The sequence below is a fragment of the Lytechinus variegatus genome, chromosome 8 (genome assembly GCF_018143015.1).
Source record: "Lytechinus variegatus isolate NC3 chromosome 8, Lvar_3.0, whole genome shotgun sequence".
NCBI lineage: Eukaryota > Metazoa > Echinodermata > Echinoidea > Temnopleuroida > Toxopneustidae > Lytechinus > Lytechinus variegatus.
The window spans coordinates 4237498-4381676 of record NC_054747.1 but is presented as its reverse complement, the minus strand read 5'-3'; the positions used below and the strand labels follow the sequence as shown (position 1 = coordinate 4381676).

Below are 144179 nucleotides of genomic sequence, written 5' to 3'. Positions count from 1 at the left end.
ATTTGAAAAAGGGAACAGGAGGAAGTAAACAGAGAATGGAAAATAAAATATCATTCTAGAAAAACAGAATGAAATTAAGAGAAGTGATGATGCCAAGGCAAAGGGAAGGTATTCTGTTGCCAAAGAAAGAAAATAAAAAGAAAAATAAGATGGAAGGAGAAAGATAAAGAGATAAAAAGATGAGGAAGTGAGGGAGAGCTAGCAGGAAATATTGGCAAGCAATCAGACAAATTTGAGGAAGGAAGGGGGCAGGCTATGTGAGGTGAGCCGATTGTGATTAAATTGTGTTGCCACGGTAACTCTTGTTTTCTTGCCCGGTCTGTGACGCGGGGAGTCGGGCCGCGTCCGATGCACGTGTGTAGGAATGACGAAAACACAAGCGCTGATAGCCGCAGAGGAGGAAGATCTGGAGGAAAGAGACTGGGGGCATCCAAAGTTCATGATAATATTGGAGAGAAAAGTAGGCAAAGTTATGCCCGGGTTCAGGCAACTTCACTCTTCCATTATACTTATTTGGTTGGAGTTTTCTATTTTAAAGGTCAAGTCCACCCCAGAAAAATGTTGATTTGAATAGAGAAAAATCTAACTAGCATAAAGCTGAAGATTTCATCAAAATCGGATGTAAAATAATAAAGTTATGACATTTTTAAGTTCCACTTATTTTTCATAAAAAAGTGATATGCACAACTCAGTTGCATGCAAATGAGATAGTCAATATCCATTACTCACTATTTTTGTTTTTTATTGTTTGAATTATACAATATTTCATTTTTTACAGATTCGACAATAAGGACCAACTTGACTGAACCATATAGTATCATACAATGTTAATCCCACATGTTCAGGGCGGAATTAATTGTTGTTTCACTTGACAATGAGAAAATAATATTTCATATTTCACATATTAAAAAACAAAAGAAATAGAGTGGATGAAGTCATCAGTCTCCTCATTTGCATACCGATCAGGAAGTGCGTGTAACTGTTTTGTGAAATTAAGCAAAACTTTAAAATATCATAACTTTCTTATTTTACATCCGATTTTGATGAAATTTTCAGTGTTGTGATGTTTGTTGGATTTTTCTCTTTTTATTCAAATCAACTTTTGGTTGGGGTGGACTTGTCCTTTAGGTTACTGGGAAAGTACAGATGAGAGAGTAAACGGGAGAGAAAGAAGGGGAGGGAAGAAGCAATATAGTATGCACATCTCATGCTTGAGTGAACCCCAAAGGTCAAACGTTGTTTTCTCTTTATTTTTTAAGCTCTAGCTGAATTTCCTCCGCATTCAATCAAGTACTAGTAACGGTTATTGATTGTCGGTCAATTTTAACGTATCTTATATAACTTTAAAGCTTAGGAAATGAATTGTCAAGCACAATGAACATCCCAAAACTCATTTGGGTCAACTAATCGTTGGTCTTGGGATGGCAGGTCAAAGATGGATGTGAAGAAAGGACAAGACAGAAGAGTTGAGTGGAAAGAGAGAGAAAGTTTGAGGAAAACTTGTAGTGGAGGGGAGGTAGGGGGTGGCAGGGGGAAAAAATGACATGGGGGCTCGGGACGATTTGGCCCTTGAAATGCCCAAGAGCAGTGGAAACTCAAAACAGGAGCCATGGAAACTCTCCATTCATTGCAATCTTAAAGGACAAGTCCACCCTGAGAAAAACTTGATTTGAATAAAAAGAGAAAAATTCAACAAGCATAACACTGAAAATTTCATCAAAATCGGATGTAAAATAAGAAAGTTATGACATTTCAAAGTTTCGCTTATTTTTAACAAAATAGTTATATGAACGAGCCAGTGACATCCAAATGAGAGAGTCGATGATGTCACTCACTATTTCTTTTGTTTTTTTATTGTTTGAATTATGAAATATTTTGAATTTCTCGTCATTGTCATGTGAAATGAAGTTTCATTCCTCCCTGAACAGGTGGAATTCCATTATTTTAACATTTTGTGCTTCAGGCAAGGAGGTCCTAATCGTCAAATTCGTAAAAATTGAAATATTGTATAATTCAAACAATAAAAAACAAAAGAAATAGTGAGTGACATCATTGACTCTCTCATTTGGATGTAACTGGCTCGTTCATATAACTATTTTGTTAAAAATAAGCAAAATTTAAAATGCCATAACTTTCTTATTTTACATCCGATTTTGATGAAATTTTCAGCATTGTGCTTGTCTGATTGTTCTCTATTGATTCAAAGTAAAAATTTTCTGAGGTGGACTTGACCTTTAAAGCTTACCAATGATGCACATTTGAGCAGTAAGTTGTTACAAATAGCCCCTGGGGAAAAAAAACATTGATGGGGGGCCGGGAATCATGAAATCTATTTGGTTGCTAAAATGCAGTGCAAGTATCTCCCATTATAAGGAACCAAAATAGGAATTAAAAAGGAGTTTTGATACAAATCTGATAGACGTCCACAAGTTGACACGCTGGCATCGGCATCCTGCAGAAAGAGACAAAATGAAAAGGAAAAAAATGTTAACAAAAAGAAATACAAAATAATACAGAATGAGTGATTTCTGAGTCTCTCTCAAAGATTCATATCATTCTATTGTCATTAATTGTCACTGCTTTATCATACAGTAGGTGGTTTCAGACCGCCTCCAAGTTTGTCAGTTCCAGGTATTTTCTGATCGGGAAATTTACCCCGATCAGAAAATACCAGGTAATATTGGCAATGTGAAAGCAAATTACGCGTAATATCCCCGAAAGAAAATACCCACTAAATAGTAGGTCCTTGGCAAAATTACGAGAACTTTCGCGGGGATTTTTCCAAGGTCGCAGGTATTTTGGCGATGTGAAAGCAAATTAAGGGAACTTTTAGCCCAGCATGTAGTTGGGCACGGGCGCCGTGGGTGGCTGCTGAGCTAGTGGTTTTGAATCTCGCGCCTTGCCTGCTTATCAGACCATACTGCGCATGCTCCTGACTTCAGGAACTTATCCCGAAGGGCGAAGGGTATGTTTTGGGGCGGTGTGAATGCAGGAATAATTAATGGGTATTTTTTTTAGCCTAAAAAAGTTCTTGTAATTTAACGGGGATTCTAATGATCGAGGCGGTTTGAAACCACCTATCATGAAATGCTCTGAAAATTCTGACCTAGAACAGATGACCCGACAGTCATGTCGACTGAGGAAGATAATACAACATGGATTTAAATCGTAATTTATATGCACATGAATATTGCTTATTATTACCAATTCCTTAAAGAGATGGTCCGGGCTGAAAGTATGTATAGCTTATTAAAAATAGAGTAGAACTCACTGAGCAAAATGCCGAAAATTTCATCAAAATTGGATAACAAATAACAAAGTTATTGAATTTTAAAATTTAGCAATATTTTGTGAAAACAGTGGTCATGAATATTCATTAGGTCGGCTGATGATGTCACATCTTCACTTGTTCTTTTGTATTTCATTATTTGAAATTAGGTTTATTCAAATTTTTTCCTCCAAGAACTAGAAAAATTGGATCGAGAACTGATTTAGTGCATTAGATATTTATTGCTGCAACTTATTTCATTATAAGGGAGACATATTATTCACACAAGTATGAAATAATGAAAAAATTATGATTTTATGTAAAAAGAGAACGGAAAGTGGAGATGTGACATCATCAGCCCACCTAATGAATATTCATGACAAATGTTTTAACAAAATATTGCTAAACTTTAAACTTCAATAACTTTATTATTTGTTATCCGATTTTGATGAAATTTTTGGCATTTTAGCTCAGTGAATTCCACTCTATGTATTAAGATATAAATATTTTCAGCCTGGACCATCCCTTTAACAAACCTGTTACTATAATCAAGAAACGTTTGGGTTTAAAAAAATAACATATTTAACTATGCTTTAAAGTATTGTGCAAGATGCTGTTATCAGAGAGATTGTTAAGTACATGTATCTCAGACAATCTTAGCCAAAGTCAATGACTTCAAAATGTATCACATTAAAAAACTTTCGACTAGATATTCTGTTAAGCTTTATGTAAAAAAAAAGCCGTACAAAGGGAAATTTTATGTAGCAGTCATAAAACAATGCACAGTACGTTATTTTTACCAGGACAATTCTTCCTTGCACCGCCCTTACGAAAATCCAGGATTTAGAACCTTGTGGATGAAAAAAAATACTTGGGTATCGTTGCATTCTTGATCAGTTTGGTATATCATAAGCTGCTCTAAAGTAACAAACGGCTTTACGCACGACTGGAACGTGTTCTTAGGTGTTAAGACAGCGGTGACACAACATTTGCTACTGCGACAATTGCTCCGCGCTAAATTTCATCTAAGATGTAGGGCTAGGGTTGTAATAGGGTTTATGTTAGGGTTAGGGTAGGGTATAGTGTTAAACCCAGGGTTGAAGTCGGACATTTGATTAGTATATGGAACAACTTTATGAAACTACCCCCACTGAGCAATACCAGCCATGTAACCTTTGTGAGAGCAAAGTATAAACTTGGATATTCCCAGGTAAAAAGGTTGGTAAATTAGTTGATTTCACAGGGGCAAAGTGTGGCTCAGGTAATTTATGAGGACTTGTGTCGCAAGGCAAGACGAATGTGCATAATTTGTAGTGAGGGTCACGTCCCAGGCTCACAACAATACTGACGCATCGCCATCTTGACAAGTTCATGGCTTCCGCAGGTAGGAGTGATGTGATGACATTTTTCTTTTTGAAAATATAATCACATGATTACCATGTGGGTTGTGTCTCAATGCCACACAGGTCACCTGACATGAAGGATATCACATGACCTAACCACATGACTTGAGGGGCTGACTGCCTGGTATTGTACATTTGACAACTGAATTTTCCTACCTTTACTATTTAATAAGTTTGACTAAGGCTGTATTGAGGGTAGATTTTCTTTTTTTTTCTTGCTGGGGTCTGTTGCACAAAAAGTTACTACCTAAAAAAATCTAACACAACTTGACTTTCATCCAAGTGGTCACTGGGGTTTATTATCGAGTTGAAAGAGTTTGTGAAACCATACCCTGTACACACACTGCATTGGTAAAACTAAAAAACACAATTTCTTGAACATAATTCTCATACACAATGGCCACCTTTCGGAAAACAAAAATTGTGTAAATGTTTATAATTTGATGACAGGGGTTGAAGACTAAGAAGAAAAACAGATATCAATAATTGCGACTGAGGAGGTTTTACACGGCTGTTGGCAAAGTTCGGTAATAACCTAGTTAATGAAGAGTCAGACATTCATGACATTGCCGATTTCACTGACCAATTTGTTCCGAGCCAATCGGATGGAAGGATCATTTCAGTAGCTTGTAAAAATTTTCAGTGAAAAAACAGTAACTATTTCTTTCAGGAAACACTGCCTGGTAAATTCAGGCAATTCCCCCTATCATAATTTGCCTCTTCTTGGTTATATCTTATAATCCGTTATAATAATGACTTTGTAATGCTCACTAAGAACCCAGCTTTAATATAAATTCTTACACATTCATCAATGTCTGCTGGCTGATTTGTTATCTATCCTTTTCTTATCCTTAACTTTTTACATTATTCTTGCAATTGTACTAGCAATAATCGAGAGCAAATATTCCATGTCCAACCGCGGTGTCAAAGTATTGTGCCTCTAATTATATATGGAATGTGTAGGTGTTCTAAGACCAAAATTCTGATCACCAAAATACTTGTCAATTTACAAGGATTTGTTCTGGCACCAATGTACTCAATAAGTGTTTTCTGCATTATTTCATATCAACCGGAACCAGGCATTTCCGGAGTAAGTTCTCAAAGTAATACTTGATTGAATGCAGAAGAAATAAAACTTCAGCTTAATAAAAAAAAATTAGTAAACAGGATTCACTCAATCACGAGATGTGCACATTGTGTAACCTAAGCAATAAAAAAAAATGGTGTCAACCTAACTCCTCGTTTCTTGTCCTTTATTCAACATTGCAACTTCAAATTTTGACAGTACAAAAATAAACTTTTCTTTCAGAGAAGCAAATTTTTTAACTTGCTCTTTGGAGACCGAATCACTATTTTGGCTATTTATAGAGAACATTCCCTGGTGACTTATTGATGGTTTTTAGAGGCTATTCACAAGTTGAGCTTGTGTGCTATAAAGCCCTTATTCTTATGATAATAGCTATCTGAGCTGGCGATTTTGAAGGCACTTGCCTTGTCTGTGTCTGACAGAATGGAACAAGCCAGAACCCCACTTTACACAATCTCGACGGTTAATTGGGGCTGATGTTACGATTGATCAAGACCATCATTGGAATAAATCATATTAACGATCCTCTTGATAAATCGCTAAATTGCTTCACCGATATTTTGTCATTATGTTGAAGGGGCTCAGATCTGACAATTTTCCTTGACTTTGTATGTTAAAGAAGCAAAAATGTTATGACTATCAATATGGTGAATTCAAGATTTTGAAAAAGACTGTCAGATCATAGATATGTCAAGTTCTTTCATAAAATGCTCCTATTTGGGACTGACCGATAGGAAATATATAGGTTAGTTAAACAAGAAATTGGTTTTACCTGAGCCCGGCATTGTGTTATTCTGTCATTTTCTTAAAATCCAAATCGCAGGCTGTGATACCCTTGCACACATGACGACCTAGTTTTGAGCTGCTATTCCAGTGATGTCAACAATATCGAAACTGAAAAGAGACAATTAAGAAAGTGAATGGGGAGTCCCATTATGTGAAAGGCAAGAAGAATTTATTGTAAATTATTTTCACATCATTTACAAAGGATATCATAGAAACAAAAAGTTCACTGTAAAACTTCTTTTCAGACTCCCCGATATTGAAAGCACTTTAGAAATTAGCTGAAGTGATTGGGTCAAATGTTTGCATGTAGTCCCATAAATGCATTTCAGTGTGCAGCATGTATAACCTCCAGCAATGAAGATTATTTTTAAGTATGCAGGGTGTGTTTTTTTAACATTGCATTTTTTGGTCTGAATGAGGGTAACATTTTCTGGGAGTTCTGGTGATTTTGCCCGGAATGACATGCTAAAAATGAGCCCTGGAAGTAGAAAATAATAAAAAAAAGAACAGGAAAATCTCTATTCAATGTGCAAATAGCTTACTCAATGTTACAGATTTGGAAAGCAAGCCAGTTGTGGAAAGGAGCCCCTAAAAATCTTCCAAATTCTCCATGTATAAAACTTAGGTCGTGTTTGTGCTTCCACTTTTCAGGCCAGAATCAGCGTTTCCAAACGTGATTAGTCCAAAACACGGTAGCGTCAATGCTTACTTTCATTTAAAGGCTGTTTCAAAACACCGATCGTAAACTCACAAAAAGGTACGTTTGTAAATGTCGTTTGACCAGAATCAAGCTTTCTTGGGAAGTATAAACAGAACCATGATCGTAAACGAGTTTAAATGACGTCTTTTGGTACATGCTTCCGGTGAGATGAAAATCCGCGGGCAAATACAGTCGTATTGCTCCATGTTATCTCCACGTAATAACAATGAAAAAAAACTTTCGAAAAAGGCGCGCCCAATTTGACCTCGCTTTACGATGCAAAGCCAGCTGGAGATCACGATTTGCTCTTTAAAGTTAATCATAAACAGCACTCCCAGAACCACGTTTACGATCAGCGTTTTGAATCGACGTTTGAAATCGCTGATTCTATCCTCGCAATGAAAGCATAAATACACCCTTAGTTACATGTATGCGCGATTGCATGATGTAGACATGGCATAGTCTGCAGGCACAGACCCAAGGTTTTCACAATTCGCAAAGTGCAAAAATGAAGAGTCTGAATCAGTAAGGCTAGATTCACTTTGTACTGTGGCTACCTCTTCCACAGGCAGATAGTCAAGAGTCACTCTCCAGATATGTCATAATTGGTCAAATATCAAAACTGAGTCTGTGCTCACAGACTAGTCATGGCCCTATATAAGTATGCAATGCAATGCAATACGATGCATTATGATACTAAATGATGACATAAAACGCAACATGAATTCCATTTCTTTGATCAAAATAATGCCAAACATTGCACATCCCTATTGTCAATAAACTTGGAGATAATTTGGATGGTCTTCATTAAAGCAATAGCATCCTTCCTCATGGTTTGATCCGGGTTTATTTTAAGCCAAAGTGTCGCTATTAATTCGTATCACTTTCTATTCCGATGTGAATTAAATTAATTAGTCTGGATGTTGTCCATATTAATCAGGATATATTCACATAAAATCTCGGGTTACATTGAAAAAGAAATTAGACTCGGCCAGCTTGGCCAATCGGAGCTTTATGCAAGGTTCTGTTCATTAGTAAAACGTTGAAGGAATAGGGCAATCTCCTGGCTCACTGTCAGAACTTATGTCAATTTTGGCAGATTGACACTGGAGCAGCTCAACCTAATTATCTACATAAAATTTTAACGGAAAAGTCCACTCCAACAAAAAGTTGATTTAAATAAATAGAGAAATATCCAACAACCATAACACTGAAAATTTCATCAAAATTGGATGTAAAATCTAAAATTTATGACATTCTAAAGTTTTGCTAAATTAAAGAAAAAAGTATGTGCACATCTTGGTCGGTATGCAAATGAGGAGACTGATGACATCATCTACTCACTATTTCTTTCGTATTTTATTACATGAAATATTCAAATTTTCTCTTCATTGTCAAGTGAAAAATTGATTAATTCCTCCCTGAACATGTGGAATAAGCATTGTTTAATACTAAATAGTTCAGTCAAGTTGGTCTATTGTCAAATCTGTAAAAAATGTAGCATTGTATAATTCAAACAATAAAAAACAAAAGAAATAGTGAGTGAATGACATCGACTGTCTCCTTTGGATGTCACTGAGTAGTGGATTTCACCGTTTTGTGAAAAATAAGCGAAACTTTAAAATGTCATAACTTTCTTATTTTACATCCAATTTTGATGAAATTTTTCAGCATTATGCTAGTTTGATTTTTCCCCCATTTTTTTCATTGATTAAAACAAACATTTTTCTGCGGTGGACTTGACCTTTAAGCTCCCATGGCACCAAGTTATTGAATCTTACAACTTTCTATCGATTCGCTTGGAAATTTTGCACAACTATTTCCTGTTCTTTTATGAATACCCCCAATATATTACACTGGACTTCCCCTAGTTATGATATTAAAATGAACTATGATATTCTAAAAGGGAAGTGACTGTTTGAGATAAATGAAGACAACCATTGTTCATTTTCAAGTCCTTTTCAAAAAGACGGTCTTCAACTGGTCTTGGTTTAAAAATTCAGAGAAAATTTGAAACAAAATTTTCCCCAAAATAGGAGAAAAGTATGATTCATATACTTTATATAAAATATGTTCTTTAATATCATAATGCCATCTGTATCACAATTATTTCAAATGAAAAATATAAAGTATTCATAAGAAAAAACACCAACACATTTGTGCATATTTAAATGGGTTTCACAAACTTCACAAAACAAGAAGATTAGTGTTTCATCTAATACTCTATTCTTTTTGACAAGTAACATTTTTCTGAATCTCTTTTGAGTTATCTCATGCCCTTTTTACACAGGATTTTCTTAACCCCGGACTATCGCTAACCCCGTACTATCCTTAACCCCGTACTATTTTTTTTTCCTTTTCACACATGCCAAATTGTTATTGCTAACCCCGGATAAGGAATGCTTGCTTTTTACACACAAAACTCGCTAACCCCGGACTAGTGGTTTTTGTCGATCATTCGTAGTACAAGTGCTTCACTCGTACACTTTTTACACACGCTACAATTTCCTTAACCCCGTACTATAAGTAGTGCCAAATTGCCATTTAGCCCTACCTATAGTACGGGGTTAAGCTTAGCCCACTTTCGTTTTACACATGCGATCTTAACCCCGTACTATTGCTCTTAGCACCGCAATTGGTGGGATAACCCTGCTTTTTTGCAGGGCCAAATAATCCCGTACTATAGGTGGGGTTAGCCCACTTTGCAAAAACGCTGTGTAAAACGAAAGTGGGCTAAGCTTAACCCCGTACTATAGGTGGGGCTAAATTGCTATTTAGCCCCACCAATAGTACGGGGTTAAGGAAATTTTAGCCTGTCTAAAAAGGGTGTCAGGCCGTGTTTATGCTTCCAATTTCAGGCCAGAATCAGCGTTTGCAAACGTGATTAGTCCAAAAAACATGGTTGCGTCCATGCTTACTTTCATTTAAACGCCGATCGTAAACTCACAAAAAGGTGCGTTTGTAAACGTCGTTTGACCCGAATCAGGCTTTCTGGGGAAGTATAAACAGAACCACGATCCTAAACGTGTTTAAATGACGTCATTTGCTACATGCTTCTGGTGAGATGAAAATCCGCGGGCAAATACAGTTGTATTGCTCCATGTTATCTCCATGTAATAACAACTATCGGAAAAAAACTTTCGAAAAAAGGGGCGCCCAATTTGACCTCGCTTTACGATGCGAAGCCAGCTGGAGATCATGATTTGCTCTGAAAAGTTAAGCATAAACAGCACTCCCAGAACTACGTTTACGATCAGCGTTTTGAATCGATGTTTGAAATCGCTGATTCTGTCCTCGCAATGGAAGCATAAACATACCCTCAAATATTAGCAACATACATCTTAAAAACCGTGTACTGTATAGATATTCAATGTTTAAAGAAAATAGAAAAGGCATAATTGATACATGAAGTAATAGAAATAACCGAATCCACATACAAGGAAAAATTTGCACAGAAACTATTATGATCTCTTCACAGTCTAAAAGAAACTGTTCATCTTGTATCAATGTCTCTATCTTCACCTTAATTGTAGAGAAACTGACTGCACCCGTCTTCATAAAATAAACACAAAGTAACGTAAGTTGAATTGTAATTACTTTTACCCTTTTTACACAGGCTAAAATTTCCTTAACCCCGTACTATAGGTGGGGCTAAATTGCTATTTAGCCCCACCTATAGTACGGGGTTAAGCTTAGCCCACTTTCTTTTTACACAGCATTTTTGCAAAGTGGGCTAACCCCACCTATAGTACGGGATTAATTGGCCCTGCAAAAAAGCAGGGTTATCCCAACAATGTACGTGTGTAAAAAGCAAGCATTCCTTATCCCGGGTTAGCAATAACAATTTGTTATGTGTGAAAAGGAAAAGAAATAGTACGGGGTTAAGGATAGTACGGGGTTAAGGATAGTACGGGGTTAGCGATAGTCCGGGGTTAAGAAAACCTGTGTAAAAAGGGTATTTATATACTTTTTAAAATTGCTATTTACGTCATCCAAAAATTTCAAACACATATGGTTTCCATCCTTCCTACTTCGTGATACCTTGTTGCATTAATAGGACTTCATCACTATGAAGCCAACAAACCTCTATGGATTTCATCATTTTCTCTACACTTTGTTTACTGTTCCTCACTCATTTTTTACAAATTAGTTTACTCCCTAAAAATAGGAAAATTAGGATTTTCCTTTAAAAAGTAGGAAAAGCAAGACCAGTTGAAGGCTCAAGATTGTAATAAAAATACACACTGCGAGTTATTGCACTCCAGATGCAACGGAATTCAAAATAGGACAAGAAAATCGCTAAAATATTAGAGCCAAACATCTGGGCGTAGTCCCATAAATGCATTTCTGGTGTAGCACACGACCTTCTTTAAATCTACTGTCTATCTATCAAATTTCAGGCCACCAAATCCCCCCCCCCCCATAATGTTGGAAAAATACAACACAAGCACAACTATACATACCTTCATGAGTAGTGCCTTACGCATCAACGATATCCTTTAGGTGACCATTAAAGCTAGCCAATGACCATCACACTGGGTTGACATTCTCGGATGTGTCTGGAAGGGGGGGGGGGGGAGTCACAAAAGATATAACTGTTAAAATACAAAAATTGAATATTTATAGAAGGCAAACTAATTTTCCCCCAAACACAATACTAGAACTTTGTATAGACGATTTACTTCATTGTATTAACATTCACATTTATAGACCCATTGTGAATATCAGGGGCTCTTCATGAGTTTCCCAGGGCACGGTAGGGTATTTCAAGGGGGGGGGGGGGGGGAGGGGGGGTTATCCATGAGCTCCCTTTATAACTATTAGCCTGATAGGTTGGATGTTTCTTTGAAATAATAAAGTCATGAGTGCATTCCAGTCTAGTTTAAAACGTACTTGAAAGCCGCGTCTATAGACTACGGATGCATTCCAAATCGATTACCAATGATGCCCACATATTGGCAAAAATGTAGTTTGGTGGCTCAATATTTGGATCATACGATTATGAACTTCTTTTGGGGACAAATCATTTTGAGAAAAATTATCATAAAATATATAAAAATAAAGAGGGAGAGGGAGATCATGCACACACCTATTCAAAACATGAATAATCTTTCAAAACTGAACCATCAGTAAATTTCTCATTATATTTCACTGAGATGTGGATTTCACTTCTGGGTGTGGCGATACTTGTAAAGAATTTAAGTTTATGAACGTTGGTATAAGGAAGCAATATCATCGTACGATATGCAATCATGTTTGGGACTCGTGTTTCATTCCTTCCTTTGTTCATGTGACTATCGCTAGTAAACTGTGACTCTAGGTGGTTTCAAACCGCCTCGATCACAAGAATCCCCGTTAAATTACGGGAACTTTTTTAGGCTAAAAAATATCCATTAATTATTCCTGCATTCACACCGCCCCGAAACATACCCTTCGGGATAAGTTCCTGAAGTTACGAGCATGTGCAGTATGGTCTGACAAGCAGGCAAGACGCGAGATTCAAAATCACTAGCCCAGCAGCCACCCACAGCTCCCGCGCCCAACGACACGCTGGGCTAAAAGTTCCCGTAAATTGCTTTCACATTGCCAAAATACCTGCGACCTTGGAAAAATCCCCGCGAAAATTCTCGTAATTTCGCCAAGTACCTACTAATTACCTGGTATTTTCTGATCGGGGTAAATTTCCCGATCAGAGAATGCCTGGAACTGGCGAACTTTGAGGCGGTCTGAAACCACCTTCTGGGGGAGTTCAGTCGATTCTATTCAGCTAGAATCATAAAACTGAATCTGAAATCAACACATGGTTACTTTGGAATAGCATATAACCTAATGAGAATCTAGTTTTCCGTTATCTAAAAATGCCAAATCAGTGGTTCTTCGATATGTTAAACATCACATTCTATGTTCAGTGGTATTTCTGCGACCTTGGAAAAATCCCTGCAAACGTTTTCAAAATTTGAAATTGGTTATCGGTAAATTTCCTGATCTGACGATGCCAGGTATTCTCGACTTCTAGTCAACCTGAATACGCCTAGATGTTTATTAACAGCATGAAATCGGTTGAACATAAGCGTGGTGTGAACGAGGTATCTTTAAAAAACATGTTATTAGGTTCATAATGTGTTGATTGGTCGTAGCCCCTTGATAACAGTAATGTGAGAGTCAATGAAGGGCTACAGAGCTGGTATGTGGCAGGCTGGAATTACATATTTCTAGTAACTTCCTTGTTTATTTAAATGTTACTTAAAAAAAACCTGGTGCCCTCTTGCTAGGAAAATAAGTGTCTAAATTTTGTTTCATAGAAAATGTATACAGTTCCACAACAGCCAAAATCTAATTTCATGCTTATTTATGTGTAAATGAATATGAAACAAATTTAAATTGATTTAGTTGAATTTAGCTAGGCATCCAGTAGATTTGTTATTTTCTAACATCCAAAATTCTATTGCAAGCCATGATTAAGATCATGGGGGGATAATACCACTCCCCCCCCCCAGCCAACAAGAATACAATTCCCTGGATACCACTAATTACAATTTAAAACTATTTCCCTTTAGGGGCTGAATATGGACCAATTAGTTTCTCAATTCAAATTCAAACAATCTATTACTTAAAATTGAAGGTTATTTTCCTTTAGGGGCTGAATATAAATCAATGAGATTGTTTTTTCAAATTGAAACAATCTGATATTATCTTTATATTACATGGCCTCTCTAAACTATATAATTTTGGCTGGAGAGCTAAAAATATGTTGCCCCAGAATTTTTTGTTTTATTATTTTTTGCCTGCAATCCATACACTTGTAGAAATGAAATCGACCCAAACGATAATTCCCAGTGTAAATAAACTGCATCTGATCAATTCCAGTGACATTGTTGTGATCGTGAACGTATGAATTCATAATTACTCAATTGAGCAACTGTAGTGATTGTTTGTATGTTGCCCTGCGTGGAGTAATAAGCCCAGAGAGAAAAAAAAAGAATAATGAACCAAACTAGAACACTTGTTTGTGAAATTAGAGCAGCGGGTTGGTTTAATGAATGCCGTGCTATTTCAATTTCAAGGACTATTGAATCAGCTCGCAGACAGACGGCACAAAATAAAGCTCATGTTGGGTGGCTGTTACGCGTACTTGCCAATTAAATAGGTCATAATGAGGTGAGTGGCAGCGTCATTTTAATCAATTCGTAAAAGATCGTCTGGTGGATGTGGAACAGGGTCAAATACAATGACAGTCGGGGATGGGCTGAAGGTCAAAGGCAAAGGTCTTACAGGGAAACATTGTTTCCCCATCTGCTTTTGTCTGAATCACTGCTTAGTCTCTGAAACCAGACCAAATATTGGAAAAGGAAACTGCACTATTAAAATGGATATCCACCCCAAGCATTTTTTTAAATCGGAGAAAATAAAACCAGGTTAAGCGTGGAAACTTTTATCACACTCAGATATAAAATAAGATAGTTTGATATTTTCGGATTTTGCATAATTCAACACAACAGTTGTACATCCTGGTCGGTATGCAAATGAGGGGACAGATGACTGATGACAGAAATAACAATCACACAACCTGAAAAAGGACTTCTCATTCACATTTTGATCCCTATTTCATTTCCTCAGCTTCTTTCTCTCTCTCTCTCTAAAATATGCTATTCATTTTTAATTCCTTCCCTCTTCTGTCTTCACTTCTATCTCTTCATCATTGTTCTTATCTTTTCTGAAGAACACATCATTCCTCCAATCAATAGACCCACATCCTCCATGTTAGCTTTCCTCCTTTATTCTTTCGCAGAGCTTCTCACAAAAATACTATTAAAACATCCCTCTTTTTGTCTTTGATTTCATCTCCATCTTCATCCCATTCTCATATCCCTTCTAAAACACAAACAAATTCTTCCAAAGTAAGCATACTTCTATTCAACTCTCTAATCTCTAAAATGCATTCATGTAGTATACTAACTGAAAAAAATATACACATTTCTGATTAAAGTGATTGGTTAACATTGGTTTGACTTTTAAAAAATCTGAGCTAGAAGGTCACACTTGTCACCTGTGTCTGTGATATGTTAAAAAAATGAAGCCCAGAAAAAATTGCGTTCGAAAATAATTATTAAGTGCTTCAAAAATTGAAATATAAAGTGACCGGAAACACCATCTTTATTTCATCCCATACACTTATGTGTACTATTTAGGTGTCTATAAGACGCCTATTTACAAAATCAGGGTTTGCCTTGTAGTTTTAGCTTTTCATTCTCAATAATGGTTGTTTTCAGGGTTCATTAGTTCTAATACATGCACTTGTACACATGTTTCATCTTGGTTTGAGAATTTTTTAAATCGGCTGCTCACAAAGTTAAACAATACCTTTATCTCTCTAATCTCTAAAATGCATAGTATACTAACTGAAAAAATATACACATTTCTGATGAAAGCAATGTCCATAACAGTATTCATCCCTACAGAATTTCAAAATCATGATTAATTCAATGATACTATATTTTTTTTCTCATAGTCTTTCTATGCTTAAGTATTAAAATATCATATGCAGGGGCCCTGATTACAAGCTGTGCTTCTTTGGGGTCCCAAACCTGTCATTTTCATCAGTTCTTTATGAATAATGTAACCATTTATTTTGTTTGTACTTTTGTACTTTTTTGACTGGTTTGAATAAATTAATTCAATTCAATTATAAAATATTCATCAAATGCAATGAAAAGAGGATTAATGCAATATGTGACCTTAATCTAGAGGCCTAAGCAATACCTATGTGGGAAAAACACTTGGCAGCAGACATTTTTTTCTCAATATAATGCGCATCGTCTGCATGGAATCGTGCTTTGAGCAATTTTGCACAGGATCATCCATACGGGGGAAACTCCACCATATTCAATCATGGGCATTTATAATGTATCCAAGATACAGTCCCAGACAATAGACATCAAAAGAATATCTTGAATGGCGGAGTGATGCGACCGTAATGGGCCTGGGTACTATGGATAAAAGAGTATGAGGGAGGGTGGGACGATGGAAGGGAGGGAGGGAGCTTGCCAGCTTAGAGGGTCCCTTTGCTGTTTAGAAGGGCTCGCAAAACGGTGGCATTACAAAATGGTGGCCGTCAATTTTGAAATGCCTCTTTCCAAGCAGAAAAAAAAATCATGGGAGTTGAGTTGGAAGTGTGAGAAAGGAAGGATGAGAGAAGGGGCCCATTAAAAAGCATTTTCCATCACTTTTAAACAGCCTCTTTCTAAGCAGGAAGCAAAAGTGTGGGGAGTGGGGTACAGGTTTGTAGAAAGGGGAAGGGAGCGAGGAACGGTGAGTTATAAAATCTTTGATGTTGCTTTTGAAAAAGAGACCCTTTTTTAGCAGAAATTTTTTTTAAGCAAAAAAAAAAGGAGTGTGGGGGGAGGGGTAAGGCAGAAAAAGAGAGAAAGAAAGAGACACAGTTTGGTGTATAACATACACACACACCACTTGCTTAAACATTTTTATTTGGGGAAATTCAACATAGAGGTGTACCTGTACTGGAAGTGACTAGTATTACACTAATACTTGAAAATATGGATATCTCATCAATAAAATATGAAGAACGCATGGACAAATGTATCATAATTTGGTCTATATGCATTACATCCTGCACTAAAAATATAAAAAATTCTTGTGGTTTTACCTCGAACAGGAATCAACAGATGTTTTTCTTGCTTTTCAGAACAGAAATAGACCCAGAACGTAAATGGACCAATAATTTTAGGGTGCATTTAAACCAGTGCTTGCAGGTGGGCGATCAATGTATTTTTTTTTTACAGACTGTTGATTGACAAAGCATTTATTTGCCATGGAGTTTGCAATGAAGAAGACTTTTTCTACCTGCATATTCAAAAGCAGAATACTTTAAAGGTCAAATCCACCTCAGAAAAATGTTGATTTGAATCAAGAGAAAAATCAGACAAGCACAATGCTGAAAATTTTCATCAAAATCGGATTTGAAATAAGTTATGACATTTCAAAGTTTTGCTTATTTTTAATAAAATAGTTATATGAACGAGCCAGTTGCATCCAAATGAGAGAGTTGATGATGTCACTCACTCACTATTTCTTTTGTTTTTTATTGTTTGAATTATACAATATTTCAATTTTTACGAATTTGACCTCCTTGCCTGAAGCACAAAATGTTAAAATAATGGAATTCCACGTGTTCAGGGAGGAATGAAACTTCATTTCACATGACAATGACGAGATAAAAATATTTCATATTTCAAATAATAAAATACAAAAGAAATAGTGAGTGAGTGATGTCATCAGTTCCTCATTTGCATACCGACCGATATGTGCATATAAATGTTTTGTGAAATGAAGCGAAACTTTAACATGCCATAACTTTCTTATTTTACATCCAATTTTGATGAAATTTTCAGTGTTGTTTGTTGGATTTTTCTCTTTCTTTTCAAATCAAGTTTTTGTTGGGGTGGACTTGTCCTTTAAAAGTGTTGTATGAGTCTCTTTTGTTTTGTTGGCTTACAATGTTGGTGGAATGAAGCTCTGTAATACACCAAGCATGAGCAAGTACAGACACTGCATGTTCAACATCTTGGTGAATCAGACGATTTGGGGGGAATCCCCATCATTGTCATCAACTGGTGATACGTCAGGTAATGTTAGGGCATGCTCAGTGTTTTGGCATTGCTTCACTCAATGGACTTTGTGAGGCTTGTACGCAGACCTGACTACTGTCATGTACTGCCCCAACCATCGACTTCTTATTGCTTCACTTAATATTTCTTAGATATTTCTTGATATACTGTATTTACCATGCATACTTAAGAAATCAATTTGATGTCACTATTTGTATTTACACCTGATTTTTCAGTCTTCAGACTGTTTTATCCAAAAAAAAAATTCTTGTACTACTCCTAGTTTAGCTACTGCTGCCGCTACTACTACAAGTAGTACTACTACTACTACTACTACTACTACTGAGTACTACTACTACTTCTTCTACTACTAGCGTTTATCAACTGTAATCGAAAAGTCCCTAACACTTTAAGGAAGTCCATACTTTCAATTCCATTCATTACCATCCTTCACTTGCCCAGAGAAACAAGACTTATACTTCTATCAAAATAGGCCTACATGTTATTTGAAATAGCACATCCTGCTTTATCTCCAACCGCAAAGGACAACTTCTCATTTCGCCATCGAGCAATTAGCAAGAGAATGACCCAAAAGAAACAACCCCCTGTATGTGTATGTACAATACATATACCCTAAGAATAGCTCTACAATCTACCTCTCTTTTGAAACATGCCTTTTGTATAGATGAAGAGGGTCTAGACAGGCCTATTCATCTTGTTCATTTCACCTGCGAGGGAGGATGAGGGGGCGATGGTACGGACTATTCATAGCGGGAAGTTAAATCCCATTCATGACGTACGGAGATGACAAGGGGAAGATGTAGTCTTTACAATGGAGCAAAGACGTGGGGGTGGCATATGCGATATTGTACTTGGGCTCATGGATAATATCTTCAGCTCTCACGCCTACTAAAAGAAAGTAGGCCTGCTCGCCATGCTCTCTCTCTCTCTAAAAGAACATAAGCCTACCCCCACTTGCGTTCCCCCTCTCTCTTTCTACTAGAACATAAGCCTACCCCCACCTGTGCTTGCCCTCCCCCCTCTCTCCCTAACAGAACATAGGTCTAACCCCCTTGCTATCTCTTTCTCTCTCTGTGTCATCGTCCTTCTCAGGGGGGGGGGGGGGGCAGAACACAGCAACATCTGCTATCCTGCAACAATCTAATTATGTATCGAACAACTTTAAAAAAAAAATTATGATGGACTCACAATGTTTGCAAATGACATTGTGCCACGTTTCAGCACAGGTAACATAGGTCCCAAGCTTTTCCACAAAGACTGCTAAATATGCAAAGTCCAAGATTCCATTAACAATGTTCTATAATGACATAGGCCCTATATGGTTCCAATGCAGTATTAACTTGGGATTGATCTCACCAATGTTACAAAATTAGTCAAGTTAGACAAGAGGACACTTGACACTTCAAATCTGTCAACACTAATAATGAATACGACAAGTCAAAATGACTTTAATAAAGTAAAAAATATGTTTTACAACATTTGCTATAATATAATGCCGTTAAGTGTATAGAATATATTCCTAAAGACACTTCTAAAAATAGCACACCTACGGCAGAGAGAGGTCTACATATTCCTGTGAAAGCACAAAAGAGGTGGTTTCAAACTGCCTCGATCATAACAATCCCCGTTAAATTACGAGAACTTTTTTAGGCTGAAAAATACCCATAATTTATTCCTCCATTCACACCGCCCCGAAACATATCTTTCGGGATGAGTTCCTGAAGTTACGAGCATGCGCAGTATGGTCTGTATAAGCAGGAAAGGCGCGAGATTCAAAATCGCTAGCCCAGCAGCCACCCGAGGCACCCGCGCCCAACGACACGCTGGGCTAAAAGTTCCCATAAATTGCTTTCACATTGCCAAAATACCTGCGACCTTGGAAAAATCCCCGCGAAAGTTCTTGTAATTTCGCCGAGTACCTACTATTTAGCGGGTATTTTCTTTCGGGGAAATTACGCGTAGTTTGCTTTCACATTACCAAAATACCTGGTATTTTCTGATCGGGGTAAATTTCCCAATCAGAGACTACCTGGAACTGACGAACTTCGAGGCGTTCTGAAACCACCTAAAGAGTGTGCACGAGGGAAAACAATACATCCCCTTTAAAAAGTTTCAATCATCAAACTTATAAAAATTTACTTGAGTTCATTTTGACATCCAGTGGGAATTTGTTTGCATGTGAGGGTGTGTGTGTGTGTGTGTGTGCGTGCTCATAAGCAGCAAAAAAATTGATGTCCAAGGCATAAATGAGGAAATGAAAAATTAATGTATGAGGGTAATTCCCCCATTCAAATATTTCCTTGTATGTATGAAAAACTTCATTACATGAATAACTTGTGCGTAATCACAAAAACAAATATAGAAAGATCTTGTGAGTTTAAATAAGCAAAACTTGACTGAACATCTCCATTTAATACTACAACCACAAATAATATTGCAATACAGCAATTTACACATGCAGTAGATACATCTCATGATTAAAAAAAAGTAAGTTATAAGATGAATAAAATAACGTTTCAACGTCAAAATAACTACGGACAGAAAATACACCCACTAAATAGTGTTTTCTCAATATGATAAAATGATACAGAATTACACCAATCCTGCAATACTCTCATTACACATAATTTCAATAACAAAAACACCTCCATATGGTATCAAAACAAGGCAAATGTAAAGTAAGAGTATACAAAAACAATTAAATCATAAAACAACATGGCAAGTATTTTCACCTCTCTAAATTGCTAAATGTACATAATATTAACTGACTTAGGAATCATATTTATGTGTATACACAAAATATTAAGGGAATCAAGAAACATTCAAAATTGGAACAAAAAAATGTAAAATTTATTGACCAGCCCACAAAACCATTTACATTAATTAACAATAAACTTCATTTTGGATAAATTGACTTGTACCGAGAAATGAGATAATGAATGTAAAGGGGCTATAGGAAGATTAAATTCTGAAACATGGATTTTTGATGAACACCGGGAAAATTGCTCATTAAAAATTCAGGTCGCTGAATGATTTCTCAGCTCATGTTTTTTTTTTTTTTTTTTAGTGGAAATGTTGTTCATACATGTAGGTTGGATAGCTCATTTGCAAATACTCTTTGTCATTCAAAGTCGAGTATTCCTGTATCATTTGTGCCAAAGTTACCCTCAAAATTTCCCTATTACCGACAGTGGTAATTGGTGGAATTTTCACAAAATTTGAAGTCCATCGCACATCAAGTTAGACTGGTCCATGATTTTGCTAATTTTCTGAATATGTGAATGAAAATTGAAAAGTATCTATTTGAGATTCAGATTGACCGAAAAAATGTTAGATGATTGAGAGCCTTTATTTTGGCGTAAAGGCCAAATTGGTTTCAAATCGTAGCCAATCGTACGACTGCTATGACGTCCTTACGACTAGATATTAAATTCGCTTTTATTCCAAAGATGAAAGCATCCATGTAGTCACAGATTTGAACATCGGTATTTATACAATGATTTCAAACATAACACAGGGGGATATCCCATGCCTCAATATAAGCATCAAATTCTAATATATCTTATTTCAAATTCGGATCGCAGACTAATCAGGATATGTGCAGTGGTGTCCTATAGAGGTCTGAGAATTTATTTAAACGGATCTTTAAAAAATTGAACGATTTTGTGCTCTGGCCATCTTTGCTTTTGACATCAATAAGCTACGAACAAACGAAGGATACCTGGGTAACAAAATGTACGCAAACAATATAATAACAAATCTCCACTCCGGGCATGCATGCAGTGCAGATAAATGCGACACCAAACTTGTACCCCAAGATGAAAACCTGTGGCCTTTGACTTTGACACAGGTTTAGACCTTACGGGTCAAGCCGAGGACGCAGAACAGAAAACCAAAGCATGCATAAAAACTGAATGATGGAACGGTAGCAGTCGAAACAAAAGCAAATAAACTGTAAACAAAAACAAAGTAAATTAACTAACAAGAACAAAGTAAATAAATAACAAAAATACAAAGCAAATGAATGAATAGTGAATAAAGTCAAAATTGTACAAAGAGGTTTTTAAGCTGGAAAGTTTTAGGGGGAAAAAGCAAGAATAGGCATTTCGGGGTTGTTTTTTTTCATTTTTAAAATGTAAGTGGTAATTTTGAATTTCAATTCAATTTAAATGCATTATTAATGTGCAACCTTGAATGAACTTGTTTAATATGAAGAAGATTGCAAGGGCAAATCTCAAAATTTGTTTTCTTAAATGGAGGCCGTTTTCCATTGAAAAGTGTTTTATAAACAAGAGAGGGCTCCTGTTATTAATAGTTGAAATGGTGCAATCCAACTGAATTTATAATTAATAAAATTTTCAATGAAACATCCTCTATTTTGCAGTATTCTTGTATAAATGAGATTTTTTTTTGAGCCCTGACATCACATGATTCCAAACTCTTGTCAAGCCTGCAACGACAGGATACCCTTTTTTATTATTCTTGCTTCCAGACCCCAGTCAATCTGAACATGTACAAACTAAACAGCATAATAAAATAACTAAAATTACATTTCAAATAAATAAAATAGAAAGTGAATTTAGCATGCAAACAAAACAAATCAAAAGCAACAAAATCGCACTCAAGACAATCAAGGACAAATGTATTTCTCCCTAAAGTTTTGAAATGCTTTGAAACTTTACATGATCACAGTATACGCATTCATAATGAGAGAAACTGATAGATCATTATACCAGATATCTATCATGATATGAATTTATTTACAAGATTTTGCCACTCTCCATCCAGGTGTAGTAAAAGGGAACATGGCTGGAAGAAAATCCTTTATACTCGTGAGCACCTCATCAGAGTAGCTGTGCTATTGATGGGTTCATAACAAGCAGCAATTTATAAGAAACATGTTGAAAGCAAAAGTGTTCACATATTACTTAATCTTTTTATTACAATATAAATTGCTTAAGAGTTAATTCCCAAATCAAACATTCGGAAAAGATGGGCATTTCCTCATTTCTGCTGCATAGAAAATTGATAGTAATTTTTTTTGTGGTAAATTTGCAGAAAATAATTACTATTGTACATAAACTGTGTAGAAAAAACAACATTGAGTACTAATGAGGGGGGGGGGGTATGAATTTTCCTTCTAGCCTGCACAAATGATGTTTACTTTGAAGAACATCACAATGTCATGATTCATATTTCCATATTTAAGATATCACGACCATGATACGAGTTAATGAAGGCCTTATTAATGAAAATATGTGGGATTGTCGAGAAGTTGATGAGTATATATATTTTTTTGCTTTTGAGAGGTTTCCCTGAAAATCCTGTTTTGCATTCCACATCACCCTATTCTCACTTGAGATACTCAAGGATGTAAATAATCTACTTTCATTGAATGAAGCTTTTATCAAATATTACCCAAGGCAAGAACAATCTTACATTTTCAACTCATCTTTCTTCCTTTTGTAATAATTATCAAAGTTACTTAATTTTGTTATGAAACTCATCAGCTTAATGAATAAATAAAGAATCTTAATGAAATTTTTAACACATATATGTAGATTGTTAACTTTAGGAGAGGTTTCAAGTGTTGTATTATCCTGAAAGTAGCAATCACGAATATATTATGGTTGGAAAAAAGAAAAAAAGGTACTGAACAAATATACCATTCTCAGTCCAGTATGTGAAGGCGTTCCTGCATGAAATCATTTTAGTTCATCATTACATTCTCTAATTCTAAATTGGCAACAGCATGAAAATGACAAAATTACTATTTTAATACAAACTGGTAACTTTTCAGTAAAGCTATACCTTTATCATTAATTTTACTAGTTTATCCATTTTTTTTTTCAAAGTATGAAAATGAGCAGAAAATTCTTAATTGCCAATTTGAGGATCAAAGATTAATTCTGACCATATGAAAGTTGTGTACCTTTTTGGGATAGCATAGCAGTGGGTTCATTCCAACACCAGTTCACACCAATATAACTGCATGTTTTACCTTTAAAAAAATTCATTTCACCATGCAAAAATGTTATTCACATCAAAGAAAAAAGTGCTACATTTGCAGACATGGTACAAACGGAAAAAAAAGACATTTGAGGCACAAAGATTCCCCTGAATAAAATAACAGACAATAGATTATTAAAGTAAAACATTACTTAAAATTGAAATTTCATCTCGTTCATTCTAATTCTATTTGAATCGGAAACTCGCAGGGAAATTGATTAAATAATGATTTTTCAGTCACAGATATCTTTAAGTTTCTTCACAATTACAATTTTTAGGCATTTTTAAAATCAATATGGACAATATTTAATAAATTGTACAATCAAGATTTTTATTTTATTTGAATGAGACCTTTGTCATGTTAGCCAATGATTTCTCTTTTCATAACTAAAAAGAATTAAACGAAATTATTTCAATACCAAGGTAGAATCCACTTTTACATGAAGAAGATGTACAAGATTATTGGAAAACATTGGGATAGGTTCAGGTTTGCACAAAATGAAAACATAATCAGTATAGCACTTGACTTGAATATCGAACAAACAAATGTCAAAATAATATGTCTGTAGCCATTCAAGACTTTTGAAGTCATTAATCATAAAAAATGAAAAAAAACATTTCAAAATTTCAAAAAAATGAAAAAAACATTTCAAACAAAACAAATATTGTACAAACAGTATGGGCAGTATTCTCATATCTTAAAGTTTGACCTAGACCACACTCACATGTACATGTATATGAATCACCATTTGACACTTCATTCATAAAAAACAAATTATTCTAATCTTGGGGAGAAATTCTCCAAAAATTAATTTTTTGAAATTGGAAAAAAAGTTGATGGGAATACAGAAGTAATTCTAACGAATTATTGGGTACGTTTGCGCAACTTCCCGATGTGTAGCCCTTCTTAAAAAAATAGTAAATTTTGAAAACTTTCCAGTGTCATCAGGAACGTTGAACGAGGAAAATGACAAAGAAATGATTTAAGTGTGGAATAAGTCATACATTATGAGAATCCCACCATGTGACATCATTAATGTGCAAATAACAAAATTCTAAAATGGCACAAAAAGGAGATGGCATTCATAAACTGTTTTGATGTGCAACATGTAAAGTGTTCTGCCACATGTTTGATCCATGCCTTGTTCTACTTTCTTTTTGATTGAACCAGATTTATGTAATTTTTAAATTTTTCAAAAGATAATAGTAGTTTATGGGGGGGGGCACTACCTGAACCAAGGAAATGTTACCATTTTCACAAATTTGGAGAGAATCAAGTAAAAGACACACCTTCCTCTAATCTTAGCTGGTTTGCTGGTTTAGAAGAAGTTTTTTGTAAAATTACCAGAAAAAAATTAAAAATATTGGTAAATGAATCTGTATAGCAGAGAAACTATGTGCATATATTCTTCTTCCTTGTAATCAAGAGGAAAATCCTTTAAATATTATGAAAGTTATTTGACTTTCAAGTTTTTAATGTTTTACGTCATATATGCAAGCTACTGCCCCATGTCTTGTGATAGAAAATGCATATAAATTTAAATTTTTGTATGGTTCATGTCCATATTTTTTCTTTCAAAAGCAGGTGTAAAATGATTTGTCCGACAAATAATTTTCATCATGTCTTTCTGCTACTTTAACAATAAACCTTTTGCCAGGGAGAACTTTCATTTTATTCTAAAATTAACCCCTTTTTTGTCAGGGAGTCACCTGTAATACCAGAGGCATACTAGCTCGTAAGTGGGAACATCAAAATATGTCAAACCCATCTCTTTTTAGTGCCATTTCATACTTGAAGAGCCAAGTTCCAAACGGGACGGAATCCTTATGAAGGGTTTGCAACGGATCGACAGCTATGGCCCTTGATGTCTTGTTGACTGGCCTTGATAATCTCAATAGCCTTGGAGATTTTTTTCATTGCCTTTATTTCCATTTTTATGTTTGTTTTATTTTTTAGGGTAGTATAGAAATGTGACCTACATGTATGACAAAGAGGCCTTCCCAAAAAATATTGAAACTTTAAGCATTCAGTTTTGATCAAATTATATATTCAATGAAATTGATATCGCATCATAATTTAGGTATAGGTCATAACTTTGAAACATTTTTTAACCTCAAATTAAAGGCAATTTGAAAAAACTCAAATTAATATCAGCAGATTTCAAACAATGTCTGTGAAATACAAACACAGATTTAGTGCATTTTGGAGCCAGGGAAAAGTTTAATAAATGGCTTTCTGGGACTACTTTATTTAGCCTATTACTGAAGCTAAAATTTGCCATCAGTTTTAATTGCCGACCTATGGGGGTATTCAACAAGGCAGTTCTTGCACTGTATCAGGGGGCACATTCACCCAAAGACCCCCATGTAATTTTCTGTTTGGAACTAAGCTCTTCGTTACTTTGATTAGTTATCAATTCAAAATGAATATTGAGTTTTGTGATGAGTAATCTGTCCGGCCTACTACCCAAAGGGCATAACCTGTGTACTCGTAACTCCAGCACAAGTTAAGACCTTACGGGTTTAGGCCAACCAGCAACTGGTCTGCTAAGATCCTTCTGTCGCCAACAGTCCACCTGCAAGAAACAACCTTCTACAACTACAATGTCTTAAAGCCATACTTGCAGCAAACCAGGATTTTTTTGTCTTTACACCAATGTTAACTTCCACCATATCATGGTAGATACATATATATGTACATTTATAGAAATGACGATACTTAAAATCACCAACACAGAAAAGCACATATGGGACAGTAGGTGGTTCTGCACCAGCCCGAGTTTGCTCTATCTTGATATTTTAGCCCAATCAGCCGTCTTCGCGATTAATCTCGAAATTCAAGAAACCCCATCTCCACCATCGCAAGAAGAGCGATTCGTGCTCAAGCGAGGCATCGATGCATGATGGTCTGACACCATGAATGAATAGTCCCAAGTGCGTCTGCTCCTGCAAATTATCGGGATCATTTGGAACATAACGCAATATTTTGCAAATAAATTTTTTCTTCTTTTCCTACAAATAAGTGGTCATCTTATTTTTTCGATTTATAACACAACCAAAGGCTAATTTCCCATGTTATTAAAAACAAAGCGGGAAATTTGCTTTGGGACTTCACTTTCATGTGAAAATTTACTCGTTTTAAAGTTACGGTTCGACTATGGATGGCTAATCATAACAAATGTTTGTATCAGTAAATTATCAATCTATCAGCTTGCTTGACATTCAGAGCAATTATACCTGTCTCGGGATAATGAATAAAATAGTTTTCTCCACAATAAAAGCATGGGGAAAGAACAGTTATCATATACAATGAAACACAATATTAAAGGTAAATGCTAGTTTTGGTAACAATATCAAAATGAGTTCGTACAGAATCCAATGAAATGACCACCAAAGTGTCTGTTTGTATAAATAAAACGCTCGTGCCAAAGGATTCGGGAAGAGCGTCGGGCCCGACACTCTAAGCAATAATTATACATTTGTCCCACGTGCGCTAATCTGTGTTGGGGATCTTCGGTGTGAACATTTTTCAGCGTAGATTTCAAGATTTCACAAAGTTCAGTTAATGTAACTGTACCAGATCTAGATCCTCGATGATATACTGACAATTAAGCCTTGTTTTACAGACTTTCTCATGAAATCAGTGTTTACTGCAACTACTGGAATTTCTCTTTAACAATTTTGGTTTCCTACAATTTTGGCAGATAATCTTGGAGTTAAACAAGACTTCAGAATATGGGAATAAAGTTTTCTAGATATTTTAAAAAGGAAGATCACACTTATGTCGGGTTTATTTTCATAACTGAAGCAAATGAGAGTCACTCATGAAGCTAAAGGTCACGTCTATCCCAAGACATAAATATCTATAGAAAATAAAACAGGTTCAAAGATAAACGCCAGTTGTGGTCATGATCTCGACATGAGTTCAAACAGAATCCAATAATACCGTGTTTACACAGTGACACGGCTCGGGGGTTCGACACGCGAGCCGTGCTCAACACGGCAATTTTATGCTGTGTAAACGCGATCAGTGTGATCCGCGAGCCGTGTCGAACACGGCTTTTTTGATCCGCCAAAATCGTAGGTTTCAACCCGCGAGCCGAGTCAGACTCGGCAATTTTTTCGTGTGTAAACAGAAAGCCGTGTCGAACTCTCTTGACCAGGTCACTGCGCGCGCTTTCACTTTTGGCACTGTTGTTGTTCGCACTGACAAGATTCGATTCCGGCGGTGAATTTCCCGCGTTTAATTTGCGACGTCATAATTCTTCTTCCGTTCGAGATCCGCGAGCCGTGTTGAACTCGCCTTTTTATATGTACGTATAAACGCGATCTCTGATCCCTTCTTCGCAGTGTTCAACCCGGCTCGCGGATTCAACACCCGAGCCGAGTCAATGTGTAAACACGGTATAAAATGACCACCCATATGTTTGTATTTACAAATAAAAAGTTTACATGTGCTAAAGGCCCTGGAAAAAATGTATAATTGCTTATAAATGTGCAACATGAACGTTGAATTCCATCAAAAGTCTGATATTTTTCTGAGAATTTAAAACACTGTCCCATATATGCTTTCCTGTGTTAGTAACCAACAGATTATCGGTTTTCCGCTATCATTTCATTTTAAACTGATAAGTTTATATTTAATGTACCAGATTTAATTCTTTGATAACATGGTGACAATCAACTTTGATTTTAAAGCCTTTCTCATGAAATAACTGTTTGCTGCATCTCCATTCTTCTGCCTTAACCACTGAAAGTGTCACTGAAATCAAGTCAAGTGTAAAACAAGAAACCTACGAACAAAAGAATCATTTATTCTAAAGTGATATGCACATGACAGGCAGTATTCAAATGAGGGAACTGCTGATGTTGCATAATCATTAGTCAGCATTTCTTCTCTAGTTTGTGCAGGGTGCTACATAACTTTTTATATGCACTTGCCTGGTCGGGCAAGTACATTTTCAAATAGTTGTACTATACAGGTACTTGCCCCAAAATCTATTTCACTTGCCCCAAAAATCCTTGAAAAAAAGCTTTACCTCTTCAAAAGGAAGTTTTGCGGTTTTATAAACCATTGACCTTTTTCTCTCTTTTGACATGAAGTTGAACCGATCTACCTGCCATGACAAGAATTAGGGTCAATATCATATATCGACCCTAATTTTGGTCATTTTTCTGTGAGAATTTTGCTTGCCCAATTCGAGCAAGTAGTTTTGGTCTACACTTCAAAACACTTGCCCGACTCTAACTTTTACTTGCCCCGGGCAATCGGGCAAGTGCTTATGTAGCACCCTGTCGTGACATGAAAGAGTTGCGATTGATCCGATCAATCCCAACTCTGGAAAGCCAGCAAAGTCAACATATGAAATGCAAGTTTGTTCAAAATAATTTCTAGATATGATTATGAATGGATATCTATAAATTCATTTATTTCTTGACGATTTGGTGTGTTCTCCTTTGTTTACAAAAGTCATTTTGCAAATTTCCTGTAGAAAAAATTGACACTGATAGAGTTTCATAGAGTTATTATCAGATCAATCATAACTCTTTGTAAGATGGGGCCTAGGATGTGATAACCATTTTTTGAAAATAAGAGAAACTTGAAAATGCTACAATTTTGTAATTTCTTCTCACAGGTACATTTCAATAAAACTTCACAATCTCCATCTCTCTGATTTTTTTTTCACTTGCACAAATAAACTTCCCTTTTGGGTGCACTCAACCTGTCAACATCAGTTTTTTTTCCGAGAGTTAATATTTTAAAACCACCTAGTTGAAAAAAATACAATACTTCATGACATTTAAATTTGACATCTAATGAAAGCCATAGGCAAAATAGAATACAAGGTGACGTTTTATGAGCAGAAAAAAAAATGCCTGTTCTTGTTTGGTTGAATGCTGCCCTCTATTGTCTAGATTGAGCCAATATTTGTGTGACATGTGATTGATAATATAAGAAACAAAGAAAGATACAAGTTATACATAAATTCCATTTCTGAAGCACTGTAACTTACATAGAAACCAAAACGAGTGTTTTATTTTTGTCCTGTTTAATTTTTTCCTATTCACTGGAGCATGATACGAACTGGATCAAAATACAATAGTCTAGACAGATCACTCAAATGGTTCAATACATCTTGTCTGAAAACAAGATATGAGTCTGTCAGGCAATGGTGATGATTTTTCAATCTTTGGGGGTGTTGCAAGAAAATATTTGCAATCAATTGCAAATATTCTGTAGCAATTTTACAATGCATAGATCAATAAAGCAGGAGCAAATCAGATTACACTCCTTGCAAATAGCATATCATCAATCAATCATATATTTACAATTGATTACAAGTACAAATGTTGTAAGGACCGAAGATAGACTTGCAACTGATCGCAAGTTTCTTCAAAACAGAACAAGTTCTGCAACATATATTTCAAAGATTGCTCTCAAACATATGTTCTCATACAATTTGTTCGCCACAAATTCTCCATAACAATAACAAATCCTCAAATACAGGTGCTCTATAATTACACTGCCACAAACTTTCCACCTACAACGTCTCTGCCACAACATTCGCAGATCTGCTCAGCCTTAATTCTCCAATTACAATTACTCTGTCACAACGTCAAACACTGCCCAATATTCTCATCTGTTTTGGAACAATTTCTTTGCCAGAAATACTCCATCACACTTGCAACTCCACACATTATTACCACAGAATACTTCACCACTATTGCTCTATAAAATAACACCCATCACACAGCTCAAAAGACTGAATGCTATGGCAACAGGAAGGTTTTCATGAACATTTTTTTCTCAGCCAATCAGATTCAAGGATTTTAAAATCCTTGAATACTATTTGCTTTATGAAACACACTCCTTGTAGGCTATTATCAGTTTTGGTCATGGTTCTTAAGGAAAACATATTCATTTATCTGATAAATCTTCTTTATATTGGTATGAATATTCAAGTATTATAGGTGGAAGGCAACATTTGCATGAAGTGATATCCATATCCTTTTAAATCAAAACAGAAAATCACTTTTGGCTCTTTCCTGTTCAAGTGAAGATTCATTGAATTTACTTTTGAAAGACGTTATTCCCGTTTCTGCTGGACATAGTTCTATGGCAAAACAGAATAACAGGTTTTCAGAAACAGAAAAGGACGTTGTTTGAAATGAAAAATCACTGTCCCAAAACATAACAGCAGATTACCCCAAATGATATGAATAATCAAATATTATTCCTTGCACTTACATTTATGACCAACATAGATCCAAAAGCGTAGCTCACCACTACAAAATACATTTTTGAAAAGGCTGAATACATGTACATTAGCTTAACGATGGATACTACATATCACGGCTGACATTCTAAATCAAGTTTCCATGGAAACGCCTTCATAAAACCATTTCCATTACAAACTCAAAGTGAATGAATTAATCCTTCACTGCCCACACAAAATTATGAAAAATCCTCAAGTTCCAGAAAGCCACCGTTGCGCATTGAACAACGGGTATTCACACGTAGACTAGCATTAGATAAGAGACGGTGTGCAAAAAGCCTTCACTAATAAAGCCATTCATAGGTTGCATGCATTATACATGTATGAGAAGCACACAGCAGACAGACAGGTAGCATTTTATGTACACATAAAGTCCAGACAGAAATTTACTTAGTGCTTGCATTGGCTCTCTCTATCTTGATGGGGCCCATGTTTCACAACGCTTGATGATTGATCATAGAGTTGATATGAACTCTTGATTGCATATAATAAGCAATGTAATCAAGTGTAAATATCAGTCTAAGATCAAGCACTGAGCTCCGTGGTACAGGGGCCATGGTTTCATATCAATCTCCCCCTTTTATCTTTCTCTATAGGCTTGTGTTTGTTTGGGGGTTTTTTAAGTAGAAAATTTAAAGGAAAACAGTTTGAAATATGAATTGATTTTTCAGTGTCATATTATCTTGTCTTTTAACACAGCTGGTAGTAATATCATCTTTCCCACTCTATGTGCATTGAGCTTGGTAAACACGTATGGGGGCCCGGTTTTCTATGTGGGGAGTTGCTTTAAATTTCACATAATTCAACCAGTTTCATATTACTAACAATCTTTTTATGTTTATATTCTATAGATGATAAACCTGGTCGATCCTACGTTTAGGGCTCAGTGTATTTAGATTAAAAATCAATACAAGTAGCAAATAGCAGAGAGGCAAAAAAATTGGGGGGCTAGTTTTAGGTGGAAAACAATATTTTTATGAATGGGCGAGTGAAGTGAGCGAGTCACAAAATCAAAATATATGTATTTCAATGTACCGTTAAAAAATGAATCTACAAGATATCCAAGGTAACATCATGATGGTGTGCAATATAGAGGACTGTTTTTTCAACAAAAATTGTGTTTATATTGGAAATTGTAGAAGTCTCCAGCCCCTACCCCCAAATATTTCTCATGAATTTTAGTCACAAAATCAACATATTTCAATATCATTTCAGTCTTAGACATAATATCAAAGAAAAACGAGAAGGGCAAATAAATTATCTATTTTGATTGGGAATAATACAATATTCATTGAATATTTATTTTTCCGGTGGTAAACTGGGTCCCCCCCCCCCCTTTAAATCATTATACCAGTGTCAGAGGCCATGTAGGCCCTCACTACAGATATCATACAAGTGCTCCCTTTATCTCTCCTCTCATATTTAATTATACAAATCAATTCATTCCCCTCTTCTCAATTACACGATACGTCCTTGCCAAAGATATTTTTTTCTCCCTCTCTTCAGTCCGTCTCGATCTCCCCCTGCTCGTTACCATGTTTAATAATGTCACCAGCGTACCCAGACAGATAGAGGCCCATCGCAGTGTCTTGTTAATGCACATACATGTATGAGAATGGAAGACACACTAATGAAATGAGACGGATACCACGCACCCAGCCGACAGACAGCGCAATATATAACCATCACCATCCACAAGGCCTATATATATATATATATAGTCTGCAAATGTGTCTGGAAAAATTTACATGTATATAGATAGATACCCTACATGTACCTGCTGTATGCTATCTTATTGGCAATGCAAACCCCTGTATTCAATCACAACGTTTATACATATATATATATATATATTGTATAACATCCCCCTTACCAAATTAAGGAGTGGGTAGACCTACCTCCACCCCCCTCCCCTTTCTATCAAAATGAATGCTTTCTCACCTGTCATGTCAACTGCATGCATCACCTATCAAAGCTGGTTTTGCTGTCCTTGTCTGCAAACTAAACATATACATGCAGGCCTTGTCATACCATATTTTAATATCGATGTATTATTTATACCCCCCCCCCCATAAGCTGCCTGCGATCTCTTTAACAGCAATATTCCACCCCCCCCCCACACACACAATCAGTCCACCCCTCCCTCTCTACCCCTAGATCTCAACTAGGTCAGCTCCTGGAAGCCAGACAGAATAGAAATGAAGGAGAGAGATAGATACGGAGATGAGATAGTCTACTCCACAGACCCATGAACTCTTGATGAACTCCACAACCAGAAGCAGCGCTTCACAGCTTGTTTGCTACACAAGTACTGGAGAGCACAACTGGACGATCGCCCAATGCGTTGGATACAGACAGCCAACAGCTCAAATGGCAGTATTCCAATTTATAATCTAAATGCTTTCATCTACACAAGTGAAATCCTACATGCACAATGTAGGCCTACCTATCTCGATATACAAGATCTTGAAGATTTTCAGCCTTGATTCTGCTCGATTTTCTCATCTATACGGTCCACTGATTCTAATTGCAGACACAGGAGGGGAAACGCCCAGGGCTAGGGGGGCTAGGGGATCTAGACTAATCTCCTAACGTTGAAATGAGACCTGTTTAAGCCTGGCTGAACACAATAGCCAACAGTAAACACGTAGAGATACGAGTTGGCAGACAAGAACCGTTATATTATAATGTATAGGCCTACCAGTAATTCTATAGTGTCTATACATAACAATGCATAATAACACAAACCCTGGATACGGACAAATATTATTCGATACTTTGCAATATAGCAAATGGCTTGAAAATGTTTAAGATATGATAAAACTCCTCCCTTTATTAATGTTCAACATACTGTCATTGTGGAAACCGGTTGTTATTGAAAGCAAAAGGGGGCCATTGTCAACAAAATAGAATTACAGAAGTAAATATAAGTCTCCTGATATCAGTAGACTCACAGACTCCAAGACTTAAAAGTTAAAGAAAATCTCTAGTTTTGCTGGCAAAAACATCTGGTTAGTCTAGCATTGGGTAGTATGATAGCCATAGTTTACTCCTAATTAAACCTGGGTTTGACCATACTTTTGTGGAGTGTCAGTTGTCAACTCATTCCCTATAAATTAAAAATAATTATTTTCCTGCTTCAAGAAGTTGTTGAAAAATTAATCGAGTCATGAAATTGGGAATGGGAAAATACAAAAGTATGAATTCTTTAAAAAGTAATGAATTTTAATTGATACCTAATAATTGTCATGAATATGGAAGGTATTATGTATCCCAGCATTCCATAGCAGAGTTGTTCAAGATTTTAAACTAGGGTTACTCATAACTTCAATTATCAGAATACTGCCTATTGTGTATGCATAGGATATGTTAATGTGACAAATCGCAACAAAATCCATAATGGCAAGAGCCGAGAAAATGACAAAATAGCATGGCATTCCTTTCAGATGGTGGGTCTTTTCCATGCAATAATGATACACTGTCCCACGTGAGCTTATCTGTGTTGGTAATCTTCATTGTTCTTTTTCAGCCTAGATTTCATGCTTTCAGAATTGATCTACAATGGTATGGCAGCAATGGGTCTCTCTTTCCTTGCAATTAAAATACACTGTCCCACATGAGCTTATCTGTGTTGGACGATCTTCAGTGTGGTCATTTTCAGCCTAGATTCATGACTTCAGAGTTTACAAACAAGAAAATTTATCTATGATGGTAAAGCAACGATCATTCTTGATTGCTAACTTTCTCATGAAATAGTTTGCTGCAACCAAGGTGACGCGACAATTGCTCCAGCGACGATTGGTTCTGGGTTTTGTTTTGTCTAAGATGGGGTTTTATGTTAGGTTTAGAGTTAGGGTTAGGATAAGGTATAGTATCAAACTCAGGGTTGAAGTTGGTCATTGCTTAAATGTGTTGAATTTGCAGCCGAGCAATTGTCGCCAGAGTAAATGTCATGGAACCGCGACAACAGATAATCAGCTTTACGTATCACATTCGAGTTTATATTAACAGACTACTGGCATGCTTTGAGTGCATAGGGCTTGCCTGCCTCCAGTCTGAATATAAGGTACCGACTGGTATTCCATCAATTTTTCCTTGATCTTTTACACAACAGCTGCAGCTGTAGTTGTCAATAGATAGATCATCCTTTACCAAACCCCACCCTATCGTTCTGTCTGATAGACTGCTCGCTATCATAAGACAATTTTTGCATCATCCTTAGTTAGTTCATAAAGGACATTTCACATTGGGTGGCTGTTTCATAGGTTCCACAACAATTGTTCTGCTCTAAATTCCACACACTAATCAAATGACCAGCTTCATCCCTGGGTTTAACACTATATCCTACCCAAAACCTAACATAAAACCCTATCGCAACCGTTACCCTATATCTTTGACAATATTAAGCCCAGAGCAATTGTCGCAGGAGCAAATGTTGTGTTACTGTCATAAGTTAAAAGTGACCTTTATGACTGGTGATCCTTTCTTACGCACTAATTCAACACCAATGACAAATTTGTGCATAATTTGCCTCAAGAAAAAGGATCGAAATGTTGCTCGTAAACATACAAACAACTTTATGAAACACCTACCTGGAGAGCACCTTCCGTACACAACTTTAAATCAAGACTCATAACACATTCATTTTATTATAAATAACAAGCATTTTAGGAGTCCTAAAAAGTGCAGTAGAATATATACTTTGGTGAATAGCTTTTGCACCCTATAATGATTATTTTCATAATACATACAGATTCAGTAAATAAATGAGAAGATATTTTAGTATGAAGGGTGGACAAGCTTCCAGCTTGACCTCTCAACATCAAATAGAATCCATATAAGTAGGCCTACATTGAAACTACACTGAAACATTGGCTTGTAACTTAGGTAATGATCTACATAGAGTTGGTAAATGATATTAAATACCCATCATAGAAACTAATCCCAGAGCATCTGCAAACACTCAAAAAAGCTAGGTTCCTCAGAAATTCTCAATGACATGCTATCTATGACCTTTGAGTGACCGGTAACCTACTTTCATGACCTCAAACTCTCAGTTCCCTACTGGGTTGACCAGACATGAGCCAGACCAGCACTGGTAGTCTTCAATACTAGACCCATTTTCCTTCAAAACAAAGTTTCATTCCTCCCTGAACAAGTGGGATTCCATTATTTTAACATTTTGTGCTTCAGGCAAGGAGGTCCTAATCATCAAATACCTAAAAATTGAAATATTGTATAATTCAAACAATAAAAACAAAAGAAATAGTGAGTGAGTGACATCATCGACTCTCTCATTTGGATATAACTGGCTCGTTCATATAAATTTTCAGTGTTATGCTTGTTCAATTTTTCTCTTTTTATTCAAATCAAGTTTTTTAGGGGGTGGACTTGTCCTTTAAAGTATTAGACGTGCTTTCCACTATCTGGTCTGAAAAAAAAAGCTTTTACTTTCAGAGAATCCAATAACGCAGAGTTGATTATCTGTATCAAATTCCAGCTGTGAATTAGAATATATATGAACATATGCTTTGTAACACAGAGAATATTACAAACAGCCAGATTTTCTGATTCCTGCCCAACACAGAACAGAGCTGAGCAGTTGTTATGGCCCTTTTCCACATCCCTGGACAATGCACTCTGGATGACCATTGCTGTGTGTGACCTACTTCCTGCTTGATCAAAGCCCAGGGGCTTGACCACTCAACAACAGTCCATACAGGCCAACCTAGTATACATATTCAGACTCTTATTCTTACTTTCCATTTCACGTTGACAATAACTGGAAAGTTTGGCATACTTTTTTCCAAAATAGTGTGTGCATCAAGTTCTCATGAATGACGCGGACATCCAATCCACTCTATAACTTATCAAAAAGCTGATTACTATAAGATTTTGATAGGCATTTTTGTGGAGAGCTGGCATGTTTTAGTTCATTCAAATAGGATTACATTGTTGCTCATGTAATAATGCTGGCGAGTGCAGCTGTTGGAAGGCCTATTCTACTAGTAGGTAGCAAATACACAATGCAGTTTCTTCTGATTACAATACTCCCCCCCCACACACACACACAAAAAGTTGGTATTTTACCAGCGCAGATAATTCCACAGGAGCTGAGTGGTGATCCAGCCCCAGAGATGCTCAAAAGAGCCATGAAAACTATAGAAAAAAAGAAAAGCGGTGGAACTTTCAATTCATTGCAATGTTAAAGAGAAATTCCAGTAGTTGCAGTAAACACTGATTTCATGAGAAAGTCTGTAAAACAAGGCTTAATTGTCAGTATATCATCGAGGATCTAGATCTGGTACAGTTACATAAACTGAACTTTGTGAAATCTTGAAATCTACGCTGAAAAATGTTCACACCGAAGATCCCCAACACAGATAAGCGCACGTGGGACAGGGTATAATTGTTACTTTGAATGTCGGGCCCGACGCTCTACCCGAATCCTGTGCTTATTTGCTGATTTCTCAGCAATTACGCAATTTCTTCCAAAATATACATACTTTTAAACACTAGTCTTAAAATTCTGTGTCAAAATTGATAAGTGGTCAAACAGCAAATTGCCATGTCCACTACGGAAAACTGGGTCTGCTTTCAAATACTAAATGGTCTCTGACCATCAGCTCTCACTCTGAACCCCAAGTGACCTTGACCTCCTTCTAAACCTGCTGGCCATGGCATTGATTTATTCTGCAGACTATCCAGCCTATTAGCAAGGACAAAAGGCCAGACTGACCACAAAAACCACAGCATTTGCTGACCAGTAGCTAGTCTGAATCATTCAGACTCTATATAGTATGATTTAATGGGTACTTCCCCTATATGGATGCATATGCACTACAACACTTGATATCATTACCCTGGCTAAACCTTAAAGGACAAGTCCACCCCAACCAAAAATTGATTTGAATGAAGAGATCCAACAAGCATAACACTGAAAATTTCATCAAAATCGGATGTAAAATAAGTTGACATTTTAACGTTTCGCTTAATCTTCCCAAAACAGTTATATGCACATCCTGGTCGATATGCAAATGAGGAGACTGATGATGTCATCCACCCACTATTTCTTTTGTATTTTATGTGAAATGTGAAATATTCTAATTTTCTCCCATTGCCAAGTGAAACGACAATTAATTCCGCCCTGAACACATGGAATTAGCATAGTTTAATATCATATGGTTCAGTCAAGTTGGTCCGTATTGTCAAATTTGTAAAAAATGAAGTATTGTCTAATTTAAACAATAAAAAACAAAAGAAAAAGTGAGTGATGGACATCATTGACCGAGTCATCTGCATGTCACTCAGTTGTGCATATCACTGTTTTGTAAAAAAAAGCGAAAGTGCAACAACTCTTATTTTACATCCGATTTTGATAAAATTTTCAGCATTATGCTCGTCTGATTTTTCTATATTTATTCAACTCAACATTTTTCTGGGGTGGACTTGACCTTTAAGCCACAATATACATGTAAGTGCAAAAATCTTCAAGGAATAAATTCTACTGGGTACCCAATCACGCCCCCCTGGGTCGACTCTAATTTCTTGCTGAAGGAAAATCTGCCATGGCTGGGATCCGAACCCACAACCTCGGTTTCATACTCCAGATACTAATCCACTGGTCACAACATTCCATGTTTTTATGCGGTAGGAGCAGCATGCAGTGACATTTTGTGACCGCACCATGCGAACACATCTACGATCTTGGTCTCAACAACAATAGGCCTATGTCAAAATACCAAATGCAAAATTGAACTTGTACCCAACGTGAGAACTAAGAAGATAAATTAAATCCCCTAAAGTGATGAATGTAGAAATATCACTAACTGGTAGCTCTAAGTGAGTTGTGAATTAAGAGACTACAATTATCACTTTTTGCTAGTTCCACCAAAAGGTCTGAGTTAAGAGACTACTGCAGTCTGACCATCATGAATATAACTGTAAGAGAGCTGTCATTGAATTTCACACCATCCATGACAGCCCAATGCACTGGTCAAGCTTCTCCCATGGTCACTCCATTGTTGACCAATTGGTCAGTCACTTCAGTGGTCATTATCATGGCCATTGAATGAAGCCCTTTGGGGGTATTATTAACAGATTAGGCGTGAAACTGCATGTATTGTTGCAATAATTGAATAACAATACAAGCCTACCCCTTTTGCCAATCTAGTGCATGTGGTATTGGGGTCATTCTGTGCACTATGGTGAGTGGAGGATTTTTAAGTGGTATACCATACAAAACTCGATTTGCATGTATTTGAGTACCAGTAGGCCTTATACATGTATGACCGACCCATTCCATCTCTTGGCTAAGTTGAATATAAATCGTTGCTCCATGCTTCAGTCACACTTCCCCCTATGGCGACCGTACGGCGAGCCGAATACACCTGTTTTATTTCTTTTATTAAAACCACCTATATTTACCTACCTTACATACATAGCTGGTACAAAAAACGTTTTAACGGCCGTTTTCAACTCGTCATATGGCCGCCGCAGGGGAAATGTGAAAAACTGACAAGAATCCTCATTGGACATAACACAAGAATCATTGGCCCGTATTCTGAAGTCGGGTTTAACTTAAACTCAGGTTTAAAGTTGTGGTCTAAGTATGGATAGTCAATTATTACATAAATCACTAACTGTAGATATATCATATTTCAGCCCATTTGGCTCTCAAATCATTCATAATTGTCTAGGAAAGAACACAGTTAACATAAGAAACATACAACTTAACAAAAAAAATTGACACTTTTGGCTTCCCATGTTTAAACCACAACTTTGAACCTGAGTTTAAGGTAAACCCGACTTCACAATACGGGCCATTGAGGTTTTTCTAGATATTCTTGAAATGCTTTATAATGGATTTGGTTCATTCTTATTTATTTATTCATCTCCTTAGTAAAAATACAAGCCCCCTTTTATAATTCTTTGTAAAATACTGCATTAATCCCTCTCTCCATATGCATACAGCTTTCTTTTCATGACTTTCCATTACTAGACATTTGTCGTCAGAAATCAAGAAAGTAATTCATTCGTAATTTTCCCGGAGAAAATAACAGTCGATCCTGTTTGCGCATGAACAATACATTCACAGTATATTTTGGCTAACTACATGTATGTATTAAGCAAGTCTACTAACAAACTTGCATATCCCTAAGTTCAAATTGAAACCAGACACGTTGAGAAAAAAATATCTTTTTCAATATTTCTCATTAATTTCCACACATACAAAAGGCCTAGACCTCATGCTATTCACTCTCTTAATCTCCCTTCCATATATAGCTTTTAATAGCCTTACAAATGACATTATGAAAGTCTTCACGACCGTAATAATAGCCAACCCAATGGTCTGGAAAGTATGCCTCTTACAACTTTTGGCGCCAAATACCCCTATCATAATACCAAAGACTGGCATTAAACCATAAAATAAACTGGAATCATTTTTAGCTTTCAATGAATATAACACCTTTCTTCAGGTTTATATTGCAAGCGTTGTGGTGCAGCAGTTCTGACTCTCGCCTTGTAATCAGAGGGTCATGTGTTCAAATCCCACCATGGCCTAGCATCCTCTGGCAAGGCATCAATCCACACTTTGCCACTCTCCACCCAGGTGTTAAATGGGTACCCGGTATAGGATGTGAAAGCCTATATGTAGTATGCCTAGCAATTGAGTCTTGGAACTCATGTTGGAATTCTCCAGAGGGAGTGGAGAAGTTGTATATATTGCATGCGGGATTGCCAGGATCTGGTGACCGGGGTAATAATATATCTGTAAAGCACTTAGAGACGTCGAGGGCTATATCAAACTGATCCATATTGTGCTGCACTCAACCCAGGTGAGGTGAATGGGTACCTGGCAGGAATTTCTTCCTTGAAATGCAGAGTGCTGGAAAGCTGCTTGAGCTAATAATATCCAAGTCCTTTGGAAGCACATAGAGATGTTATTCAAAATCTGTTATGCGCTATACAGAAATGACTATTCTTATTATTATATAAAAGCGGATTATTATTCATTTCAGACATTGCTTTCCTCTCTCACATCACTCTTTAAACCAAAGCCCTAATTATCATTATAAGCAATACCTGCTTATTATTTCCATGAGCATAATAAAAATTGAAAATTCTTGATTTTCTGATCTGTCATCCCGGGGGGCCACTTACATTGACGAGTGGATACCATGCGCGACCAAAAAAACACGTAAAAAGGATGTCTTTTTCACGATAGGGCACGTTACGTACGTAACGTGATAAGGGTGTCAAAAACACAAAAATAATGAAAAAAGGGTATATATTTCGCTAGGAAAATTACGTGTTTAGGGTCGAATTTGCGGGGATGATAAAACAAAATTAAAATGTTTTCTAAAGGATATCCTTTTTGCCCCAACACTTCGTGTTTAGAGTCCGATTTGCGCGAGGTGTAGAAGGTGGGGTCGTACTTAATAACGTAAAGCTGACGACCGAAAGACCCCTAACAATAAAACATTCATGTACTTGTTTAGGGGTTCATTTCAGGGAATATTTGCCAAGAGTATAGTTTTGTTTCCAATCCTTGATAAGGATAGGGTTTCACACGCCAATACTTGTTGTTAAAGGGTGCATTTTCAGAATATGGAAATTACGTGTTTAGGGTGCTTTTCGAGACCCCATGGTCGCGCATGGTATCCACTCGTGAATGGAAGTGGCCCCCCCGGGTCTGTCACACACACACACATAGAGGGCAGACCCATGTGCAACTTGCCAACACTATTCAGAATGCACGCATGAACTACATCTGGAAAATTACTTACTGCGTTACCACAAGAGTAAAGCGTTGGTCATTTTTAGGGTAATATCCTGTCATTGGCCATGTCAGTTTGCTCATTCATTAGGCCTCTTAATACTTCTAGCACTTCTTGCGGTTTAAATGTGGTTTCGGGACAGGTCGGGGGGGTCAAGTAGGTAATTCAATGTTCATGATGGATTCGGAAATAACCGGAAAATGCCCTTCCACACAAAAACGAGCATTCACAGACAACAGTCATTCTGAAAGGGAGAATGAAGTATCAACATTCTACATACAGTGAGGTTGGCCATGGAACATGGCAGGACAAATTGGCAAGATCAAAGGGAATGTCTACAGAGACCCCCCACTTTCCATATTCTAAAATGTAAATTCTTTTTTCTTTGGCGTTCTTGAAAGGGTATTCTGGGCTGAAATATCAATATTCACTGAGAAAAATGCTGAAATTTCATCAAAATCTGAAGAAAAACAACAACAAAGTTATTGATTTTTTTAAAATTATATTTTGTAAAAAGTTATATGCATGCCTTCATGAATATTCATTAGGTTTGCTGATGATGTCATGTCCCTACTTTCCTTTTTCCTTTGTAATTACCTGAAATCATCATTTCTTCATACATGTGTGTATGCTGTGTGTCAACAAAATAAATTGCAGCAATGATTAATATGCTCAAACATGGTAACAATGTAAAAAAAAGTCGTGCATCATCATTGGACATCTTTTGATACTCCAGGTAAATCGAGAGTAATTTATAGAGGAAATATGCAGAAACCACGAGTTCAACCCAGTTTCATAACAATCCTTGTGAATTTGGGTCTTTTTGTCTACATTGGGATATAAACAATTTTTTCATTTTGTCTACACAGAGAAAAATAAACAAATTCTACTTTCAGTTGGATATAGCCGACATATTTTCGGTGAAAACCGCTTGTCAATGGGAAATTGCCCAGGTATTCATATTGAAGCAGTGCGCCAATGTTTAGAAAGTAGGATCTACATGTAGGTAGGAGTATAATTGAAGACAAGTAGTGCGAACTTTGACCAAAACTAATCCTCTCTTGTCATATTTTCTCTCTCTTTCCGTCCCCCTCTCTCTCTCTGTTATTTCGCAGGCTTGCTCTTAACTAAATTCATTCAAATACACAAAATTCATCTCACTAATATAAGCAGAGCCTTTTGGCAATACTGAATACTGATGAGCGGAAATTTCAGCTGTAATTTTAGTTTTGCTAATTTTGCATAACCACCATTGTATGAAAATCCCCAACTTTTATTTCAGCAACCACTATAATCTTTAAATAATAACCCTTACAAGCAGATATGCTGAAAACAATTTGAAACAATTTGTAGAATTATCTGAATGTTAAAATATCGGTGTAATAGATTACTCATTACTTTTTTTTGGGGGGGGGCATCATCCTCTTAACAAAATCCCTATTTCACATAGCTCTCTTTCTTTTTTATCAAAATTAATTTTTCTCACATTTGTTTCCTCCGAATATTTCTTACCCAACGTTAAAATACTGCCCACTATCAGACAAGGTGGAATTGGTAAAATTTTCCCTTGTTGATTTTCTCTTGCCCACTACCATACAAGAAGAGACAGATTCATAATACACCCCCCCCCCCCCCCCCCGGATATCGCTCACATCAACACGGAAATGCAGGAATAGAAAAGGACAAAATTAAACAAATGCAACTAAATTTAGGTGAGTTTTCGCATGAACTTCCCCTTAACCGTATCGATGAGGAATAAAGGCATTTAAATAGGGCACAGCCATCCTCGCAATCCAACAGAGATCTAGAATAGATAAAGCAGTGTATCCTTGGAAATAATGTTGAAGATAAAACAAGATAAAATACCCTTTTCTTCTAGCATTTAAAACAAAGTCCTTCTGAATCTCGGATTCAAAGGAATATACTACATGTAAGAAATCTCTTTATTAATAGTTAACTCAGCTAACCTCTCAATTTTGTGAGAAAAAACATCCATTCATCAAATCTTTTCTTTATCATGCAAACCAAAAGAAAAATCAAAACCTTAAGTGGTGAAATTTTTAGGATAAAGGATTCAAAATCAGCAAATGCGCTCTGCCTATTCTATGCAAACTTAAGAAGGAAAAACCTTTGAAGATTTTATCTTTACAATTAAAATTGCAAATGCATTGAGATTTATTTCCATAAGAAATCCAATTTTGGTGAAAAGAATTCTATTCAACACAGGTGCCGAAGGGATTTAATGAAATCCTTTAGATGTTTTTTAAGTTAAGCAGAGGTTGGAATACTATTTCATCATATGAATGTATGATGTGATATTGATAGCGTATATGGTGTCAATGCAATGAATACCCTGAATTAATGTTATATTATCTGGAAAATCCAGTAAGGTTATTACCATATTTTAGCTTTGAAACTTTTTAAGAGTTTATTATTCAATCCAAGCTCTCAGGCAAAATGGAAGACACGTTTCCATTTTCGTAATGCTAATAACTTAAGCATATAGAGTGCATGCAATAATATAAATCCATAAACCGCTTTACAGAAACAAAATTATAAATTGATAGTCGAAAGAATAATTTCCTTGTACATCATCGAGGTGACCGCATGTAGGAGGGAATATTTTCTATTTAAAAGGGACAATCTTTTTCTTAGATTCTGTCCAAATTACTTTTGGTATAAATCTAACTAAATTGAGAGTTACAGGGGTTTTTTTTTGCAATAAGTTATAAAGGTTCTTTTTCATTGACATTTCAACAAATTCAAATTGAATATTTACTGAATCAAATACGGTTACATGTGCTTTTTCTAGGATTCTTTTATAGATTTAAAGTTGCTTTATTGCATTAGGTTACAACATTATTTTTTATATATTTTATTGGCCTTTGTACTGAAGTAAAATAATTTACAATGACATTCATGTCCAAGCCAAATTTCTTTTTATACTGGATCGACAGGTGCTTTCCTTTGCAATTTTACTACGGCTATCATTGGAAATGTTTACTTTAAGGAACAACCCCCCACCCCCTTATTTATCTCTAATCGTGGAATGTAAACCCTATCCACCTTACCTTCCTACATTCATTCAGTCCTAATCGAGGGACTTTTTATTCAATTTTAATAGGGCTTTTTTTTAATTTAAGGGCAACCCCTCCCCCCCATGTTTATCTCTAATGGGATAATGTAAACCCTGTCCCCCTCAATTTCTGACGATCATTCAGTCCTATTCGAGGGGCTTTTTATTCAATTTTAATAGGGCTATTTTTTATTTAGGGGCACCCCCCATGCTTATCTCTAATGGGAGAACGTAAACCCTGTCCCCCTTAATTTCTGACGATCATTCAGTCCTACTCGAGGGGATTTATATTCAATATTGATAGGGCTTTTTTATTTTAACTATTTTAGGGGCAACCCCCCTATGCTTATCTCTGATGGGGGGAATGTAAACCCTGTCCCACTTACCTTCTTACTATTATCCAGTCCTATTTGAGTATATCCATAGTAGTCCAAGATTCTTGGGTATGTACAGATAGCTCCATAGAAGGCCTTCTGAGTTAAGCGAGAACAAGAAATATTAATTTCAAGATTAAACGGTGAGCGATTTTGAACAGAAACAGAGGAGAAAAGCAGTGAATATCCAATCCCAGTAGCAACAACCTTTGCACAGAGAATATGGAGATATGGGAGCAGTGTTCTAGCTAAGGCTGCTTTAGAGTTGGTCGCTACGTGTATTTCACGGCAATACAAAGTTTTGTTCGGCCAAGAAGAAAGTGAATGAACTCCATGTAACTATCTGACATTGGCAAACATTTGAAAATAAACTAATATTCATCAAATATAGAAATGCTTCTCTTAAATTATGAATATAAAAAAAGATTAAAGACAGAAATGAGTTCAATTACAATTCTTCTTTGCAAGGACTTGTTTTTTGAACACTTTTCTTTTTAAATCAGTTGTAGTCAGAAGCAGTGTTCTCATAATACGTGGTCAGAAATTTTCTGTACCAGTTGGGCCTGACCAGTGCCGACCACTATCGACTATAGCTCCAACAATGTTTGGAAGCATTAGGCATCATTGGCTGCCAACATAAAACCTAGCAGAGTGAATCAGTCATAGGAACCTACATTAAACGTTTAGAACGATTCACATATCTTTATTTATAAATCCACCTGCCTATAGAAGATGCAGGATCCAAGCATAGTATCCACAATCAAGTTGGTACAGTGGTCTAAAATCCTTTAAAAGCACTCATTTGCAAACAATCACAAGCAGCAGATTGTCCGTCAGAACTTTCACCAATAAGAACTTCATGTGGTACCCAAAGCAAGGTTTCCCTCGCTATGAAGCTCTCTAACGAAACCTCCTCGCATCAAAACAAGTTTCCTTCTCAAGTTCAAAGAAAGGCCAACTCCCAGACCTACTACTGACCTACACGACCTTTGACCTTATGTCTGCTGTCATCGAGGACAGTGAAGTCACCCTCATTTGGCACCAGATTCCCTCCCCTTGATGATAGTCTTTATTTTCAGACTTTATTTCATGAAGGATGGGTGATAGGACACAGAACAAATGTTTTAGTCTTGTGCCAAAAAACTTGCAATCAGAATTTTGCATCTAGTCTAACAAAAACAAAGAAGGCCTTACAACTTCATGAGCTTTAGACAGGTGAAAAAAATTATTGAAAAAATATCTGGAGCAACTTTTTAGCTCGCCCGCCAAAATTTGCTACATTGTGTAAAGCTTACAATGGACCTGTAGTAAAATAATTAGGATACAGCAGCTGTGATTGATTGCAAAGTTGCGATTAATCTAAATTTACCTCAACGCTTTACTTCACAAGTTATTCCGCAAGCCGCAGATTCTGTACTGTATATAGTCTGTAAGATCAAGTCACCTTACTTTGAACTTTAAAATAGGGCTAAAATGCAATAATTCACCCAAGCACAATGAACGCATGACAGACTATGTGGTAGGACGATTCCCACATCAAATGTTCTAAAACTGGATCAATTCCCTGAACAATCGACAGATCTGGGTTAAAAATTACTCATTGTTGACTTTAATTGGAGGTTAACGCGCTCCATTTACTTTGAATAAATCCCTCAAGTGACCCACCTGTGTGGGGTATATGATCTACACCTCCTATACACAGTCCAAGTTTATGAAAATTTGTAATTTTATTTCGCTCAACTTAAGAAATTGCAGTTGGCACTTGTCTAAAAAAAGTTTTAAAAACATGGTTAAAAGCGAGGTTGAAATAGATTTAACACAACTGTATTTTGAAATAAACTAGGGTTTAAAAAGTTGACCAGTTACAGCCCTAAACTATGACCCTGAACCGATTTCCTTAAACCAGTTTATTAAACCTAATTAGAAGATCGCTTTGCTTGCATTCTCATCACCATCAGTCTCCTGAACTGGTTTTCAGAACCACTTCTCGTAAAGCAGTCTTATACCAGAGCCACATTTGCTCTACGGCGGCCGTACAGCGAGTCAAAAACAACCGTTTCAACATTTTTTGTAATAGCTCGATTATGGCAGTTTGAATAAAACGGCTGTTTTTTTATCATGTGCTGTACGGCCACCGTAAAGCAAATTTGACTGAGGTATCATTGGTAGGGGAATGCTCTCAGAAAGTCAAATGTTTCCCACAAAATTTGAAACTGCAGGATCATTTTTTTTTTCAAATTTTCCAGGGGAGTTTTGATGGAATTTATGGAAACTTAAAAGGTCACATTTTCTACACAAATTCGCAAATTGCTTGTCGACCTCAGTGAATTTCTGCTGCATAAATTTCACAAACTAAACATGTAGTGTTGCCAATTTGAAGAATAAAAAACCTGAGGATTATTTCATGAAGTGAACATTCAAGTGATTTTTCTCCGACTAGGCCTATTGCTATAAGCTGTCAAGTTGCTTGAATCTGAGTGGTTCAGAGCAACTTTGTCAGTGAAAACTACTATTTGCCTCATCAAACACCCCCCCCCCCTCCCCAAATAGGAGATTCAAATAGCTCATTTCTCTGAATGGTTTTTACAGAGAGTGAACACTTACCTCTTTACTATAGTGGGTTGTTTGGCAATAAAAATAAAACAGACATTAAGACCTGATTTATTCCACAATAAATTCCATTAGATTCCAGCTCTGGAATGGGATCTGCAAAGAAAAAAAGTGAAAGAGAAAAAAACTCATAAGTGAAATGGTGGGGAATGGTACTTTATAGAATATATTGGGAGAGGTATTTTATAAATGAATTCCATAAGATTCCAACTCTAGAATTTTAATTCTTTCACGGAGAAAGGCAGTACGAAAAATCATGTGTTATCGTCACATGATTAAAGAAAATAGGCTACATGATCTATATCAATGTGTGTAACAATGTTTAAAAACAGATAACGTCCTAATATAATCATCTCAGAAGCATATCAGTGAACTCCATGAAGGATAACAAAAAGGTTTCATGACATCTGTAAAATAGTTCACCAACACATAGTTATCATGCATTGCCATCATGAAGATAGATGATCAAGTTTAAAGAAAATACTTTGATAACTGAGAAGTTTAAGCAAATTGCAATTGCATGCAGTTATTATTGAGGTAATTATGTCAAGGAGTGGTAACTCTCATGGTCATGATGCTCTACAGCCAATCAAAATCAGGGATTCTATGTATAATACCATGTATGATAAAGCAAATGCCAGGAAACCTTCAAGTCACAACCAATCTTTCACTCATCTCTTCCTACCCTATCTTCCTTCAGATCCATCCTTCCCTTCATCACTGATCCTTGATAAATAGATAATCCCTTCAATCTTATGCCCATTTTTCCTATTCTATCCATCTTTCTTTTTACTATCCATCAATCCATCCCTTCTTCCCTCCACCACTGAGCTGGATGAATCAAATTGTCCTTCAAACTTTCCCCCTCTCTTCCTTTCTACCTTTCTTTCTTTTACAATCCACCCTTCCCTTCATCCTGCAACTGACCTAAAGAATCTGATATTTCCTTCAATATTTCACTCCATCTTTCTTCCAATTCTGTCCATCTCTCTTTCACTACCTATCCATCCCTTCTTCTCTCGACCACTGAGCTGGATAAACCAAACTGTCTTTCAACCTTATACTTACTTATCTTATAGCTTCCACCCTTCCCTTCAACCTGCACTCACTGACATGAAGAATCTGTTATTTCCTTTAATCTTTCACTCATCTTTCTTCCAATTTTATCCATCTCTCTTTCATTATCCATCCATCCCTTCTTCCCTCAACCAACTGAGCTGGATAAACCAAACTGTCTTTCAACCTCATACTTATGTATCTTATAGCTTCCACCCTTCCCTTCAACCTACACCATTGATATGAAGAATCTGATATTTCCTTTAATCCTTCACTCATCTTTTCCCATTCTATCTCACCTTCCCCCTCCATCTATCCCTCCATCACTCCTTCCCTAACTTTGATCTGAACTCTTGTTTTTTCCTGCCAGCCACCTTCTCACTCGACTGCTCCTCACATCAGGCGCGCTCAAACGCTTCCTTCCTCAAAACATATTTTGCAAACCTGGAGGTCCGCGAAGGGGGAGCGCCCCACGAAAAGCAAGAGTCTAACCTTCTGTTTTATTCTGATTTATCTCTCAATTTTGTTTTATATTGTCATATTATCCCTTTCTTCAGAGTTCTCCAGAGCGAAAAATAGAGATCAAAACTACATGTACATTCTGGGGGTCTGTGAGGGGATTGCCTGACCAAAATTAAGAGTCTAACTTTTTGTTTTTAATCTGTTTTACCTCTACATTTTGTTTTGAATTGTGACATCGTCCTTTACTCCAGAATTCATTAATTGAACCATGAAGGGCATTTAACATATTTTGCAAGCCCGGGGTCTGCAAGGTGGTGGGGGGAAGTGCCGTGAAAAAGAAAAGCTCTTAACTATATTCTGCTATTTTTATTCTTTTTTAATTAAATTTTAACATGAAGGTAACTTAACCAAGTCAGTGAGGAGGGGTGTAAGGGGGAGTGCCAGGCCACGTTTTTTTTTTTTTTGGGGGGGGGGCTACTTTTCATATATTATTGCCTACATCTGCAATATTCCCAGGGCTCCCTTTTTTTTAGGTTTCCATGGATCTTTTGAGCATTTTGGGGGCTAAATCACCCCCCCTGCCCCTGTGTAATTCTTTTTCCTTCAGGGAGTGCCCCATGAGTCTAGATACTGTTTACCATCTCATTTTTTTATTGGGATATTACCTTTTTCTACAAAGCTTTTAATATATCTCCCATGAAAATTTTATCATGAAGGGAACAAAACATCATATTTTGCAAGCCAGTTGAAAGGGGAGCACCCCATGAAAAATTAATAAGACTCTGTGAGTAGCATATTCCATTCTCTTATTGTGATCTCATCCCTTTTTCTTGAGTTCATGGGATTTCCTTAATTAAATTTTTACAACGAAGGAACAAGCCCGGGGTCTTCAAGGGGGAGTACCCTATGAGAACAAAGGGATTTTCCGTGTCAAATTTTACAAGGGAATGGTCAATGGATGATGAAAATAGAGGATTAGTACATTTTATGCAATCTACTTTTTACGAGATTTCAGTAAAAACCTACAAAAGTGAACCTCCAGTTTAACTCTGCATCAGGATCATATGCATCACAGATTCATATCTATTTTTCTGTTTTTGTTGTTGTTTAGTTCAGTATATCTAATTCTGTTCTAGTCAAAGTAAGTCCTCCCAGATTTAACCAATGTCATTTTTATTTAATATATACAAGCACTGTGACCTTCTCCAGGTTCTACACGTACGTAGCAATTGTTCTATATAACAATTTTACATTAGAGTAAAAAAAAATGCATGTTATTTGAATGACATGTGTAGAAGTAAATACCACTTTCCTAAAGCACTTTTCAGTTGGAAGACCATGTAGTATATAAAACACATACAAATTATGATGTGAGTGGTATAATACTGCATTACCAATATTGACTAACTACCCATCTTAATTTAACCAACAAAAAAACAAACAAATGAGACAATTTCAAAAATGTCGTTCCGGTCAAAGAATGTTTGAATAATTTTTTTAGTGAGTACAAAGGCACTTCCTATGAGGGAGTGATACTATGAAATTTCTCTTTCGCATGCTATACAAAAACCTGGTTTCAAGAAACAAATAAATGAATAAGACTGAAACTGAAGCTTTCAGAATAAATGTAGTTCGGGTCAAGCATTGTCTTTATGTGATTGGCAGAGCTACCCTGGCCAAAAACCTGCCTACATCATTATTGGTTGGGTAGTCTGGGCTCTAGTTTACCAATTTTCTGTGTCATCTTCCTTCTACTCGGAAAAAAACATAACCCATTGAACCCCGATACATGTATGAAAAAAATGACAATGTGATTGTAAAAAGGTTAACTTTAAGCAGAAAAACTGAATAAAAATCAGCCACCCCCCCCCCCCATTCACCTTCTACTCATTACATCATGTCTATCTTTTTCCCCTCCCCTTCTATACCTTCCTCCTCTTCTCTTCCCCTCACCTCCTCCTCCTCCTGCCTCTTCATTTGCACTTCTCTCCCTCTTCCTCCCCCTCCACAGCCCCCATCCATTCCTCCCCTCTTCTCCTTCCTCCCTCTACACCCTGCCCCCCAATCGTCATCCCTTCTTCTCCTAACCCCCCCCCCCACTCTTCCTCCCTATTCTCCTTACTCCCCTACACAGCCCCCATCCCTCCCTCCTCCTTTCCTTCGTCCCTCTACACCCCACCCCACCCCCATCCCCCTTCTCCTCACTCCCCTCCCTCCTCCTTTCCTTCCTCCCTCTACACCCCTTCCCCCCTCCTTCACCCCACTCCCCCTCCCTCCTCCTTTCCTTCCTCCCTCTACACCCCACCCCTTCCCCCCTCCTTCACCCCACTCCCCCTCCTTCACCCCACTCCCCCTCCCTCCTCCTTTCCTTCCTCCCTCTACACCCCTTCCCCCTTCTTCACCCCACTCCCCCTCCCTCCTCCTTTCCTTCCTCCCTCTACACCCCACCCCTTCCCCCCTCCTTCACCCCACTCCCCCTCCCTCCTCCTTTCCTTCCTCCCTCTACACCCCACCCCTTCCCCCCTCCTTCACCCCACTCCTTCCCCCCTCCTTCACCCCACTCCCCCTCCCTCCTCCTTTCCTTCCTCCCTCTACAACCCACCCCACCCCCATCCCCCTTCTCCTCACTCCCGTGCCCTGTTAATGGCAAAGTTACAATAATTCTAACTCTTGAAACAGGCCCCTGGATCCACTTATGACATTTATGCGAACTGTGCCACCTGATTGGCCTAACCCATTACTCCATATTGGAGACGTCCCACATTTGATCAAAAACCTGATAAATGATATCACTGTGAATTGGCCTGTAAATATACAACCTCATTTCTGCATGTTGTGGGCGTCCCGCTTAAATATATATCACATGATCTAAACCTTGGCAAATTATATCATCAGGAGTTGGCTGATAATGCATGGCTGGAAAATGGAAACCTGGGCCCCGTCTTACAAAGAGCTGCGATTGATCCAATCAACCACAACTATGGACGACCAGCAACGTCAACATCTAAAATGCAAATTTGTCCAAAATATTTTCTAGATATGATGTATATTCATACATTCATCATTCTCGTGAAGATTCAGTGTGATTCTCTTTGTTTACTATGGAGATTGAGCAAATTTCTTGTAGAAAAAAATTATGACGGTATGGATGGATTTCCATAGAGTTGAGATTGATTTGATCAATCGTAACTCTTTGTAAGACGGGACGCGGATACCCTATGTTTGATTATCATTGGTGGGTTCATACAGTACATTTCAAAAACACATTAAAGATAAATTCCCGTTTTGGTAACGATCTCAAAATGACTTTTTACAAAATCTAATATAATGACCACCCAAGTGTCTGTTTGTATGAATAAAAAATGTGCCAAAGGATTCTGGAAGAAATTGTGTAATTGCTGAGAAATAAGCAAAATAAGCACGGATTCGGTCACTTCCGTCGGGTCTTTATTCCAGCAATAATAATACACTGTCCCATGTGTGCCTATCTGTGTTGGTGATCTTCAGTGTGAACATTTTTCAGCGTAGATTTCAAGATTTCACAAAGTTCAGTTTATGTAATTGTACCAGATCTAGATCCTCGATGATATTCTGACATTTAAGCCTGGTTTTACAGACTTTCTCATGAAATGAGTGTTTACTGCATCTACTGGCATTCCTCTTTAATTTGACAATCAGACATGAATCAGGAGAAAGAAATTCATGCAAATTTCTCTATCATAAAAGGGGGAAGGATGAAGGAAAGAAAGGAAAGGGAAACTTGGGTCATTTGTACCCTATTTTAATGAAATAAAAATTATAAATTTGCAATTTCAGCCCCTCCCCCTAAAATGGAATACCCTGGCATTGCCGATTAAATTGTTGCATCGATTTTTCTCATTTTTAAAAGAAATAAATTACTGGCATGACATGCAATAGTGTACTAAGGAACTATCATTATAATGTCAATGCAATATTCACTAATTCATGAATATTTCTGTGAAAAAATGTTATTCTCTTTGTTAAAAAAAATATTCTTTTATAATCTAGACCTATATAAGGGCAGTGGATTAAAAGTCATCAAGCTACATGTATACTGCAAAACCTCTAGGATATTCATGACATTTAAAATTAGATAAAGATTCTAGCTTGGACGTAGACAAAATACAGCTTAGAATACAATGACATTTCTGACGTTTCATCTGATCAGGGGAACCGAACTAGTTATAATGCAAATGATCAGCAGTAATACTGACAAAAATATAGCACATCCCCACTGCAGGCAAAACAATGATTACCCTAACCAGGAAAAAGGAGTGTTCATAACACTGCTAATAGGGTGCTAAAACTTACACCACTTGGTTTCCCTAGAGGACCACACCTTGAGGCAATAAAATTACACCATAGAGATTGAATATAATGCCAAACAGCATAAAATGAATAATATAAAGTGTTGTGTAATAACACCAACAGGTATTCAATTAAAACCAATAAATTAACACCACAGTAAAATGACTAGTGTTGTGCTCTGTGTACATTACACTTGGTGTACACAGTTTTTGCTGTGAATGTTCAAGATTCGGCAGTGTGAACGGTGCAGGGTAGATCACTCCCAGTAAAATAGATTGTCTGAAGCTAGCAGACAGTCTAAGTCGAGCAGGGAATAAAGCGAGCGGCCAATTTCAATCTGGAGGCAAACATAGTCGATTGTTCATGCTCTACTTAACAGCCTCATACTGTGATAGCCTACAAGACAGCCGTTTTTTCTACCATTCTTTTTTTCTTTCTCTCTCTCTCTTTCCTTTCTCTCTTAATAGTGGAAAAGTTCAGATTCTTACTCCATAGCTTTTCTCTGTACTGACAATATTTCTACACTGTTTCTTTGTTTACGTTCATATTTCTTTCATTACGGTATATTTTGTTTATTGATTAATCATTTTTACTGTCCTTTCGTATATATATTCATATTTTGTTCATAAGTAATTGTAAAGTGCATATAGAACTATATTAGTTAATATGCGCTTAGTAAAATCCTTCCATCATTAATTTCTTCCCTCTGATTTTTGTGCCCTTTCTTTGTTATTACTGACATCATCCTTTCTTTCAATTTTCCTACTTCTCTCCCCTGATCTTGTTATTTTCCTTCCTTTCTTTAATCACACATTCCCCTGTTTTATCTGCCATATTAGCACATGCATTTCCAATATACCGCATGGCACATCATATATGATCCCTCTTATTTTTTCCCCTTGATTACTTGCAACTTTCCCCCTTGATTACTTGCAACTTACAAAGTTGCAATTAATTCCTCCATGCCCCCCCCCCCTCCCTTTCTGTTGAAACTCCGTTGCACAATGCTTCTTTTCATAAAGCCAGTTTAAAATAAAACATTGTCCTATTCAATATTCATGAGGGCATTTTATTTGGACATATTTCTCTCTGCACTCTACATGTTTTTTTTGCTTCGAAATTCTCTCTTAGTTAATATAATTAATTTGAATGCACCAGACATACATGTATATTGACAGGCCATTCCAACTAAATGGTGACATTTTTCACAAAATCATTTCATGTGAATGTAGAATTCAAAGATCAGTTGGTGTGTCTAAAAGCAGGCTGTTTCAGCTAAACCAATGCAATTGACCAAAAGGCATCAAGGTGGAGCGTCATGGCCCAGTGGATCAGTCTCCGGACTTTGAAACAGGGTCGTGGGTTCAAATCCCAGCCATGGCGTAATTTCCTTCAGCAAGGAATTCATCCACAGTGTGCTGCACTCGACCGTGGTGAGGTAAATGGGTACCGGCAGGAAGTAATTCTTAAAAAAGCTGTGTGCACCGAGAAGGTAGCCTAGCTTAGCTGGGTAATAATAGCAGGGCCTGCTGGGAGAACAGTTTTCGGAACTGAAGTGGCTACCCTGGGTAAATATACCTTTATTATTATTATTATTATTATTATTATTATTATTATTATTATTATTATTATTATTATTATTATAAGGTGTCAATTGAAAGAATAGGGGGTCTTCCTCCTCCCTCCCTCCACTCATCCCATCACCCCCTCCCCATCTAATTTCCCCATACTAAATTACTAAATGAATTTAATTACATTTACCTCCGTAGTGACATCACACTGTTGTATGCGGCATACCTGACCTAGATGCCATAAAATCTGGGTTTAAACCACTAGCATTATCGGGGGGGGGGGTGTTTCACAAAGCTGTTCGTAAAATTACGCACAACTTTACACACGACTGGAACATGTTCTGAGGTCATAACTGAATTACACAGGGATATGACATAGCGCAAGAAAGGATCACCAGTCGCGCATCATGGAGTCATTCGTATCTTACGAACAGCTTTATGAAACACCCACCAGGAAGTACAAGGAGGTGGCAAGAAAGTACCCACTTGGTTCAACCTTTCATTTTTCACTACTCTCTCTCCCCACTGGAGTCTACAAGCCCATGTCTTTCATTTTTTTCCCCCATAGTCAATAGCTCCCAAAGCCACCCCTCACCCACCCCCACCCCCTCATTCAGAAAATTTAAATAAATTGCCCTTAAAATGGGAACATGGAATTCATGAACAGAAAATAGAAAACTAGCTAGCTATTTTAGAATAAGTGAAATAAAAAAGATACCCCTCCCCCTTGCAATAGAAAAAAAAGTAACTTTATATTGGTCTTGTTGTCAGTCTGTTGCCCCTACCCCCCCCCCCACCACTCCCCACCCCTCCCCCTCATACTAACACCTATTTCTCTCTCTTTCTCTCTCACACTCTCTCTCTCTCTATTTTTCAGTGTCTTTCTCATCCCCTCCCTCTTTATAACTCCATAAAATGATTTATCTCTCTACAATACAAAAGAATACCACCAAGAGGGAACATAAAAGCACACCAGACATTACGTCAGCGCCATTTTTATCATGTTCCCTTTATTCCTATTTTCATGTCTGTCACAATAGAATAACCTTTTTCGAATGTGAAACACTGTTTTCTTGGATGCACTATCGGGCGACCTACATTCTAAAAAAAAAATAAGTCGGCTTAATGAAAAAGAGAATGAACAAAAAATGACCAACAAGATTCCATATCAAATGATTCATCTAGTATCAACATTAATGCAAATTCAGCTGAAATAAAATCAACATTTTGTTAGTAATCTCTTGAAAATAAAATCCAAGGTCATCACAGGAAAAAAAAAATCATTACCATTTTTGGTATCTACTTATCACAACTCAATGCCTAAATCTGCAATACTGGATAAGTTTCTACATTACAGTAAATCAGGATTTTACAAGGCTCTTTTGACCTTTCTTGTTTATGAGCTAAAATAAAAAAATGTCTCTCTCTTAATAAAAGTTAGAAACTACAATTTATTGATTAAAGCATCATAAATTTCTTTTCCCTTCTCAATTGGTCGAGGACCGAAGGGGGGGGGGAAGCTTCTCAGACGGGGTCCCTTCATTAACATGTTATTTGTTATGATTTCTTCCCCAAGTAATTTAGATGTTCCTATGGATGAAACTTCCTTAGTACATATGTAGGTTTGAGTGCAAACTTTCAAGATGCAAAATACAAATAGAACCAACACAGATAGTCACATATGGGGCAATAGATTGCAGGATAGTCTTCTCTCAAGTCTTACCAAGCTCTATGCCAAACTTTTGTTCACCCTTGAAGCAAGTTCTGATCATTTCTGTCCAGTCAGACTCATTTCAAATTTCAAAGACCCCTATTTAATTTTTCTTTATTAGCTTTTACACCCGAATTTCTCTAAAAAAAAATCTTAGAATTCAAACAAGAATTTGAAACCTACCAGAGAGGCTGAACCAGAAAACAACAACAAAAAATCTTGAACATGGCGCGATCGATCTCAGAGATTATGCTGACGGCTTGTAACATATGACCTATTGAGCATTGTTATAATGCAAGCTGGATCTACCCCTTGTGAGCCCCCTCAGACAGCGTTCTGAAGCCTGTTGTTCAAAGTTTACATGTCTGGCTTTAAAAATAGTACACGGTGTGCCAACAAAAGGGAGCCATGAATATTTGATCACAGTAAAGATTGCAATGCAAGCCTGACATCAATCTGGCAAATGTAAATCTGGCCTTTAAAATTATAGGCTTTAGGGGTTGATCATGACCCCCCCCCCCCCCTCCTCCCTTTCCAATCCAAATGTACAGATTCACAATCAAATCATGTAAACTTGAAATGAAGAAAAGTTCTATTCAACTCTGATATGAAGATGTTTGCTTTATAGGCTGGTTGTAAAAGCCTGCTTAATTGTTTTTGGGCCCTTCTCCCCCCCCCCCCTCCAATTTATGACAAAAAATCAAGAGGAATATGCTATTCGGTCAGTATATGATTCTATTGACCATAACAAAGATCTATCCAGAGTGAATGCAATTTCTGGAGTGATCAGATATCTATTTTTTTCATTTATTTTCAAGGGCTACTTTTCCAATCCTGTTTCAATCTGCAACATTGGAAAAGTTTTAATATTTCCATGGTTCTTTTGAGCATTTTTAGGGATGAAATTGCCCCCAAGCCCCCCCCCCCCATGTAATTTTTCCCCTGAAATGGAGAGGTCACATAATTACAGAAACCCTGGGGTTGCATAACCAATGAACATTCCATAATATAAATATTCTCCAAATGAAATGACCTTATCAATAATTAATCAAGAAGATAAAAATATAAATCATTAGGAAGATTGTCACCATTGAGGTTGTAACACTGCTCTACAGCTATGCCTATTTTGGTTGCCTACATGTATCTCCCATGTCTACGGAATAACAATTTCCAGAAAAAAAAAAAATGATTGACTTTTCTAAAGTAAAATTTGATGTATGATTGGGATCATGATCTGATTTGCACCAGAAGGTTGTTACTGTAATAGATGGATTTATGCCTTTTAGGTTCTGAATAGATCATAATACAATAAAAACGTCAAATGTACCATATGGGACTAATGGATCTCAAATTTCAAGCCTGGGTTGCATGTCATGTACTGAAGCGAGTTTTCACTGACAACTGTTACAAGCTACTGAAAAGTCTGAAATCCTTGCATCTCATTGGCTCAGCAAATATAATAAGTCAGTTAAAACCTCTTTGCTGTTTGCTTCATGAAACAATTACCAGGTGAGCGTTTCATGGAGAACTTTTCACTGAATAATATGCTCTATGCCAATCGGATGCAAGGATTTCAGTAGTTCATAACGTCAGTGAAAACCATTTGACTATTTGCTTCAAGAAACACCTCTCCAGCTGAAGGTTTCACGAAGCAATGAAGTTGGTTATTTCATTGACTAATTTGCTCTGAACCAATCGGATGCAAGGATTTCAGTAGCTTATAACAGTTGTCAGTGAAAATCCCTTGATTATTTGCTTCGTGAAACGCACATCCCTGATCACCGAGCCGTGAGACCAGACATGACATCATGGCTATTAAATCTTGTGTCAAAATGCTAGACATGTTGGTAGCTAGACAAACACTACTGAAGGAACAGGGTCCAACTAATATCAATTTATTTTGAGCAAACATACAGAAGAGAAGAAAAACAAGGGGCATATTCACCGACAGTCTGCTGGTTTAATGGCTTGATGCTATTACGGGCCTCTTAAGGGGAGGAGTCTGCACAATGACGCTGAATTAATTTTATCGCAGCTGAGTTCTGATGCAATTTTGCACCAAACAGCATCTAAAATTAATGTGTCTACAGCAAAAAATATTAGAAATCATATATGTACTAAATTTTCAAGCAAACCCAGAGTACTCCTGCAAGGTTTTAAATTATAACCACTTTAACAATGAGGAAATTTGAAGAAATTGAGAAAAATAAAATGTTATCTAACTGTTATTAGACAGATCTGGACTCAAAATTTGATTTAAAAAAAGTATGAATGTCGCTATTCGGATCATTCAGTCGGGAATAAAAGACTTGGGTTGTGTTCAATGGTGAAAAATCAGGATCTAGACCAACACCTGCGCATACCAGAGTAAGTCACATCAGGATATCTAGGAGGAATTGACCGGTTTTTTGCCTTTCAATGATCAAGTTTTGACATTTTCCACCGGAACTCTACTAACTTCATCTCGGTGAAGATCAGCCTCGGTTTGCTCTTTATTTATTTTGTTTTTTTCAATCACAATCACCGTTGCTTCGTCAGGCAAATTATGAAAGTGAGCACGAAGGACTGAGCGGTGAAATTATAAGAGCCAATGAAAAAGGGCGAGAATGGGGACCACGGACGATCGGGAGGGCGACCCCACGCGCCGAGACTTTTTAAGCGATCTTTTTCCCAGACGAAGGGAAGAGAAGCCCCTACAACTGGCTCAGGACTTCTCCAGGGGAGTGACAGAAAGAGAGAGGGAAAGGGAGAGAGAGAGAACATGAATGCAACGTACATTCCAACATGTTCCGGCCGCATGTATGTTCACCGCGACCCCAAGCGACACGCACACTGATTTGCCTCATTTGCATATTACTAGGGACAGACACACACACACACAAGTCAGTCTCAAAGCTCTGTTGCTCTCTCTCCTAACCTAATGCCTTTACAGTGCCTGACTAGCTCGCTGTCTGGCTTTTACTATTGCAAGCACTCTCTTCCTCCTCAATTCGCGATTTTACTATTCTTTTCTTTCCGAGGGTCCTACAGGCAGGCGGGTCACCGTGCCGAACGTTTGGCCGCCATTTTGAACACCACGTGGACAAATTCGCTAAAGGCCTATGATATGAAAGAGAATTCGTCTTTCAAAAATTACAAGCCATTAAATTTATCTTTCCAATAAATTTTTTTTTTTAATGAACAGAATATAACAAGGAAACGTTCTAAAGTGTTATAAAATGATAAACGATAAAATGTGTTTCACGTTACTATTCTGACATGATTTCGATGGAAATGGGAGTTGTCTTCTTTTTCTTCTTTTAAAGAAGGGTATGGGATATTTTTTTAGTTTTGCTCTTTTTTTTGGGGGGGGGTCTAGAAGACATAGAGGGGCACTTTTCATGCATTGGGGGGAGGGGCTGTGTCCCCCAAAATAATCAGAATTAGGAGCTATACTATCAAACCACACATTAAACATTTCTTAGCCAACTTAATCATAGAATATTTTCAATGAACCCATTTCATAGGCAAAATTATACTGCGGTATCAAATTTAACGATTCCCTTTTTAGGATGTCGTGTCTGCCCGGGAGTGCAATATGTCATGTTAAAGCCAACTTTACAAATTAATTTTGAATTATATACTTTTTAATGATAAACTCTGCATAAAATGTGTGGGTAATAATAATTAGGGCAGACCATTCGGAGCTAAGTAATACTTGGTCTCTAATAATTATTTCCCGAACAGCATATATAGCTTGAATTATATACTTTTTAATGATAAACTCTTGATAAAAAGTGTGGGTTATAATAATTGGGGCAAAGCGTTACGAGCTTAGTAATACTTGGTCTCTAAGAATTATTTTCCTAACAGCATACACTTTGAAAAGGTACTCAGGGATAAGGTTGAAAAGAATTTGATATCAACGTTAAGAACTACCTGTGTCGTGGTGTTGGTGTCCTATTCTTGTCTCGTACGATTACAAGCCTCTCATAGCAGCCAATTCTGCTTTTTCTTTCTCTCCCTAGCTTTTAATAAAGCACCGTTATTGATGGTTTCAAATTTCCTCCAATGGAAGATATCATTGTATTGAAGTCAAGAAATGGTGGAGTAGAAAGTTACATCCCCTTCGCACGTTCTGGTAATAAAAGAGAAAAGGCCCGAATCGCCGACTGCATCTCGCGTCCCTATTCGAGCTCTTGCGAAAACTACTGTGGCACTTACAAACTCTGGGACGCATCCTACGGAAATAATCTCCTTGACAAAGATTGAGGAAAGAGGAAAATGACTACTTGATCCTTATCCAAACCATTCGCATAAAAATGACTTAACCGAAAAGATGCATAAATTTTAAATATCCGCTTTAAAAAGTTATAATTCCAAGCCAGAAAAAGAGGTAGGTTAAAAATGAAAAGAGCCAGATAATTGAAGCAGTTTATATATATATGTCTTTATATTCCTCTCAAAATATCCAAATAACGGTTCGCGTAGGAAAAATAGTCCGTTTTTCGCAAACATCGCCGCCAAGAGTTGAGACATTGACAACCTTTAGTCAGACTGAAGACATTCCGACACATGCGCAATAATGTTAACGTTCGGGAACTTTCAGACATGTTAATTTCTGATCGCCATCTTGGAATAATATGACTGCCACACCTTCCCGACAAAAGTGAGAGATACCGAGCGAAAGAAAGAAAAAAATAAATGGAATCACGTACATGAGCACATTAATGGTTTATCTAGGGGAAAAACATGCATAGAAAGGGCAGACAAGATTATAGAAAGGCCGTTTTTCAGAAAGCCTGAATTTAGGGCGCAAAACGGGGGAGAGAGCGCACGCCATGTGTGCGACGACAAGTCACGAGAGCAAAAACCCGCCATGCCATAAGGGCGTTGTTGCCCTGCGTCATGTCTACTGTCTTGTGTGCGTGAGCGCCATTTTCCTTTTCAACAAAGCTATGGCACACTGTCTGGCTCACACCCTAACCGACCCATGCACTATGCTTTATGGCGGGCGCCCAGAATGTTCCAACAGAAATTCACATTGCCTTCCAAAATCCCTGAACTTTGTCCCAATATAATCACGAGGAGGGAAAGAGGGAGGGGGAGATGTAAGGAAAAAATACAGCACATAATGTCAGACTAAACTCATTCATGTCACATATTCTGCTCACCTATGGGCCGGCTTTCGACGTATAAGGCGACCGAGCAAAAGAAATTTCCCAGACAGGACACAGTGTATAGGTAGGTCCATAGGTAAACGACACAATTCAGCATAGCCTGTAGTAGTCTCCATATAACATTGTATCCGACATGGCTGTGTGCTCGTTGGCCAGCATGCTTTCCTTGCAAGAGATTGTGAGAGAAAAGGGTTGCCCCGCACTGCCACTCCGGCATGCTACACATGTGGCTCACACGGATAGAAAAGAAAAGGAGTCTGAATGAACAGTAAACTTAGAACATTCACAGAGAATTCATGTTACCTGACTTGCGATCGTCTCGACGGCAGCACGCGCCTTCCACCCCCAAAATGGGCGCCAATTTCCACGCCGGGCAAGAGGCAGAAACAACCGAGTTCCTTTCCCCCGACTGTGTGTACTGGAGCACTCATTGGGGAGAGACACGTAGAGAGGTTGAATAGAGAGAGAAAGAACGAAAGAATGAGGGGGGAAAAAAGACTCGGCTAGATTGAGCAGCGAATGCTCTGAATGCTAATAGTTGACCTCAGGTCAGCAGACGTCTAACTCAAATCCGGGGGTCCACACTCCTAGACTGCGGGCCGGGTAGCTGCGAAGCAGCAATAACCTGGTAGAGCTGCGACCTGAATTTGAACATTACACCAACCAGAGGGGCATTTTAAGGTCCCTTCTCAGAGAAGGCTATCCTTCGAACCTGTCTTGTCCAGGCTGGTATAGCAAGATTACATTCAATCCCCCTCTCTCTCTCGCTTTCTGTCATTCTTGTTCCTCTATCCCACAACACACACGCACTCAGCATATGTACAAGCAAGCTCTCAAACGAGGTGCAGCTACTAGCTTCTCACATACTCTACATACATGTACTATATACGCACAGTTTCAACACTCTGGAAATGCGACCGGGGACTTACAGTACGAGCGGAAAGGAGTACATATTGAACGTGTCTGGCTGGCTGTGTGCAAAAGTGCACTTGGATTTCAAATACAATCTATCTCACTCTCTACCTCTCTCTATTTCTCTGCCTCTCACACACACACACACAAACACGCGCCACACACACCTAGTCAAATAATAGTCTAGCCAATCGTCTTTATTCGCTGCCTAGGCGAGACAATACGTATTTACAGTTCAATTCAGCCAGGTTCGATGTTCAAGCCGCACTCTGGGCACAGCCCAACCTCGGCCAAATGCACAGAAAACCATCCAGACACCTTTAGAATGGCAATAAACTCTTTACAATCCAACGAAATAGGCAATGCATTGACAGAATCTGAAAAAAAAATATACATATAATAAATATGATGGATTGGTGAAGCTCAATAGAAATAAAATCAATAAAAGGCCTATCAATGCCATTACAGGAGGGATGTTTGTACAAGTTCAACAGAATAAAAACAAGCTGATGTCATAAAGGATAATAGTAGATGTAATCAACAAACTAGATGCACTAACTAAATTGAGTGTGTCATGCCTGAATATGTCATTGACGAGAGTTTATTAGCATCAGACTTGAGACTGTAAAGCAAAAGCAAACTTGAGACTGAAGAGCGAGACTATTTTCCACTTGAACTAGGCAGTCTGGGCTGAGGGACTGTGCACATTGCAGTGAATGTATGCACATTGATTCAGGGATAAGGAGGCCTCCAATGCATTAAGCATTCTAGCCTTTCAACAATGCACCATAGTAGTCTCTATTCTCAGACTCGTTACACCAGACACCCTGCATCTATCAATAAAATGCTCTGCATAATTTATACACTAGCTTCAATACAGGGACGCACACTGGACAACTCGGGTTAAGAGTGGTTGGAAGGCAAGACTAGTCTACCTATTTGCAAAGGAGTATCTTACAGCGCTTGTCTACAAATCCAGACTCGTGTGATTGGTTCATCTGGGCTAGGCTAGACATGTACACGTAAATGTACATGTACAAACATGCACAGAAAACATACATACATAAGAGAACAAAAACAAACAAAAATATTTTACAACAGAAATGTCTTGGCGAAATTGGATTAATGGACGTTAATAATACCATTGAAATAAATTGCTGCAGGCCTAAGACGTTGTGTGTTGTCATCATAAAAAATTATTTTTCCCTCTTTTTCATAAATGAATTATTTACTATCTACATGTAATATAAATCTGAACGTGTAAAATCCTAATGAATGAATCGACAATTAATGAAAACTTATCGGTGAAAATGCAGACATTGATGGAGAGAATTTTCACGAGTCTCTGCAATAATAAAATAAAATGAAACATCGCTAATAAAGACAGGATTAAAAAGAATCATAACAGTCCAAGGACTCATCAACGCCCCTTCCCAATACCCTTGGAAATTTTTGTGTGCTTTTTAATTTTTTCCCCCATTTGTACTGTAATTATTATTAAATAGCAAAGGAACCCTACCTACATGTATGTAAATATTGATATCTCAGGCCCATAATGTTCATTGCCTTATACCCTTATTACACAGGCTAAAATTTCCTTAACCCCGTACTATAGGTGGGGCTAAATGGCAATTTAGCCCCACCTATAGTACGGGGTTAAGCTTAGCCCACTTTCTTTTTACACAGCATTTTTGCAAAGTGGGCTAACCCCACCTATAGTACGGGATTATTTGGCCCTGCAAAAAAGCAGGGTTATCCCACCAATTGCGGTGCTAAGAGCAATAGTACGGGGTTAAGATCGCATGTGTAAAACGAAAGTGGGCTAAGCTTAACCCCGTACTATAGGTGGGGCTAAATGGCAATTTGGCCCCACCTATAGTACGGGGTTAAGGAAATTGTAGCGTGTGTAAAAAGTGTACGAGTGAAGTACTTGTACTACGAATGATCGACAAAACCACTAGTCCGGGGTTAGCGAGTTTCGTGTGTAAAAAGCAAGCATTCCTTATCCGGGGTTAGCAATATCAATTTGACATGTGTGAAAAGGAAAAAAAATAGTACGGGGTTAAGGATAGTACGGGGTTAGCGATAGTCCGGGTTAAGAAAATCCTGTGTAAAAAGGGCATTAATAACACATCACAGGGCTCTACACTCATATTTTTTTATCTACTGGTCTAACCTGCTCACGTCAGACCAGTTAGATACCGGTACCCATTTTTCACTGGTCTGCACCTAAAACATACTGGTCCCTGAAAAAAAAAATCAGTTTGTTTTTTTGTCTTTTATTGCTTTATTGCCCCCCCCCAAAAAAAACCATACAAATAAACAGTACACACACAATACATAATATGACAGCCACAAATTTTAGAGAGACATCTTGCGCCAGAGCCACTTTCATAATTTGCAAAAATACAAGAATATATTACTTGTGTCAGTTTGATATATTTTCTACTGATCATGGCACACCAGTAAATCTGGCTATCTCTGAAAGGTTACTGGTTCAACAGCAATTTTTACTGGTCTGGGACTGTCGAACCAGTGCCAGTGTTGCTCGCTGCATATCATATAATTTGCTTCCATACTCTACAGATTTAGTTATTATAAATGCATGTGAACTGAATCCCACAAATGAAAAAAAAATTAAATACCTCACACCACTGGTGCAATATCACTCGAAAAAATACATTTTCAATGTTCATTTCATGAAATAAGCTGCAATAAAAAAAATCCACTATTACTTGAGCACATTCATTAAAGGTGATTAACTGCTTTTAATCGTCTCTTATATCACATTTTTAAACTTGAGAATGTAAAATCGTTCTTAATTATTCAAGGATCATTGTCGAAATACTTCACATCTAAAATGGGGCTTTACTTTTCACATAAATACACTTTTGTTAATATGTAGATTAGTTTCAAACAGGAAATACAAATATAGGAAACAAAATGGTTTTAATACAAGCTTTCAAATAAATAGCAGCTGAAGAAAAAGTTAGGTCTGAGGCCCTAGACTAGGGAAGGCCAGACATAATTCCAGGGTATTATGTTTGACCTTTCCACAGCCTTGCCCTGGTTTTGACACTGACCATCCACTCCACTGGACTGGTCAGTCAGTCTTATTTTCCAGACTCATTGGTCATCCAGCTCTGACCATAATCAAAAGGCTGTACAGCTTGTCTATATTTGGGAGTCCTCTTGGGAGGCAGGAGCTATATGAGATGGGAAGGGTTTTGCAAATTGACCAATGGTCACTTATTGGTCATTTATCCTCTTGTCTGCTTAAAAAACTTTATTTCTAACCCTCTAAATCAGTGTCTTTTGCTCTGAAATGCGGAGGGAGTGACTTGGACAATGAGGAATTAATTGTTCTTTATTTCAGTTGGTGTAAAGTGACCATTTGAAACAGTGAACTGGTCAGTTTGTCATTTTGCCCTGGCCTATTTTAAAGTCGTATCGTTTTCATTTTCTATATTAATGAAAATTCTATGTTCATCTGTGTTCTATTTCTTGGGTGACATGTAGATTTCATAGTGTAGGATGGTTATTTTGTCATTTTGCTATTTTGTTTATTTCCTATGACTTGTGTTTTCTTCAGGTGTTTTACATTTCTGTTCCGTCTAGACTTGAGTTCATTTGCATTTCTTTTCAGTACTGCCCTTGCAGTCTGAACTTAGGTTATTTGAGTTTAATGATATTCAGTTGTCATTCATTCATTCTACTCTGAATGCCTTTCCTGTTTCTCTTTTGTCATCTTCATTCCTTCTCTATTCTCTTTTCAGGTGTTCCACTCATTCCATCCCTCACCTGACTCCTTAGTTTCTACTTCCATTATTACATAATCACCAGACATCTTTGTCATCTCATCTCATTCCTTATTGGTTTATCTTATGAATTGGGTTCTTACATTTTAGTTCGATCCTTCCATTTTCTTTAGTTTGATTGGTTGTTATTTCTAATTTAAATATTTATGTAAATTATAGAATGATTTGATTTTAGCTGAGGCAAAGCAGCCCAGATATTAAACAGTGCACTACCAGACTTCATCGGTTTAAGTTCTCTTCATTTGCGTCTTAGTTTCACTATTTCCCCTTCAGTTTGATAGAGTTTGCTGACTTAGAACTTTATTTTCAACTCCAAACATAATTTCTCAAACTTACAATATATATAGTGAAAAAATCAGAAAAAAATTAGTTTCCATAAAGAATGCTGAATGCATAAGCTTTGCAACTAATGCTAAACTCTGCAAGTAACAGGTTCATAAATATCTTCCAATGCTGTCCCATTTATTGGAACTTGTTTTGATTTTCACTATATTATTAACAATTCAAACATTGGGGGCTTGAATAATTGCATTTTCTGTGAAGTTCAGCCAAATATGAGTTCATCCTGAATTCTTTTTTTTTCCATATTATTCCCAAGTATAATGGAAAGTTTGGGACAACATTCAAGAAAGATGATTTGGGTGGACCCCCACCTCATCCCCACTCAATTCTTCGAAATCTAAATCGCATTCTCTTTCTCTCTTCCTCTGTGCATATCTCCCCCCCCCCCCTGTCCCTAAAATCTCTACAACTGCCTTTTCTCTTTCCTGCCCTCTCCCTGTCTGTAGGTGGTTTCAGACCGCCTCGAAGTTCGTCAGTTCCATGTATTCTCTGATCAGGAAATTTACCCCGATCATAAAATACCAGGTATTTTGGTAATGTGAAAGCAAACTACGCGTAATTTCCCCGAAAGAAAATACCCACTAAATGTAGTAGGTACTTGGCAAAATTACGAGAACTTCCGCAGGGATTTTCCCAAGTTCGCAGGTATTTTGGCAATGTGAAAGCAATTTACGGGAACTTTAAACCCAGCGTGTCGTTGGGCACGGGAGCCGTGGGTGGCTGCTGGGCTAGTGATTTTGAATCTCGCGCCTTGCCTGCTAATCAGACCATACTGCGCATGTTTGTAACTTCAGTAACCTATCCCGAAAGGTATGTTTCGGGGCGGTGTGAATGCAGGAATAATTAATGGGTGTTTTTTAGCTGAAAAAAAGTTCTCGTAATTTGACGGGGATTCTTATGATCAAGGCGGTTTGAAACCACCTATTGTCCCCCCTCCCCAGTTCATCCTCCACTTCCCCAAGATCTCTTTGACCAAGATTTTCATGTAAGGTCACAGAACATGGCCGAAAGCCAATGCAGGGGTGCTTTCCTATGTCCCCTTCAATTATCTACCAAGAGAGACACATGACAAGTATATCACTGCTGTGCCATTCTGATTGGATGTAACACTGTTCAAGTAGGTGACAGGATCTGTCCAACTCCTATCGCTTTCCCATCTAAGTCAATTAGGCGGCACCAATCATCTTAAGGCAGGCAATATTGATCTCTCAGCCACAGTGATCTTTCGGCCGCCAAATTTATACCAGCCTAGAGATCTTTAGGGCCGGCCATAACCATCTTCCAGTTGGCCATAATCATCTTTAGGCTACATGTGGCTGAAAGTCATCTTTGTGCCAGTTAAAATCATTGAACCGTCCCAAAATGATCGAGGCCAGTCATGAGGATCGTAAGGATGACTGTAGTGATCTTTAGGCGAAACAGTAGTAGGGACACCGACGGTGATTTTCTGCGATCGTGGAAATGGACTGAATTCACGGAAAGGGCCTTTTGAAACGGAAAGTGGCATTTCACACGGAAAATAACGTAAAACATATTTTTCCTCAAAAAACAGAATTACTCCAAAATCTCAACAAAATATGGATACTAAATGGCCATAAAACCCCAGAAAACACAATCTCACTTCGCTACAATCATGACAATTCACACATCGTGACTGCACTCGACTTCATCACACTAGATCGTACCCCTTGCCCGTACCCGGCCACGCAGCGGGCTGGGCTTATTGAAAACAACATTCACATGCACACAGCCTTTGAACAACACGGTCGTGTGTTGATGCCTTCTACATTCGAAGATAAATACAGCACGTTATCGAGGTCTGGAAATCCAAAATGGTGGATACGTGAAAATCGTTGACTGATGAAAACGATGTCCAAAAACACCCCAAATTATCGATGAAATTTCATTTAACTGTAAAATAATGCAAATATTATAATGTGAAAAGTGAGGATGTATTCATGTTAAAAGTGTTTGTCAAAATATTTTGTGTACCTGCATAGATCTGATTAGAACGAATTCTGTTGCGTTGTTGGTACAGTGGCAATTTTGACCAGCGCGAGTGTTGTGATGTTGCTATTCAATGGGTGAACATTGTCACTTTTTGCCGCTACACAAAGTCTATGGGGAAACGGAATTTCCGTTTTCTGACATGCTGAAGCAGAATTTAGGATTTTCTGAAACGGAAAAGACAATTTTTTAAACAGAAAATCACTGTCCCTACCGTAGTAGTATTCACCCCAGTTAGCTAAAAAAAAAAAGATCTTCAGGTCAACTATGATCTTTCAGCCAGCCATTAAATCTTTAGGCAAACCATAATGACCTCTAGGCTGACAGGCCAGCAACAATGACCTCTAATATTATGCTTTTCACACTGCACTTCTTTTCCTTAACCCTGAGAAATTGGTGGGATAAGGGGGAGGGTTAGCCCCACCGATTTCCCGGGGTCAAGCTTAGCCCACTTCGTTTTCACACTACGTTTTAGCAAAGTGGGCTAGCACGGTAAATAGTAAGTTACTAGTATGCTTTTCAAATTGCATTTCCTTAGCCCCATGCTATCCTTAATCCCAGACTATCCTTAACCCCATACTATCTTTTTTTGGATTCACACTGTCTTTCTTAACCCCATACTATTAATAGCAGGGTTAACGCCTTAACCCCAGACTATCCCACAGCTCATGAATATTGATGATTTTACCATACAGAGCATGATTAACATGCAATTTCGACTTCTGTGATTGGCTATTGCTTAGCCCCACTTTTCCTTAGCCCAGTTTCGTTTCACACTGCATCTCAATTAGCCGGCTAACCCTGCTTTTTTGCTGGGCCGGATAGTACCGTACTATTTACCGTGCTAGCCCACTTTGCCAGAACATAGTGTGAAAATGAAGTGGGCTAAGCTTAACCCCGGGAAATTGGTGGGGCTAAGACCCCCTCCCCCCTTTAGCCCTACCAATTTCCTGGAGTTAAGGGAAAAAAGTGCAGTGTGAAAAGCATATATCTGGCCCTGCAAAAAAGTAGGGTTAGCCTGCTTATTGTGGGTTTAGTGCAGCACAATGTGGGTAAATTTCTTGCTGAAGGAAAACCTGCCACGGCTTGGAATCGAACCAACGTCCTTCAGGTTGAAAGACAACAGTCTTAACCACTAGACCAAGACGCCCCCACATATTTCGGGGCAAAATCCAGCAAGCCCCCATGTAATTTTTCCCTGGGAAGTTAGGCCCTATGCTCCTTGTATATACTCAATATCAATGAAACAAACCCAAAACCCAAACAAAGCAGGCCTGAAACAAAGCGCTGCATACATTGTACATGTACATGTATGTGGCAACAAAGTGAACTTTTCTCACAATATATAAAAATATTAATTTGCCATGAGAAAAAAAATTCAAGTCATTTTGTTAGTATCACTTCCTTTTTATGTGTAAGAATACTTTCTAAACTACCACCAATTTGAGACATTCACATTGGTCTTTTGAAACTACCGTATTCATGATAACCATTCAAAAAATAAACAATGTAAATTGTTTTTTCTAATCTAACAAGGAAATTGTAAAAAGCCATTACATTACACCATAAGTCAATAGCAGAATGATATCATTTTCATAAAAATAATATTCCTGTTAATCAGTGACACAGACTTTCAGATATTTTCAGGCATCATGATGAAATTTTTCCTTAATCTAGAACTGTTACCCAATAACCTGGAAGGAGAATGAAACATTTAGGACAAGATAGCTTGTGTGAAAACAGAAAAATCAAAGAAACAGATCAACGAAAGTTTGAGAAGAATCAGACAAATAATGAGAAAGTTATGAGCAATTGAATATTGCGATCACTCATGCTATGGAGATCCTCACATTGTCAATGCGACAAAGATGTGTGATGTCACTTGTGAACAACTCTCCCTATTAGCATTACATTAGTACATATTACGCTTAAATTGCCTCTTTTTTCACATCTATCAGTAGGTCATGTATTCTTTCTATAGGAGAGCATGTAATACAGATTTTTAAAGAATACATCATGGATAAAGAGTTTGTATCACCATAAGAAAATGCAAAAAGAGACATTTTGGGGGTATTTTATAGTCCATCAAAGGTAAAGTTGTTCACATGTGACATCACACATCCTTGTCACATTGCCAATGTGAGGATCTCCATAGCATTAGTGATTGCAATATTCAAACTCATAACTTTCTAATTGTTTGTCAGATTTTTCTCAAACTTTTGTTGATCTGTTCTTTAATTTTTCTGTTTAGACAAAATCCTACTTATTCCTAAGGTTTCATTCCCCTTTAAAATGATTGCATGCATGTGTGCAATGGGGGGGGGGCAACCTTTTCTTTTCATCAAAATGTCTTTAAACCCCTTTTACACAGGCTAAAATTTCCTTAACCCCATACTATAGGTGGGGCTAAATTGCCATTTAGCCCCACCTATAGTACGGGGTTAAGCTTAGCCCACTTTCTTTTTACACAGCATTTTTGCAAAGTGGGCTAACCCCACCTTTAGTACGGGATTATTTGGCCCTGCAAAAAAGCAGGGTTATCCCAGCAATTGCGGTGCTAAGAGCGATAGTACGGGGTTAAGATCGCTAGTGTAAAACGAAAGTGGGCTAAGCTTAACCCGTACTATAGGTGGTGCTAAATGGCAATTTAGCCCCACCTATAGTACGGGGTTAAGGAAATTTTAGCGTGTGTAAAATGTGTACGAGTGAAGTACTTGTACTACGAATGATCGACAAAAACCACTAGTCCGGGGTTAGCGAGTTTCGTGTGTGAAAAGCAAGCATTCCTTATCCGGGGTTAGCAATAACAATTTGGCATGTGTGAAAAGGAAAAAAATAGTACGGGGTTAAGGATAGTACGGGGTTAGCGATAGTCCGGGGCTAAGAAAATCCTGTGTAAAAAGGGTATTACACATGTACATGTACATAAAAAGTTATGGTCCCCCTGATAAATTTGTTCTTTCCCATGTCAAACTCATAGATTTTTGGTTAAAGAAGTGATCATTTCCTTAATCATGCAGATTTCAGAACACTTCCTGAAATTTAGGCCCAAAATGTTGCAGAGAAACCCTGAGCTCCTCCGACAGCATTTTTCATAAGCATGTGCTTTATACATCCAACTATTGTTAACGTAATAGGATAGACACCTGCAACTGGCAGCGTGTTGATCAAAGCCTTTTGTTTTTCGTCTGCCCTTGTACTTTATATCTGTTCATGATAATTAATTGCCCATTCATCATCACTTGGCTCCGGTGATTATATTAAAAGAGGAAGACAATGATGAGGAGAACACAAACTTGTCTACCGTCTGTTGCCAATTTAGGGATCTTAAATAGCCCCGACAATGTGCAGTGGGACAGGGTAAAAATAAAACAATTACTGCTAACCCGACGTTACGATTTTTTGGAGTACTTGTCGGGTCATGTGATTCAACACTTAAAATATTATCAATGCCAAAAAGGCCCTGGAATCGTCTGAAAATATTTCAATATGGTAAGTTCTTCCTCTTCATTTAAAGGACAAGTCCACCCTAACAAAAACTTGATTTGAATAAAAAGGGAAAAAAATTCAACAAGCGTAACACTGAAAATTTCATCGAAATCGGATGTAAAATAATAAAGTTATGACATTCTAAAGTTTCGCTTCATTTCCCAAAAAAGTTATATGCACATCTCGATCGGTATGCAAATGAGGGAACTGATGACATCACTCACTCACAATTTCTTTTGTATTTTATTATATGAAATATATTGATTTTCTCGTCATTGTCATGTGAAATGAAGCTTCATTCCTCCCTGAACACGTGGGATTTCATTATTTCAATATTTTGTACTTCAGGCAAGGAGGTCCTAATCATCAAATTCGTAAAAATTGAAATATTGTATAATTTAAACAATAAAAAAACAAAAGAAATAGTGAGTGACATCATCGACTCTCTCATTTGGATGTAACTGGCTTGTTCATAAAACTATTTTGGTGAAAATAAGCGAAACTTTGAAAATGTCACAACTTTCTTATTTTACATCCGATTTCGATGAAATTTTCAGCATTGTGCTTATCTGATTTTTCTCTATTGATTCAAATCAACATTTTTCTGAGGTGGACTTGACCTTTAAGCACAGATCTACATTTCATTTTGACAAGGTGGCTTTTCTAATGTGTATTTGAAGTACTGTCTATGAATTATAATTATCAATGTTCATACATGTTGTTCATCTGTTAATGTCAGTTACATTATCAAATGTAAATATAAATGATTTTTTAAAATATTTTTCTGCTTGAAATAAATAAACACAATTTTTCATTAAAACACTTGTAAAATGTTTATAAAAAAAAAGACAAATAGTTTTACAAAACAGTGCCGACACTCACAAACACCATGGTAAAACACTGTACAAGAAAACAAAGAGGAAATCAAATAGACAACATGTATACAGCACAGTGTAAACACATTCGAATAGTCATGCATGACATGTAATTTATACTACTGATGATAAAATATTACTTTCGGTTTAACACTTAACTTTAACCATTCAATATTCTGGTCTACATACTGTGCGGATGCATGGGGCCAGGGATGGGGGGGGGTGGTGACTGAGAATTAATGAGCAAGATTTTGCTCATTTCTATCTAATAAATAAAAATATGTGTTGGGAATATGGAAAAGTGGAAGGAAAGTTTTCCTGTGTGTACGTTAGAGACGGCAAGCCCTCAGAGGTAGCTACAGCTACACACCTTGATGAAAAGCAAGTGAACATTACCAAAAGATGTCAATTGGCATGGATATGTGTTCATCTGCCTATTCAACACAATGGCCTATACATGTATATGAAACCACATGGTGTATCGATACATTCATTGCACTATGCTATACCAATAAATCACATCTCTCACAATATAACCATGAAACAGAACATCAACTGATTTTCCATCTATCTCTGCAGTCGACCCCTCTGCAGTTCGCACAGCTACACATTCAATATCGCCCATTCGGATCGAGGAAAAACAAAATGGCGGCCATAAGGCACTCTGAGTAGCCTGGCGGCAAAAGGTTTGCGGGCAAGAGTCATGTGGGGAAACAGGCCCCGAGACCATGGGTTCGTTCGCTCTCAGGCAACGTGGCTGGGTTTAATACATACCTATGATGAATATAAAAGGTGGATGCCCTTTACAACACAACCAGTGAGTATTTCAAACGATCGTAAAGTCAGAATTTATTTGCAGCACATTGAAGGGGTGAACAATGGTTTTAGCAATCCAGCACCACATCACCTCCCCAAGCTTTCAAATTCCTCTCACACATTGGCCCCATTCATGTGCCATGCCATGCGTCTTCTTTCTGTTTTTTTACACTGACTTACCTCAAAGCGAACTTTGACCCTTCACGTCCTCATAGTAAATGGGAGCGGGGCTAGTCATGTGACCCGTTTGAGAGGCCCAGGGTTACCCTAAATGTACAGCTCATACAGGCTGCTTGCTGTCGTCTAGATTCTCTTCGTGTGTTCCACGGCACATGGTGTGATTGTGACTGTTCTGAAAAGTCGGCGTGCGATGGCATTGACAAGTTCGTTTCCTTGACCGACGCCTCGGTCCCGAGCACCGGCGACCTCTAAAAAAACTCCTCGTCGCTTTCCCATCGTCCTCCATTTAGCCTCCCTCTGATAAAAGCACCCCTCAGACGTTTTTTACGAGGAAATGCAGACGCATTAGTTCCCAGACACATTGTCAAAAGCCAGACCGCCATTCCAACCACACATGATCATCCCAAAGCATTCTGGGATTGTTATGTATTCATGAGATGGCAGGCGACGAGCGCACTGATTTTACGAGGTGTAGTCTGCGATTCGGTTCAGCTTCTCCATGGAAGTTTTCGGACGATTTCTGTGCGTGTCTTCGGTTGCGTTTTAAGGGCGGTCCTTGACTCTTTGACGAACAAGCTTCCACGTCAACACCTGTAAATATGGCGAGAAAGAAAAGATACATAAATTAGCTGAATGCCGCATCAGTACGGCAAAAACAAATTACAATCGATTAATAATCAGCAAAATACAATTTTCACGTTTGCGGGGAAAAATTTTGCTTACCATATTTGATTAGCATTTTCATATAAAGAGAAAAGCATTCTACTATTAACTTCTGTACAGTATGCGCATTCCTGCAGGTAAGTGAAAATCCCCAACACAAGTCTCTAAGAACAGTCTCGAGAAATGTTAAGCAAATTGCTATGTGCTTCCAAAGAATTTGTTTTTATTTTGGAATTTCAAAAACAGTGTTTCCTTTCGATCTCTCCTGACCTGCGTTGAACTGAACAAGGACCAACCCCCCCCCCCTCATCACAACAAAACACCACTCTCAATTATCAAGAATATCCCTTTTTCCCCAAAAATTATTCTAAAAATCCAATATCAAACAACAATCGGGAAAGAGAAAGAGCTCTTGCACTTATTTCTCTATACAAGAAGTTCCCTTGTCAATTACATGTACATGTACCCCCTTCACTTCAAAGGGCATCCATCTAAAAAAAAATAAAAATTCTGGCAAAAATGGAATGTACATGTATGCACTTAATAACTTTAATTTTCAACGCAGCTTACAATGCATATTTCCCATGAAGTGAAGCAGGAAGGAGAATTGTGGAGAACAGATTCTCAATTTTTTCTATTCTTGCATAAATCAATGGTTAACAAAAAAGTTACAAAATAACAATAGGGCCCGATCAGTACAAAATATTCTATATGTAGTTCAAACATACATGCAGCCATTACAGATGTTTTTCTTCATGTTTGTATAACTTCCCTTTAATTAATATTCAGTATCATGCATCCATGTACATGTAAAAGATAAAAATTACAAAGGACGAAATGCTAACCATGTAAAGTTATTAAACAAAAGCACCACGAAGTCCCAATTCACTGCATTGATAAAGCTTTAATGTTGCAGATTTAGGCCGCAAGTTCTGAAAAGCAGCACCATGAAATTTAAACTTTGGCTTGCCATATACTCACACTGCCCAACAAAACAAGGGGGTATGGTTAAATTCAACAGTAAAGATGAGCATTATATGTATTATGACAAGTGGTAGATAAAATGCTTGTGGGACTCTTTAAAACTTTTGTAAATAATCTAAAATAATAATATACAATTACTGTAAAACACTACGGAACAAAAATTGATCCAAAAGTATGTGAATTCTAACCTGTCGACCTCCATTTAGGCCATCAGAGGGAAGCACAAAAGGTCGCCACTAGGGACAGATAGCCTTTATATACAGGTTCTTTTAACATATTCCTTTTAAATGGGAGACTATTATGATTGTGACAAGACACATGCTTCAACATTTGCTCCAGTCTCAATATTTGTTTGTTTCATTTATCACCATGCATTGAAAGAAATATATTGACAGAATATAATGTTACATTGGTAATAATAATACACAGTAGGAACTTAAAGCATAAACAAAAAAAATGTTTGAAGTGCAGAGTCCTTTAAATAACATCGTGCGTAAGTTACTCGTTGAAGTAAAACATGGCTCGAAATAAGCATTCATAAAACCAGAACAAAATATCTCAGAGGGCACAGGGTTACTTTAATAGAGGGAGGAGTGTTATAAGAGTTTTTGGTTCAGAATAATGAAAAGATAAGGATTAGGGTTTATTTACTTTTGAAGGTTAGGCATGCAAGTTTTCCATCAGAGCAATTGTCGCCGGAGCATATGTCATGGAACCATTTTGATGGCCACTAAAGAGAGGTGTTCACTATAGACAGATGGCTGATTTTTGTATAGAGTGAAGCTAAACGCATCAGTATTGTAGTGCCTTAAGGCCTACTTTTTCAATTCCTTGGCCTTGGCCTTGAGGCTTTGGGCCCGACTACAAACACTGGAATGCTCACACATGCCCAGGCTACAGTAATAAGCTAGAGCTAGTTTCTTTCATAGCGCCACCTTGTGACAATGGAGTGTACGCTTGTTCACAAGGACATACATTATATGATATACCAGACTCCTGTGAAGAAATACTGCACCATAATCATTGAAAATCTTGCTCCATGCTACATGTTTGTGATCTACTGTGTGCATGTAACTTCCATAGTTTCATTTCATGGCTTTGAAGTTTGAAAGTCAAAACTTCAAATTTAAATGTGGAGCGCTTAAAGTGATTGGTTAACATTGGTTTGACTTTCAAAAAATCTGAGCTAGAAGGTTACACTTGTCACCTGTGTCTGTGATATGTTACAAAAATGAAGCCCAGAAAAAATTGCGTTCGAAAATCATTATTTAGTGCTTCAAAAATTGAAATATAACGTGACCGGAAACACCATCTATATTTCATCCCATACACTTATGTGTACTATGTCTATAAGACGCCTATTTACAAAATCGAGGTTTGCCTTGTAGTTTTAGCTTTTCATTCTCAATAATGGTTGTTTTCAGGGTTTATTAGTTCTAATACATGCACTTGTATTTTTTAAATCGGCTCGGGCTGCTCACTAAGTTAAAGAATACCTTTAATGTGAAAGTGGAGCATTGTTCCGACACTTGATTCTGTGAAACAGAGGTTCGTAAAGAATGTAAAGATTAAGAATCGTAATCGTAATTTTTCCTTTTCCCTGGTCACCCAACATAATGTAGGCCTATATATTTACTGCTACCAACTTTCCTTTTGAAAAAACAAAATATTAACAATTACATGACATATAATAACTGATTTGATAATGACCTGGTTTGTGATTAAAAAAAATGAATAAAATGAATTCAATATTTGAAAAGCAGGTGCCCCACCAACTTTTGTTGTAGGCCTAAATGTTGTATGTGTAAAGTAATTTTAACTCTCATTCTGAGAGCTACAACAAATCAATCATGATGGACATACCGATTATCTTCTACATACATGTAGGTATCCTTCTAAAGTCTAATTCGTACCAGCAAAATAGATGGTCATGCCCCTCTCCCCCCCCCCCCCTCCATAAAATCTTGAACCTGCTTTAATTGTTCTCAACTGGAGTGGAAAGAGCATCCTTAATTTGAAATGGCTCAAGTGTCAAGAAATCGTCTGGACATGGTTGTGGATATGAGGGACTAAGGGGTAAAATTGTCTGGTCATAAGTGATTGCAGGCTGAGTAGCTACAAAGAAGCGAGGCCCATATTTGGGGTTGCCATTTTTTTTTTTAAAAAGGTTGCCATAAATCTGCAATGTAAAAGAGATCCCTACTGGATATATGACAATTATTTTTTCTATATTTTTTTTCATTTTCTGACAGCATTCAGGATTTCATATTTTTGCTGATATTAATGATATTAATTGTGCTTTGACAAGCTTGCGTCATGTGCATCTATCGCTACAGAGATCTCCTCTTGTTGATTGAAAGAAATATATTTAAAGCCTCCATATAGTATGTACTACTACACTGTACATGTATTTCTTCAAAAAAATGAAATATTCATAGGCCCTTTCATGTATATTTTATTTACATAAAATATGAAAGTAGAAGGATAAACAAGTAATATTGAAAACACAATTTTTCTTTATTTTTTATGATTAATATAACTCAATTATTTTTGTTTAATCTTTCAACATTGAATATGACTGCTATATTCACTTCAGATATGTGAAATGTGATCATACATGTAGTTTTCCTTTGCTCTTTAGATGCTATCACACGGCCTAACAGCTGAGATGTTTGGAACAAACAATTGGCCATACTGTACCTCTAAACCACTTGTTCACTGCAACCATCCTGCCTGTGGGGGAATCTACAGGTAGGACTATGGTATGCCGATGCTGTACATAGCACACACTTTGAAAAATCATTAAAATATCACTTTAGTCACCAAAATTACTCATTTCCATACAGTTGCAATTTTTTTTTCATTAGTAACTTGGGAATAATTTTTGTATTCACCAGAGCGCTCAAAAACTTGAATTTTGGGCATATTTTTGTGTACGCCCTCTTTTGGTGGAAAGTTATATGGCAATAAATTTTTCATTTTTCAATCTCTAATTTTAATTAAGAAAAATAAAATTCAAAGAATTAAATTTGCATAAGTGCCAAGTTATATGATGAATAGCTGTAAAGAAAACTGACATTGTAAGAAAATCAAGCATTTGTCCCATATAAAAAGAGAAATTAAGCCAAACATTGCCACCATTATTTTGCCACACATGGGGATATAACTGAGAACAAGGTTATATCATAACCTTGTTCATTGAATGAGTGCTCTAAACTTGATTTTTCATGCACAGTGCATGTGACTGCTAGTGAAAGGAAGCATTATTTTGGAAATTCCAGAGTCTAATGACAGGTTTTAACCTGTTGGAGACTTGTGATTTTGCTGCATGTACATAACACATTTCCACATTTGCTGTGGGCTGAGTCTCAAAGGGTTAAAGTGAATAAAAAATGATTTCATAAAGTATTTTAAAGCAAGGTACATGCATCTTTTGTCTCGTAGTATTAGTAATTTGTTGTAATTGTTCTTATTGTTTATATTCATCGTGAAATCAATAGAGCAATTATAAGAAAAGGGTCAACTGCACCATATCATACAAGATGAATGTATAGACAGACTTAACTCTTTGAGATAAATTTAAAAAAATCAGATGAAAAGTAACCACATTTGATAAATTCAAAATAATTCAGATGAAAAGTAACATTTGATAAATTCAAAAAAATTCAGATGAAAAGTAACCAAATTTGATAAATTCAAAAAAATTCAGATGAAGAGTAACCACATTAGATAAATTCAAAAAAAATTCAGATGAAAAGTAACCACATTTGATAAATTTAAAAAAATTCAGATGAAAAGTAACCACATTTGATAAATTCAAAAAAATTCAGATGAAGAGTAACCACATTAGATAAATTCAAAAAAATTCAGATGAAAAGTAACCACATTTAACTACATAGGTGTATTATTGCTTGGAATATTGAAAGACCACACTTGCTTTAAAAGGGGAAGTTCACCCTGAAGAAAAGTTTGTTGTAAAAATAGCATAAAAAATAATAAGAAATATTGGTGAAGATTTAAGGAAAATCTGTTAAGGATTAAGTTATTAGAAATTCAAGTTTTGGATTTGTGACATCATGAATGAGAAGCTGCCCCATATGTTATTGTAATATAAAATGCATGAATTTCATATTGTTAATGGTTACTGATGACTTATTTTTGTTTGACATTCATGAACAGGTCAGAAGTGATTTGTCTATTGATAAACAAAAGGTACAGTAAAAACCATATTCAATTTTCTGAGAATATGACATTTCATTCATTTTTTAGCAATTCAAAGTATGTAGGAATACTGCTCGCATATGACGTCACAAATCAAATAATCAAAATTCTAATAACTATGTAATTCTTTGATTGATTTTATCTCAAACCTTCAGAAATATTTCTTATTATTTTTTCTGCTATTTTTACAATTAATTTTTTGTCAGGGTAAATTTCCCCTTTAATTTCTCAGCAATTGACACACTTTCTTCCAGAATCATTTGGCACACACACTTTTTTCCAAACATCATTTCATTTGGTTATCACTTCAATTCTGTTCAACCCATTTTTCGCTTAAAGTGATTGGTTAACATTGGTTTGACTTTTAAAAAATCTGAGCTAGAAGGTCACACTTGTCTCCTGTGTCTGTGATGTGTTCCAAAAATGAAGCCCATAAAAAATTGCGTTCAAAAATGATTATTTATTGCTTCAAAAATTGAAATATAAAGTGACCGGAAACACCATCTTAATTTCATCCCATACACTTATGTGTACTATTTAGGTGTCTATAAGATGCCTATTTACAAAATCGGGGTTTGCCTTGTAGTTTTAGCTTTTCATTCTCAATAATTGTTGTTTTCAGGGTTTATTAGTTCTAATACATGCACTTGTACACATGTTTAATCTTGGTTTGAGAATTTTTTAAATCGGCTGCTCACAAAGTTAAACAATACCTTTAAAAATTATGAGTTATTTATAGCCAAGGCCACTACAGGCCATGGCTGTGGAAGTCATATCAACTGGACTCAATGTCCATAATAATAGATTAACTGTGCCTCACCCCTCAATTTAAAACCTATCAGATGTATAATATTCAACATGACCGAATCACTTTCAAACGGTTTCTTCAATAATCTACGCTCATTATGGGACCTCTACTTTTATCTTTGCCAAAACGTGAGAGAAGAGACAATAAGATAAGATCCAGACACAATAAAAGCAATGTTTTGGAACGGAGACTGATAGGATCAAAAGTATGTTGAAAGTTTACAAATGACTGGTGATCCTTTCTTGTGGGATGTAATACAGACCTGCCAAACTTCTAGGGCACACATGAGTAATACAGACCCCAATTCACTCACGTGTTATATCATAGCTCATCAAAAATCATTAAAAATCAATCCCTCGATAGATTTTGCTTTAATTCACTGACATTAGTCACAATTAACAGTACATTAAGACTTGATATGTTAATCAGGTACTTGACCAGCTCAATCAAAAGTTAAATGGCCTGAAATAAGACTAACCATAATTTCGGCCAGTTCATTGCCACAAAAACCAGAACTGCATTGTGGGTAATAATAATTAAAATGAAATACAAAAATGCATTCTAGCCTCCCCAAACGCCTTGATTATGAAAGAGTATGAACATAGCATTATGTCTATCGTTTTTCTTTTGATATACAAACATTTGATCTATTTTTAATGAATTATTTTAATTAATAAAGTCATGTGATCTTTACTTACGCCTGTCCGGCATGCTTTGCGCGCGGTTGAATTACTGTCATGTGCCCTCTACAAAAAAGTATTCTTAGAAGGAAAAAAATATCTATGTTGACAATATTTTTTGACAAAAAAATAGTATTTATAAAAAATTGTCTCAACGGTACAATCACAAGCCTGCTGTAGTGAGATCAGTGAAATGACTCTACTTGAAAAGTTGATAATTCACCCTTTTAAACATGTGCTTGTAGGCAAGAATTTACTTGTTCTTTAATAGTGGCCCGACAGTGATTTTTCGTGAAAAATAAATGAAGCAATAACACTGGTAGTAACTCCAACATGGCAATAGAATTAAAGTTTTAAAGAGCTAAATGAAAGTAGTTGCAGTAAAACACTGATTTCGTGAGAAAGTCTGTAAAACCAAGGTTAAGTATTACTATATCATTGTGGATCTAGATCTAGTAAAGTTACATAAACTGAACTTTGTGAAATTATAAAATCTAAGCTGAAAAAACGATCACACTGAAGATCGCCAAGACAGATAGGCACACGTGGGACATTATATTATTATTGCTGGAATAAAGACCCAACAGAAGTGCCCGAATCCGCGCTTATTTCTCAGCAATTACACAATTTCTTCCAGAATCCTTTGGCACATATTTTTTATTCTTACAGACACTTGGGTTATCATTATGTTAGATTCTGTAAAAAGTCATTTTGAGATCGTTACCACAACTGGCATTTACCTTTCACTAAAAGAGACTAGGATTTCACCGATGAGCAATGGTGAATATCATTTCACACAAGAAAGGAACACCAGTCGTCCATAAGGGAAATGGCCCCTGGGTTTCAAATCCATCACATTCTTTTATTGCAATGTCTGACTGGCATGTCCAAGTCTTTCAGATCATTAAATTTCGAAAAGTGAACATGAAACTTGTAAAGGTCTATTGTGGAATACCCAAACAGTCATTCTGCTTTCTAGAAAGAAAATAAACCTGCTTTTGCTAAAAAAGCACAACTTCTTACAATTTTGAATTATTCACAATCAAGTATCCCTTTCTGTCTAAGACTTACAGGATCTTGACAAGAGATGGCGGCAAACAGGTTTTGTGAAGTCTGCCAGAATCAGACATTTGTTTTGTAGTTCCAATGACTTGTGAGTTGACAATTAACAGAAATATATGTGTGGGTCTGACATCATAACAAATATAACTGTGAGCATTCCATGAAGCAAATAGACTGATTTTCACAGACTAATTTTATAGATGTAAGCCAATGTGAACTACTTACGGATTTCCATAACTTCTAACAATTGTCGGTGAAAATCATTACAAATTTCAAGAAATGCTTGTTTAGGGGGTTCTTCTCATTTTCACCTCCAACTTTGCAGATGTACTTTTCCTTCCCAACGTTACGTGTATAAGGAGGGCTACTTGAAGATCTGGGTTCCCTGTGATAATATTAATCAACTTGTTTGGGAAACTGTTTAAAAGTAATAATTCCTAATTGATTCATATGATGAGGCAGGTAGGCTTTCAATTAAGAAAAAGAAATAACAGTTTAATTGGCACATTTTATTGTGAATATTAGACAAAGATTTGAAACTGCCTTTTATTAATGAGGGGACAGCCAATCACATTAAATCACTGAGCTTTATTGAAGTATTTTTTTTTGTTCTTTTACAGTATACTGTGTTCTAGCATTCTGTTCATTCAAGCAATTTTACTCCAAAGAGTGTATGTCCATGAGCTTCAGTCTGTCTGTTTTAATGCTATTTTCTCATAATGGAACATAATTATAACATTGTTGTATCCGTGTTTTCAAAAAGAAATGAACAAATCAGATCAAATAATCATTACAATATGGATCATCAGAAGGTGGAAAATTCAGACTCCCAAAGTTTGATGAAACTGTCTGGATGATAAAATACAAAGAAATGAAATAATCCTCCAGCTATAACGGTTTGGCTCCTAGACGGGAAGGAATATCGTTCCCTAATAAAGACTTGATGTGTTTAAAATTTCTCTAAATATGACAAGTTTTGATACACATCCAGTCGCAGTGTCCGATGATTTCCCCTCTTTCCCATCTTGAATATACCCTGCACAAATAAATACCACATACCATGCCATGGTATTGACTTACAGAGGAATGTAGTATAGAAAAAGTGCAGCACTAAACTCAATATAAGCAGAGGACAAAGAAATGAAAGCTTCAATTCGAGTCAGTACAAGCGAAAGTTTGAAATGTCAACTTTCTTATTTTACATCCGATTTTGATGAAATCTTCAGCATTGTGTTTGATTTTTCTCTATTGATTCAAATCAACATTTTTCTGAGGTGGACTTGTCCTTTAAAGGTCAAGTTGATTTAAATAAGTAGAGAAAAATCAAACATGAATAACGCTGAAAACTTCATCAAAATCGATGTAAAATAAGAAAATTATGACATTTTAAAGTTTCGCTTATTTTTCACAAATCAGTTCTAGGGCCTATCATGCTCATCTCGGTAAAATGCAAATGAGACAGTCGATGTCACTTTTTTTTCCTTTTTTTTATTGTTTGAAACTTTGAATTATACAATATTTAAATTTTAACGAATTTGACAATTAGGACCTCCTTGCCTGAACCGCAAAATGTTAAAATGGAATCCCACGTGTTTAGGGAGGGATGAAACTATGTTTCACATGACAATGACAAGATAATCAAAATATTTCATATTTCATATAGTGAGTGGGTGATTGTCATCTGTCCTCTCATTTGCATACCAAACAGGATGTGCATAGACCCTAGGCCCTATACCATTTTGTGAAATTATTAATTAGGCCTAAGCAACTTTAAAGAATAAATGCCTAACTTTCTTATTTTACATCTGATTTTGATGAAATTTTCAGTGTTTATGCTTGTTTTAAATAATTTTCTTTTTCTATTATTCAAACCAGCTTTTTGTTGGGGTGGACTTGTCCTTTAAATAGGCCTAACGTTAGATCTAGATCCTACCACTTTTGTAACCAAAAATAGGGTAGGCATACTCATTTCGATACTGTTGCAATTTTCATATGCTCGTAATGGAAACTGACAGTGACATTGTCAAAAAAATCAAGCATTTGTAGATCTAGAATCTACATGTAGATCCTAGTCCTGTTAGACTGAAGTAAGAAGAGTACAGAGATAGCAACGTAAGGTCTCGGCAGGTTAGTTAGTTTTACGCGGAACTTTCGATCACATTATTAGGCCTAACGCTAGCCAGACCTACCCGGTGGATCAAGTCTACTTGCTCCTTGAGGAAGACTGATACTAGGTTCTCGAGAACTCGACTCCAATCATATTCTTGACTGCCTGACTGAACTGCCTGACTGAGTGATGAGGGATGATGATGTAACACAAGTTCTAGCTCGATATCCAACTTTAAACACAAGGCGAATAATGAACGCTGGAAATGATTATTCCAACAATAAATCCCATGAAAATTGTTTCTTTCGTGAAGTTTCGTTCCAAATCCCTCAACAAAAACTGCAATCGCAAACGTCCAAACTCCGTCGTCGCATACAGTACCACACAAGTACCACAACAACCACGTGTCTTCTTGACACATTCGTTTCTTCACACACAAACCGCATCACACGTTGAACATTATAATGTGTGCATGAAATCTTCCGCGCGTTTACATACTCCAAGATCAGCCAATGTAGGGCGCGGGCTTTTCAAGGTCGAGTCGGCAACTCCCTTTTATGTTGCGCAATCCAGACAGACACGGGGTCAAAAGTATTACATTCAACCTTTCGGGGTTATGTTGACATTCATTCGACCTAGTTAATTAGATTGATGTTTTTGATCGTGCTCGACGAATTAAAATTTCGAAAATCTTTTGACTACACGAAATCAGCACAAATTATTCCTTTGTTTTATTGAAATAATAAAAAATACGGCTCATCCGTTCATAGATTTACGTTATTTGTTTTAATTTAAATCTTTTTTTCTCAAACACGAGTCGCTCGAGATATTGGTGACTGCTGATGTAATTGAATGAGTAGGTCTAACTTAGTTGATTTTAATATTCCATCATTTCGTTATTGAAATATTCTTCTCTCACTTTATTGAGTATACCTGAAGTTCTTATAGAAGCGTTAGTCTTTATCTCACTCTTATTATAGCCATGAGAAAACTAGGCTATTAATTAATTTCATTTTGAAACATCTAACAATGGCGGTCTTCTAATCTGTGCTCATTATTTGCGTTTATATATAAGGCCTATGAATTATTTATGTATACTAGTATGAAAATCAGACGACCTTTATCATAAATCTGGTTTAATAATTTATTTCATGTTTTTTTTATAGTTTTATGCGTTTGTATGTAATTGATCTGGATCATACTTTACATTGCGATTATACTGTTTCAGCTATATAAGGTCTATGAATTATTTATGTATACTAGTATGAAAATCAGAAGACCTTTATGATAAATCTGGTTCAATAATTAATTTCATGTTTTCATAGTTTACTAGAATATCAATTTGTTATTGGACAGTTCTATCTAAAATATATGCATGCTTTCATTGTAGTAGTTATTTTCATTACATATTTCACTGTTTTTAAATCTTTCTCAATTTAGCCACTGGCTGCGATGAAATGATAATAAAATCTTCAAATTAATTAACCTTCAATTCGATATATGCAACCATATCATCTGAACGCAAGAAATTAACAACATGCAGGGTTCCAGATTTCCAGTTTCATTGTGGTTCGTAACTTCACTGTGGACTTTATATTCGTGAGCATTTCGAGCTCAAGAGCTTATCAAGATAGGAATAAAAAAAACTTTATAAGTTATTCCATTTTCGAGGCATATTTTCTTTTTATTTCCTTTGATCAGCTTTGTTTATTCCAATCTACAAGTACATACTTCAAATGCCGACCAGCGATCTAAATACATATTTTTAGTTTCACTCGCCGAAGATCCACTCCACTACTAGACGAAACCAACACGTAGAAAATGCAGACATCTTGATAAGTGCTTGATGTTTTAAGTTTTAAAGGGAAGTAATAAAAAAATGTAAAGAGGTGAAATATATTCAAAATATAGGCCAATATAATAACATACCAGCTCCTAAAATAAAATAAAAAACTTGGTTATCATGATGAACCATTAAAAAATGAAATCCAAGCATTTTATATTATATAACATTTGACACAGCTGCTCGTTTATGACGTCACAAATCAAAAATATGAAATTCTAATATCTTTCTTATTCTCTGAAGGATTTACTCAAAACTTCCAATATTTCTATTATTATTTCTAGTACTTTAGAATATTCATGTGCACTTTTCGTCAGTGTCAACTTCCCCTTTAATTGGCGGGTGTGATATTCTTTTAATGTCTCGTGCGCTCTCGAAAACCATGTGACAAAAACACGTGATCAGACACCTAATCAGAAACTTTTCCTGTCCCAAAAGAATTTCACAAATGAGGTATTAAAAAAACTTCATTAAATGAAAGAAATCTTATGGGATTCTTGAAAATATGAAGAGCTCAACAATAGAACAATCTATATCGTTGTTTTATAGAGATTAAACAAAAATGAGACACATTAGGCTATATCGAATAGTCTGCAAGCACAATACTATGTCTGGAGTGAAGACTAGAACGCTAAACTCAACTATGTACTGTGTAGCCACAGTAGTGAATCTAGTCTCACTACTTCAGACTCCGCATTATGTATGTACAATGCAAATTCCGAAAACCAAGGGTCTGAGCCTACAGACAAATATTGAACTGTCTGCAAAATACACAGGAATAGCTGTCTTTTCTGGGATATATAATTAAAAACAAGTGGAATGCCTCTGGCCGTCTCACCTGCATCACGCGGTTCAATATAGCAGCAGTGCTGACTTTGAATACTACTCTAACTCGCACAAGATGTTCAGTGAAACATGGTTACTCTTATGTCCACTTTTTATGAACTAGACCAATAAACTTACATAGATATGATGGTTATTCAACAAAAAACCCCAACATGGCCAAAGTTCATTGACCTTACATGACCTTTGACCTTGATCATGTGACCTGAAACTCGAACAGGATGTTCAGTGATACTTGATTACTCTTATGTACAAGTTTCATGAATCAGATCCATAAACTTTCAAAGTTATGATGGTAATTCAACAGATACCCCCGATTCGGCCAAAGTTCATTGACCTTTGACCTTGGTATGTGACCTGAAACGCGCACAGGATGTTCAGTGATACTTGATTACTCTAATGTCCAAGTTTAATGAACTAGACCAATAAACTTTCAAAGTTATGATGGTAATTCAACAGATACCCCCGATTCGGCCAAAGTTCATTGACCCTAAATGACCTTTGACCTTAATCATGAGACCTGATACTTGCACAAAATGTTCAGTGATGCTTGATTACTATTATGTCCAAGTTTCATGAATCAGATCCATAAACTTTCAAAATTATGATGGGAATTCAACAGATATCCCCAATTCGGCCAAAGTTCATTGACCCTAAATGACCTTTGACCTTGGTCATGTGACGTGAAACTCATGCAGGATGTTCAGTGATACTTGATTAACCTTATGTCCAAGTTTCATGAACTAGGTCCATATATTTTTTAAGTTATGATGACATTTCAAAAACTTAACCTCAGGTTAAGATTTCGATGTTGATTCCTCCAACATGGTCTAAGTTCATTGACCCTAAATGACCTTTGACCTTGGTCATGTGACATGAAACTCTAATAGGATGTTCAGTAATACTTGATTAAGCTTATGGCCAAGTTTTATTAACTAGGTCCATATACTTTCTAAGTTATGACGTCATTTCAAAAACTTAACCTCAGGTTAAGATTTGATGTTGACGCCGCCGCCGCCGCCGTCGGAAAAGCGGCGCCTATAGTCTCACTTTGCTTCGCAGGTGAGACAAAAATTAAACGATTATAAATTTCACTTTAAAAAATGTTGTAAATGTATGAAAATTTAATTCGTAATACACTGTCTGAATCGCAGTCTGGACAGAACACAACGGGTGATGTCAAGTGCAGTGTTGAGCTATTGGTGTTGGTGTTAGGTCAACGCGAGCATAACACCTAACATAAAAGATAGTCCCGAAAAGTAACTCACTAGTTTGTGAGTGACTTTTCGTGACTCACTAGATGTCAATAATGTGATCTGGATCAGTTTTACAAACTCAGAATATGTTTTGGAGTTAGGGGAAGCAATCCAAATTCCAACGCCAACACCGATGCCAACACTCGAAATCACCCATTGTCCTAAAGTGTGTTCAGTGTTCACAGTGTGGAATAGAATGTGAAATCACCATCACACTGTGAAATTTAAGCATTTAAACAGAGTGAATGGCATATTCACATAGTCCCATGTGAACACGCTGTGAACGGTCACACTACTGTCGAGGTGTCCACGGTGTGAACATATCTTCACATTTCAATTTGTTGAATTTGAGCATTTTAACAATGTGAATAATATTTCAACTTTGCAAACACACTGTGATCACACGTTGTGATACTGTTCTATCAGATGGGCACCCCAGGCCCCCGTTTTACAAAGAGTTACGATTGATCCAATCAACCACAACTATGGAAAGCCAGCAACGCCAACATCTAGTACAATACATGTTTTTTTTTAATCTTTTCTAGACATAATATTCATACTTTTCGTGCTTCTCTTCGCTTACAAAAGACATTGTGCAAGTCATTATGACATTGATGGATTTCAATATATACTTGAGGTTGATAGGATCAATCGGAACTCTTTGTAAGACGGGGCCCAGTTTTCAGTCTTAGGTATTGGTGAGTGGAGCAAAGTCAATAGTGTAGTTGGTTTACTTTCAATTAGTTTAATGCCAATTCGTCCAATTACAGACTCGTCTATTATCATTTGGTCTACCGTCAGTTCGCCCACTATCCACACGGTCTAATTGCCAGTTCGTCCAATAACCAGTTAGTCCAAAAACTCATTTAGTCCATGTACCATTTCGTCCAATTGGAGTCTTGGACTACGCGTTATTCGGGCGAAATGAATGAAAATAAAATGGATATTAGACCAACTGGTTACGAAACGAAATGATCATAGACGGACTGGTTGATTAGAAAAAGTGATTAGACGAAGTTCAGGGGAACAGCCAATGTACTGAGACTGAAGTTTTTGGTCTATCCGCAAAGATTTTAATGAATATGACCTCAGAATGATTACGGATAAGATGGCGTATGTCACACTCAATGGCAGAACAGCAATGAAAATTAAAAAAAAACAATTTCAATACAGCTGACAATGATGACATATGACACAAAAGAAATGACAGACTTCATATAGAAATCGGCAAAAAACTCAACTGCGTGTAGGCCTATAGTATACTATAATAAATTTACGAGAAGGGGCATAGATTGGCAATTCTTTATTTGTAACGCATCAATTAACATGATAATACTTACATGCCTGAGCTCACTATTCCGAAACATACATCCTTCCATGGGGAAAACAAAAATCATTGCAACTTTGTTGTTCATGCAGACTGCACATAAAAGGTATATATTTCATTAGAAAAAAAAATGCAAGTGATCGCGATGTAATGGATAACTTGAGGGTGGTCAATTATCTGATGACGAATGTGAAATATGTAACGTATTTCCCCGCGCAAAGTGTTTCACCTGTTTGTTAATAGCTGCTTAAAGCCACGCAAGACAGTAATTCTAATACAAGGAATGAGTTTCCTCATATTCTGTAGGTCCTGTGTGCATGTCTAGACACTTGCATATTGATTGAGAACAGAAGAGTTAGTTCAATACCGTCTCACGGCCGGACTCTCTCACCTATTGTCAGGATCGTTCTATAAGGCCATTATTCGGGGATCTTCATTATCGAGCGACAATGACGGTTAGACAATAGGTCCACGACTTCTGTACAAGCACCTGGACCCATACCGTAGTCACCTGGAAGGCTGGATAACGTAATAAAACTGTCCATCCCCCATCGAGTAACATAGCACAGCTTTTCTATTACTGCGTGGACATGTACGATTCGACCAGGGAACTCCCAACTCCCTGATTCGACAGGTTTCTCACAAATGGACCCGAATCCGTACCCTCCCCCCCCCCACCCTTGATGGGTCACTTTGCTTTGGTCAGCTGTAGAGTGGTCAGCATGTATTACCATCGTACATTCACGCTAACCACGGGGTCACTGCGGTCTAACGGAACGCCGTTAGAAAAACATGCACCCGGCTTTTCGAGACGGTATTGCGTAATACTGTCTGAGAGGGCACCGTTATCACTTGTCATTAATCCCCTATACAGTTACATGCAAAGTGGTCAGTGTGTGCATAGAGTGTGTGTGTCTCTCTATCGCCAGTACAGTGTACATAGAACCAGTCTGTGTGTGAACTTTGTTATTTGCTTTATTCTTCAACACGCTATTTCTATGCAGACAATGGGCCGTAGTCCGACGTGTATACAATGGATGGTGCATTTATGTTCAAAATCCATTCTTCCCCCTTTCATCAGTCCCCAAAATAAGGTTATTTAAAAGAAAATGACACAAAAAGAAGCAAGATTGTCAATCTACTGAGAACGAAGTTTAGAACCGATTAGTAATACACGACATTGTTTTTGAGGGACCCCGAAACGTATGCCTCAGTAAAAAAAATACCATTTTATTTCAACAAGTCAATGTGACTTCACAAATTTATATTTCCTTGGTTATTATTTTGAAGACAACCCCCCCCCCCACCCCTATCCAAACTTTAGAACCAATCATCATTATAGGAGATACCATCGTTGCCTACTTAAGTTTGTCTCGTATCTTGAAATGTCAAGCATTATGATAGTTTTCACTTCACAAAGTTCCTTCGTTATTTTTTTCCCGCATATTTTAATACACCCCCACTCCAAATTTTAGAACACACATTCATTACGCCATACGGGGAGGGGCCATTATTGCCTGCTTTAAGCTTATAACCATTCTGCGAATCTGTGTGTGTAGAATATAGGCCTAATACTAGAAGTGCTTGCAAAAATACAGTAATTATTGCAGACCCTATTTCATTACGAATCGAAACACCTCATTGAATATTTGAAAAATGAACATTCATGTAAAATAATTAGTTCAGGCGAGAGAAGAGTCTCATTTCTTATCATCCCTTTCCCGCAATTTCACTAAAAAAATAATGAAAACCGTTCTGAAAATAGTGCACAAAACCAACTGATTATATAGGCCGACATGTATGCATAGAGCATGTTATTCATTTTCAACTTGTTCCTTTTTTTTGTTCTATTAACGTTCCGTCGACGATGGGATCGATACATAGAATAGGCCTGTAATTTTCATCAAAAAATTTCGCCGAAATAAAATTATTTCAGATTTTAATAGTAAGCGTACCGGTTAACCAATTAGGCCCTATAGAAAAAAATATTTTAAAAAATGTTTAAAAATGTGGATAAATTTATTTTTTTTAAGTGGAACGCATTTGGTCGCATGTCATAAGGTGGTCCAATTTCGCGAACAGGGTAAAAATGGTCAAAAATTTTATTATTTGATATGTTATAGCTATTACCATTCTCTACATAATGAAAAAGTTTTAAGTTTTGAATACCGTTATTTTTCCTTAAAATGACTAATTAACAGCTAATTATTACATAGATGTCAATGTAAATGTGAATTTTGAAATGCATTTTTCTCAAATTGGACCTGCTGCACATAAAATGGTGTCAAAAGTTAATGCAACATTGGATCACCCTAGTATTTTGCAGTTATAATCTTGAAACATCAATGATTAAATCTGTACCAAAAATAAAATAATAATCTTTTATTTTATGCATGTTAATTATACTAATTAATTAACAGTATTTAATTTCACATTTCTGCCCCCAAAATACCTGTCACTGTATTTGTATGCTTGGCAAAATGACAACATCATGGGTAGAAATGTTTGTTGCAATGATACACAACATTTGTACTAAAAATTAAGATTACAAATTAGATAATTAACCAAATCTCTCCGGTTTACTAATTGATAAGGTTGCAGATCAGAGCTGACATACACATGTATTCCATTGCTGCATATTTTCAAAATTGTCAAATTTTTATGACATTTAGTTGTTCCCTGCTTTAAAATGCCCAGAAATATGAGGATATCAGTCATATTACATATTATAGTAAGTTGTTAATTAGGTTTAATTAACATTTTATCATTTACCGCATCCACCGGCTCCACATCCACCGGCTCCGCCACCCCTGTTACTTCAAACTTAATGTGCTATAGTTTTTGTTCCTGATATTGTATTGATCTAATTCATAGTAATATATTTAGCCTATAGTTCTAGCTTCAAAATGAGATATTACTCAATAAATTTGGTTAAGATGCTGTGATGTAGCAACAATTTATCCATGGCACCGTGTGGAAAATTGTTCATACGCCACCCTTTTTGCATACCCAACTTATGAAATGCGACCATTTGTCAGTCTCGCCTGATTCGCCTCCATTACGCGACTCAATATAACAGCAGTTCTGACTTTAAAGGTCAAGTCCACCTCAGAAAAATGTTGATTTGAATCAATAGAGAAAAATCAGACAAGCATAATGCTGAAATTTTCATCAAAATCGGATGTAAAATAAGAAAGTTGTGACATTTTAAAGTTTCGCTTATTTTTCACAAAATAGTTATATGCACAATTTAGTCACATGCAAATGAGAGAATTGATGATGTCCCTCACTAACCATTTCTTTTGTTTTTTATTGTTTGAATCATACAATATTTCATTTTTTTACAGATTTGACAATAAAGATCAATTTGACTGAAACATATAATGTTAAACAAAGGTAATTCCATATGTTCAGGGCGAAATAAAACTTTGTTTCACAGGACAATGAGGAGAAAATTATAATATTTCGGATAATAAAATACGAAAGAAATAGTGAGTGTGTGATGTCATCATTCCCCTCATTTGCATACCGACCAGGATGTGAACATAACTATTTTGTGTAATTAAGCGAAACTTTGAATTGTCATAACTTTCTTATTTTACATCCGATTTCGATAAAATTGTCAGTGTTGTGCTTGTTGGATTTTTTTTCTCTTTTTATTCAAATCCACTTTTGGTTGGGGTGGACTTGTCCTTTAAGAACAATAGAATGTTGATTAAAAAAAAAAACAATCATTTGATAATAAAACATTGTTTATTACGTATTGTATTGAATTTTATACAGTGTATGTGTTTTTATGAAGAATGAAATAAATTAAATCAAATATATAGTAAATATAATTATTGTCTGTGATGATGAGTTGTTGTTTTTTGCCCATGGTCTTTTTCCATAATCGATTTAGGTCATTATAAAATGAAACTTATGTTTGTTTCCCATTCCTACAACTTCATTCATTCCCCCTCGTCTCATTATAATGTCTGTTTTTTATGTATTTCGACAAGAAACGATCAAGGCACACACCAATTTACACTGTAAAAAATATTGAGTACAATTTTAACCAGCACAAGGGTAATTATTTGTCCAACCAATTTGGGGCAGTATATACACAATGCGGGAAGCATTATTGTCCAGTAAGGTTAAAAAATAAGAAGTACTTACTTTAGAATGGGCAACATTTTCATCATACTGGATGAATAGAAAATGCTCAAAATATAAGGAAAGGCCCAATATTGGTTGGACACATAATTACCCTCTCAGGAAGCATTTTTACCCAATATTTTTAGAGTGTAATGGAAAATAATTGAGACATCTGGAACTGAATTGAATGATAAAAATAATGATTCGGAACTCGGGAGATAATTTTTCTTCCTGATAAAGGAAGACTCCAAGTTGCCCTTTCTACAGTCCTATACGAAAAATGAAAACATTACAGAGAGCTAGATATCTTCGGAGGTAAAATTCAAAGCTTCACAAAAAGAAGAAAATGATATTCAACGGCCTTTCTTTATCGTAATATTCAAATGTCAGGTTATATACTTTAGTATTATATCATACAAAGTTTAAAGGGGAATCCAACCTTGGTCATAAAATGTGGTGGGAGAGTGGAAAAAAGTAAACAGAATGGCACAAGTTTGAAAGAAATCGGACGAACAATAATAAAGTTATGGTTCTTCTAACATAATAATCTACGACCATGCGTGACAAGACGTGGCAGGGACAACTTTCCATTTTTCTTGGACCAATTACTTATTCCCATGTGGCAATGAAACTGAAAAAACGGTTTTATGTCCTCGTTTTGTTTAATCGTGACTCTTGTTAGACATGTTAATTCAATCAATGTAACTATTGTTTGATAAATTGTCAAAATTGTTCATTTTATTTGATTGTCATCCTTTGTTTGAGTTTGAAATCAATTAAATAAACTTGAAACTTGAAAGAATAATACAATTTGAAGTAAAAACATGCAAATATGAAATTTTAACCAATTTTTATGTATTGGAGTAAATGGAGAATATTGGAGATCCCTTATGACCACTATACCATTGGGCCAACATTCAGTCTCCATTGGTGTAGATTACCAACTTCTAAAAAATCATAACTTTCTTATCAATTGTTTGTCCGATATTGATCAAACTTTCACCATATACTTGTGTACTTTAAAACAACACAGCAAAAACTGTGGTGTTAACCGGTGCACATAGAGGACCACACCAGTTATTTTACACCGGTGTTAAATTGGTGGTGTTAGTTTTACACCTATAGGTGTTATTACAACACCTATGGTTGTTACATTTACACTCTTTGGTGTTATGTTCAATCTCTAGGGTGTTATTTTAACACCTCAGGGTGTGGTCCTCTATTAACACCAATTGGTGTCAGTTTTAACACCACAGTTTTTACAGTGAAATCATAAGGGTTTCGCATTTAATTAAGATAGTAACCAAGTTGTAAAATATCTAAATCAATTTCGTTTTTATTGTACAATGCAGGCATGAGACACAAACCCACTTTTTAGTCTATGATCCTGCACTCATCACACAGACGAGTTTCGGAGGATGTGTAAATCAGAATCGTGTCAGAATCAACAAAGCGACTCGATTTTGGCGCTTTATTTACGAACTGAGTCAAGAATAGCTAAAAAGAGAATAAGTTGAAAGCTCATATCAAGAAATGGAGCGTCCAAACCATTTGTGACATACGCCCCATAATTATAAAGCCAAATGTCAAAATGGTTACAAAGTGTTCTGTTCTGGCCATTATTGATTTTACTTGAGTTAGACCTCCAAAATGATAAACAATTTAGTGAATTAAAGGGTTCCTTTGTGGATCTTTAAATCTCCATGGTTCAACTAACAAAAAATAAAATAAAATAATAAAAATAAATGATTGGAGCATAAAGTTTCAAGTAAATTTCGTATTTAAATCAATTCTTGTACTTCTCAGCAGTCATCGACGTACGATTGAAAAATAATAACCTATTACGCATTGATATCAGACTAACCGCACAAAAAGAATATCGAAACTTAGAACCACCACTACCATGTTGGCGCCAAAATCGAAAACCTTCCGTACTTGATTCTCATTCGTTCAATAATGCAAGGATCACGTTTTGAAACGTGTCGATTCTTCTCGTGTACTTTTTGTGTGCAAATCTGTAATTTCAATGCATCTTTTACAATTCGTCATTTTTCTGTCATCTAGAAATATGTTGTTTGGTTTGTGCAGGACTACTGTGCAGTTCATTTTCCAAAGACTCCTCTGTATAAATATATAGGCCTACAATAGCACAGGTACATTTAACCATAAACCATGGTATATCCCAAACTGAGAAGGTAGTAGATTATGGAGAATATATAAGAAAAGGTTTTCTACTTAAATAATATATATTATATATTTCAAAATGAATTTCTTTTAAAAAATCTTATAAAGATATGTTATTTTAAATACTCTTATAATCACACTGTGAGTCTACAATTTTGCATGACATGCATTTAATTTTCCAAGAAGCCTCCTATGGATATGTACCTACAGGCTTCAACTACATTTTACCACAGACTTTTGTACCTCCAAGATTTAACCATGGTGCAAGGTGACCAGGTCTATATCCCCCAAATCTGTGGCGGCAACAATGGAGAAGTAGTAAATAATGTTCCATTTGAAGGAACACTATAAATTTGATGATCTTGGGTTTTTTCAATTTTGATATTAGGTCTATGGATCCTCTTTACCTACTTATTTCTTTTCGATTTTTTTCTGTCCCTGCGTGGCCCTTTTGCAAGCGTCTTACTTAAATTAATTCTTGTACTTCTCAGCAGTCATCGACGTACAATAGAAAAATAATATAACCTAGATACGCATTGATATCAGACTAACCGCACAAAAAGAATGTCGAAACTTAGAAAAAGACACTAAAAAACAAAAAACACTAATATGAGAAACGACTTCTTTAACATCTTTAAAAAAACAACTTCACTTGAGACTGAATTCAAAGTATATGAATTACTTCAAAGGAGAATTTCTAAAATCCTATCGCTTCTTCGTCTCCCTTTCTCCTTCTCCTCCCCCTTCTTTAATTCTTTCTCCTTCTCAACCTACTCCTCTTCCTCCCCTTCACTTCTTCTTTTTCCTTCTCCTTCTACTCATCCTTCTTCTCCTTCCTTCTCCTCCTTCCCCTCCTCCTTTTTTTACTTCTTCTGCTCTTTCACTTTCTTCTTATACATTTGTACTTTTATACATTTATACTTTAATATTATACTTTTACACTTATATACTCTTTTAATGTCATACTTACTCTTTCATACACATTTATTCACATTTTATACTTCTATATTTCCATATACGTTTGGACACTGTTGTGTTAGTATCTGGCTGTATTTCCTTGATCTGTCGAGCTCGTTACTAGTATTCGATACCAACACTTCATAAAATCATATGACACTTTAATGTGTATATACTAAGACTTGCTCCCATCAACCCAAATAGTCAGTCTGGAGCTTGCTGAAACTGAAAGAAAAGCCGACCATACTAGGTCGAGACTAGATTTAGTGTACACTGTCTCGATCTATTATCTGACAAAAAGGAGAGGACGTTTAAAAGCCTAGTACAATAAAATACTCTAAGGTTATAATATACGTAGATTCATTTGTTTGTAGTATTCTAGTAAAGCACTCTTTGCTTGAAAAAAGGGCAAGGTGAAATGCGCCAACAAATATCTGTAGCCCCCCCCCCCCCTCCCCAGATCTAATTAGAGGTGTATAGATCTAGATCTATTATATTGGACAATGTTATGTCTATTATCAACAGGATTGAAGTTAGATCTCAAGCCGAGAAATGTGAGGGATGGTATCCAAATCTAATTCGCAAAGCCTGAAGTCTTTAATATGAAGAGCAAACAAAAATGACGGGGTACAAAATATATTGCATCTATGGAAGATTAACGTTAGACCCCTATCTATCAGACTATATTTTATGTTCACTGTGCGCGCAAAACGTACCAATAACCGAGCAGCATTGTTGAACGGGGAACAGATGAAGATTTGATATCCGAAGAAAATCCAACATTTGATGTCAATCGGCGCAGAATCCAGGAGAAATATTCCCTTACCGCACACTACGTCATGAAATACATCCAACGGAGATATGAAGAAAAATATAACATTTGCAGTAATTCAACTCTGGCTTTACCGGCTGTCTTTCCAACGATCAGGCACATCTCCGTGCGTTGAAATTTCTAGCTGAGCCCAGTTAGCATTGAGCAGCACACTTTAATCCTGGAGGAGGGGGTCTGGGGAGACTCGAGAAGGGGGGCTGAAATACACCAACCGGTACTTCTGGGAGCTCTCTCTGTGCATTACCTCGTTCGCTCAAGCCTCCGCCAGCGGTACGGGGTGCGTGCCTCAAATGTAGGCCGCTGCTACAACACGTAAAACCGTACGGGGTCAGCTTCGCTGCAGTGTACATTAACTGCAATGCACAACCAGACTGCATAATGCTTGTCGAGGGAGAATTGACAATTCTGTAGCACATTTTACAATGCAGTTTTATCCTAATTTTACTCTTTGATGAATTTTTACTACATATTCTTTCAACTCATTATAAGGTAAGAAAGGTGGCGCTTGCGATTGTTCTTATTTAGGCAAATTTTAAAGATTTTTTTACGAAAATATTTGCCAGACAAGCCAATTCTCCCAACCTCCTGCTACTTCTGTATGCAGCGATCCGCCGTGAATCGCGGCTTGTGATTGGCTAAGGCTTATCATCTGCACACAGTTATGTTTTTAACGGTACCATTCGTTAGCCAGCTAGGAAACCGTCTCGGCACAATATTCTACCCGCGATTTATGAATATGTGGTCTTTCAAAACAACGAAAGTTATTAGTTAAAATACCCGTATTACTATTTCAAAGATTTGATTTCTTCTATAAATACTACTGCATCTTAGTGTTATCAAGTTTAATTAGGTAACCTAAATAGTAGGCCTGATGAATAAATCAATGTTGATGAATTATAATGAATAAGATGGATTTCAAAGCAAGCTTAAATTTAAAGATAAAAGGCAATTTTATGTGAATTCATAATTTCTAAATTATTTGGAATCAATTTCTTATCAATTAAGTTCATTAAGAAAGATTTAACCTAAACCTATACTGTATACATGCATAAAGGCTTAGCCAAGTAGGGCCTATAACTAGTGAATGTGGGACATTATCGACTCTATCATTAGAATATCAATGAGTTGTGCATATAAATGTTTTGTGTAAAATAAGCGAAACTTGAAAATGTCTTAACTTTTTTTTTATTTCACATCCGATTTCGATGAAATTTTCAGCGTTATTGCTTGTCTGATGTTTCTCTATCGATTTAAATCAACAATTTTCTCCACCGGATAGGGGATGGGGGTGTTAAAGGGAGGGTGGGGGGGGTAATGACAAGGGCTGAGTTTGTGTTTGAATTTATTTGGGTGAAGAGGCCGAGGTGATGGGTTAAAAATATATATATGCTGATGGCTTCAATTCGTTTAGGTTTTATTATTGATTGATTTATTTATTTTTGTATTTGGAAAATTTCTCTTATGTTTTTTATTTGACACTGGGAAAAAAAATCAATATGTTGGAATTTTCTGTAGAAGTTTCTTCTTGATGCATTATTATCATCAATGTTATTTATAATTATGTATTGTAAGATGTCTGACATTGTGTTTTATTGTAACATTCATGAAAATATCATGTTTCAAAGTTCTATTTGTTATATATATATTATTTTGTATATGAATTGAAGTTGTCAATAAAAACTACTCAATACAAATTTTTTTTTTGGGTGGACTTGACCTTTAACAACCAAGAAACAGGAAATAAACTTATCATTTTGTTGCAATGTATATAGGCCTAATCACAATTTCCTTTTCATCATATTGTCCAAAACTGGGCCACCAATGGCATACATTCAACAATTCAAAATTATTCGGTCTTTATATATATATAAAGGTTTATATGCAGTGCTTGATATTTTCAACAGGCCTGTAACCCCTATTTTTTATTGTCTTGTTTCTTGTTTGTTATTATTATTTGCAGAAATTAGCCTATCAAAAGCATATTAGGCTTCACTCATAATATATATTTAAGACCCACCTTTTTAATTCCTAATATTATATGCTATTTTGTTATTTAGATTTATAGATGCTGCAAACTCTATAGTTATTGTTGTAGCTCCTGTAGATGGTTTAAGTTAAGTTTATTATTTTATTGAAAAGCGCATAGATAATTAAGTATTAATTATTATGTGCTTAATAAATCTAATATTAGTAGTAGTTGTAGTAGTAAACAAGTGGAACGCCTCTGGCAGTCTCGTTTGCAGTACCTCATTCAATATAGCAGCAGTGCTGACTTTGAAATCAACTATTAAATAGTTATTTACGAAAAAACACAATTCATATGATAATAACATACTATGTTCATTGACCCTAATGACCTTTCACATTGGTCATGTGACCTGAATCTCAAGCAGGATGTTCAATGATACTTGATTGCTCTAATGTCTTAATTTCATGAACTATATAGATCTTCAACCTCAAATTTATGATGGCATTTCATTGACCATAAAATATAAATGACCTTTGACCTTGGTCATGTGACCTAAAACTCACAAAGAATGTTCAGTGATACTTGATTACTCTTATGTCAAAGTTTCATGAACCAGATTCATAAACTTTCAAAGTTACGATGACATTTTAAAAAACTTAACATTCGGTTAAGATTTTGATGTTGATTCCCCCAACATGGTCTAAGTTTATTGACCCTAAAAGACCTTTGACCCTGGTCTTGTGACATCATACTCTGCCAAGATTTTCAGTAATACTTGATATGATAACCGTTATGTCCAAGTTTCATGAACTAGGCCCATATGCTTAAGTTATGATGACATTTCAAAAACTTAACCTTCGGTTAAGATTTGATGTTGACGACACCTCCGCCGCCGTCGCCGTCGGAAAAGCGGCGCCTATAATAGTATCGCTTTGCTATGCAGGCGAGACATAAACAATACAGGACCATGTAAGCATCTGTACTTATTAATAATGATAATAATAAAAATAGTGATGATGATAATAATAATAATGATATTGATAATGATGATGATACTTCATAAATGTAATAATGTTAAAAAGGGATCTATTAAAAAGCTGATGACGATAGACCTAATAGCAGTATTAATAATGCTGATAGCATAAATAATTACGATAATATTAGCAATGATCATCAAAATACATTAAATAAACTTTTATTTAAAAAGTGAAGTTAAATCATTTTATATTGACTTAACTTTTTTTTCTAAGCACCTTTTTTCTTTATAAGCTCTCAAATCGAAATTTCTCAATAAATGATGTTTTCATTTAAGGCTTGTCATTAATGGGGACTGATGTTTGGGGGGGGGATTGATTCCATTCGGGCTACATCTCCCCCCCCCCCTCCCCCCAAAAACAATAGAAATCAAAACAGTAATGATAATACTAATGATAATAATAATGAAATAATGAATAAATAATTATTTATATGAATTAATTATTTTTTTTAAGATAGATAAATAAATGAATAGGCTAAATAAATAAATAAATAAAAATAAGTAAATATATAAATAAAAATAGCAAAATAAATTACAATCGTATTTGTTATTCATCTCGTATCCACCGACAAAAATAATAACAATAATAAAAAAAAATTGTCGAAGCAAGAGGCAGGTCATTAGCTCCATTTGGAAAAGGCATTCATCATAAAAACAACATTATCAAAAACAAGATTTATATTCAATTCAATTCTTTTTTATTTCATTTCCATTCAAAACATAATACAAAGTAATATAAAACAGTACAAATCAAATACAATTTTACAGAAGGGCATTCTTACTTCGTAAAAAAACCCAGTATAATATAGAGCATAAATGGATATGGAAATGAGGGGGATCCACTAAAAAGCAAAGCTTGTAAAATTGTGGATCCCCCTTGGCAAAGAAGAAATTATAGTCGACTTACTATATGCGTACATGCATGTATTACAGGAAAGAAAAAAGAGAAAAAGAAATCATATTGACGGAAACATAAAAACTGAACAAATGCAAACCTTTTCACACATATTGTTTTATTATCACGAGTTCAATACAACCGGTTTTTATTCATAAACTATTGGAACAAGAATTAAACTAAAAAGGGTTTATTCATCCAGTTCCATAAAAAATTGGGAAAATTTGAGAAATTAATTAGTCCCTCCAAACAAATTGCATTCGTTCAGTACGTTCTTACGGGGTGACCCTTGCCCTACATCTTACCTCTAGAAGTGGAGTAAGAAATTGACCTCTAAATGCTAATTGGCTCGAATTATCTTCTGCTATGCTCTCTCTCTCAATTAAACATGCATTCACCATACACACAGAGAAAATGTATGGCGTCATACACAATACACCATCGCCCCTGGCACACACACGTAATATAACGCCATGTTTGAATTTAATAGATGCACGACGCACAAGAATGAATTATTGATCGAGCGACCGGCTGGCCAAGAGTGACCAGTGGTCGTCTGCAGACAGCTATAGAGTGCGGCATTTCCCGCAAGTGCACGCATCCCCATCAATTATGTTTAATGCGATTAAATTTGGTGATAAGTCAATTGATGTGTTGCGATGACAAAATATATATGTATTACGTATTATGATATACATTCTTTTAATTATGTACCACTTATTTTCCATACACAAACTAAATCATAAAATAATGGGGGGAAAACTGTGGGGACACGGATGACTATTCTAGATCTTACTTAAAAAACAAAGCCATCAATTACGCAATGTGTCAAACATATCTAAGCCTATACAAAATGAATAAATTTTCGGAAATCAGAATGATGCTCATATTCCCAGCAGGGGGAGGGGGAGGGGCATTGCACGAGACATTGATAATTATTGTTGAGAAATAGATATTCGAATACATTTGAAGGTTGAGGACTTGAGGTAGTTTAAAACAATTGATGAGATGTTTTCTCCCCCCCCCCCCGCCCTTTCCATTTTTGTCTTCTTGAAGCCATTAATGCATGTAGGCTGTATAATATGGCACGTCGATTATACCAGGGATATGCACAAACATAACCTCTATGTCTATATCAGGGATATGCCTATATGCCTCGTAACAAGAAAAACAATAATAATGATCTTTCTTTTTTCTTTCTTCTTTTTTTCTCTCTCTTAAGAATTTTCAAAGATTTTTTTTTCATTTTAGTATTTGTATACCATATCGAAACTGAACCCTCTACTTTATTGGGACACTGCACCATATTACCTTTCTTACTACATTATCTCTTGTCATGCTTGTTGATCGAATTCAGAGAGGCCGCGGGATCGTAATGGGCTCACTTTTTCAGCTACCATATAAAAATGTGCAAATGATCATCAAATTGTGAATTTATGTTCAGCACCCCCCCCCCCTTTAAAAAAACCGTTTCATTGCCCTAACACTTAATGCTACCTTGCTTGGGAATAGATGATATTAAATAAAAAAGGTATATTTACCTAGGAAAGCCACTTCAGTTCTGAAAACTGTTCTCCCATGCAGCGGGGACCCTGCTATTATTATTGGATGATTATATTTTTTTTAAAGCTCTCATCCTATTTCATTACTGACCATAATTATTTCTTAATATAATTCAATTGAATTCATTCATTGTGAAATTGTTGCCGAGAATGAACATAGATAGTTGGTCATCCCACAATAGCCGCAGTATATACTAGTATGCAACATAATATATACATGAATTACAGCCGAACTTCCGTATACTTTTCCACGTTAAACTGCGGGCAAAGGATGTGGGGGAAAACGTGGAAATTTGACCATTCTTTCTCCTGCAATTAATGGTTTATTAATCTTTACCATTATAATATTTATCAAAAAAAGAGAAAAAAAAGAAAAGAAACCGGTCTCCCTGACATTACTATTCTTTCTTAGAAATCGGGAAAGGACTCGCATCTATCTTACTCTCTATTCCTCCCTGTTTACTAAGACATGAGTGGGGGCGATGGCCCTGTCCCCCCTTGCCCTTTTCCACGCGCTTATTTTATCATGTTTACCATCCTACTTAGAAGCAGATGCTCCATGCGAAATATGGCTCTCGGGGACAGACATTTTTAGAAAAATACCAATTAATATAGATTATATTACTACTACTGAATACCATCTCTACGTCATTCCAAACTACAACGCAGTTACATAAAACTTACGAAGTCGCCATTTCTTGTACGAAGACATAAAAATCAACTCTTCGCTGGTGACCTATCTTGTCTGTCAACAATACTATGACGTCATTAAGCAACTCATTGTGACGCTGAAGTATTACGATGACGTCACAATACATGAACCCAGATCATTATACTTATGCTTTGCATCACATCTTACTTACTAAAAAGGGAAGTTTTTAATCATCTTAAAACCGGTGAGTTTCTTTTTAAATCGTTTTTCCAAGACGATATCATCAGACAAGAATGACAAGTTTTTATCAAAGGGGGATAGTCTTAATCGTTAATATTTTATTGCCGTGTCTCAGAAACTCCAACAACTTTCCCCATAAGGCAGAGTTATCTCAAAATACATATTAAAAAATACTCATTGAAATAGCAAACGATAGAATATATTCCAATATTTCAGCTCAATTCTGATGCAGTTATAGTGTGTTGGTATACAGCGACGACAGAGAGGAATAAGACGGGGAAAAGGGGGAAGGGGGTGACGAAGAGGAAGAAGGAGGAGGAGGAGAAGAAGAGGAGGAGGAAGAAGAAGGAGAAGAAGAAGAAGAAGAAGGAGGAGGAGAAGAAGAAGAAGAGGAAGAAGAAGGAGAAGAAGAAGAAGGAGGAGAAGAAGAAGAAGGAGGAGAAGAAGGAGGAGGAGGAGAAGAAGAAGAATGAGGAAGAGGAGAAGAAGGAGGAGGAGGAGAAGAAGAAGAGGAGGAAGAAGAAGGAGAAGAAGAAGGAGGAGGAGAAGAAGAAGAAGGAGAAGAAGAAGGAGGAGAAGAAGAAGGAGGAGAAGGAGAAGGAGGAGAAGAAGAAGGAGAAGAAGAAGGAGGAGAAGAAGAGGAAGGAGATGGAGGAGGAGGAGAAGAAGAGGAACAAGAAGGAGGAGAAGAAGAAGAAGGAGGAGGAGAAGAAGAAGGAGGAGGAGGAGAAGAAGGAGAAGAGGAAGAAGAAGAAGAAGAGGAAGAAGGAGGAGGAGGAGAAGAAGAAGAAGGAGGGTAACAAGAAGAAGGGGAAAAGGTTGTTTGCCCTTCCCTTAATCCACCTTCTAAACGTCTTTCAATCCCTCAGGTTCAACTACCCTCTTAGAAGCTATTTTTGTTTCTCTTCATCTTATCATTGACTCAGAATCTTTGTTTAGATCAGATACACTCATCATCGATTACATCACTTCGTTTAGTCATCCTTAATCATCATCGAGTCTTCTTCTCAACATCATCCCCTGTAACTCCCATTATCATGATTATTCATCTTCATTTTCTCCTTCTCCCTCCTCCTCCTTCTTCTTCTCCTCCTCCTTTTTTCTTCTTCTTCTCCTTCTTCCTTTTCTCCTTCTTCTTCTCCTCCTCCTTCTTCTTATTATTATAATCATTATTCCTCCTCTTCTTCTTCTTCTTCTCCTTCCTCTTCTTCTGTTTATTCTTCTCTTCTTCTTTTGTCTTCTCTGCATGTGACTCCTTGTGTCCCTTCTTTCTTTTTTTCCTTGTTTTCATTTTACTTCTCCCATCCCCTTCTCGTGTTGTATATCTTTCCGTCTTATCATTAATCTCAATTATCTTCGCCAACGTAAAAACATTAACTGCTTAATATCTAATTATTTTCCTCCGTTTGTTATTTCACTAAGCATTTATTTCTTACATAGATAACTCTGCCTCATGCATGGAGAACGATCAGGAGTTGCCGATCCACGACAATAACATTTGAATCATTCATATTTCCTCTTCTTTGGAAAATTCGTAAATGTTCTCTGTTGTCACTACAATTTTTTTACGATTAAGAAACCCAACGGTTTTAAGATGATTTTAAAAAAAACTTTTTTTTAGTAAGTTCCAGAGATCCAAGAATATGTGATGGAAAATAAAAGTATAATTATGATCTACTTCTTCTTTTCTATTTTTTCCTTATACAATCGAGGAGTTGGGAGGCATATCATACTGTATTGTGTATTACATTTTTGATTGGGACATGGATTTTTTGTCCCTTCTTCAATATAAAAATACATAAATAAACCCATCCTGTATGTTTTACTTACTTACTTATTTATTTATTTATTTATTTATTCATTCATTCATTCATTCATCTATTTATATTTTTTTATCTATTTTCATACGTGGTAGCTTCATGAAAATGAAAATCCATTGAGTTTTATCATTTTTCCCCATTATCATTATCTTACTATTGCTATTATGTTATCATTTTTTATCACAACTATTGATGATTTGAAATCAATTTGATGATTTGAATTTTCACTATGACCGGTATTACTCAAAAATGTATTTTTTTTTTACATTTAATTAGCTTTTAGAAACAAATATTTAGAAAAAGTAATGAGTTTTATTTGTCAGTAGAAATTGGGATAAAAAGGAAAATATTTGAACAATTATAAATTGATCTATATAACCGCGAAATGACCATCGTATGTCAACGTAGAATTAATAGTGATGTATGATATCGATCCGTCAAACTATATTGATGATGGCAACCTGAAAGCGAGCCATTGTGACGTCACGTCGGTGATGTAATTTGACCGGCTGAACTTTGGAAAAGAAAATGAAAATCAATACTCGTTATCTATTTCGAGCAGCTGATGTCTGGTCCTCTGACGGAGCGGTGAAATGCTGGATGGGGAGGTAGTCGGGGGTGGGGCATGTTGGAGTATGACAGACAGCAATTTGACAGTCCCTACAAACATGACATAGAGATGTGGAAACTATATTGGAAGGGCGCCCCAACGTAAAAAAAACTCAAGATGGGGAGGAAAGAGAAGCCAGAGCATGAAGAGCAAGTGGTGATGGGGCAAGAGAGGAAAGAGGGAGAATGAGGGGGGAGGGAGTGAGAAAGAGGGGGGGGAAGCAAAATGGTCAGGGGGAGGTGTAGCATCCTCTGAGCATTTGATTCCATGTCAGCTGTTGTCACAGCGATCAATTATATAAAAGCCAAAATGCTTACCCCTAGCATCATAATGAGGCATATGTCTTCATGTTTGTCCTAATAATTAAAAGGACCCCATTCATTGGAGAAACGAATCTTGAAGCGACCAAGATGGTCAAAAGGGCCGGGCTTGTGGGCTAGATTGATTGAAAGGAAATGAACTGGTGCACATTGTAGAAGGTAGATGTTTGTGAAAATCTGCATTAAAGAGATTGACTTGATATAAATACAATAAATTAATGCATAAATGAATGAATAAATGAATAATAAATAAATAAATAGATAATTGAATAGATGAATAGATATATTAATAAACAAATAACTAAATAGATAGATAGATAAATAAATACATAAATAAACAAATAAATAAATAAATGCCAGACAACCATGACTTCGGTAAATGGTTAGATACACCTGGAATAGCCAAGGATTTTATGACTATTCAAAAAGGTTTGAAGACAAGTGGGGATTTCGCCCTCTACGTCCTATTATTTATATTTTTTCGATCCTATCCTCTAATACATTCTCCTTTGTTGATACATAGATATTGTTGCTTGGATCATGTACTTTAATGCTTAGTGTACTCATATGTGTATGTAATGATTTTGCATTCAATTTTCTGTTGGAAATTAATTTGAATTTGAATAACTTTCAAAACTTTCAGAAGTTTAGAAATGATATATTTGGCCAATGAGTCATCTATGGCAATCTGAAGTTATGATTGTTTTCAATGGTGAGTCATTGTTTAACACAGGACTATAAGCTTGCACTTCACCCCCTTAAACGAAACTTGGATCTTCAGGAAAAAAAAAATATTTGACTAGTCGCATACACAACTATACATCTATAACTATATAATACTATAAAGTAGATAACATTCTCGCTCATGTTTTTCAATAAGGACCCAAAGTAATATTGGCTCGATCTCGCAATACCCCCAACCCCCCCCCCCCCTCCCCTGAAGAAGTGTTTTGTCAAGTCATCCCACCCTATATATAATGTCTTAAATGTTCTATATTCGTGGTTGGGTGGCATATATGATTATATAGGCCTATCCCTTTTCAAGAGCTTTAGGCAAATTCACAGGGCTGTTGGGAGGTAGATCCCTTTGTCTTATGTTAAATGCTAAATTCTTATGATGCCTACCCTTTTTACAAGTAACAAGTCAAAAAGTTTTAGGGGTACATGTTATATTGACATGCGTGACATAATTTTGTAAAAGGTCTGAGCGAGAGAAGCGAGCGGGCAAGAATGTTGACCTTTTGTGATAGATTTTGACATAATATTCAGAAAAAGACATTATCTTTCCCCCCTTTTCTTTCATTTTTCTTTCCGTTTGTTCTTCTTTTGCTTTCTTTTCTTTTTTCTTGGAAGGGGACCCTTTTTGGGGGGGATGAGCATGGACCTCCAACTCCCCCCCCCCCGCCCCCTGTGACCTTGAACGAGATGGGACGGGATACTTCTCATGCATGCCTAAATCTAAACTTGGACCAATTTCAGACCATGCCTCAGACAGTAAAACGCGCGTGGAATTCATCGGCCACCCCTCTTTCCCTCGCCAGCCGCCCCGGCCTAGTTCATTGTCAGGAGGTCGATGAAAGGGGGTTACAAGACTTTGAGTGACGGGCGATGGACGTTTCTGGGACATGAAATAATTAATAAGGCTTTGGCCAACAGGGATCATATTGGGAGAAATGAAACCAGGGGAAGGGGGAAAAAGAATGAGATTAAAGAGGCAGGTGAGAGAGAGGGGGGAGGGGGAGAGGGATGGAGGTTACACTGTAAAAACGCTGTTTAAAACTTTGACCCCGTCACTGTAACAACTATTGTTTAAACGAGTTTAAACATCTGTTCAAACTCTTTTAACAACTGTTCCAACTTTTTAAACAACTGTTTTAACGTTTTCAACAACTGTTTAAACTTTCTAAATAATTACAAAAGAAGTTTAAACCACTTGTTGTAACAGGCTTAAACAATGTGCTATCTTTTTTACTGTATAGGGGGGGGGGGGGGTTGGAAAACTGGCTCTTAAAAAATGAATTCAATTCTATAAAGGGATTCATTTTAAAACTGCATTTAATAAACAAGGCAGTCAAACACAGAAACACACTGACATAATATCATCATTATACACATTTTGTGTGCATTAAATATATTGAATATCAATGCCTAATCCAATTCATTAACTGGATTATTTTTGCATAGAATATAACTTGCTAATAATTGTCAATGCTAATATTTAATAATGTGAATTAAAATATTCATACTTGCTAAAAATACATTAAGTACATTAAAAACAAAATAAAGTGAAATACTGGTAAATGTGTATTGCACGAACGTGCATATTAAGCATTATCATTAAGAATCAAAGAAAAAAATTGTCAGTTTAAAGATTTATCATGAAAGTATTGCAATATTTTTAATCTCTTCGTTTTGCACCTAACCTGTTCATACTTTTTTTAGCATATAATTACTTTCATTAATTTTTTTATATCCAATGATCGAATGAACACTGGAAGTCCGTCAAATATTTTTAATCATTCAAAGAGGCGAGGATTATTCTTTAAGATATGTTTTTGCTTTGTTCTATGTATGAGTTTTCCTATTGTCCGGGAAGTATTTTTTATTTGTATTCATTCATTGTAACAACTATTTAACCAGATAACTTGAAACCTTTAACTTGAAATTCCACCAATTCGAGCGAACTAGCATTAAAGAAAAACTCCTTACGCACTGAGTTAGTTTGTAGATAATAGTATCTATCACTAAGTTCCATGGTAAAAAGTTGAAAAAGAAAAATAATCATTACAATCTAATTGTACGAATGTGCAATTTTGGAACGGGCATCAGGGCTTCATCCTGAGACTTCCATGTATGCCAGGAAATTTATATCTTAGATTCGATAAAAACCTAAATAAAAAATAATTATTTTAGATTCTTTGCAACCTATCAATAGAATTCTTAATTCTTGAAATTTGCTTTGGGAATTTTCAGTTTCTGGAATTCACTGGAAAACTATAAATACCACTGGGAATTCTCGTGGGAAAAAAAAGAAGAAATGGTATCTATATGTAACGACGGGACGAACAGAGTGCTAATATTTAAACAACAGAGGGAGTTTGATTAAATATAAAGTTACTTTGAGGCCTAATTATTCTACACATTCTGGTCCCCAATATCCTCAGGGAAAAAAATGATTTACCAATAAGAAGATTGATTTTAATCTTCTGTACTTGTTAAACGTGTTTGTTTTTCATTTTTTTGTGTGTGTGTTTTGGGTTTTTTTTGCGAATCGCCAAAACTTGATTTAAAAAAAGAAAAATCTTTACCTATATCTGCTCTTGAAGGCACCATAATCCTCCGGGGAAGTCATTTTTCAAGCCATTGTGCCATTATGAGTGTCCATGCACATGCAACGACTGTTATTATTTAACCATGATATATATTGTTAATTCATTATATGAAGAGCTCACTTGCAAAAGGGGTTAGGTCCATTTTTTCATCAAATTAGATTTTTTTTGTCTCAATGTATAAATTTTTATGATACCAAAGAAAAGTTGAAATTCCCATTAAAAAGTGATCTAAAATGGCAAAGAAAAATCACCTCAAAAGGGGTTAGGTCCACACAGAACTTTTTTTGGAAAAGAATATTTCCAAAAATGTGAAGACAGGTGGATATCTTTAATACCCAACTTTATGTTCTCATGGTAGGGTATCACGAAAATTTAGTTTCGCATAAGAATATTGCAAAAAAAATGATTTTCTTGGAGTGGACATAACCCCTTTTGCAAACAAACTATTCTGAAGAGCTCATTTGTCAAAATGGGTTCGGTCCATTGTTCATAAATTTCTATTGTTTTCTGTCTCAAATCATCTAAATTTTTAGTCGTTCTGATGAAATTTGAAATTCACATGAAAACGTGAATAAAAATGGCAAAGAAAAATCACCTTATTAATCAAAATAGATTGGATTCATTTCAGTTTAGTTGCAAAAGGGGTTAGGTCCACAATGATGATTTTTAAAAGAATATTTGGAAAAAAAAATTGTTGACGGGTAGATTTCTTTTATACCCAATTTTATGTTCACATGATAGGGTAGTACATCATGACAATGTAGTTTCTTATAAGAGTATTGCAGTAAGTGAGAATAAAAAACATGGTTTTTCTCGGAATGGTAAAAAGTGGACCTCACCCCATTTGCAACTAAACTCTTCATATGTTGTTATGTTCAATAATAACATTGTTGCATGAAAATAAAATAATCAACCAATCAGTCGTCAATAGAAATGGTTAGAAAGTTGAATGGGATGATGTTGGGCATTGAAAAGTCACATATAATGTGAAGACCAACTATTAGGTGTGGACATTTGTGGATCAACCCCCCCCCCCCCCCCTTTATTTTGTGCACTCACTTTAAAGGTATTGTTTAACTTTGTGAGCAGCCGATTTAAAAAAATTCTCAAACCAAGATGAAACATGTGTACAAGTGAAACCCTGAAAACAACCATTATTGAGAATGAAAAGCTAAAACTACAAGGCAAACCCCGATTTTGTAAATAGGCGTCTTATAGACACCTAGATAGTACACATAAGTGTATGGGATGAAATTAAGATGGTGTTTCCGGTCACTTTATATTTCAATTTTTGAAGCACTAAATAATTATTTTCAAACGCAATTTTATCTGGGCTTTATTTTTGTAACATATCACAGACACAGGTGACAAGTGTGACCTTCTAGCTCAGATTTTTTAAACGTGAAAGCAATGTTAACCTATCACTTTAATGCCTCCTCTCCTTTATGAATTTAGCTACTTTTTTTGTACAATATACGAAAAGTAAAAGTTCTATTTTTTTATTAAAGTGATTACTTTTGTAAGATAATTTTGTTTGAAAGTTGCGCAAATTACAGTAGATCTTTTACATATATTTATTATTTTTACTTGTTTGTGCACCCGCTTTCGTAGAAACTATCATTTGCCCTCGGCAATGATTATTTTGAAGTGATATTAACAACATACGTATTAACTGTTCAATTCAAACAAAAATTATTAATTGAAATGTTCGTCATTGGTCATAATCGGTTTCTCCTTGCTGTGCTCAGAAGGCGGAGAATAAGATTGTAAAGTCTACGCCAATAGCTGGCGCTGTACCTCTTTCTTGGCGCATGCATGCAAACACCCCCCCCCAAAAAAAAATGTGAGGGAGCAGCTGCTGAATCAACAGGCCTAGATTCCTCACCATGCTCACTTTAAATATTACGAACACCTTTCTAGATATTTTAATATCGTGTACTTCTTTCCAAGAACGAGACATATTTGGACGTCTCTGTAAAAGTCAAGTCATAATCAACGAAAAATATAAAATACGACACATTTTTTTTATTTTGATGAGATTTACTTGTGAATTTTCCTTCACAGATTAAACTAGTGTATTGGTAGATTATAATGTGTGGGTGCATTGTGGTCTAGTGGTTCTGACTCTCGCATTTCAACAGGGCCGTGGGTTCGAATCCTAGCCATGGCGTATTTTACTTCAGCAAGAAGTTTATCCACAATGTGCTGCACTCGACCCAGGTGAGGTAAATGGGTACCCGGCAGGATTATTTCCTTGAATGCACTGAGCGCCGGTGATGGTATAGCTCGAGCTAAAGCCGCGAGCTAAAGCCGCGGTAATAAGAGCACCAGCGCTTTGTATCCTCAGGCAAAAAGTGCTTTATAAATCCAGCTATTATAATTATTATTATTATTAATGCCTCATTCAAATTTGAAAAGCCCCGCCCCCCCCCTTCCATCCCATAATCAAAACTACGACATCGTTCATGGCAGCCTCCTCCCTCCGCATCAACTCTCATCACCCACTCTTCAAAAGTCGCCTAAAAATTGATGGGAATCTGTCGTCCTATTTATTTGATTAGATTGACACAATTGATCAATCTCTCATACAGCTTAAAATATGTACAGTATATAAAGACATGATGACCGAATTCCCCTAGATTAAGAAAAAAATTATTTTAAAAAATTATTAAAAAATTTATTTAAAACAAAGTAATTCAACGTTATTTACGGTCAAGATGAGAGTTAATTACGGGATACATTTAGACTTTAACGGCATGAGTGTTTCAAAAACTTTCGGTAAATTGTAAAAGAGGGATGTTACAAAAAAGCCAATAGAATGTCCGAGCCAAAAGTTTTATCAAAGTTCATACAAGTATTAATGAAAGTTCTACAATATTGGATTGTCGCAGAAAGTAATGCATTAAAACTACATTTTAAAAGAAACAATGTTGGTCTATATCCATTAGGGCCTGTATTTCAAAGACTATTTAGAATAAATGCGATTAAGAGTGATTTGTCGTCAAATTTGCTTTGCAATTTTTGCTAGTGATCATCATGTTTACATAATTATCATTACATCAAGAGTATCACATGCGCTGCTTGTAATTGTTCGTAAAGCTACGAAATTCATACCTGAGTAAAAAAAAAAAAAAAAAACTATGCAGATGTTTTCAAAATAGTTATTTTGTTAAAAATTTGTTAAAACGTTTTTAGTGTAAAGTCTGTTTTTTCCTTCACAATTGACACCATTGAAATTATTTGAAATACATCAACTGCTCAGAAGTATTATTTGTTTGTGTTAAAGGTATTGTTTAACTTTGTGAGCAGCTGATTTTAAAAATTCTCAAACCAAGATTAAACATGTGTACAAGTGCATGTATAAGAACTTATAAACCCTGAAAACAACCATAATTGAGACTGAAAAGCTAAAACTACAAGGCAAACCCCGATTTTGTAAATAGGCGTCTTATAGACACCGAAATAGTGCACATAAGTGTATGGGATGAAATTAAGATGGTGTTTCCGGTCACTTTATATTTCAATTTTTGAAGCACTAAATAAGTATTTTCGAACGCAATTTTTTTCTGGGCTTCATTTTTGTAACATATCACAGACACAGATGACAAGTGTGACCTTCTAGCTCAGATTTTTTAAAAGTCAAACCAATGTTAACCAATCACTTTGTTAAAACATGATCCTATCAACTTTATGTTTAAAGATAAAGTCACATCACATGCAAAACGAAGTTGACTTTCAAATCAACACAACTTTAGATTGGATCTTAAGATTGTATATACTAATAGGATGTTAGATGAATATTTATTTAATTTCTATTTCAACAATTGAACTACAAACTAATGAGAAATAATAACATAACTTAATGACTTGTTAATATCTTATGTACAAGTTTGCAAAAACATTTTTGCAATTCATAACATTTCCAACAAGTTTCCCATATCTTTTAAAAAACAACATGCAAATATTGATTGGCTATTAAGGTGATAAGCCTAAAAAGATATAGAACTGTTTAGTTTTGTTTTCATATTCATATTATCAAATATTCAAATTAATTTTGTACTAGGGGAATCTAAACATAACATCGAATTGGATTTTATTTTTTCTAAAACAGATTAGTAAGAAAAAAATATGATAAACGACAGTTTGGAAAAGCATTGAAAAAAAATCCCTAGAATTTGTGACGCTACATGCAACCACGCCCCAATTTATATACTAGTACATGTATGCAAGTCATTTTCTGTACTACATAAAAATAGTATTATACATTATTTCATACCGTGTTTGTGAAAGTAATAGATATATTCAGTTGTAAGAAACCATTGAATAATGGGAATTGATATGCATAAACACGGTATGAAAAGATGTAAAATTCGATTTATTTTAATACATCCTCCTTTATAGACTTTATTATATGTTTCATATAGGTCTATACATTGTCACTTTCTAATGTTCCACTCGTTCATAAAACCATGCGTTTAGCTTCATATAGATAAAATATTGATTATTAAATGCCCCGAATGCAATAATGAGTTTGGCCTGGTTTTTGTTTATTCGTTAAACTACTAACCTTCTTCCATCACAACTTATTTAAGTCAAGTCGCTCTTTTAATCAAGATTAAGATTAGAAAACTAGGCCATAACAATTAAACCCAGCAGACGATTTTTAAAACAGGTTTTCCGTTTTCCTCCACCTCACCTTTCTATTCTTCTCTTTCCTTTCCACATACTTCATCTCTTCTTGATTTCCTCCTTGTAATCTTCTTTATTGTTTCCTTCTTCCCATTCTCGTCGTCGTCCTCTTCCTTCTCCTCTTTCTCCTTCCATTTTACTTCTTTTTTCTCTCCTCATCCTCCTTTCTTTTTCTTCTGTTTCTTCTTTTGCATCTTCTTCTTATACTTCTTCTTTTTTGCTTCTTTATCTTCTCCTTCTCCCCATAATCAGTATTATTATTATTATTCAACTTCTTCCTTATCTATATTTCTTCTTATTATTCTAATTGTTTTCTTAATTACTTTCTTATTATCTTCTTCTTCATCATCTTCTACTTCTTATTATTATTATTATTATTGATATTATCTTTATTATTACTACTATTAATATTATCTTTTTTATTATTACTATTGGTATTAATCACCTTCTTCTGCTTCCTCCTTCGTATAATTTTCTTATCATTCTATTCTTCTTGTTATTATTTTCCTATAATCATCTTCATCATCTTATTATTATCCTCCCCTATTTCGTCCCCCTTTCTCTAATCTTCTACTTCTTCATCATCTTCTTCTGATCATGCTATTATTCATTCTTCCTTCTTCTATTCTTTCTTGTCACCACCATCAACACCAACAGTACCATCATCATCATCATCATCAATATCATCACCATCATCATCATCACCACCATCATCATCACTATCATCATCATCATCACCACCATCATCATCACTATCATCATCATCATCACCACCATCATCATCACTATCATCATCATCACCACCACCATCATCATCATCACCATCATCATCAACATCATCCCCATCATCATGATCATCACCATCATCACCATCATCACCATCACCATCATCATCATCACCATCACCACCACCACCACCACCATCATCATCATCATCATCACCATCATCATCATCACCATCATCGTCGTCATCATCATAAACATCTTCGTCACCACCATTATCATTACACCATCCCCATCAAGCTCCTACTCCTCATTATAACTTCAACACCGCCTTGATCATCCATCTCAATCATCATCGTATCATCACGACCCCTCTATACCGCCTTCCTCTCCTCCATCAACATCACCATCGTTAATACCCATCTCACCTTCTCCTGCGCCTTGTCTGCACTCCTCCGTTACCCAGGCCTCCTTCGTATCAGCCGGACATGCTTGGATCAGTCTGGAAGGAGAATAAACATTGAGAAAGAGTGCATCGTTATGCTTTTTTGCTCCCAGACAACTTAAGGATGTGACACCTCGGAGAAGAACATGTCAGTAATGGGATATCTGCATGTCTGGGAATCTTCACCTTTCAGCTCACCCTACCTCTGAAATTAAATTGAGACAGTAGGGGTAAAGGACATCGGAGCTTGGAGAGAGAGATAGAAGGGAGGTAAATGTAGAGATAAAAATGGACAGAGTGAGTGCGTGTGTGTGAGGTGAAGAAAGAGAGAGGGAGGGAGGGGGAGCAGAGAGAAGGGGACAGAGGGGGAGAGAAGAGAAAGGAGAGTGGGAGGCGGAGGGGATAAAGTGTGCGCATAGAGCTCTATGGTGTGCGTGTGTGTATGTAGGGTGTGTGTGTGATACAAATATAGAGAGAGGGGGATTGACGGGGAGAGGGTGAAGAGGAGGGAGACAGAGGAAGAGAGCAGAGATAGTAGAGTGAGATGCGGAGGGTGGGATAAAGTGTGCGTGTGTGTGATGTAAATAAAGAGAGAGGGAGGGGGAGCAGAGAGAGAAGGAGACAGAGGGGGAGGGAGGAGAGAGTGGGAGGCAGAGGGGATAAAGTGTGCGTGTGTGTACGTAGGGTGTGTGTGTGTGTGTGATATAAATAAAGAGAGAGGGATGGATGGAGGGGGAAAGGAGAGAGAGGAGACAGGGGAAGAGGGAGAGAGTAGGAGGGTGGAATATAGTGTGTGTGTGTGTGTGACATAAATATAGAGAGAGGGAGATGGATGGATGGAGGGGAACAAAGGAGAGAGAGAAAATGCAGCGGAGGGAGAGAGAGAGACTGAGTGTGTGTGTGTTGATTGCTTGCTGATTTTTTAGATTTATATCTAAACACATGAAATACTTTTTGTAGTCACTGTTATCATGATTATCATACGCATCTCACTAATCAGATGTTGCGAGCGCGAGCTGAAAATTTAAGAAATTCATACCTGAAGAGGGGCATTCTAAGGCTTGTTTGTAGGAATTCACTAAGACCATACGTATTTCACTAACTAAATGATGCGAGCGCGAAGCGCGAGCTGAACATTTTTTATATTCAGATCAGATTTTAAGGACTGATTTTAGGAATTAATGAAGAGCAGACACATCTCACCAATCCACTAATGCAAACGTAAGCACGGACAAGGAACGTTATATATTGAGACCATAAAATGGGGTAATCAAACGGGAGGTTTTAGTATAACAAGATTACATATCTCGTTAAACAGACAATGCGAGCACCAGGAACAATGAAGACATAAGCCCTGAGCAATTTATGTTTTTTAAAGTTATGAAAAAAAGGTTTCTCATGTAATATAGCATAACATAATTATAATATAATATACCAATATAACAATATTATTATAACAATAATTTCTTCTTCCCCACTACGTTTCTCTTCCTTTTCTTCCTGTTTTTCTCTTGTTCCCCGGTTGTTATTTTGGCCAGCCGATGGGGGGGGGGGGGGGCACGTGCCCCCATGCCCCTGTAGTTACACCACTGCTTGTCGATATCAAACAAACATACTCATTTGAATAAAACATGAACGAGAAACAAGATTGTCAAATATTATATTTGTCCTCGAAAATTCTGATAATATCGTGCAGCTCTATTTTCATGCGCTATTGCAAATTAAAGTATCGTGTTCTGTTCATTTAGACAGTAATAATAGAAAGATCCGACTAGTTCCGTGCTCTTGCCAGAGTATAAGCATTATTTTGTACATTTTCATCGGCTGCCCCCCCCCCCAAAAAAAAAAAAAAACGGGGTAAAGGAGAAAAAGAGAAAGAAAGAGAATCGTAGTGGGAAATGAGGATTTATTGTTCATTATAATGTTATATGATGATTATGTTATTATTACATATTTTATTATATTAGGATTTATTTGTATTCTGCTTTTCTTTGAAATAAAGAATTTTTTGATTACAAAACAAAAGCAAGAAATACACGTTGAATTACATAAAGTGGAGGAGACCTTAGAAGCAGAATGCTTGTAGATAGGTTCCCTTTTTTACACATTACTTTTGATATAACTACTTAATAATAATACACGTGACAACATTTTATAAATCAATCCTAGTGCTATTACCAATCTACAATGGTAGACCCTCTTACGACTCTTTACCGTTACAGAAGCTTTATACGTTATTCTTTTAGCATCATTGACCGCAGTCATCTTAAGGCCTGGTCACATCGCCCGAGCGTTGTTGGAGCGGTCGTGGAGCGGAAGGGAAAGAGGGTCGAATTTCGCTCACAAAATTGGGGGAAAAAATCGAAAACAAAAATCGAAAAAAAAACAAAACAAAAATAATCGAAATAAAAAAATGGTGAACGTTAGCAAGCGGTGATGATTTTTTTCTCTCCGCTCCACGACCGCTCCTAAAACGCTCGGGCGGTGTGACCATGCCTTTAGATGTTTGCTTTATAATGTGTTTACTAGAAAGTATCCCAGGTAAATAATCTGACATCCACCACCAACAAAGTATTTGCACTACTTTATTAGAGTTTCAATATTCTTTACTAGATTGCTTCATTGTTAAAGGGGAATGAAACCTTTGGAACAAAGTAGGCTTGTGTCGAAACAGAAAAATCAAAGAATAAGAACAAAGAAAGTTTGAAAAAATTCGGACAAATAATGAGAAAGTTATGAGCATTTGAATATTGCAATCTCTAATGCTTTGGAGATCCTCCCATTGGCAACACGGCAAGGATGTGTGATGTCACACATGAACAACTTTCCCTTTGATGGACTATGAAATACCCTGAAAATGTGTCTTTTTGCTTTTTCGTATGGTGATACAAACTCTTTATCCATGATGTATTCTTTAAAAATCTGTATTACATACCCTCCTATAGAAAGAATACATGTTCTACTGATAGATGTAATAAAAGAGGCAATTTAAGTGAAATATATACTAAAGTAATGGGGAGAGTTGTTCAGGAGACATCACACATCTTTGTCGCATTGCCAATGTGAGGATCTTCATAGCATTAGTGATCGCAATATTCAAAAGCTCCTAACTTTCTCATTATTTGTCCGATTTTTCTCAAACTTTCGTTGGTCTGTTTCTTTGATTTTTCTGTTTTCACACAAGCTATCTTGGTACAAAGGTTTCATTCTCCTTTAAATTTCATTCTAAACACTATCAATACTATCCCTTTCGAAAATTTACCGCAACTCCGTTATTCTTAAACTCTATAGAGAAACCTTTTACTAAACAATATTAAAGCAGAAAACAGGAAATCATTATTTGATGTAAATCCACCGAAGATAAACAGAGATATGGATTTTTAATTCCATAAAATATTTTAATGCCATTTTCTCATAAGGATTGAAAATAATGTCAATTTTAGTGCGCCATTGTACAGGCAACTAGAAAATCGACGCCTCATGAATGCTAAATATTATTAGTGTTACTTGTTCATTCATTACATCATCAGACGTAATAATTCCATACCACTTCTATAATAAAAACGTTATTTTAATCATCATAAACCATAAACAAATGGAAATTTACGGACTTTATATAACATGGCATGGTGGGTGGCTGCTCTCATATGACGTCACTAATTGCAAAGCTTAAAAAATCATAAGTCTACCATTCTGTCATTGATTCGTCAAAACATTATCCAAAATTGTTCGGTTTTTTTTTTGCTTTAAAAAAGGTACCCTTTTTATTTCGACAGTCGGAGGGTTAAGTAAATCATTCGTGCATTTTTTTTCTCTTTGATTTGCATTAAATTGTTTCTTTGATAGTCTAAGTATTTAAAAGGATGGGATGTTAATTTTGTTGTCTTCGCGTGTTTTTCTTGTATTCACATTATTGACGGACAAGTCCACCACCAAAAAAGCTAATCTAATAAAAAGTAAAAAATCCAACTAATATAACACCGAAAATTTCATCAAAATCGGATGAAAAATTAGAAAGTTATGACACTTAGTTTGGCGTCACCTGTGCCTGGGAGGCGAAAAGCGAACTGAATCGCTGTGACCCGCAGGTCTTTCCTCCCGATATAATGATTGGGGGGAGTGCAGGACTGGACCACTACACCGGGGTTTCCCCCTACTCTTATACGAATAGTGCAGTGGGTTCTTAACGTGCAAAGGTGGTGACTCTCATCTACACGGGGCCTCCATTTGTTTTCCATGTATCATAGCCTGCATCTATGAAACATGGGAGAGACACGTTTACACACAACGCACTGGCTTCAGTCATCCTCCCGAGGTGGACTCGAACCCACGACCTTTGGTTCGACGAGCAGACGCTTTACCGACTGAGCCAACAAGTGTTTCTTAAAGGTCAAGTCCACCTCAGAAAAATGCTGATTTGAATCAATAGAGAAAAATCAGACAAGCACAATGCTGAAGATTTCATTAAAATCGGATGTAAAATAAGAAAGTTTTAATATGACATTTCAAAGTTTCGCTTATTTTTAACAAAATAGATATATGAACGAGCCAGTTACATGCAAATGAGAGAGTCGATGATGTCACCCACTCACCATTTCTTTTGTTTTTTATTGTTTGAATTATGCAATATTTCAATTTTTACTAATTTGACGATTAGGACCTCCTTGCCTGAAGCACAAAATGATAAAATAATGGAATTCCACGTGTTCAGGGAGGAATGAAACTTCATTTCACATGACAATGACGACAAAATAAAAATATTTCGTATTTCATATAATAAAATACAAAAGAAATAGTGAGTGAGTGATGTCATCAGTTCTTCATTTGCATACCGACCGAGATGTGCATATAACTGTTTTGTGAAATGAAGTGAAACTTTAAAATGTCATAACTTTCTTATTTTGCATCCGATTTTGATGGAATTTGCAGTGTTATGCTTGTTGTATTTTTCTCTTTTTATTTAAATAAACCTTTTGTTGGGGTGGACTTGTCCTTTAATTTCGCAAAACAGTGATATGAACATCCTGGTCGGTATGCAAATGAGGAGAATGATGACGCCATCCATTTACTATTTCTTTTGTATTTTATTATATGAAACAACGATTTATTCCTCCCTGAACATGTGGAATTAGCATTGTCTAATACTACATGGTTCAGTCAAGTTGGTCCTTATTTTCAAATATGTACAAAATGAAACATCATAATTATATATAATTCAACAATGAAAAACGAAAGGAATAGTGAGTGAGGGACATCGACTGTCTCATTTGCATGTCATGGAATAGTGCATATTAACGTTTTGTGAAAAATAAGCACAAATTTAAAATGTCGCAACTGTCTTATTTTGCATCAGATTTTGATGAAATTTTCAACGTTATGCTGGTTTGATTTTTCTGCATTTATTCAAATCATCATTTTTAAGGGGTGGACGTGACCTTTAAAATACTTTTATAGATATTTTATTTTCATATTTTATTTTCATGATGTGTGTACACAAAAATCTCGTTCGTCTAATTGTTTTCTTCTACTAATCAGATCTACTAACACCATCATGGCTATACTGACTAAGTGTACTATCAAGTTGCTGTGGTCCTGGTCCTAATTGCGGCTTGGTCCAGTCATCATGGGTCTAATATTCACATGGTCCAATCGTCAGTTATAGTCTAATGCCCCCTAGGGTATATCATTGACTTCATATTCTCAATTCTCTGTCCAATTTTGGATCATAAACAGTTCAGCTAATGTTTTGAAGCTGGCAATTCGACCAATTGCAAAGTAGACGAGCAAGTTCAGAACTAGGATAAGACCATTACATTATGACATGACACGAAATGTTGACTAAGTGGTTATAGACCAAAAATTTTAATATCACTTTACATAGTAGAAACGCTGTTTAGAATTCATATATATATCCCTGTTATATGAACTTTAAAACAGTTTTTTAATAGTTCAAACAACCATGCTTAATTCATTGATAATTAAACATTATAAATCGAACATCGTTGTTCAAGATTTTACAGTCTTGTTTAAACAGTAGGGTTCATAATATAGTTAACATCGTTGTATATGCAATTTTTTTACAGTCTTTACTTATAAAAGGTATATTCCGTGTCCGCTTGGTTTTCATGACAACATCATAGAGATGATAATTACAGTGTATATCCATCACCACCATTTCAGCTCTCTCTCTCTCTATCGTAGGGGCAAGAAAATGGGCAGTTTGGCGCTGGAAATTACTACTTGGAGAAAAAGTGTCCGGATATTGCGAAGCGGTAATGCGGTTACTATGACTACTTGTAATACGACGACTACTATTACTACTACTTTCTTCTTCTTCTGTTGGATCGGTCTGTGTGGCAGTTCAGTTGGTGTATAATTGGCGAATTTGCAGCCGAGGCCATGGCGTAAATATTCCTCCAAGAATAAAGCCTAATATGCCAACAATATGACATGCCGACGATGGCGGTGATTCTACGTGGCAACACAAACACAAACGTTTTTGTTATGTTTTGTTTTTCATTATCAATCCAACCCGATAGACATTTGATATATGGCCTTTTCCTCGCGGTGACAAAGCGCACTACTCCATGTTTGGGCCACTAACACACCGAAGTTGAATGATCAATTCAGTCCATGCTGAGCAACGTCGAGCTGCTCTGGCCATCCTGAAAGTTTCATAGGATTGCCGAACATAGCAGCAATTTATGTATGCATATACTGGATTCCAAGCAGGCCGAGATCTGTTTTAGTTTATTCATTAGGGAGTTATCGTAATCGCGACGGGGACGGTTTCCACAACATAGGAAATGTCTTGTCAAAAGCCCTTTATGCCAAAGCAGTCTTTGTCGAAAATCGGTAAATTAGGACAGCGGTGTCGTCCTGGGCCCCGTCTTACAAAGAGTTACGATTGATCCGATCAATCGCAACTATGGAAAGCCAGCAACGTCAACATCTAAATTGCATGTTTGCTCACAATATTTTCTAGACATGATGTATGTTCATACATTCACAGTTTTCTTGACCGTTCGGTTTGCTTCTCTCTGTTTTGAAAGGCCATTAGCAAATTTCCAAAAAAAAATGACATTGATGGATTTCCATATACTTGAGATTGATCGGATCAATCGTAACTCTTTGTAAGACGGGGCGCTGGATTCTGGATAAACGACATATTTGCAACTTTTTGTCGGCTGAGAATACGACGATCAGTTGTCGCGGTTCACCAATTTTCGACAAAGACCTCTTAGCTGTTTATTGTATTTTGACAGGCAGTTTTCAATAGATATCCTATGTTGTTGAATCCGACCCCATAGCGTTTGCTCAAACTCGCTGATAATGACAACTGGGCGTTGTGGCGTGCGCCTGTAATCAAGGCTGTGGGGAAGTTACCAATTGATGCAGAGGTTCGAGGTTTGAGCCCTGGTCACGTCTTTCGGATGGTGACGTTAAATTTCGGTCCCAGACGTAAATAATCATATATGATTGATACACGTCTGACAAAGCTCAAACACACACACATTGGCAAGTTTGAAGGAATGTTTCCAGCTAGAAAAGAAACCTCCATATTTGAATCACCCCGACATAACCAAAACCAAGGGCCCCGTTACACAAGCACTAAAGATTAATTGCTAATTTCAAAATAAAAATCTGATTGCTTCCTTGTCAGTCTACTAAGCAAAATGCAACGATCTAGATGGGCTATATCGAATAGCGATTACTCGCTAAATTTTGTGTTAAGTGGCCCAGATCGACAAAAGCTTTATTACAGGTACGTGTTATTTCATAACATCGATATTATTTCAGTTTATTTCGCTCGTTTGACTCGAGTATGATTGGCAGTAGCTCCCACGGAACAGGCCTGCGTTCTAGAATCACCACGGACGTGATTCTCGCAAAAATCAGTCGCAGGCTCAACGCAAGTATCAGCAAGGACGTTGTTTCTATGGAAACCCTAGCCCTATTTTGCACACGAACCTCAGATTTACGTCTGCGTCGTGAAGTACTCGCACTGCTACGCAGAATCAATCTTAGCACGCAGCAAATGTATCGAAAATGCAAGTCAAATCACTCTGCCAACGGGGGAGGTCTGTGTCGGAAATTGATGATCGGAACAGCACTTTCCTTCTAACTTTTCGTTAATGAGGAAATACGTTTGTCCAGAGTCACAGAGATTGGTGCTATGTCGGTGATAATCATTGTGCTTAAGATGATATCAGTGATGACCCCCACCAATTCACCTGTGCCACCTTATTATCCTACCATCCCTGCTTGTCATCTGAAGTCCACAATAGCTTACTCCTAATATCCCGATTTTTCCTTCACAAAATCCATACCTCCCGTTCTAACATCGGATCTATGATTACATACATTTACATTCCATCTAGAACACAGGAATCTCCAAAGTGGAGGGATCAGCTAAGAGAGAGAGATGACGATTATGACAGTGATAAGGATGATGATGACGGCGATGATGATGAGGAGCAGGAGGATAATGATAATGACGACGACGAGGATTATGATGGTGGGGTGATGGGGATGATGACTGTGATGATTATAATGGTAATGAAGATGGTCATGGCGATGATAAAGAGGAGGAGGGTGATGATGATAATGATCATGACGACGACGATGATGATTATAATGGTGGTGATTATGATGATGGTGATGACTGTAATGATGAGGAGGAGGATAACGATGATGATGATGATGAAGCTGATGACGATGTTGGTGATGTAATAATGGCGATGATAGGGGTGATGGTGATGATGATGTTGATGATGATGATGGTAATGATGATAATGATAATGGCGATGGTGATAATGGTGATGATGATGACGGTAGTGGTGGTGGTGGTGATGACGGTGGCGGTGATGTTGAGCATATTATAATCATGATCATCATCATGACAAGGAGGTTGACCATAACATCGAAGCAAGACCGACTGTAACCGGCCAACACTCTTTTTCAAGATTATATTACCGTAGCAAGAAATTCATGAACACTTCCAAACTCCATCCTTCATCTCTACCACTAAACCGCATCCATCGAAAGATGTAGGCCCTTCAAGTATCAATGCCTGTATTAACGCTGTATAGGGGACATTTTTTCCTGTTATATCACTATATCCTGCGACAGCAGACAGATTGAACTTTAAATGAACTCCTTTCCATTTTTCATCTCCATTTGTCCTGTCAAGCACGTACGATCACAGCTTTTCCTGAATACATTGACACCATTCCACATCCCTGGAAGTCCGAGGCCCTCTTCAAGCCAAAGACGGCTTTAAAACCACAACATTGGGCTATTTACGGGTCGATAACTAGCCCAAGATGTAAGAGCAGTTTATGTTATCGATTGATAGATGCGTAGAAGATAGCATTCCATCCATAATTCAATAGCACGATTGCAAGATAAATTGTTATTTATTTGTCAATGACCAGTTTCAAGTGAGTTTGAGTTGAGATATAAAACCATATACCATATTTGACCTATTATTTCCTTTTAAGGGGAAAGAGGGGGGGGGCTAAGATTGATAAATCAGGCACACACAAATCTATATATGCTGAATGATGAGCGGGGAGTGGTGGAAAATGCTGTACAGAATCAGCTTGCGATTTGTCCCCACTATTTGGGCTTCTGGCGGGCGAGAATCCCGCAGCAACACGGCGGTTTTATCGCCCTCAAAAGAGCGGACGAGTCCCTTAATGCATTACCACGATGGAGAGATGTTCCTCGGTTGTCCGGGGGCGGTAAAGCAAGAGTTCCTATGAAAATATCAATGCACTTTGTGACAGAGATGATCTGATACAAAGCAGAGATATAAAAAGAGAAGAAGTCAAATGAGCAGACTGATCCGACTTGTGCAAATATAGGCAATGTCAACCAGGCAAGGCGGGGGAAGAAGAGTGTTTGTGAAGCAACAAAATAAGGAAAATCATGGTGTACATCAGAGCTATCTTTTAAAAACAGACGGTTCTGTTTGGTAAAAAAAAAAGAAAAGGTCACAGAAGTCGATAGAGTCATTAAATTCAACAAGATAAAATTCACAATACATTGAAATGGTCCACATAATTTCATTGTTTGTTATTTAGGCAACGATTGCTTTTAGGTTGTTACAGATCGTTGGCGTAAAGATGGGGGTCATTGGGGGCGATTGCACCCCTGTCAAAAATAGTTCCAAGACCAAGGGGGCAAAAAAGAAGAAAAAAAGATAAAGAGAGTAAAAGAAAGAACAAGTGGAACGCCTCTGGCAGTCTCGCCTGCATTACGCAATTCGATGTAGCAGCAGTGCTGCCTCTGAAAACAGCTAATGAATAATTAGTCACAGAAGAAAACACTAGTATGATATTAAGATATTATGTCTATTTATCCAAAATGACCACAGCCACTCAGAAAAACGTTTTAGTCTGGAGCAGTTTTACCATAAAAAAATATGTTGTAAAATAAACAAATTGTCATTCATTTTGACCCACTTTTAGAAATTGTATATCGTATACATCCCCTTTTTGCTTAAAGTCTTTTATCCCATAAAACACGCACGAATAGGAGAAATATAGTTTTTTTAAAGAAACCGCAAACTAAAATAACTCTGAAAATTGTGATAAACTGTCTAGGGCAGGTATAAGGCATAAAATTTAGAAATATCAATAAATAGTTGCAAAGACTTTTATCAAGCTGTATCAAGAAAGGCCTTTCCTCTTTTTTTTTACACTTGCTAGTTTCTTTTTCAAGAGACAATCACTATTTCGAGTTGTAGTCGTTAAATCGTCCTTGATAAAGAAGATATTAAAATAAGTAAGATAATTTTATACAGGTCAGATATGGTCTCATTGTGGAAATAAAGAAATAAAAAAAACCCTGGAAATATTAAGAGTTATAAGGTAAAAAAAAAAATGAAACAGACACAAGGCATCTCTATACCCCAAAGCCTTTTACACTAGCGCAGGGGGGTATGGAAAATTATATGGGGTAAGGGCTGATATCATGGAAAAACAAAATCGGATGGCTTTTTTTTGGAGGGGGCTATTACGTTTAATTGAAGAGAGAAAGGGTAAGGATAATGCTTTTTTCCCAACCCAATTGTTCCGCGACCTTTGTATACAGAGGGGTGGGGCAGAACAGTTATCAAATGTTATATTTGTGGGTGCTATGACAAGAAATCGTATGGATGGATGTCTTATGGAAGTTTATTCCGTAGGAATGGTCAAGCATATGAAGACAAAACAGACAATTGTTTATGTCAAACATAACATGGCCTATCAACTCCAACTATTTTCAACATCTCCGATATCAAGCTGTTCGAAGACATGTGAGCCAGAAGAGGATCCAGTTGGGGTGGGGGGGGGGTGGCACATTCAGACCGTGCCTCTCCTTTTGAGAGTCATAGCATGTATCTGTAGTAGAAAATATGAAATATGCAATTGAATGTCTTCTCCCTTTTTCCGCTTGTGAAATATAATATCACTTCTATTCAGGGTTGAAGGCCATTTCTTTTGTTTGTCATTTTTTCCGCACAAACATGCCCATCCACCCTTTCCGAAAATCCCGGACCATAGCAGCGTAGTTTACATCCAGCTAAACATGGGGTCGTGTCAAGAAGATGGCTTAAAGCTGGCGCCCCTGCAAAATCAGCATTCACGATGATTTGTCAAACGATATCGGTTCAGCAGTTTGGATCTTTGGAGCGTTGTGGCCCAGTGGATTAGTCTTCTGACTTTGAAACAGAGGGTCGTGGGTTCGAATCCCGCAATGGCGTAATTTCCTTCAGCAAGAAATTTATCCACATTGTGCTGCACTCAACCCAGATGAGGTGAATGGGTACCCGGCAGGATTATTTCCTCGAATGCATGAGCGCTAAAAGGCAGCTTGAGCTAAAGCCGGGGTAATAATAATATTAATAATAACGCGCCTCGAAATAGAATATTTCTAGATAGATGGCGCTATATATAAATGCCTAATTTTGTTATTATTATTATCTTACAAAGCGATTTAGGGAAAACATCGGTTTTACGTGCTTTTGTGGACGACAAGGTGTCCAACAAGTAAAAAGAAGTGGGTCTCGGGTTCTAGTCTTATGACCCGATAACATAGAGAGGTCGAATTAAATATTCTCAATTTTACTCATACTTATCTCTCTTTCCATGCATGTCAACGTATCTCAGATTGATACGTAAGTAAGCGGTTAATTTTACACCAGTTGTTAAAGGACAAGTCCACCCCAACCACAAGTGGATTTGGATGAAAAGAGAAAAATCCAACAAGCACAACAATGAAAATATCATCAAAATCGGATGGAAAATAAGAAAGTTATGACATTTTAAAGTTTCGCTTTATTTCACAAAATAGTTATATTCACATCCTGGTCGGTATGCAAATGAGGGAACTGATGACATCACACACTCACTATTTCTTTTGTATTTTATTATATGAAATATTTTTATTTTCTCTTTGTCCAGTAAAACGAAGTTTTATTTCGCCCTGAACATGTGGAATTACCATTGTTAAACATTTTATGTTTCAGTCAAGTTGGTCTTTATTGTCAAATCTTTAAAAAATGGAATATTGTTTGATTCAAACAATAAAAAACAAAAGAAATAATGAGTGAGGGACATCATCGATTCTCTCATTTGCATGTGACTAAATTGTGCATATAATTATTTTGTGAAAAATAAGCGAAACTTTAAAATGTTATAACTTTCTTATTTTACATCCGATTTTAATGAAATTTTCAGCATTATGCTTTTCTGATTTTTCTCTATTGATTCAAATCAACATTTTTCTGAGGTGGACTTGACCATTAAAAAAAAGAATCAAACAATGCTTTTCAATATGTGAATCGTACAGTACATGTAGTTGTTTAAACAGTTTAAACAAGTGTTTAAAATCTTAAACAACCATGGTTAAATTATTGATAATCAAATATTTGAATTTAAACTTTGTTGTTTAAGATTTTAAACACTTGTTTAACATGTTTAAACAGCTACAGTGCGATTCACCTATTAAACAACGGTGTTTAAACCATTTTAACAGTGTACCATAATAAGATTACAGTAGCATAATTTTTTTCCGTCAACGAAATGTAAGAAAAAAATTACAAAGTCAATTTTTCAATCAAACCTAAAAGTACAATAATATAACAAACATAATATTCAGTGATTAAATCAAAGGAGGCGTGCCTAAAAGGCAGTGTCTGTAAAGGAGTCAAACCCCTGTAACTTAGTTTCAACGTAAGCATGGAAAAGAATTGTTTTAGTTCCAATTCGCCTAATGCCAATTCGTCCAATTGCCAACTCGTCTACTATCATATGGTCTTCCATCGGTTTGTCCACTCACTACATGGTCTACTTTCATTTTGGCTCGTGTCATTCCGTCTAATAACCAGTTACAAATACACGAACATTCCATATTGACTGGATATTATAATTACACATGAAAACAAACACTCTTTATTGTTAGGTTTTTGTTTTAATAAGTAATGTATCTAAACATATATTGTCATTTTATACCGATTTTATTTTTGTATATTTGTAAACCCCGACTAGTGAGGAGAGCTTCATAACAGAAACTAGTTTTTATTTTAGTCATCCTCAGGCACTAGTCGGTGGTAATTTCTTCTTCTTGTACTTATTCTTGATGTCTTTTGCCTGGAAATAAAATAAATAAAAAAATAAATAAAAAAATAAGTTGGTCCTACAGCCATTTAGTCCATATACCATTTGGTCTAATCGGACAAAGTGTTAATTGTGCAAAATGAATGAAAATGAAATGGATATTAGACCAACTGGTTATGAGACGAAATGGTCATTTAGGAAATGGTGATCAGACGAAGTGATGATTGGACCAACTTGTTACACTGTGAAAAAATTGGGCAATATTTTACCCAATATTTTGCCCAACGTTGGGCCGATAGTCAACCCTACCAACTACTGGGCAATATTTTACCCAACGTTGTTGGGGCATTAATGTGCCCAACTGTTGGGTAATATTTTGAACTACATTTTGGGGGACATTAATTTGCCCAACTTTTTAATAAAGTTATTAACCCAACATCTGGGCAAGGCCTACACTCACTTCGTGTACCTGGTCCGTGTCGATCCGGAGACCTTATCCGAAAGTGCTTTGCATGCACAATAACGCTGCATACAAGTGCAAGTGCATATCTCAAGTGAGTGAAGCAAAAACAAAACAGCGTCAGATATATGTCATGTATGTAGGCCTATTCTGACAAATTCCTTACAAATTATGCTTAACGTAAAGTCCAAAATAAAAAAATTAAAAAAACGTTTAAAAGCAACTCATCTATGAAAGATTCAGCGAGGCTCCCCAGCCCCCAGCTCCTCCATATCTTATCGACCGTGTGTAGCATGCTGCAAGCGCAACTCGTGATCGTAAAGTTTCGCAACATTTACCACTCAGCAGGGCAATTACTAGCCCAACAATTGGACATCTGTATTTTGGCAGCGGCAGAGTAAAAATTTGCCTAAGTATTGGGCACATAATGCCCAACAAAACAATAACCAACGTATATATTACCCAACAAAAAAATGACCAACGTAAATTTACTCTTTTTTTTCACAGTGTAGTGGACCAAATTGTCGTTAGACGAAATGTTGAAGGACGTAGTGGCATTAGACTGAATGAAAGTAGGCCATGTGGCGAGTGGACGAGTTGGCAGTAGACTAACTGGCAATTTCCCAAAATCTTATGTACAATAATTAAAGGAGAGAATAAAATCGGGATATAATGAATACAACACAAGATACAGAGAACAAAACATGATAACTAGAGGACAAGTAGAGGAGTGCTAAAAAGGTGGAGAGGAGTGCAAAACAGGGTGAAATAAGGGTATACACAACAAATACTGTGGTGTTAACCAGTGTACATAGAGGGCAACACCAGATATTTTACACCGGTGTTAAATTGATAGTGTTAGTGTAGTGGGTTTCACGGTACACCGTGTATCTTCGTTGGGCAAGTGTTGGTCCTGAACAGGACCACCCAATCTCTTGGACTTGGGTCCAAGAACGATACATGGTGTACCGTAAAACCCACTACACTATTCTTCTTCGCCATGGAAACCTTCAGAAGTTAATAGTGTTAGTTTAACACCCAACACCTTTGGTTGTTACATTTACACTCTTTGGTGTTATGTTTAATCTCTAAGGTGTAATTTGAACACATCAGGGTAAGGTCCTCTATTAACACCAACTGGTGTTAATTTTAACACCACAGTTTTTACAGTGTACATATAGAGAAAGAGAGAGAAAGGAAGAGAAGAGGTGCAGGTAAACAGTGTAGGACAGGGATGGTGCAACACACTCTAAAAACAAATCAGTCAAAAGTGACTTGTAAATAGGCTTAGCTGGGTGCAACTGTTATTCAAGTGCAGGTCATAGAGGCACGTCATATCGCTAGTATAAAGTCAAACAATAAAACAGCTTGTATTGGGTAATCATGCTATATGCCACCAATTTGGACTTGAAGGGGCAAGGGGTGCCCCTATCCCCCCCCCCTTCCCTCCCTGAAGCTGCACCACTGTTCACGACCCAACCACTCGCTGATCCTGCGGTAGTCCCATGCTGAGGGGAAACCATAAACATCATATTATTATCTGATGATATTCTGTCCATCACAGACAACATAGCGAATAATCTTCTGCTTTCTTTCACTCTTTTTCTTCTTTTATACAATGGTTGTTTTCAATTTTAGTCCAGTCTTAAACAAGATAAATAATGTGAGTGTGTGTGTGTGAGTGTGTGTATATGAGAGAGAGAGGGGCGATGAAAAGGACACTCACTGTAAAGAGGAAATGGCTGCTTTTACTTCACACATGACCAAAACCTCAAAATGCTTTCATTTGAAATACTTTTCCAAACTTAAGTTACGAATGTAAATTTTTATTGTTTCATGGACAGAAACACTGGCGGATACAAGGGGGGGGGGGGCATAGCCAGCCCGTGCCCCCTCCCCCTTGAGAGTCACTATTAAACTTTGTAATGAAAAAATGCATATAAAACAGAAGTGTGCCCCCCCCCCCTTGAAAGTGAAGACCATTTTATTCTTTTTTTTTCTTCTTTTCAAACTTTTCCTCGTGAACATATGAGCCCCCCACCCTTTGGAAAATCCCGTATCTGCCGCTGGACAAAAGTCTGGTTAAATTCGAAGCATGGAAGAATCCAATCATTTTAAGACAACTCAATTTCTAAAACATTCTAATTTGAAAAGGTCTACATCTTTGCAGCAAAGTCTACATTTTTTTTAAGTTGGCGACACGGTCGAGTTTATACAACTTTGGAAATGATCACGTTCCCTACATGGTATATGAAGTGTTACATGATGAGTTATAAGCATAGTGACAATTATGGTCCCTGTATCGAGGTTGGAACTGATCGCCTTAAAATAAAAAAAAATTAAGCCCCCCAAATCTAAAGTCGAATTGATAAAATATCAATATTTAGAAATTAAATTCATAAAAACAAGTATCAATATAAAAATCAATATTTATTAACATTCATTCATCAATACTTTTAAGTGAAAATATATAAATTATTCAGAGATAAGTTATTATTCAAAACTTAATGGTACAACAAAATAAAATGTATATATTTTCAAAACTTCGTTAATTTAGAAACATGTTTCAATTGGGGTTTTGCAAATGAGAAAGTCGATGATGTCACAGTTACTATTTCGTTTGAAGTTAATTTTTTTTCAGCGGAATATTTCAATTTTCTCATAATGATGAAAAAAAATGACATTCTTCCGCGAATGTACAGATTTTTTGACAGAATGATTGTGATAACCCGCAGTTCAATTTAAATTTTCATTCTTGCAAAATCGACAAAGAAATGAGATATTAGACCATCTTCAAACACCATAAGATATGAAACACGCCTTTCCCATCTAACTTTGGTCAAATGATATTGCTTTAATATGCAATTTGAATGCAAAATTACTAATTTCACACGCATATTTCTATGTTTATGGGGGTATTGGTTTGTGGGAAGGATCAAGAAACTTATTATCATTCAAAAATAAGCTAAAAACCTACCCTCTTTCCATTACCATGAAAATATCCACCTTACAAGCCGTTAGAACTTGGATAATAGAACTATTCATTATAATTTAAGAGTGTAAAACGATTCGAGCACGTTGAAATGGATAAAAAATATATATGAAATGCAGAATTGCATTATAGTGGTACTCAAAAGTGAGTGGACCGCACCATAAAATGCACTCCTTAATGCCGGGTGTTGAGTGTAGACAAAACACTACAATGTTCGGCGAGCCTATAGAGAAACAAACTTTATTGAATGCAATAATTTATCACCTGACTTTACAATTAAATGTCTAAAACATGGCAGAACTTCAAAACTATAAATATCTTGAGGGGTTCATAAATTTGAGCACCAATGAATGTACGTATTTAGTGCAAACCTATAGATGTACTTTATTTCATATCGAATTGAATTGAAATCATGCAATGACAATGGAGAACGAGTTGGGGACACATAGCCCTTGTAGGGTTTTTAAGTCAATCAACGATTTAAATTAATGGTTTATGTATGCATGATCGAACGTGAAAGTGCTATCTACTCTTTATTTTTATCAATTGAATGATTAAGAATTTACTTCACTTCAATTTTTAAATAAAACGTATGATATTTAAGGACTTGAAAAACATATATGCATTAAGCTTCCATGCCCTCATAATCTTTAGAGGTCTTCTCCTTGATTGATATAAAAGGACATATTAAGTAAATGGTGAAGATGATGATCCGCAGCATTTATATTGCGCCAAATATCTATCAAAACATGAATGAATAAATAGCAAATTAAATAACAAATCAAAATTTGGTAAACAACACAATAGATAACAGTTTTTAATGATTTTTCTTTTTGTGAAAACGGTTTAATGATTTCCTAAATCAGACACAAGTAAAAAAAAAAATGACAATCATTATGGAAAATAACCAGACTGGTTGTTTTGAATTCATTGGTCGGTCGGTCATTTTGAATCAACAAAGGCAAATCCTCATTCCCCCTTTTCTTAAAGGTCAAGTCCACCTCAGAAAAATGTTGATTTGAATCAATTGAGAAAAATCAGACAAGCACAATGCTGAAGATTTCATCAAAATCGGATGTAAAATAAGAAAGTTATGACATTTCAAAGTTTCGCTTATTTTTAACAAAATAGTAATATGAACGAGCCAGTTACATCCAAATGAGAGAGTTGATGATGTCACTCACTCACTATTTCTCTTGTTTTTTATTGTTTGAATTATACAATATTTCAATTTTTACGAATTTGACGATTAGGACCTCCTTGCCTGAAGCACAAAATGTTAAAATAATGGAATTCCACGTGTTCAGGGAGGAATGAAACTTCATTTCACATGACATGACGAGAAAATCAAAATATTTCATATTTCAAACAATAAAAAACAAAAGAAATAGTGAGTGAATGACATCATCGACTCTCTCATTTGGATGTTGCTGGCTCGTTCATATAACTGTTTTTGTGAAATGAAGCGAAACTTTGAAAAGTCATAACTTTCTTATTTTACATCCGATTTTGATGAAATTTTCAGTGTTATGCTTGTTGAATTTTCTCTTTTTATTCAAATCAAGTTTTTGTTGGGGTGGACTTGTCCTTTAAGATGGCAAAAAATCTTATCAAGTTTGTTGTATTACACTCTAAATATTAGGGATTTAAAATAAGTACACATGGACTGTAGTTATGGACCAATCGAATTTCGGATTTAGTCTAAATCCTTAAGATTCATTTTTAAATCTCGAAAGATTTAACTTTAAATCATTTGAGATTTAGATTTAAGTCTTTAGGATTAAAACTAAATCCAGAACTCGATTGGTCCCTAACTACAGCCCATCTGGACTTATTTTAAATCCCTGTAATTTAGAGTGTAGTTTACATTTACTTTTGCCTGATGGACTGTTATTTTTTGTAAAGGTAAGAAAATCTCTGTCCTCGTTATTCCTCGATAGTTTGTAACAAGATTCACCAAACAGTAAAATAACTAAGATTGCCGATATTTAGGGCATATTCAAATACTCATTCATAGATCTTAGGTGAAAAACGACAGATGAACCACAATCCAGTATAGCTCAGTATACCTTAACGATAGAGGCTCTTTGTCCCTAACAATTCCCACGGGAAAATAATCATTATAATCATTATCGATATGCCATTTACTTAAGTTCCAATCAGCATAATCAAAATGTTTGGGAAATGTTCATTTTGGAGGCTCCGGGTCAGTGGCGTAATGAAACAAATTTTGAAGGGTCATTCACCAAATGGCGTATGTTAAAAAATCTATAAAAAAAGTCGATAGCGAGCAAAAAATGTTGGCCTTTCTGAAATAAAAATACAATTTTTGATATACATTTACATAATATTCAACACAATCAGTGATTATATTTCAACGCTTTTTCTACACCTTTCTCCTTTGATTTTTGTTCACAGACATAACCTTTTTTGAGGGAGGGAGGGAGGGAGGGAGGGGGTGTCAGAGCCCGCATAGCTACCCAATCTCTACGCCAGTGCTATTCGGACCGTTCTAGTATTGTATTAAGATTTGCAAACAAGTGCGAGTCTGAAATCAAACGCAACTAGATTATCAACCAATCAGAGGCGGTCAATAAGCACATGTGAATGATTATTAAGGTGTGTTTAATTGCACCTCTGTCTGAAACGGGCCTCTCTTACGCTACATCATCATGCGCAGTATATAAGAACGCTGTGCTGTGCATATGAACCTTACGGCAGCTGTCTAAACATGCTAAACATTTAAAACAAGTTTAAATTCTTAAGCAACAAAGTTTAATTGTCAATATTTTTTCTCCATGAATTAAGCATAGCTGTTTAAACTGTTAAAACAACAACTGTAAAGTACATATAGTAAACAACGTAATATGAGATTTTTAACAACTTTTTTACTGTGTGATCCTATATTTGCCCGAGAAGTTTAGGCCTATCATAACTGTCTACGAGTTGGATGAAGTAGAAAACAATCACGTGTCCGAACTGGTGCCCGTTGCAGAAAGAGTTGCGTTTAAACGCAAGTGAAAAAATCAATTGCAACTCAAAAATGCGTGCTGTTGATTGGTTGAAAATGAAGTTGCGCGTGATTTTTAAAGTTGCGTTTGATTGCAACTCTTTCTGCAACTGATGTTTCATGAAGCTCCTTGTGGGTACTTTTCACTGACAAATTTACTCACAGCCAATAACAAGGAAGGATTTGAGTAGCTCATAACAAAGAGTCAGTGATAATTACTGACTTTTCGTTTCATGACATGCCCGGATTGCCACTGATCAGGAATGGCAGCAGTGAACGGCCATCACTGTTAGCAGGTCAGGCAAAGATTGACTGGGTGCTGGATCGATCCCGACGGGAACCTAACCCTGTTGAAACGCACCTCAACAATCGTCTAGAACTGGTAACTTTTTTTATAAAATCTTGCCGATTTGTTAAATATAAATGTTGCTGGAAATTACATTTTAATTATTGATTTAATTTATTGGGCAATTTACACGCATTTATTGAAAAAATATAAATTTCCGATTCTTCATTATTTTGAATGTTAAGTGACTACGTATGCTCGGGTAATACTTTCGAGGGTTTTATTTTTTCATTTAAAATGCCTATGCAAATGCATGTCTAATAGATTACTGGAATGAAAGGTGGGGCTAAGATCTGTAAACAACGAAAAAACAAATCTTACCTGGATCAATCTGTTGGTCAATCTTATATTTCTGTAGTGCTCACTTTAGTTTCTATCCCTTGATTAATAAGGTTGCTTTAATTAAGACGCAATGATAATATTGTTTTGTCAAGAAACGTAACTGAGAATTAGAAAAAATATTTAGGTGATATTGAACTATCTTTCATCAAACTAATCGAAATGAACAGATTAAGAGGCAGATGAGTGCAACTTTTGCTCCTAAAGTCTTTTCTTTCTTTCCCTTTTATGGCCTAGTATACCATTACCTAGGTATATTGGACGTTAATAATATACCGTAGAATAGGCATGTAACTATACATTTAATATTTTAATTGTTAGTGTTAGGATGACGTAATAGAGTATTCAAGCAAAATCAAAATAAAGTCCATATGAATACTACATATAAATTGACACTATAAATAATACCTGATTGCAAGTGAATGTTGTATTTTCATAATAATTGATATTTACACCAACATTGTATGAATGAATATTACATACATTTTAGATTTATAATACATCTATTCTACTATTTTTGTCACATCAGTCGATCCGACTTTTATTTTAAACTTATATAAACCAATTTCAAGTTTGAGTTTTGAATTTTAAATTTTTGAATTTTAAAATTCTAGTAATTTCATCCATTCTATATGACTTTTCTAGCCAGCCCTAACGTTGGTAAAAAAATGAAACAACCAACTATTGGTTAAACAAATCCCAACTCATTTTGCATGCAAGTTTGTTTTAACAGCTAGTTTATTCTTAAGCAAGTTTATAGGTTGGTTAAAAATACGAGAGTGGTCATGATATAGGTATATGTTTTTATGAAAGAGTTATCCGACATCTTGAATATAGACAGGGGTAAGTTTTTATTTTGTCATTGCAGTCAGACGATGCACATTCTACTCCTATAACAGCAAAGTATTAGAAGAATATCGACAGAATGAAAACTCTTTGACGAGATATTTTGAGAGGGTACACTGCTGAAGAAAAAGAACTTTGAAAAGTTTTACTAAGTTTTTTTTTACTGATCACTTGAGATACACACAGCAAAGGTGCTTTTCTATTGACACATTATATAAACACTATCATAATCATTGGATACAAATAGCATAAACAAGGCCACAAGTTTCCTTTTAAAGAGGAAAAAGAGTGATATGCCCGAAAGAAATTACAAATGAAAGATTTTAAATTTGAACTAGAAAGTCAGCACTCGTATTGCAGTCACTATACAATCACTGAAAGTGCTAAATTAGTACTACATTTTTTACAGTGGCAATGTCATATAAGAACATACCTTTTGAGTTAAAAAGGGCTAATAAAATGAAATGATTTAGATATATATTTGGTAGGGGCTTAACGAATCCGATCATTATACCTCGCCAGAATTCCCCGGGTCCCGGAATGGAGAAAGCAGGCTTGAACTTTTGCATTATTACAAGCAGGGGGATTTGACGGTACATCATACATACATACACACCCTAAAGTGTTCAAGTATTGCAAATATTCAACAAATAACAGCAAAATTTTTATATGAGGGCATTAACCGAGCCTAAAAAATTATTTTACACAGATGATTCTTTAAATCCCACTATTTACGTAAAAGATTGGAAATGCATTTAGTAGATCAGCAACTGCTCAAAGAAAATGCTATGAAAATATGGTATACTTGGAAAAGAAATCCATTAGTTTATAGAATACTCAAGTAATCGAATAGTGGATTTTAGGAAATGTGATTCTGAGTCAGGTGTATACCACATGATGCCAACTTGGGTCCGTATTGTTCAATAAGATGATAGGTGACCTTATTAAGGTGGTACCTTAAGGGGGCAAAGTGATGTTATACGAAGAAGGTACTTTTCAGGGGTTTTCCCCAAGTATTCAAAGTAGTGAAGAAATTGAATCAGTATTTTTTTTTTATTATTATTTAAAACAAGTATATTAGTTGGTAAAAGAGATCTACGTCAAATTCAATGCACAGAAAAAGGAGTCAATGTTATTTGGTTCACAAATGAAATGGGCCAAATTCGGAAGAAAAAAAATATTTGCATTAGACATGAACAACTGCAAACTTCACAGAACTACACATACTGACATGACTGAGGAGTTTGGCTAGATCCAAAATTTAATTGGAAAGAAAATCTGACAAACACAAGTAAAACAAAAAATAATAAGGTCAAGGGTAGCTTTACTTAGTCCTTCAAGAAGATAATTTATGAAAATATTTTTTTCTTGCAAATGAATTTATATTTACCTTTACTTGAATATTTATGTAATGTTGGTCAAAATGTTCTCAAAATATTCAAGATGTAATAATTCAACAATTAAAAAAGATGACAAGCCAATTCTGGGAACCAGTCTGAGACCCCTGACTCGAGAATAATCTAGATGCACTGAAATTGGTTCCTATAGATGGAATTATTTCAAATGTAAAGTTATATTTTTTGCATTTCTAAACCAAATTCCAGCCTTTACTTGTTGAATATTTTCAAACAATCCTAAATGCATTTGCAATTTTGTGTTAACCATGTTATCATTGATGTGTTTTCTTTAATCTATCATTTCATTGATTTTCCTATATTTACTTCATATAATGTAACACCTTACGGCCACATACATTAACCAGCTATCAATCTTTAATATCTGATCTATAATTACATTGAATTCGACCTGATGAATATGATTTTCTTTAAAAAACAGTTGATGTCATCAAATGCATTCTTCCTTTTTATTTATGCAATATTTTATTTAGTGTGATTTATACTTCACTTACACTCAGAACTCCTTTATGTAATTTAATCTGTTATATTGAATATCTTTGTTCTGTGTAATCTATGTATCGAATGCCTATCCATTTGTTTTATTCATCTACTTTTTGTATTATGTCTTATTATGTTCTTATGCTATGTATACATATATATTTCAGCCACTGGCGGACAGTCATGTATATTATCAATAATCCATTTCTATACCAGGCCTATACTATACTACCAAAAGACTAAAATGGGTGAACAAAGATTTTATTTCACTGGACGGGTGCATCCATTTGAACGAAAATTACTTATCTTTTAAGAAATGCCCAGTCATATTCATCATTCAATCTTTTATTTTTGCGTTACTAGCCTTCATCAATGTGAGAGTCATTTGAGTTGTTTTATGTTGTTTTTAATCTGTTTGAATTGTTTGTCTCAGCTTCACACTGTTTACTCTTCATAATAATGTGTGTTCTATTTGTAATTTTGTTTTAGGGCCTCCGAGGACAACAGTATACCAATTTCCGATGGAGCCACCATACTAAACGAAGAGTTATAGATGAATAAATAAATAAAAACATAAATAACGAGTAAACAAACATACTTTAACTTGAATAAGATAAAAAAAATATCTATGAAAAGAAACCTTGGTGAATATTCCAATGAAATATGAATAGATAATAATGCAAGAAGCAAAACTTGAGGTAAAAAGCCACTTCTTTCCGTTATAATGATGAACTGAATGCATTTTGCAGATGATAATTTATTCACCGATTTTTGGCGGGCTCCCTTCCTCACAGCCTGGTTTATAACGTGAAAAAACTGTAATAGCAGACACAAAACTGTATGCAAGAAATGCAATGACATACTTTCTTTCAGTACTTATACACTTATCATTGTTACTATCAATATTATTATTATTATCATTATTATCATCATCATCATCATTATTACTTGTCAGGCGTCACCTGCGCCTGGCAGGGGAAAAACGAACTGAATCACTAAAAAATAAAAAAAAATAAAAAGGGATGGTATTATTGTGGTAACTTATTTAGAAATAACAAATTAACCCTAAATACCCAAGTAATCAAAGGGAAGGTAGAATAAGTATATGCAAGAGCGGATCCAGGATTTTCCAATGGGGGGGGGGCACATTTTCCCGAGGAAAATTTTGACAAGCCCCCCCCCCACAAAAAAAAGTTTTAAGTTTTAAACCAAAAATTGAGATCATTTCTTCAAAAAAAATTTGAGAAGCAAGAAAAAAAGGCCCTCACTTCAATGGAGGGGGGGGCACACTTGTGTTTTAACAGCATTTTTACATTAAAAATTTAATTGTGCCTATCAAAGGGGGGGACGATCCTGCTGTGCCCCCTTCCCCACCCCCTCCCGTGGATCCGTCAGTGAGTTTATGATCAAAATTAGCAAAGAAAGTGTTTTAATTGCTTCTTTTGATCACTTCATCGAAAGAGGGGTTCAAAGTAAATGGGGTTGTCAGTGTGTGTGCGTATGTGTGTGGGTGGTGGGTGTCTGTGTGTATGTGACCAACCGGTAAGCGTGTGTGCGTATTGGGTTTGTGGGTGTGCGTTCCCCCATGCTCGGTGTGTGAAGGGTCAGGTTTTGGGAGATGGTAGATCGTTTTTCTACCTTTGGGTTTTGGGCAGGGGTAGGATATGGGAGGGTGGGCTTGTGTGCGTATGTGAGGGTGTATGTTAAGTGTGTTGGATACTGCCTTCATTCCTGCTGTTCTTTAATCAGGTTGAGGTTTTTTCATAGAATGGGTCATATATGTAGCTTGTGCTGTTACGGGTCATTGAGTACTATTAATGCTGTTTTTTCTTCATTTTGCACTTCCTTTCTCTCTACAGGCGTGTATGTATGGCATAGGCATACGTTTGAAAGTTTTGTTTTGTGTAAAGCTCACTGGATATGGATGGTTTGAATTTTATCTCATTAAATGTAAGAGGTATGAGGGATAGAAGTAAAAGGAACATAAGTTTTGAATGGGTCAGAATGAGGAAAGGGGATGTAGTTTTGTTGCAGGAAACTTACAGTACCTACGACGTTGAGAGGGAGTGGCGAAGGGAATGGGAAGGGCAGATGATTTTTAGCCATGGGTCAAATCATAGCAAAGGCGTTCTTATTCTTTTTAAACCAGGAATAAATTTTAAAATTGATCAGGTAGTTAAAGATGATGATGGACGTTTCGTCCTTTTGAAAGGGGATTTATTAGGGTACAAATTGGTGTTAGGAAATGTTTATCTTCCAACTAGAGATAAAATACATCAACAAATTGATTTTTTGGAGAATTTGGACAAGTGTCTCTCAAACTTATACTCTCAAAATTATTCGCTTATTTTAGGGGGAGATTTTAACGTAATATTTAATAAAGACCTAGATTACATGGGGACTAGTGTGAATGTCAAAACATACTTCGCGAACCAGCTAGAGATTTTTATAAGTAAACTTGAATTAATTGATATATGGAGGAAACAGAATCCAACAACAAAGAAATTTACCTTTAGACAGAATACTCCTCTTGTGCAAAGTCGTCTTGACTACTGGTTTATTTCAAAAACTTTAGAGGGTAAGATAAGTGCATGTGACATTATTACTTCAATAGCTCCTGATCATTCAGCAATTATTTTAGAACTGAAACCTTTTCGATTTAATGAAAGGTATGGTAAATCTTATTGGAAATTTAACAATAGTTTATGTTTAGATAAAGCTTTTGTACAAGGAATGTGTGAGGAAATCAGAGTGATAAAAACGGAGTGGTTGAAGGAATTTAATACCAAATCTTCCTTTTGGGACTTTCTTAAAATGAAAATGAGAAATTATGCATCGAATTTTTCTAAAAAGAAATCGAAAGAGAGGAGACTCAATATACAAAAACTTGAAAAAGAAATTACATCACTCGAGGAAGATCTAGTGCAATCTCCTAATAGTCCTTCAGTTATCAAAAATATAGAATCTAAAAAAGGTCAGTTAAAGAAATTATATGATGAGTCAGTAGATGGGCTCAAGGTAAGGTCTAGAGCGGTTTGGTATGAAGAGGGTGAACATAATAAAGAATACTTTGAACAGTTACTTCGCTCCAATAAAAAGAAAACTGTAATAAGGGAACTGATCAATGACACTGGGGAAGTAGTGAAAGAAATGAAAGAAATACAGTTAATTCTTAGAGAGTTTTACGGAAAGTTGTATTCAGGAAATTTAAATATAGAGGCTGACTTAATAGCTAACAGTGTATTTTGTAAAGACTTACCGCACCTAAGTGTTGAAAGTATGAATACTTGTGACGGAAAAATTACCAAAGAAGAATGTTATAAAGCGCTACAAAGTATGAAACTTAACAAATCTCCTGGAAACGACGGGTTTACTGTAGAATTTTATCTTACATTTTGGCCGCTTTTAGGAGGGTTACTGGTAGATGTCTTAAACGAAGCATTTGAAAAGGGTTGTTTATCAACCTCTCAAAAACAAGGTGTTATAACATTAATTGAAAAAGATGGCAAAAATCCTTTATATGCTAAAAACTATAGACCAATTACATTGTTAAACACTGACTATAAGATAATCGCAAAAATAATGGCAAAACGAATAAAGGACGTTTTGAATGACATTATTTCTCCTGATCAAGTTGGCTATATAAATGACAGACACATTGGTGAAGCTATACGTTTGATAGATGATGTAATTTTTCACTGTAACAATTACTGTGAGGAAGAGATTTTCCTTATAGCAGTCGA

At 36.3% G+C, this 144179-nt stretch overlaps 1 long non-coding RNA gene across 3 annotated transcripts; it reads right to left on the bottom strand.

Annotated features, from left to right (window-relative positions):
- Nucleotides 1-45100: 45100 nt before the first annotated feature.
- Nucleotides 45101-98964, bottom strand: LOC121419857. 3 transcript variants are annotated; one of them, XR_005970640.1, is made up of 4 exons: nucleotides 98533-98964; nucleotides 74745-75335; nucleotides 48012-48113; nucleotides 45101-45506 (listed from the first exon to the last, which is right to left on the bottom strand). It is a non-coding gene; the product is annotated as an uncharacterized LOC121419857 (long non-coding RNA). The 3 variants fall into 3 exon arrangements; XR_005970641.1 differs by lacking the exon at nucleotides 98533-98964 and adding an exon at nucleotides 90552-91112; XR_005970642.1 differs by lacking the exon at nucleotides 98533-98964 and adding an exon at nucleotides 85352-85760.
- Nucleotides 98965-144179: the final 45215 nt, after the last annotated feature.